The sequence below is a fragment of the Musca autumnalis genome, unplaced genomic scaffold (assembly GCF_047663935.1).
Source record: "Musca autumnalis isolate F117 unplaced genomic scaffold, ASM4766393v1 scaffold_5, whole genome shotgun sequence".
Taxonomy (NCBI): Eukaryota; Metazoa; Arthropoda; class Insecta; order Diptera; family Muscidae; genus Musca; species Musca autumnalis.
The window spans coordinates 22,416,827-22,542,055 of record NW_027412088.1 but is presented as its reverse complement, the minus strand read 5'-3'; the positions used below and the strand labels follow the sequence as shown (position 1 = coordinate 22,542,055).

Here is a 125,229-nt window from a genome sequence, read left to right as displayed (position 1 = left end):
TTGGTGAGATTTTGACATGCTACCTGTCCGGTTAGTTCTTGGATCTGATAAATATCTCGACCTCATGTATCCTGTACCATTTCTGTCCATATATAATACCTCCAGGCAGGGACGTACGCAGGATTTCATTTCGGGGGGGGCACAACTCGACCAAAAATCATGAAAAATTCAAATGTTGTGTAGAGTTACGTAAAGCTATTTTAAGGGGTTATGGCCACTTTTAAGCATGAGAGAAGCCATTTTCATGCATTTTTAATAAAAAATCTATTAAACCTTAAGTTACCTTCTATTTTATTTTTTTTTTTTTGAAAAATCTTACATTCAAATTCCCGCTTATAAAGCACTGTTTTTACTAAAGCAGTTTGCGGTACCCACTGTAGTTTGAAAAGAATTAACCGATCAGCATATATTTTTGTGGGATCATTACAAACCTAATAATCTTGTCCATTATCGAAAAGGAATTAAAAAAATCAATTTTTAAAAATTTTGAACAGTTAAAATCAAAATTTCGATTTTAACAAAAACAAAACACCGTACAAAATTGATATTTTTTCTGACTCCGTCAGCAATTTTTTTAAGACTCTCTCGGTTAAGCACATGATTTATGTGTACAATAGTCCCACAAAAACATATAGTGTCACTTCGAGGAAAAGGCGTTTTTAGTTTCTATGCTACATACAAAACACAATAAATGTTCCCTTCGAAAGCTCATATCTCGGTAAATTTTTGTCCGATGGACTGGAAATTTTGGCACATATTCTATTCTATATACTATTCTATATTTTATATGAAATAATGGTACAAAGTATATAAATTCAATAGAAAGAATTCATAATATTTAGTCCCAATTTACATTAGGCGAGTTTACTTGCGGCAAGTTTCAGTTTGTAGGAGAGACACGTAAGGGGTATGGAAGTGGAAAAAAATTTCTCGTACCGGCAATTCATTTTATATTTTTCGTTTTTGACATTATTTTCATTGTTTTGAAAACAAAACTTGCAGAAACAGAATTGCCTGTATAAACGCAAGAGGCAAGTTTAAAAGAGAACGAGAAAAATTGCCGCAAGAAAAATCGTTTAATGTAAATTGGGACTAAGGATACAATTTTAAATATTTACAGAGTAGGATATTTAGAATTGAAAATAGATAATATCGGGCCACGTGCGGTAATGTCGCCATGTAAAATTTATTGAAGTATATTGAAGTTTTTAATCATACAGGTCCACGTTATGGTTTATCGCAGAATTTTACAACAACAAAGAATTGCCGTTGTCTTTGCTATAGCTAGATTTTCACTATTTCGATGATCTTAGCCTAATTTTTAAGAATATCGGCTGTCGTTGTCGTTGATGTGTTTCCAAATGAAAACATTAAGAAAAATTTAACAGTTTTGGAGATATGGTGCGAAATGTATACAAATTATGGAATTTTTAGATATATTATAAAATTTATTTTTTTTCATTTCTCCAAATAATTTATTTTGGCCCTTATCTACAAATTTGCTGCAAAGGTCAGAAGAAGATTTGCATTGGTTTCAGAGATATAGCCCCGATTTGTTTAAAAAGTCGATATTTAATAATGTTTAGATGGGGCCATAAAATCCAAGCTGCATCTGACTCAACAAAACGGAACTAGGGCTTTTGTACTTTGGGTCTGTACTTTCAAAAAATCCTCACTTCAAATTATTTGCACAAGATTACCTTAAAAATGTTGCACAGTGTTATTTACCGAAAGAGATAGATTCTGATACAAGGATTATTTTTTACTTTTAATATTATGTTACAAAAGAAGCGTTATAATTTGTTTTCTTAATTGTACGGTTAGAAGTTTTTGGACTCGATGACAAACACTTTGATGGACTTAGTTCTATATAGTTTTGACAAATAACAATCGATCCTTATTGAACCCCACATAATTATTCACTAATAATTATTTGAGAGACACTCCTCTCGATAGTTACCGCGCCCATAAGCTTTTTAGTTGGCCACCGTAGTGTTTAGAGCTTTGTCAGGAAGCATAAACTTGTCCACGAAAAGTAGGATATCGCTGTAAACAAGACTACATAATGTCCAAAGAATCATCGAACAGTCTTTAAACTGCAGTTATGTTAGACTTGTATAAGAGACCTGAAAATGTTGTCCAAACATATTCTCTTGGACCTTGATGTACTTTTGGAAGTAATCTTGCGAACCATATTAGGTTCGATTTTAGACCGAATCGGTTAGTCCCTTCGACTATTTTAGTGAACATTTTTGAACTTTTATGGCGGAGGTACCGATATGACTTAAATTTAATTTAGACAAAACATTACGAGATCCATAACTTGGACCGAGAGTTGTCATGAGTTCCAACCTGCCAGACAAACAGACGGACGGACTGTGGTAAGTACTTCCATCTTGGCTGAAACGAATATCGTCCAAACATATGTGAAGTCTTAAATCATTATTTTGATGAAATCTATACAATCCTAGTGTATATAATCTCGTAATCTAAAGTCTGAGGTTACAATTATACTTCGGTAATGATAAGTAAAAATCAAGTGACGCACAAAAATTCATTTGTCGTCATTATTTTCTCATACTGTTTAGCAGCAAATTTGTCTAAAACAGAATAACAAAATTTTTGGCGATGGCAGTAAAACAAATTTCTAATTGTCCACGAAGGACCGACCCTTCATACATTTTATTCAATAGATTTTTTACATACATATTTCCATTCCCATAATACTGAACTCGTTATTTTTGTTATAACCGGATGAGTTTTAAGCCTCGAGAGCTCTATACATTTCGAATAAATAATAGACATGGGGTATATTCATTAAGGAATTAGCTTTAGATAGTGGTATGATATGACATGAAGAAGTAATTCAGATTTTATTGGAAGTTTCTCTCAAAAACAGCTTACAAACAAAAATTTTTAAAATATTTTCTTACAAAACCTGTTAATGATGTACATTTTCTGTTCAGAAACTTAAGAAAATATAAGTTTTAATTTGAAATCTTCAAATATACAAACATTTTTATGGGAAAAAAATACAATAACTAGTTACAGTAGCTTAACAAATTTTGTTCGACCAAACCATTTCGGGGGGGGCCCGGGCCCCCCGTGCCCCCCCCCCTGCGTACGTCCCTGCCTCCAGGGCAATATAATACACCTTCTACATTTTGGGTCAACTTTTTCGTATAAGGGGACAAATTCTATTATCTTCAGTTCTGGTGATCAATCAAATTTGTTCAAGTCATATAACTTAAATATTGATTTATATCGAGGAGAAGTACTCGATTTCACTACTCCAAAAATATAACCACACATTTTTTGAATAATTTCTATGAAAAATTCCATTTTTCCCGGAAATTACTCTTTTCCCAAAATTTGCCTATTTTAGTATACCGGTGTCTTTGGTATGTATCGGAGATGTTTGTATAGATTTATCGGTGTCAAGTCTTTTTTAACATCTTTTGATAACCTCTGAGAGATCTGCTTAATAATTCGTATAATTTTTTGATCATCCCCTGCAGTAGATGTTGTTGTCCTTGCATCTCCTTCCCATTTTATGGCGATTTTAGTTCTTTTTACGCGGTATCCAGCTCTGTTTCAGATATTGTGATGTTCCTATGTTTAGTTTTAGACCTCGTTGGATCCACAATTTTAAAAAATTACCATTTTAGCAAAGCGTTGATAAAAATTTCTGGTCGTAATTTAAGTTTTTCTTAAAAAATTGGACATGTCTTGTTTCGGCATACTTGTCTATCAAAAGTAAACATATGTGGGATAAAAGTACTCCTCATGAAAGCTTTTTGCCCCCTTCTTCTGATTACAATCAATTTGATGCCAATCAATACAAAAAACTCGCTAAAAATTAACTAATAGATATTCGTACCACGGAGTTGCAAATGTTTTGAGCAGGCTAAAACATGTGGTCCTCCGATATTTCACACATTTTTTAAACATAAGTGTTCATAACTGGATAATGTTTCTTAAATCTTGAAAATATGGTCAATAAAAAATCAAATAACAAAAACAAACATATTTCAAAACTCAAAATGTCCCTAAAAATAGATTGAATGTGATATAGGCATCGGAGTTGCAAATGTTTTGAGCAGCACTGTAAGTCGTCTATGGATGAAGTAATTGCGGTTCCGGCTATATGGTGATGTGTGCAAGTAAAAATGGTGATGATGTGAAGTAGAAGTGTGATGTTTGTTATGGATGAGACTGTATGATGTTACGTGTCTATAGATGATGATGTACGGTGATGGGTATATGGTGATTTGTGCATACGGTGATGGTGGTGTACAAAAGACATGAGCTGTGATGTATATTCTGGATTGATTGTTGATTTGTGCATACGGTGATGATGGTGTGCAGGAGACATGGCTGTGATGTATATTCCGGTTATATGGAGATTTGTGCATGCGGTGATGATGGTGTGCAGGAGAGATGGCTGTGATGTGTGTTCTGAATGGTGTTTTTTGCCTGCAGATGGTGATACATGATGATGATGAAGTGTGCTGTATGGAGGGGATGGTGTATTAGGTTGGAAAGACGGGAAAGGTGGGAAGTGGAGAGTGATGAGACAAGAGAAAGAAAAATAAAAAGAATGAGTGATTGTAGAGGAGAAATAAAAAGAATGAGTGATTGAAGAGGAAAATACCAGATTTAGAAGAGGATTGATTATAAAAAGAATATATATAAGACTACTCAGAGCCTATGTTGATCTGCCCAAAGCCAATTTAAGCTCTTGCAGTAAGCTAACAGGACTGTAGGGTCAATGGAGGAGAAGAAACAGAGAGATTCAATCACATGCGCACCAAAAAGTTTATGTCTTTTGACCATCAGTCTAGGACACCTACACAGAAGGTGCTCGATTGTCTCAGTCTCCTCCTCATCCTCGCATAACCTACAATACTCAATGTTGTTGCCATCCCACTTACAAGTCATAGATCTTATTCGGCAATGGCCAGTTATGACCCCTGTAACGATTCTGATTTCTGACTTGCAAAGTGAAAGAAGGGACGCAGTTCTACGCCCTGAGATTGCCGGCCAGATTGACTTAGATACCTTACATCTAGGTATGTCTTGCCAAATTCTTACGGTTTTTTCTGCGTAGACCTGCCTGAGTTTGCCGAGGAAGTAGCAGAGCGGTGGCTTTACACAGTCCTCCACCCGTAGGTCCGAGGATTGGGAGCCACGCCTCGCCAATTCATCAGCTATCTCATTACCCTCAACATCACAGTGCCCTGGTACCCAACAAAAATTGACGTTCAAATTGCTTGTTTTAAGAAAAGACCTGCAGTTTTGAACAATCCTAGATTTGATGGTGCAAGATCCAAGCGCCTTCAAGGCAGCTTGGCTGTCCACGTAAATGGTCGCTGTTATACCTGCATTGTGCGTCATTTCCTCTAGTAGCTCTAAAGCTTTTAAAACAGCAAAAACCTCGGCCTGAAAGACACTACAGTCGTCGCTAAGTTTATATGAGCGGCTAATATTCAACTTTTCACAGTACACACCAGCTCCCGTACCATCTTCCATTTTTGAACCATCGGTAAAAATGGGTAGACGATCCGGCAGTGGTCTGTCCTGCTTCCAAGCACTTCTGTCAGGGATAAACACATTCACTTTGTGAAAGTCCAGGAATGGTGAAATATAGTCAGTATCACCCCCTCTGTCACATAGTCCAATCTGGCTGTTTATCCGTTTCAGAATAATAGCATGTCCAAGCTCTGACCAACGCCACTGATTTATCTCCTTAAGCCTCAAGGCACTCCGGATGCTTGGTACTCTGTCAGAATGTCCAGTGTTTGGAAATTCAAAACAGCATTCAGGGCTTCCTGAGGGTTGCTTTTTGCTACCCCAGTTATGAGAACTGATGCAGCCCGTTGCACTGAAGATATCCTAGACAGGTTGGCGTTAATGTTCAGGGCTTGCCACCAGAATGGGGCAGACCACTGCCCTATACAGCCAATGTACTACATGTGGCCTTAAGCCCCAGCTCTTGCCTATGGAGTTCTTGCAAGAATAAAGTGCAATTAGACCCCTCTTAGTGCGCTCCTCCGTGTTCCTTTTCCATTTTAACCGATGGTCGAGGATCACTCCCAGGTATTTCGCCTCAGTAGAGAGGGTCAATTGCACCCCATCTAGCGTAGGTGGTGTGAATTCATTTATTTTCCTCTTCTTGGTGAATAGTACCAACTCTGTCTTTGCCGGGTTCACACCAAGACCATTGTTGTATGCCCAGCGTGAGAGTTTGACCAGAGCACCTTGCATAAGTTCAGACAGCGTAGATAAATATTTCCCACTTATTAGGATTACTACATCGTCTGCATATGCAACTACCCGAGTTCCTAGTCTTTCAAATTCCTTAAGTATCCCGTTAACCACCAGAAGCCAAAGTAGGGGAGATAGAACTCCCCCCTGTGGAGTGCCTCTGGTGACCGACTTCCTAACGGAACTCTTCCCAATACTTGAATTTATAAGCCTACTTTCCAGCATACTATCAATCCAATTAATAAGGATAGAGGGGACACCAAGTGACTAGAGCAGAATGAATGGATTCGAGTTTCACGTTATTAAAGGCACCTTCAATATCTAGGAAGGCAGCTAGGGTGGAACTCGAACCATCCAAATTCTTTTCTATACAACTCACAACGTTGTGCAGCGCTGTTTTTGTCGATTTCCCTTTGGTATAAGCATGTTGTGAACTGCTTATGATGTCATCATTCATGTATGATCTAATTTCCAGGTCTAGTAACCTTTCCAAAGTTTTTAGAAGAAAGGCTTATCGGCCTATAGTCCTTTGTTAACGAATGACTTGGCTTCCCTGCTTTGGGAATGTAGGTCACAGTTACCTCTTTCCATAGTGCCGGTATGTGCGAAAGTAGAATGCAGGCCCTAAAGATCCTTCGCAGTATGGTAACCAAACTAGTCGGTGCATTCTGAAGCATCGATGGAATTATACCATCAGGTCCAGGAGACTTGTAGGGCTGAAAAGTACTAATCGCCAATGAAACTCTGTGTTCACTTATTAGCTCGTCAACAAGGACCGAATCCTCCAAGGTGTAAGTCCTGCTCAAAGCCACCCTATGCGGGCCCGGATTGGCATCCTCACACCCTGGGAAATGGATCTCTGCTAACAGGTCAAGAGTCTCCGAAGCGGAGTTAGTCCAGGTATCGTCGTTTTGCATAATGCTCCCAATGGGTTTGGGGTCCTTTGAGATCACCTTGCGGAACCTCGCTGCTGCACTAACCTCCTCTACGGCCTCGCTAAAGTTTATCCATGAGTTTCTTTTGGCCTTCCTAATCTCACTCTTGTACTTGTTAAAGGCATCTCTGTAAAGATCCCAATCGGTACTGAGTTTTGATTTACTAGCCTTGTTATAAGTTTTCCTACTGTTCTTCCTAAGTTTGGCCAAATCTTTGTTCCACCAAACTGGTTGAGTTCTCCTACCAGGATATGTTAATGGGCAGGTCTTCTCATAGCAACCTCGAAGAATACCTGTGAGACCTTCAACCTGTCTATCAATTTCCTCCGCTGTATGGGGCTCAGGAAGCTCACGCAGCCTTGAAGAAACGAGAGAGTTGCAGTTTTCCCAGTTGGCTCTTCTTGGATTGCGATGAGGTGTTTGCCTTTTACTACTATAGCAGACTCGAAAGTGTATCGCTCTATGGTCCGAAAAGGAACCCTCCTTCGATACTCTCCAGTCTGCTATAAAAGTATCCTCCATATTTGTAAGGGTAATATCAATGACTTCCTCCCTTACCCTATTCTGGAAGGTGGCAGTGTTTCCCCTGTTACATACTCGCAAATTATTAACTAAAATAAAGTCGAATATGGACTCACCTCGCATATTGGTGTCAGTGCTTCCCCAGTGGAAGTGATGAGCATTTGCATCACAGCCCATCACAAGTTTGCAACTGCCCGTGGTCTCCTCCACCAGTTTACGTATTAATCTGTTCGGCGGGTCAGGTGTCTCATACGGCATGTAGACCGAGGCTAGCACTAAGGCCCCTCCGGTATCCTCATCTAGCCTCACTAGACTGCGATACTCGTCTATCTAATTCGCCTGCTCTTTCATTAACCAGATAGTCGCGGTGTCCTGGTACCCAGCATAGCCGGAAGCCGTTAGTTAGCGTTCCCAAGCCTGATCTACACTTAAGGACGACAACGGATTTGATGTTCCAGGATTTAATGGCTTTAAGAGCCGCTTGACTATCCACAAAGATAGTCACCGGTTCAAAGATTTCTGCATCCAAACTTTTTATCAATTCCGCTGCCTTCCAAATCGCGAAGATTTCAGCCTGGAAGACACTACAGTTGCTGTCTAGCCTGTAGGTGTACTCAAGAGATAGCCTTTCACAGTAGACGCCAGCCCCGGTACCTTTATCCGTCTAGGAACCTATATAAAAATCCAGACCGTCCAGAGGGGGGTTACTGCGGTTCCAGTCATCTCTACTAGGTATAACGACGTCTATATCGTCAAATCTCAGGACTGGTGATATATAGGCGCTCAGTTTTCCGCGTTGGTTCACATTTATGCCTGATTCGTTCAGGATACATCCATGCCCATAGGTACAACCGCGCCAGAGATCCTGTTCATACAGCCGTAGGGCACTGCGAGTTGCCTGACAATGCTGAGACTTAGTGGTTTTAAGTTCATCGTTGCGTTCAGAGCAGCCTGTGGTGTGCTCCTGGTGGCTCCAGTTATGAGAATCGAGGCAGCTCTTTGTACCTTGTCAAGCTTACCGGATGTCGATTTATGGCGAGTGCCACCAAACAAGGGAACCATAGGATTGGTATAACCACGGTGTTATACAACCAGTGTATAATCGATGGGTTTAGACCCCAACTTTTCCCAATGAACATGAATAAAGTGCAATCAATCCTTTCTTCGCCCTTTCCTCAGCATTTCTGTTCCATCGCAATTGACAGTCCAGGATTGTGCCAAGGTACTTTGCCTCGGGCGAGAGCTGAAGCTGCACTCCATCCAGTGTTGGTGGTACAAATACGCCGAGCTTAAGCCTTCTCGTGAACATTACCAGTTCTGTCTTGGTTGGGTTTACTCCAAGGCCATTGGCCATAGACCAGCGCGACATCGTCGATAATGCTCCTTCCTTGCATAAGCTCCGAAATGGGAACTGTAACATGAGTAGACAAAGATTCTTCCCGTACAGCAATACAATGGCATGCTCTCGTTGCAGTACATGCGCGGGTGTTATGATGAGTGCAATCCTAACCGCCATATGTTTCCACAAATAAGCTGGAGAAGGCATTTATGACTTTGGTGAAAGTAAAATTGTTGGCTTTGTCTGGAAGAATGTCTTTAAAGAGTTTGGATTCTGTAATATCATATCCAGCCTAAACAGTGGTAAACCAAGGGGTCGATTACGTTGCCAGATGAGAAAATCACACAATTAAAATAAGTAAAACGACAGAAAATTTTGGTAAATTAATTCAATATCAGTGTTTTGAGCCCTCAGCAATTAGTTCAATTGTAAGAAAGTATGGATTTGAATCCGTTCACCCATAAGAACGTTAAAAACTTGGTTTTGGGCTTCGGGCTGCCTATGACATTAAAATTGTTCTAGACGATTTTAATGCCCAAATTGGAAAGGAGAATATCTATGGACAAACAGGCGGGAAATTCAGTCTACATAGTGAAACATCAGACAATGGAATGAGGCTGATAGATTTCACAGCGGCAAAAAACATGGTAGTTAGCAGTACCAGATTTAGGCATCTCGATATTCATAAGGGCACTTGGCTGTCTCCAGACCAAAGAGCAATAAATCAAATTGATCACGTTGCGATAGACGGAAGACATTCATCGAGCATGTTGGATGTACGAACTTTCCGAGGAGCAAACATAGATTCGGACCATTACCTCGTTGCAGCAAAGGTACGTACGTACCCGTCTAAACGTTGCAAATAAAACACGGACAGACACAACACGAAGTTGGACATCGCTAAGCTGCAAACACAACAGATAGCCACAGCATATTCCACTCAACTGACCCAACTGCTTAATCAAAGCACTCCTCATCCCGATAATATATCAGCGCAATGGCAAAGTATTGCCCACTCCATGCAAACAGCCGCAAAATCCATACTTGCATACCAGAGACCTCCACCAAGGAATCCATGGTATGATCAGGAGTGTCGTGCTGCTACCGAAGAGAAAAATGCGGCATATGGGGTTACTTTACAATCCGTAGCAACGCGTAGCGCACGAGAGTGGTATCGGGAGAAAAGGAGAGAGGAGAAACGTCTTTTCCGCAGGAAAAAGAGAGAGATGGAAAATAGGGAGTGTGAACAAATAGAGATGTACAGGAGCCAGAACGAAGTCCAAAAATTCTACCAAAAAGTGAAGCATCAAACTGATGGCTTTGGTACAGGCATATCCTCCTGTAGAGACCAACAAGGTAATTTGGTAACTGATACAGATAGTGTGCTCAGGATATGGAAAGAACATTTTTCCAAAATCTTGGTATCCGATAGCAGTGAAGACGGCGAAGATACCACAGATCCAATCCCAGAAGGTGGTATTGAATGTATACCGCCCAGCCAACATGAGGTAAGGACAGCAAAAAACCGGCTGAAGAATAATAAGGCGGCAGGAGCAGATGGCCTACCAGCCGAGCTGTTCAAAACCGGAGGCGACACGCTAATAAGGTGTATGCATCAGCTAGTTAGCACCATCTGGCAGGAAGAACGCGTACCCGACGATTGGAACGTGAGCATCCTATGTCCAGTCCACAAGAAGGGTGATAAGACTGTGTGCTCCAATTACAGAGGCATAAGTCTGCTCCCTATTGCATATAAGATAGTATCTGGCATATTGTGTGAGAGACTAAAGCCTATGGTCAATGAAATTATTGGACCATATCAGTGCGGCTTTAGACCTGGGAAATCCACCATTGACCAGATATTTACCTTGAGACAAATCCTGGAAAAGACCCAAGAAATGCAGATCGACACCTTCCATCTTTTCGTCGATTATAAAGCAGCATTCGACAGCCATATACGGTCAAAGGTGTTCCAAGCCATGTCTGATTTTGGTATTCCTGCAAAGCTCATTCGGCTTTGTAGAGTGAAAGAAAGAACCTCTCCGAAAGAGTTTATTACCAAAAGAGGTTTCAGACAAGGAGACGGCCTGTCGTGTGATCTATTCAACATCCTGCTGGAAAAGGTCATACGAGACGCGAAGGTCAAAAGAAATGGAACGATATATACGAACAGCCATATGTTACTGGCTTATGCCGACGACATTGACATCATGGGTCGATCAGTAAAGGAAGTAACTGACACCTTTGCAAAAGTCGAAAGAGAATCTGCTAAAGCTGGTCTGGCAGTAAACGGCGAAAAAACCAAGTTTATGTTATCAACGCGTAATATGTCCACAAACCCCGCACCATCTGTGAATGTTGGGACCTACAATTTTGAGGTAGTAAAGGACTTCGTCTACGTCGGCACCGCCATAAACACAACAAATACCATCAGCTATGAAATACGAAGAAGAATAGTGTTGGCTAACAGACGCTACTTTGGACTGAGTAAGCAGTTTAGGAATAAAGCCACCTCTCGTCAAACAAAAATAACACTTTACAAAACACTGATACTGCCCGTGCTAATGTATGTTTCCGAAGCATGGGTACTTGCTCAAGCAGATAAGGCAGTGCGTGGTGAGTTCGAGAGAAAAATTCTTCGAAAGATCTACGGGGAGAGGATTGGAGATTTTTTCTTAGTTCGGCTTATGGAACAAATGTTCTGTAAAAGGTCAGCTAAGTAAGTAAGTCGGCAACGCAACTGGAGTTGGTTTGCCATACATAATCGACCCCCAAGTTCTTGATTATCTCGTCCTATTTTCACATAGCCTTGTAGACTTTTTCTTATTTTCCTTCATAAGACATCTTTTTCATGAGTTTTTATGCCTTCCTTTTCTAATCTAGGGCTTAACGACATATTTCATCTTTATTTTTCCTCAACGTGTGCCCAGTCCACATCCATTTTCTTCTTTTATGATGATTGTTTTTGTATTGGTAGAGATCGGAATTGCTTATAACATTTGGTCAACAAACTCTCAGTAGTTGCCGAAGGCATCGATTTATAAATAACTGTAGCTTCTGAGATAACAGAATTTCACCACGAATTCGATAGGTTCGTCTTAAATAAAAAAAGAATTTGAGTTTATGGATTTTGTGTTTATTGCTTTGGTTTTATTTATATTTATCTTAAGTCCTGCACTAGCTGTGTTACTAAGTCATTGATCTTTGACTGCATATCGCAATGCAGTGCATAATCCAAGCCCTCTAGATTCTCCGTTAATGTCTATTGAATTCCTCGATTTTTTTAGACAACATTGTGAGCATATTTTCTCGCTGTAATCTGTAATGGACATACCGACAATTAACTCATATATCTGTCCTATTTTTTTTTTTGGTTAGATAGTATTCAAGGTTATTCTATGGATGGTCGATAAATAAATTTTATTTCACAAATCTATAGTGGGTGCCCCAATATATGATATCGATAGCTATTTATCGTTACCTTTTTTATCTACAAATACTGGACACAAATACATACATACATACATATGTAGTGTAGTGGCGGATTTTGTGATAGGAAATAATTGAAAAATTTAAATTTGTTTTTATCTTTTCTTTTATTTTGTTGATTTTTTTCAAGAAATTTTATATTTTTTCGCTTTCATTTGTTTTTGTTTTGTTTTTTCTTCTTGTTCTCATTAAATTAGTAAATATTTAACAGCTTAGAGTCTAGAAAAAAAGTTTAAAATAAATATGTATGGTATATGTTTTTTGTTGTTGTTGTTTGTTTGTTATATATACTACATATATATGTATATTATTTATTTATATATAAATAGTACGTGTATATGTTGGTGTATATATAAGTTTGAAAAAATAAAACTTGTATCTATGTATTTGTATCTAAATATTGTATATATGTATGTATATTCAATCCAAACCGGGTAGAATAGGACGATTCTGTAAAACTTTGCTCGGTTTAAAAACACGCTTCAAAAATTCTTCTTTTGCTAAATTAAAAAAAATTAAAACTAACAAAAAAATTGTGTAGAGAATCAAAACAAAGGACGACGACGCATCACACATACTCACAACAACAGTATATTATATAGAGAGAGATGTATAAATATACAATTGAAGAATACATTACATACACAATTATTGATTTGTTTATGGGGTAGTTGTGGCAGAAAGAATTATGGAAATTTAATTTCAATATCTATAATTTAAATTTAAATAAAAAGTTGATATGGAAAGAAAATTGTAGCTAAAAAAGGGTTGGTAGAACAGCGGTATAATACACATTCGTCTAGGCCGAATACCATCGAGTATATCCTTTGTTTAAAGCAGAAGTGTCATAGTTCTGTTGCTTGGATCTATGCAAAGGATATACCTACTCGTCTCTTCACCTCGTCTCTTCACCTCGTCTCTCTTCAATGCCAAAGGGAAGGAAGGAATCTTAAAAACAATTGAGTTTTTATTTTTTGTGGTTGTTTAATTGTTTTTGTTTTTTTCTTTAAGATTATCATAATTTAATATTTATAACACGATTCTTTTTTGTTTTTGTTTTGTTTCTATAAATACAATAGAGCAATGAGATTGACTAAATTTATAAATTAGCCAAATAATCACTCTAGTCAACAGTAGAGGTTTGTTTTAATATTTTCCATTTCTTCATAGATTTGTTGTCTTCAACTAAAGTTACCACTCATTCCTTATGTTTAAAATCGCACCGCGTCTTCTTGCTTCAGTCATCTATCTATGCAACCTTCTTTAAGCCATAATTCATGAAGAATTCTTTTTCCATACAATTTCTGTGTGTAGATTATTTGTTTAAACTATATTTTTGTTTTGTTTAAATAAATTAAATTTCTCCATTCATTTTTCTGCTATTCAATCATCTAATTGTTTTGTTAATTACTTTTGTTATAGAGCGAATATTGTTATTATTTGCAATCTACATGTCTGTGTGTGTGTGAGTCTGCTATAGTAAGGGGGGGAGGAATTGAAATGAAACGAACAGGATCAAATTCAGTAAAGGTTTAACTTTATGTCCGTCTTTTTTCTTCTTCTTTTTTTTGTTTGTTCCTATACACTATAAACGAGCCTTGTGGAGCGTTGCAGTTGTTAGTTCTTTTAGAGGAGGGTAGTGATGTGTGTTAAGATGTATTGGTGGCGGAATAGGGGCATGGTAAAATGATAATGATGATCTTGCGTGTGATCTAACAAATTAATATGTGTGGTGTGGATGAAGATGGTGGTGGTGATAGTGATGATGATGGTCCTTGCTGTATGTATTTCTAAAGAAAAATTTATTTATTTTCTATGGCAGAAATATGATCTGGCGGTTCACTCCTCAGGAAACGTTTCCACATTTGCATGAATAACATTTCCAGGCCTTGAGCATACTGCTTGCAATCAAACAGGGGACTTTCATCACGGGCCTTCCACACCTTGGCTCGCAGTGATTTCAAATATTCACGATCTGTGCCCAGGCGTATGGAAATTTCTTGATATTCTTGGCGGGTACTGGCAATTAATTCAGGGCATCCCAAGGTAGCCAATTGTGAGGCAGCCACTCTGAAAATAATGAAACAAAAAGTTGAAATTAGTATAAAGAGGAATTAAGGGACAATAGATGAAACAGAAAACCAGTAAAAATATCACAAAAATTACGCTAGACCGAGGGAAAATTAAAATGCTCTAAAGTGGGGCGTCATGGGTGTGGAGTTAACAACAAAACAAGACCAACAAATGTTGCCATAGCAGATTGACACACTTAATTTTTTTGATTTATATTTATCGGTTGCTATTTTGGGAACAGCATAGCCTGGAATGTCCACACAGACAATCGCCGGATTGCTTTCTACGATCTCTTTTGATCCGTGCCAGATAGAGAAGACCCCGGGTCATGAATCTGTTCCGTTTGCCAGATCTGCATCCACCAAACATCGGTGAAATGTAAATGATGTAGGGAAGGGTTGCACTTCCGAGGCTGCTCTGGCCTTAGCCGCCTCCACGACTATTGTTATAGGAGTTATGTTGTTGTTGTAACAGTACTTGATATGTTTGTGTGTTCGTTTTTCTGCCTTTTCTGGATCTGGGTCTATCTCCAGTTTTAGGAATGTATGTTGTTGTTGTTGTAACAGTGTTTTATTATTATGTTTGCATGTTCGTTGCTGCTCCTGGTCTATCTCCAGTTCCAGGAAGTTGGCTACTTCGATGGGATGTAACCACAGATCTACTGGAGTCAGATGAGTAGGCTTGGCGGGGCAGTTGAATAGGTGCTTAGTATCGTGCGGGCCCATGCCGCATACTGGGCAGATGTCTTGCACGGTGCGATCGATTCCCGCCCAATAGGAATTTAGGCGACTGCAATATCCTGAGCGTATATTGTTGGACCGTCGTCTCTAGAGCATGAATATCCTTCTTGATATGCCTGGGTGTATCGGTGGCCAGCAGACGGTAATTGGGATGGCTCTCACGGCAACACCCGAGCAAGTACTGCAACGATAGCATCTCATTATGTTGTCGTACTGGAAGAATCTTTGCCTCCTCATGTAGATGGTCTACAGTAGATTTGAGTAGGCACCCTGTTGCTGTTCTCAGGGCGGCGTTCTGACAAATTTGAATCTTATCCCACTGCGTGTCACATAAATTCGGAGACCAAACTGGCGCCGCATAGCTTACCACATACCGACCTATCGCTTTATAGGTGGTCAACAAGGTTTCTTTATCTGCACCCCAAGTGCTGCCGGCTAGGGACTTGAGGACCTTGTTCCTACATTTCCTGTTCAATCTGGCTCTGGGTCTATCTCCAGTTCCAGGAAGTTGGCTACTTCGATGGGATGTAACCACAGATCCACTGGAGTCAGATGAGTAGGCTTGGCGGGGCAGTTGAATAGGTGCTTAGTATCGTGCGGGCCCATGTCGCATACTGGGCAGATGTCTTGCACGGTGCGATCGATTCCCGCCCAATAGGAATTTAGGCGACTGCAATATACCGAGCGTAATTGAGCCAAAACTACTCTGGTTTGTCGTGGCAGCTGACGCTCATCAGCTGCGATAGATGGGGGATGTGCTCCGATGACTGCATTCACAAAATAACTGCTTATGGTCTTAGCAACTGTGTCCGTGTGAATGCTGTTCAAACCTGCCTGATATGCCTGTTGATCTAGAGGTTCTCTCCTATATTGTTGGACCGTCGTCTCTAGAGCATGAATATCCTTCTTGATATTCCTGGGTGTATCGGTGGCCAGCAAACGGTGATTGGGATGGCTCTCACGGCAACGCCCGAGCAAGTACTGCAACGATAGCATCTCATTATGTTGACGTACTGGAAGAATCGTTGCCTCCTCGTGTAGATGGTCCACTGTAGATTTAAGGGGTGCCTCCTGTTGCTGTTCTCAGGGCGGCGTTCTGAAAAATTTGAATCTTATCCCACTGAGTGTCACATAAATTCGGAGACCAAACTGGCGCCGCATAGCTTACCACAGACCGACCTATCGCTTAATACGTGGTCAACAAGGTTTCTTTATCTGCACCACAAGTGCTGCCGGCTAGGGACTTGAGGACCTTGTTCCTATTCTTCAGTTTGTCGCAGATAGATGTGGCGTGCGCGCACGACGTGAAAGTGGTGACGAATGTGACCCCTAGAATTTTGGGGCAGTTTGTGGTCGGAATTCTGTTACCATCGACCTTGATATTCAACTCTCTTCTATACTGCGCCGTCCATGTGGTGAACAGAGTGGCTGTCGATTTAGTGGCGGATATCTGCATATTCCTCGCGTGGAAAAAGGTGGTAAGATCGGTTAAATAGGAGTTCAGTCTCTCACAGATGTCATCGGCGTAAGCACCTGACGCCAGGATCGTACAATCATCCGCATACGTTACGATCTCAATGCCGTCTGGAGGGCGCGGAATACAGGAAAGGTAGAGGTTAAACAGTTCCGGAGATATCAACCCTCCTTGACAGGGTAGTTGAAAGTATGCAGTGTGTCGTGCGGGCCTGTGCCTCATGTCGGGCAGATGTTTTGCACGGTGTCATCTATCCTTGCCCTATAGCAATTTAGATAGCTGAATCATCTTGAGCGTAGTTGAGACAAAACTATTCTGGTTTGTCGTGGCAGCTGACCCTCTCACGGCAATATCGGAGCAAGTACTGCAACGAAAGCATATCATTCTTTTGCTGTACTGGAATAATCTTTGTCTCCCAAGTAGATGGTCCACTGGAGACATGAGAAGGTACCCTTTTGCAGTTCCCAGGGCGGCACTCTCACATCTTCGAATGTTTTTCCATCGCGTTGCACTTTTATTCGCGGACAATACTGGCTCCGCACAGACCGACCTATCTATAACGCGTCAACAAGGTTTCCTTATCTGCACAGATAGATGTGGCATGCGCGGACGACATGATCATGCTGTCAAATGTTGCCGCGGTCAAATAGGAGTCTTTCAGGGAAGATACCTGATGCCAAGATCGTACAAACATCCGCATACGTTACGATCTCAATGCCGTCTGGAGAGGCGGAAAACAGGAGAGGTAGAGGTTAACAAATTCCGGAGATAATACCCCAGGCTTGGGGAATTCCCTGTTTCACTCTTCGAGACTTAGACTTCTTATTGCTGAACTACGCGGACAGCTAACGTCCACACATATAATTGATTATCCAACGTTTCAAACATGGCCGGAGGGTTTAAATTTTGCTTGTCAGGGCGAAGATCTTTTAATTTAAACTTTTATTAAATTTTATCGTTTAGTGTTGAGCTTAATGACCGGTGATTGGGTTGTCTGCTCGATGTCCTCAAACAGCGTGGAGTGCTTGACAGAACCAAAGGCTTTTGATAAGTCAAGCGCTACCATCACTGTTCAATCACACGGTTTGCTCTGGTTGAGTCCTCGACTAATATGTGTGGAGTTGGCGTGCAGCGACAAACTGTTGACTGAAAAACCTTGCCCATCTCCTCGGATCAGACAGCGTAACGTCGCCAAACGTGGCTGAGGTCCTACCTTCATTCTTTCCAGGGTACGACAGTAACTTAACCGTTGCCCGAAATTCACTTATTACGGCACCAATGTTGCAAATCTTCAGATGGTTTAACCACTTGTTCCGCTTATGCTCACCGACCAACCTGTTTACTACCATTGTCAGCTCCCTGACTCTGGAGTCACTGGAGTTGGCACGACGAAGCACATTACGCTCATTTGCTAATCCTATCGCCTCTGCTTAAAGTTTGGTTTCACTACGGTTATTCGATCAGCAGGTATATGGCGAAAGTCTGCAGCAGTGATGATGTCTCGGAACGTCAGTTATACGAACATCAGAAGAGTTGGGCTGATTAGTGAACTCTCTGAAACTCGGTCAATAAGCTTTCCCATGATTGACGAAAGTATGGTGTTCAGAGGTGATGAAGTCGGGCGGTCTGCTAATGGAGACAATTATGGGAAAATGGTCTGATCCAAGAGAAATGACGGATTGCCACGATCTAGTGAATATGCTTCCCTTACACAGGCTCGTCCCGATCTTCATGATCTGAGGAGAGAGGATCAAAGATTGAAGCGAGAACCTCTAGATCAACGTGACTATTAGGCAGACTTGAATAGCATTCACAATGATGCAGTTGCGCAGGTAGTACAAAGGTACAGTGCAAATGCCGTACACCACCCATCTACCGCAGCAGAAGAACGCCAGCTGCCATGATAGACATGGGTTCTTTTAGCTCAGTTAAGATGCGGACGATGCAGCCGCCCCAATTTGTATTGGGCCAAAATTGATGTCTCGATAGCCAACACAATGAACTTCAAAATGTTTATTATCAGTTTTTCCTCCCACACATTTCTTTTCACCAGATTGAACCAATATTGTAATCTACTTCATCCCAGTACCACTCACCTTGAGGCCAACGTTTCACCCGGTAATGTTACCACTGGTGTACCAGTCCACAGAACGTCCATAGATGTGGTGTGTCCATTACACAATGGTGTATCAAGACAGACATCAGCCAATTGACCACGTCGCACATGTTCTTCCTTGCAGGCCACATTCGAAAAGATAACACGATCCGGTGAAACTCCTAAATAAAATAAAAAGAAAGAAAAAAAAACCAAATTACTACATTCATTAATTTGTGATATAAACATTCCTCCACATACCCATTTCCTCCACTGTTTTCTTAATATTCTGTTCACCCACAGCTGGGAAACGCAATAGCCATAACACTGAATTCGGCACAGCCTTTAAAATGTTCATCCATGTCTGCAGCGTCAGAGGATCAATTTTATATAGCTGATTGAAATTACAGTAGACGATGGCATCATCGGGTAAATTGTATTGCCGCCTTGTTGTAATGACAATGCTCTGTGGTACTTCTTCGCCAGTTGCTGCCTTATTATTTGTCTGTGTTGTGGCCAAGCCATTCTGTAGTACAACACCGTTCAATGAGGTCTGGATTTGTCCGGATGCAATCATTGATACGATTTGTGTTGTATTGGGTAATTCGGCCACTTTGTGTGTTATTTCCATGGGTTTGCCGGAATTTATAACTTCACGGATCTCCTTGACACCGGTATTCTCCACCAATGGTGAAAGATCTGTGGCATTGATAACGGCCACATTGTCTGCCACAACAGATTGTTGTTTATCCGCCACAATGAGGCGTTCCTTTAGATGGGGGAACATCTGCTTGTGATCTCCGATGAAATAGGTGTAAGGCATGTAGGCCAATTTCTCGCTATATTGATGGGCCAATTCCATGGGACTTGTCACCGAATCTGTAATAATATAATCCATAAATGAAGCTCCGCTGGTGCCGGGATAGCCCAGCCACATGACTTGTATGGGAGCCGGCCGTAGAGCGAAAATTTCATTTCTAGCTCCCTTGGTATAACCATTCATATTGACCAATATATGGATGCCATCATTATAGATACGATCTGCCGCCTTGCCGTTACAGGGGATTGTTGACAAGTCCACAAAATGTTCAGCCTCTTGTGAGATCTTATAGCGGAACGTTGTACCATCGTCGGGACTCAACGAATAACAGAAGATTTCCACTTGTGAGCGATCATGTAGACCCGGTATCGACTGCATTAGATGGGAGGTGGGATGATTGCCAAAATCTGAGCTCACATATCCAATGCGTATGCGTTCACCATTTGGCACCTCTCTGGTAAACTTGTATGGAGGCTTGTGCAACACAAGAATCTTTTCTATGCACAAGTTGGCATGTCGAGCTGCTATTGCTTTACGGAAATCATGCGACAATGGATATAACATTGAATGATGTGGATGCACTGAAGGCAAACGATTCTTTTCCAGTTGCTCGGCCACAATGCTAACCAGTTTCTTCATGCGTGCCTCATAATCTGTCCAATCACAAACGATCTGCAGACAGTGAGCCAAATTGCAATAGGCATCGGGGAAATCGGGTTTCAGTTTCAATGCCGTACGATACGATTGTATGGCTTCGGGTATATTGCCAGAATCCTTGTGAATACTGGCCAAATTACTGTGAGCATCAGCAAAAGCTGGATTGATTTGAATGGCCCTCGAGTAGCACTGTAAAGCTCCCGTAACATCTTGCAATTCTTTCAGAGTATTACCCATATTGGAATAGGCATCAGCGAATGTTGGATTAATTCGTATAGCTTCCTTATAATGCATAAGAGCTTCTTTTAATTTTCCTTGTTGTTGTAACACAGAGGCCAGATTCGAATGAGCTGCAGCAAAATCGGGGAATACTTCCAACGCCTTCAAATACAGCCGTGTGGCTTCTTCAATGAATCCTTGTTCACGTTTAATATTGGCTAAATTGTTAAGAGAATCAGCATGATTGGGACACAATCGCAAAGCGGTGTTATAACATTCTTCGGCTTCTTTAACCTGGAATATGAAAAAAAGATAAAATGGATTTTTAGTGTTTGTCTGGAAACTTTTGGAACCTGTGGTAAAAAAAACTTTACTGTGTAAGAGGTATTTTGGGGGGTGGGCCCAAAAATTTGGGCATTTGGACCAAAAAATAAGTTATACTGTTGTAGTCATGATCAAACGATATGAAAAGTTGCCTTAAACTGGATTTAAGCACAAAAGAAGATCTTCTAAGGTCTTTTATAAACAAATCAAGACATTTTTGGGTCTTCTATAGAGGGAAGTAGAACTTTCAAGGACTTTTACAGGCACAAGAAGGCACTTTGAGGTCTTCTATAGGCAGAATAAGACTTTATAATGTCTTATGTTAGCTGAACAAAACCTCTTAAGTTATTATATAGGCGGAAGAAACACTTTTAAAGTCTTCTATAGGCAGAAGAAATCCTTTTAAGGTCTTCTAGAGGGAATATAAGGCATTTTAAGATCTTATATAGGCAGAATAAAACCTTTTAAAGTATTCTATAGGTAGAACAATACTTTTTAAGGTATTATATACAGAAGAAGGCCTTTTAGGGTATTTTATAGGTGGAAGAAAGTCTTTTGAGGTCTTCTGTGGCAGAATAAGGCCTTTTAAGGTCTTCTATAGGCAGAAAACCCTTTCTTTGATCTTCTACAGGCAGAAGAATACCTTTTAAGATCCTCTTTAGGCAGAAGAAGTCCTTTTAAGTAAAAAAGTGTCAGTCGGCTTTGCCGACCGATATATACCCTCAGCCAATGTGAAGTGAAACTTTCACCTACGGACAGATCGAATGTATTTAGGGTCTTTTCAAAAATTTGTGGCCCTTTTTGGACATTTGAACGTGCCGACAAAAATGTGGATTAGGAATTAACTGCACTAAGACACAAATGTTGAACCTTTGTTGGGGAGGTACCCTTAGGGAGGACCGATATGGGCCATTTTAGAAGTTAAACTAAATTTTGACAAAATATTAGGAGATCCAAAGTTTGGACCAAATTGGTTGCCCCATTCAAGTGATATCGTCCTAGCATTTTAGTGACATTTTTGAAATATTGGGGAGAAGTACCGGAAGTTGTGGACCGGTATTGCCTCATGAAATTAAGTTTGGATATAATATGACGAAGACTAAATGTTGGTTGAACAGTCGGTTGAACAGTTCGAGAATTATCGTGCTCTCCGACAACCACATATGGTGACATAGGAATTTTTTACATATTTCGGGCTGTTTTCCTAAGAAATATGGACTTGCCCCTGAAAAAAACTTTTACCGTCGTAATGGAGGTAGCGAATGCAAATCGCTTCAACAAATATCAAAGTGATTCGCGAACAGGTCTTAAAGTGAACTTATCCGAAATTTTGTGTGAGAGGTACCAGAAGAAGTAGACAAATATAGTCAATATTCGAATCTGATCTATATCTGGTAGTTATATTAGGATGTGCAAAGTATGGATTATATCGGCCACTCCCTTCAAGAGTTATTGTGCGCACAATTTTTCCGAACATTTTTGAACTTTTGTAGGGGAGGTACCTGAAGGAGTGGACCGATGTGGCTTATCTTCGAATTTAAAATATGTTTGGACAAAATATTACGAAGGCCAAATTTTGGACCGAATCGGCAGATCCGTTCGAGAGTTATCTTGCGCTCCATCCACTACACACGGTGTTATGGGGACTTTTTGCATCTTTCAGGCTATTTTCTCAGGAAGTATGGACTTGCCCCTGATGAAACTTGTATGGATTATATCGGCCACTCCCTTCAAGAGTTATTGTGCGCACAATTTTTCTGAACATTTTTGAACTTTTGTAGGGGAGGTACCTGAAGGAGTGGACCGATGTGGCTTATCTTCGAATTTAAACTATGTTTGGACAAAATATTACGAAGGCCAAATTTTGGACCGAATCGGCAGATCCGTTCGAGAGTTATCTTGCGCTCCATCCACTACACACGGTGTTATGGGGGCTTTTTGCATCTTTCAGGCTATTTTCTCAGGAAGTATGGGCTTGCCCCTGATGAAACTTGTACCGTCGTATGGGGGGCAATGAATACAACTTGTTGCAACAAAAATCAAAGCTATTCGAGAGCAGGAACTAATCTGAACTTATCCGAAATTTTGTGTGGGAGGTACCCGAAGGAGTGGACCGATTGAGTCCATTTTGGAACCCCATCTAAGTTTAGTAGAAATTTCACGATGTACAAAGTATGGATCAAATCGGTTGCTTCTTTCAAGAGTTATCGTGCGCACAAATTCTCCGAACTTTTGTGGGGGATGTACCGGAAGGAGTGGATCGATATAGCCCATCTTCGAATCGGTTGATCCGAGAGTTATCGTGCGCTCCAGCCAGCCAGACAGACAGACGTTCGGACATTGCTCAATCGACTCAAAATTGTCTGAAACACATTTGGTCCAAACATACTTGGGATCTAAAACCATTATTTCGATGAGGCACATTTTGCCCGTATGAAAGTGTATATACCCTCGTTAGCATAAATGTTGAGGGTATAAAAATCCACACCCGAGGGCCTCTGGGTGTTTGAAAAAGATCCTTAAAAATCCGCAACTGTGGACTTCTGGGTGTTTGAAAATAATCTTTAAAAATCCATACCTAATTGCCTATGGGTACTTAAAAAAAAAATTTCTTAAAAAATCCACGCCTAAGGACCTCTGGGTATTTAAAAAAAAATCTTTAAAAATCCACACTTAATTGCCTATGGGCATTTAAAAAAAAAACTTTAAAAATCCACGCCTAAGTACCTCTGGGTATTTAAAAAAAAATACTTTAAAAATCCACGCCTAAGTACCTCTGGGTATTTAAAAAAAAAAATTCTTTAAAAATCCACGCCTAAGTACCTCTGGGTATTTAAAAAAAAAAATTCTTTAAAAATCCACGCCTAAGTACCTCTGGGTATTTAAAAAAAGAATTCTTTAAAAATCCACGCTTAAGTACCTCTGGGTATTTAAAAAAAAATTCTTTAAAAATCCACGCCTAAGGACCTCTGGGTATTTAAAAAAAAAATTCTTTAAAAATCCACGCCTAAGTACCTCTGGGTATTTAAAAAAAAATCTTTAAAAATCCACGCCTAAGGACCTCAGGGTATTTGAAAATTTTTCTTTAAAAATTCACGCCTAAGGACCTCAGGGTATTTGAAAATTTTTCTTTAAAAATCCACGCCTAAGGACCTCTGGGTATTTGAAAAAAAATCTTTAAAAATCCACGCCTAAGGACCTCTGGGTATTTGAAAAAAAAATCTTTAAAAATCCACGCCTAAGGACCTCTGGGTATTTGAAAAAATGTCTTTAAAAATCCACGCCTAAGGACCTCTGGGTATTTGAAAAAAAATCTTTAAAAATCCACGCCTAAGGACCTCTGGGTATTTGAAAAATTTTCTTTAAAAATCCACGCCTAAGGACCTCTTGGTATTTGAAAAAATTTCTTTAAAAATCCACGCCTAAGGACCTCTGGGTATTTGAAAAATTTTCTTTAAAAATCCACGCCTAAGGACCTCTGGTTATTTGAAAAATTTTCTTGGTTATTTCTGGTTATTTGAAAAAATGTCTTTAAAAATCCACGCCTAAGGACCTCTGGGTATTTAAAAAAATGTCTTTAAAAATCCACGCCTAAGGACCTCTGGGTATTTGAAAAAATGTCTTTAAAAATCCACGCCTAAGGACCTCTGGGTATTTGAAAAAATGTCTTTAAAAATCCACGCCTAAGGACCTCTGGGTATTTGAAAAAATGTCTTTAAAAATCCACGCCTAAGGACCTCTGGGTATTTGAAAAAATATCTTTAAAAATCCACGCCTAAGGACCTCTGGGTATTTGAAAAAATGTCTTTAAAAATCCACGCCTAAGGACCTCTGGGTATTTGAAAAAATATCTTTAAAAATCCACTCCTAAGGACCTCTGGGTATTTGAAAAAATGTCTTTAAAAATCCACGCCTAAGGACCTCTGGGTATTTGAAAAAATGTCTTCAAAAATCCACGCCTAAGGACCTCTGGGTATTTGAAAAAATTTCTTTAAAAATCCACGCCTAGAGACCTCTGGGTATTTGAAAAAATTTCTTTAAAAATCCACGCCTAAGGACCTCTGGGTATTTGAAAAAATATCTTTAAAAATCCACGCCTAAGGACCTCTGGGTATTTGAAAAAATGTCTTTAAAAATCCACGCCTAAGGACCTCTGGGTATTTGAAAAAATGTCTTTAAAAATCCACGCCTAAGGACCTCTGGGTATTTGAAAAAATATCTTTAAAAATCCACGCCTAAGGACCTCTGGGTATTTGAAAAAATATCTTTAAAAATCCACGCCTAAGGACCTCTGGGTATTTGAAAAAATATCTTTAAAAATCCACGCCTAAGGACCTCTGGGTATTTGAAAAATTTTCTTTAAAAATCCACGCCTAGAGACCTCTGGGTATTTGAAAAAATTTCTTTAAAAATCCACGCCTAAGGACCTCTGGGTATTTGAAAAATTTTCTTTAAAAATCCACGCCTAAGGACCTCTGGGTATTTGAAAAAATTTCTTTAAAAATCCACGCCTAAGGACCTCTGGTTATTTGAAAAATTTTCTTGGTTATTTCTGGTTATTTGAAAAATTTTCTTTAAAAATCCACGCCTAAGGACCTCTGGGTATTTGAAAAAATGTCTTTAAAAATCCAAGCCTAAGGACCTCTGGGTATTTGAACAAATTTCTTTAAAAATCCACGCCTAAGGACCTCTGGGTATTTGAAAAAAATGTCTTTAAAAATCCACGCCTAAGGACCTCTGGGTATTTGAAAAATTTTCTTTAAAAATCCACGCCTAAGGACCTCTGGTTATTTGAAAAATTTTCTTGGTTATTTCTGGTTATTTGAAAAAATGTCTTTAAAAATCCACGCCTAAGGACCTCTGGGTATTTAAAAAAATGTCTTTAAAAATCCACGCCTAAGGACCTCTGGGTATTTGAAAAATTTTCTTTAAAAATCCACGCCTAAGGACCTCTGGTTATTTGAAAAATTTTCTTGGTTATTTCTGGTTATTTGAAAAAATGTCTTTAAAAATCCACGCCTAAGGACCTCTGGGTATTTAAAAAAATGTCTTTAAAAATCCACACCTAAGGACCTCTGGGTATTTGAAAAAATGTCTTTAAAAATCCACGCCTAAGGACCTCTGGGTATTTGAAAAAATGTCTTTAAAAATCCACGCCTAAGGACCTCTGGGTATTTAAAAAAATGTCTTTAAAAATCCACACCTAAGGACCTCTGGGTATTTGAAAAAATGTCTTTAAAAATCCACGCCTAAGGACCTCTGGGTATTTGAAAAAATGTCTTTAAAAATCCACGCCTAAGGACCTCAGGGTATTTGAAAAAATGTCTTTAAAAATCCACGCCTAAGGACCTCTGGGTATTTGAAAAAATATCTTTAAAAATCCACGCCTAAGGACCTCTGGGTATTTGAAAAAATGTCTTTAAAAATCCACGCCTAAGGACCTCTGGGTATTTGAAAAAATGTCTTCAAAAATCCACGCCTAAGGACCTCTGGGTATTTGAAAAATTTTCTTTAAAAATCCACGCCTAGAGACCTCTGGGTATTTGAAAAATTTTCTTTAAAAATCCACGCCTAAGGACCTCTGTTTATTTGAAAAATTTTCTTCAAAAATCCACGCCTAAGGACCTTTGGGTATTTTAAAAAAAATTCTTTAAAAATCCATGTCTAAGGACCTCTGGGTATTTAAAAAAATTTCTTTAAAAATCCACGCCTAAGGAACTCTGGATAATACAAAAAATCTTTAAAAATCCACGCCTAAGACCTCTGGGTATTAAAAAAATTTCTTTAAAAATCCACGCCTAAGACCTCTGGGTATTAAAAAAATTTCTTTAAAAATCCACGCCTAAGGACCTTTGGGTATTTAAAAAAAAATCTTTAAAAATCCACGTCTAAGGACCTCTGGGTATTTAAAAAAATTCTTTAAAATACACGCCTAAGGACCTCTGGGTATTTAAAAAAAAGTTCTTTTAAAATCCACGCCTAAGGACCTCTGGGTATTTCAAAAAAATTCTTTAAAAATCCATGCCTAAGGACCTTTGGGTATTTAAAAAAAAATCTTTAAAAATCCAAGCCTAAGGACCCCTGGGTATTTAAAAAAAAAGTTCTTTAAAAAATCCACGCCTAAGGACCTCTGAGTATTTAAAAAAAATTCTTTAAAAACCCACGCCTAAGGACCTCTGGGTATTTCGTATTCTTCGACTTTCGATTCTTCGACTTCGATTCTTCGACTTTTCGATTTTGGTCTAAAACTAAAAATGCGATTTTTTGGTCTTGCGATTATTTCAGTTGTCTTAAACTCGACTTTCGACTTTTTTATAACCGCAGAAAACCGAATATAAAGTGTCGGCCAAATCAGCAGTGTGATCCACTATCTATTTTTTTTTTTTAGTTACCGACAAAAATCGGTAAAATTAAAACGCAAAATTAAGAATAAAAAATTCAAATAAAAGTTGAAAACTCTGTTGCTATCGGTATAACTTTACGACTACTATTTTTTGGTCGCTAACTTACCGAAAAATATCGTTAATTACCAAAATTTCAAGCATTTCAATGTTACCGATATTTGTCAGTAACTCAAAAATGAGTTAGAGAATCACCCTACAGATACTTAATTCGTATGTTATCGTGCTCCTCAGTCATTTAAGTTTTCAGTGCTTTATCTCAGGAAGTATGGACTTTCTCTCGAAAGAAAAAAAAATATATCATTGCAAGCCCTGGCCACAAAGACAAACTTCGGTAAAAATTCCAGTCGTTATACTTCACTTAATACATATTTGTGGACTGATATAGTCCATCATTTCCGAAATTGAAAAGATTTGAAAAAATAATTCGATGTACGATATTCGTAAGAAAGCAAAAGTGTCTAGTACGAATTTAGTCTTAACATATGTCGTGTCCAAGACCATAATTTCAGTGAGGCACATTTCCGATATGGCCGAGAGTATTAAATGTTAACATTAACTTACTTGTCCTTTCTCCTTGAGAGCATTTGCTAAATTACAATAAGCATCTGGGAAATTTGGTTGCAATTCAATTGCCCTTCGATAGGTGTCAATGGCCAAATCAATCAGACCTTGTTCATAGTAGACACACGCCAAATTTCCATGTACAACGGCATTATTTGGTGAAAGATTCAATGCTCTTAAGTAGGCGGCCACGGCTCTATAAAGAAAAAAATTTTAAATATTATTAGTATTATAATCACCAAAATTAAAGATGATATTTACCTGTCAAAAATTCTGGCTTCTTTCAAAACATTGCCCAAATTAATGTAAGCATCTAAGAAATTTGGATCTAATGTTACCGCCTTTTCAAAATGATGTATGGCTAGCCAAATTTCACCTTGGGCATTGAAAACACAGCCCAAATTACTCCAAGCTACTGCAAAATTGGGACAGGTTTCAATAGCTTTTAAATAGCAGGCCTATAGGACAAAAGATAAGCAATGAGCATGGTGATACTTAGAAAAAGATGTCTTCTCCAAGACGATTCGAAACTAAATTCATTCGAATTACCACTTCGTATATAAATTTTTTATTTGATTAAAATTAAAAATGAAGAAAATAATTTTCAAAAAACAGAAGTTTGATAGTAATTCGAACTAATTTGCTTTCAAATCGTCTTAGAAAAACGGAGCAATAATTTTAAATTCTTACCTTGGCTTCTTCTAGCCGACCCAATGCCTTCAATAGGTTTCCCAAATCACTACGAACACAGTACAAATCCTGAAAAAATAAAAAAAAAAAACAAATTATAATGTTCAATCTTTAAGTTTTGAGGTTTTGGAATCCTATATTCCTAAGTAATAATATATCTCTCTCAAAAAAACTTACTGGATTGTACTGTAATGCGGTTATATAGGCTTGCACGGCAGCTTCCATTTCACGTGCTGCCACCAAAGCGGCTGCCAAATTAATATAGCCATCAATAAAATCGGGCTTTAAGCGTACAGCACGTCGATAATTTTCTAAAGCTTCCTGCAATTGTCCACGTTCTTTGAACACATTTCCCAAGTTACTGCAAAAAAAGTGTTATTCATTATTTGTTATGTTTAAATTCGGAATTATTCCCAACTTACCTATAAGCTTCAGCCAATAAAGGATTCTGCTTTATGGCCAGCGTTGAAAATTGTGCTGATTTTTCCAAACGACGACATTGAAAATGTATGGAAGATAATAGTAATAGCACTCCAGTATTGGTGCTATCTTGTCGCCAAAGTTGCATGCAATGTTTTTCGGCATTTTCATAGTCGACCGCTTGGTATTCACGATGTGCTAATTCCAAAAGACCTGTAAAGATAAAACAAAAATTTAGTTAATAAAAATTTAAGAGGATTATGTGGAACAAAAATAAGTTAGAAATTTCCAGGCCACAGTTTAGATATCAACCTACGAAAATAAAAAAATGGAAAACAGGAGTCGTGCCTAATTTTGAAAAGAAAATAAGGGTCTGTGGAAGCAGCCTTTCTTGCAGAAAGGTCTATGGAAGCACCCTTTCTTGCAGAAACGTCTATGGAAGCACCCTTTCTTGCAGAAAGTGCTATGGAAGAACCCTTTTCTTGCAGAAAGGTCTATGGAAGCACCCTTTCTTGCAAAAAGGTCTATGGAAGCACCCTTTCTTGCAGAAAGGTCTATGGAAGCACCCTTTCTTTCAGAATGTTCTATGGAAGCACCCTTTCTTTAAGAAAGGTCTATGGAAGCACCCTTCTTTGAGAAAGGTCTATGGAAGCACCCTTTCTTTCAGAAACGTCTATGGAAGCACCCTTTCTTTAAGAAAGGTCTATGGAAGCACCCTTCTTTGAGAAAGTTCTATGGAAGCACCCATTCTTGCAGAAAGGTCTATGGAAGCACCCTTTCTTGCAGAAAGGTCTATGGAAGCACCCTTTCTTTCAGAAAGGTCTATGGAAGCAGCCTTTCTTTCAGAGAGTTCTATGGAAGCACCCTTTCTTTCAGAAAGGTCTATGGAAGCACCCTTTCTCTAAGAAAGGTCTAAGGTCACCCTAACAGTCGCTAACACTCGCAGTTCGCCGAGGCCTTCTATTGTGTTGAGAAGGAAGTCTAAAGATTCCTTGTTTTCACAGCAGATGACCTTGATTCCTCTGCCCTACTGAACTGTGTGTGTTTGGTGAGGTTCCCTGTCGCCCACGAACATAACGTCACGCAGGCGATTTTCAATTAGCAGCCATCGATTGTCGTTGATCTTGCCATTAGGATCAGATATGTCGATGAATGCTATTCGAAGTTCATCGGGTACCATTGATCTGCCTGTCTTCATCCTAGTACCGCTACCCGTAAGAGAAGAAATCGGGAAACGCCTTTGGGCTCAAGATGAGAGGCTGATTCCGTTGTGATGTCTTTTCTGCTCTCTCTTCGATAATCGGCAGAGGAGGTAGGAGGTTTGGAGTCCTGGCTCGGGTTGGGTGTTTTAGCCTTGGGATGTGGTTCTTCCGTAGACCTAACCCTCTTCGTCGTATTCTTCAATCTCTCTGTGTCCCTGATTTTATTTGGGCTTGTTTTAACTCCTTTGCCTTCAGCTCTCTCCACTTTTAGTGGGACTCTGTTTGAGCAGGACCTCCTTTTGAAGAGAGAGTTGAAGTCAAGAGAGTAGAATCCTTCACAGGGGCTGAGTCAAACCACCATCGCTCTCAATTTGAGCTTTGGGGTTTACAGGGTCGATGTTGACGTTGAGCCTAGCTTAGTCTCTCTACAGCCATCGGGATGAGGGCAAGCTTGTTACATTCAGGATTTCTCTTGGGTACGAGAGGATGTTTCCTTTCAAAGTTGTTACCACCCAGATTAAATTGATTTCCCTCATGTTGTTGTTGTTCTAACAGTGTTTTTGTTATGTTTATATGTTCGTTCCTCTGTTCAATCTGGCTCTGGGTCTATCTCCAGTTCCAGAAAAGTGGCTGTTTCGATGGGATGTAGCCACAGATCCACTGGAGGTAGATGGGTAGGTTTGGCGGGGCAGTTAAAAAGGTGTTGTGTGTCGTGCGGGCCCATGCCGCATACTGGGCATATGTCTTGCACGGCGCGATCGATTTTCGCTCAATACGAATTTAGGCGACTGCAATATCCCGAGCGTACTTGAGCCAAAACTACTCTGGTTTGTCGTGGCAGCTGACGCTCCTCAGCTGCGATAGATGGAGGATGTACTCCGAATACTTTATTCACACTATAATTGCTTAAGGCCTTGGCAACTGCGTCCGTGTGAATGCTACTCAATCCTGCTTGATATGCTTGTTGTTCCCTCATGGAGATGGACGAAGGTTCCCTGCCGATGAACTTCTTGAGGTAGTTCATCTAGTTCTTGAGGCATCGGGAGGCTAGTTTTATCGCCTGCGGCCGATTGTCGGTTAGCTGGTACCTCCAATGGTCCAGGCTTCAAGGAGTTGAGTGTTTCCGCTGAGGTCGAGAGTTGATTAATGTCGACTAGAGTCGCTGGAATGACTGCGGCGTCCATTTCGTCTACCGATAAGCTGTCATTCGTCCCAGCAGAAGCACTACCCTGGCTGAGGCTCAGGGCTAGAAGTGCTAGAAGTTACCGGCTTTGTTCAGTCAGACTGTCCTTGACTACTTCTAGACAGGTAACATTTTTTCCGTCCCCCCTCCCCCTGTCAGTATTGTTTTTGTTCATTTTTGTAGAATCCATGTATCATTGATTTAATGGAGATATGAAGGTCCAGTACCATGGCAGGGACTTGACAACTAAGCCTATAGAGCATTGAGACGTCCAGGTTTCAACGACGCTCCTTTCTAATACACTTGGTACCCTAACTGCAAACCTTGGAGCACCGAAAGGCACGCATTCACCTGACATCCAGGAGTTCACCTGACACCCCGGATCTCTAATTCTTTAGTCGGTCACAATTTCCCCCTGTTCGACACTTCCAGAATAATGAAAGTGGGAAATTGTGGTCTTAAGCCCCCACATCGCTCTAAAATTGTTATCCCTTCTTTCCAGAGTTATCGTGTGCTACGCTACATCATACTAAACAGACGGAAGAACCTGACTATGTGGGTTTAAACCCAGTATTTCAATAAGGCCATTTCATATATTGACAAGTGTATTATAAAACATCGATAGGCATAAGTCTGAGGATATAAAAATATGGACCAAGTGTCGTTTAGGGGCACCTCTCGGATCGGTACGAGGTAGCTCTTGGGACCCTGATTCCAACGATATATAATTTTCCGGGGGGAAAATCCATACTTCCTGAGATATGGGTCTTGACATTTCGGAAATTTCGTACTTTCACACCTTTAGGTTGTTTAGGGGCACCTCTCGGATCGGGCTGAAATTTTTACAGTAGACAGCCCTTGGCATCCTGAATACAACGATATATAATATTCCGGGGGGGAAGTCCATACTTCTCGAGATATGGGTCTTAACATTTCGGAAATTTCGTACTTTCACACCTTTAGGTTGTTTAGGGGCACCTCTCGGATCAGGCTGAAATTTTTACAGCAGACAGCCCTTGGCATCCTGAATACAACGATATATAATTTTCCAGGGGGAAGTCCATACTTCCCGAGATATGGGTCTTGACATTTCGGAAATTTTGTACTTTCACACCTTTAGGTTGTTTAGGGGCACCTTTCGGATCGGGCTGAAATTTTTACAGTAGACAGCCCTTGGCATCCTGAATACAACGACATATAATTTTCCGGGGGAAATCCATACTTCCCGAGATATGGGTCTTGACATTTTCTCCTACTAAACGACATTTAAGCCAAAAATATTTGGGATGATTCCAAAGGCTTCCAGAATCAAAATGCTCTCAAAGGTTTCCTATATGGTGAAGAGTGTTGTCAAAGTACTAAGAAAGTTTTAGAATAACGGTGTTCATTACAAACTGGAGAAGAGATTATTGGCGAAATCGTAGGTCACGTAGATTGAATAGAGATTCACAATTATTTTCACAAATTGTTATTGCGTGTTATTATAAAATTTGCGGATGTCATACGACATCGAATGAGGGGAGGTATACAACAACTTCCATTCAGTATAGAGTAGTATTTACATCAATTCATATAGGCAGCCGGGTATTAGCATCTGCTATTAAAAAGAATCACATGAAATGCTAATCATATTTGGGGTTATTCTGAACGAAAATTCACCATGAGTTTTTTCACTTTCTCCCTTAAGTTAAGAAACAGCGGAAAGACAAACCTCACGGGGAATTTTTAGAATAGCCCTCAATCGTACTAAGCTTTTCCCATTTTTCTCATCACTTCCCGCTCTTCACCTAAAGGATGTCAATTTCTCCTAACATTGCTTTGTAGTTACCTATATCAATCAAACAAAAATAAGAAGAATTTTAATTAATTTCTTATAAGAATTATATTCCATATCTTCCATACCTTCTGCGGAATCATTACATTCGTTAGTCAAAAACATAAATTGCGACATGTTCGATGATAATTGTTGTAACCATCAAAAACCAACATCCAATCTCTTGATAGTAGTAAGGTGTGTGGAGGAGCTTGTGTGTATGTGGTGTTATGTCGTTCATGCAATTGCACTTCGTGATTGTGGCACTACTATATTTCCTAGAAGAACAATTTTTTTGTAGGTGAAGGATATTCTTGCGGGCCACCAAACAAAAAAAAACCGAAAGCAATCTCTTAATGTGTGTGATTTTGTGTGTATTTTCCACCTACTGACTGACCGACCAAGGTTTTCTTGTAAAATTTCAAGGGTGAAATTCTACAAAAAAAAAAAAAAAATACAAAATGAAAATATCAACCGAAAAGCACACAAAACAGTAGCAGCAGCAGCAACAGAAAGAAAATCTTATAGAATCTCTCACTAGAGTAAGAAGGAGGGCAATGTTGTCACAATAAAATACACTCACGCATACCCTAATAACAACAAAACAATACACAGCAGCACATGTACGTAGTATACGAGGTACGTCAGTCTGTCACACTCCCATCGTTCAGCCGAACTTAGCTGAGTAGGTTCCCCCCCTAAACACATGCTGTTAGCTAGGTGTATACATATACCGATGGATTGCTTCTGATGTAAGATCTTTCCTTCTCTGCCGAACGAACGGAACGGGCTTTATAACAATCACAAAAAAGGTGGTCGGTCGGTCACCTACACATACGAGCTGATTTTGCTGTGTTACAACACCCTATCAAAAAATGATTGTATGTGAAAAGATAGGGGTAGGGTGACGTTTCGACTAGAACCTATTTGCTGGTTGACGAGTGAGACAGAGTGTCGTTGTTGATAATTCTTCTTCTGTTATATTGCTCTGCTTGCAAATTAACAGCGAATTGTTACAAAGGCAAATGGCGATATGTTGTTCCTGGTTTGTTGCTATTGCTACTGCTGCTGTTTTTTTTTTTGTTTGTTGTTGCTGTCATTAGCACACATTACGTATTAAGTCAGAGGTAACACAATACTGTCATTTGTGCAATGTTTGGGGATGGAGAAATGGATGGAAGGTTGGTGGTGGTGATGATTGTAAATTTTGCACAAAATGTCAGTACAATTACGACCTGTACTGTACTCCCTTCTTGGCTTCTCTATTACTTATTGTTGTTCTTCTTTGTTGTTTCTCGTTATTCTCGTTCCACCTGTCGTTTTCTCCTTGCACACACACACTTCCCTTGTTTCTGCTACTGCTGCTGCAGAGATAGGTGCTACTCTGATGCACTCCCTAGTAGTAACTGACAATGGCCAAATGATTCAGCCGAGACCAATTGAACATAAAAAATAACAAATTAAATGAAACATGTGAACGGTGTTCCCGTTCTGCTGCTTCACAACCATGTCATATGTTGACGTGAGGTGTTCATTCTCTTTATTGTTGTTTTAGTTTGATACGCTAATATATGGCCACACAACGACTTTATCACAGATTACGGAAAAGGTTAGCTGCTGCTGGTTGGTGGGCACAAGGCATTATCGGAAAATTTTGTAAATTCTACACTCATACAATGCTAGTCGTACTCATGAAATCGTAAATACACCAAGAGAAGCTCCAAATACAAACGCACTGACGGCGGTGGCGGTGTTGCCAACACAGCGATAACGAGAACTTATTGTTGGGAATTTTGTGTCGGGTTGATAGGAGGAGAACGGTGGTAACGGCAAAGGGTATAAATTTTAATTATCACTAAATACAATTTACACCATTCAATTTGATTACATTTGGGTTGTATTTTGCAATGAAAAGGGAATTAAGTCTTTAATAAAATACCTTATAGGGTTTTAAGTAATATAAAAATGAATTAATCTGAAAAAAACCCTTGCAACCGCATTTGATTTAGTATGGTTTCAATTTGTAATCTCATCCAATTTCTGGTAGAATTAAATGGTCCACATTTTTCACATCGTAATATTTTCGGAAAAATACTATATCGATCCTCTACTTCGGATACAAAAACTTTTTTTAATAAGGACAGTTTAATTTATTTTCCATAATCGTTTTAAAATTGTAACCTAATGTAGGCCTTATGGTCCTAATTACAATCATATATTTATACCCTCAGCATTTATGCTAACGTGGGTATATACACTTTCATACGGGCAAAATGTTCCTCATCGAAATAATGGTTTTAGACCCCAAGTATGTTTGGACGAAATATGTTTCAGACAATTTGGAGTCGATTGAGCAATGTCCGTCCGTCTGTCTGGCTGGAGCGCACGATAGCCCTGGACTCAATCGGTCCACTCCTTTAGGTACCTCCCACATAAAATTTCGGAAAAGTTCAGTTTATGGCCATCTCTCGAATCGCTTTGATTTTTGCTTCAGCAACTTGTATTCACTGCCCCCCATACGACGGTATAAGTTTCATACGGGGCAAGTCAATACTTCCTGAGAAATTAGCCTGAAAGTTGCAAAAAACCCCATGACACCGTGTGAGGCGGTTGGAGCACAAGATAACTCTCGAACGGGTATGCCGATTCGATCCAAAATTTGGCCTTAGTAATATTTTGTCCAAGCATAGTTTAAGTTCGAAGATAAGCCATATGGGTCCACTCCTTCAGGTACCTCCCCCACAAAAGTTCAAAACTGTTCGTACGGTAACTCTTGAAGGGAGCGGCCGATTTGATCCATACTTTACGTATCCTAATATATTTACCAGATATAAATCAGGTTCAAATATGGACTATGTTTGTTCACTCCATCCGGTACCTCCCACACAAGTTTTCGGATAAGTTCACTTTGAGACCTGCTATTGAATCACTTTGATTTTTGTTGAAGCAACTTGCATTCGCTGCCTCAATTACGATGGTACAAGTTTTTTCAGGGGCAAGTCCGTACTTCTTGAGAAAACAGTCCGAAGGGTGTAAAAACCCCCTATTGCACCATATGTAGTGGCTGAAGATCCACTTCCATAATGGTCTATGTCGATCCATTCCTTTAAGTATGTCCTCCGCAAAACTTTTGATCTTTAATCCTAATCAACATTTTTGTTGGTAAAAAATGTTTTAATGTACACAGGCTGAGGGTATATCTCTGTCGGCAAAGCCGACTGATACTTTTTTACTTGTTATTCCTATGCCCTCATAAGTACTTGTGCTATAATTCATCAACCTAGGTCAACTCCTAGTTTTGTCCATGTTTATTCTGTGGTCTTGGAGGACTTTAATGCTCACCATGAGTTGTGGCAATCGGTCTTCGGAAACGAAAGAAGCGATATAGTGCTGGCTAAGCAGATTCATAGTTATACGTTTTGCGCGGTCAATGAGGTCGCGGAGAGTTGTTGTTGTAGCAGCATTTAAACCTACGTAGAAGCATAGGTTTAATGCTGGGTTGGCAGCCGCTGGACAAAACACTATGGTTCCGGGTCAATCCGGTACGAATGAACCCGCTGCCGTGGGATTGAATTAGCGGAGAGTGTCACAGTTTGCCAGATATAACCATCGTGTCACCTGGTCTGAAAAATGACGTCAATTGTCGTCTCTCTTGGGTTAGACAATTTCCCCATAATCACCATCAGCAGACCGCCCGATTTCATCACCTCTGAACGCCGCACTTTTGTCAATCATGGGAAACTAATTGACCTTGTTTCAGGGTAGCAGAAAGGACGTTCGGAGACAGTATCACTGCTGCAGATGTTCGCCATATACCTGCTAGTCGAATAACCGAAGTGAGACAAAACATTTCAGCGGAGGCGACGAGGTTAGCAAATGAGAGTGCTGAGCTTCGTCGTGTCAACCCCAAGGACCCCAGAGTCGCTGAACATAAGCGGAAAAAGTGGTTAAATCATCTGAAGAGTTGCAACATTTGAGCCGGAGTAAGTAAATTGTGGGCAACGCTTATGTCACTCTCATACCCTGGAAAGAAGGAAGCTAGGAGCTCGTTTGGCGACGTTACGCTGACTGATCCGAAGCGGTGCGCTCGACACAATTTACAATGGATGATGTTGCGAATGTGATCAGGATCGCTAAATCATACAAAGTGTTAGGACCTGATGAAATCTTCATGGTAATGCTGAAACAGCTGGAAGAGCAGGGAGTTGAGTATCTCACTAAAGTTCTCAACCTGTCGATAGCCACCCACATCGTTCCCGAAGTCTGAAATATAAACATTGTGGTCCGGCCACTGAAGCCAGACAAGGATGCCAGCAAAGGTGAATCGCATACAGACCGATTTCGCTTTTAGTACTCTCCAGCATCAGCTACCCAGTTAACGATCATCAGCACGACAACAATGGCGTAAAAAATACCGCAAATTGGGCGGTACATCTATGGAGGTTCTATCGATTTGCTGTGCCATAACCGTACGTCATCGAGCTTAAACCCCTTTGGATGTTGCTGTTGTAGCAAAACATCTGTAAAACTATTCAAATTAATTAAAAAAAAAAAAATAATTAATTTGTAAATTCTTGCAGTGGCGTAAGTCTCGTTTAGGGGTATATATACATATATAACTTTTCCGAAAAAAATCGATACTTCCTGGTGACCCTGATCACAACTATATTATATATCTTTCCCCTGTAAGTCCATGTTTTCTGAGATATAGGGATTGACATTTTCATATTCTTTTTTGGGCAAACCAGCTACTTAAAAAACTTTTTTTTTTTTTTAAATGTCGACGTATAATAATTTAATAAATTATTATTAGAAGACTACCATTTCAGATTATTAACGGCATTACAAAGCACTCTTCATGAGCTTTAAAACGGTACCCGTATTGCATAGGACAATTAATAATGTTGATAAAAGTAAAAAAGTCAAGACCCATATCTCATCTCGGGAAGTATGGACATCCCCCGGAAAAGTTGTATATCGTTGTGATCGGGGTACCAAAGACAACCTACGGTAAAAATGTCAGCCCAATCCGAGAGCTGTCCCTAACCGTGACTTGGACCTAGTATGTCCGAAAAACATACCTATCCTAGGAATTATTAATTACCTTCCCCACAAAGCCTGTATATCAGCCTAAGCAGAGCAACAAAAGCTTGTACCTGTGGTAAACATTACAAGCTTCTATTATCGAAATTAGTTTCTTTAGGCAATTGAAGGAACAGACGATGAAGGGGGACAAGATTTCAACAACTTCATCAGATTGCTTATAAACAATAGATTGGATCATTACTTCGATTGGCTGTACAAATAGCCCATTGCATCATTTCAGAAGTTCTAATAAAGCTTATTACGGTGGAATGCAGGGGTGCCAACTTGGTGGTTTTCCCGCTACATGTGGTGATTTTTGACGTACAAAAACCACCGTTTTAGTAGGAATGTCAACTGTTTAAAGGTAAAAATCGCTACAGACATAGGGTGCGTATGTGGCTGTAGCGATTTTTACCTCGGAACAGTTGGCTTCCCTGGTGGAATGTGTCAATTTTTATTGTTTATATGTACGTCGTGTTGGAGGGGACCGATCCATATAATATTCACATGGAATTTATTCTACATCTCTATAGAACAGCATTCAAAACAACTTATGACAACTCTTTTTTCGATTTTTTGTGTTTTTTTTTTTTTTTTTTAATTTCTTCTATACGCAAATACAGGCACATGCTTTTTGCTCACTCGCACGTTCAAGCAGTCATTTGGCGCACACACAAACAGGCGCTATATATTTTTAATACACACACGTACCAAAATACATACATATCTCCTATGTGTACATCATATCAGTCAAGCGCGTAATCATCACTTGCAATACATATAAACTACTTCTGCCAGCCTGCCTGCCTCAGCGAACCCTCCTCCTCCTCATCCTATGTCAATAATAATGAGAAAGGAGACAGGTAATGTTCGAATATTCTATTTTTTGTGTGTCATGAGAAAATAATGCCACCACCAACCGTTGCACCGCCCGAACGCCGCCTTGGAAACTTTCCTAGGTGGAATTTTGGAATTTCTCCCTTTTTGCACTAACTAATAAGGTTCGTCCGTCCGGCCGCTAGCCTACAATGTCATCAAAATGAAAATGGTTTTATAATGGCTTCCTTCATTTTCTTAATGGTGTTGTAAATTATTTTTAAATAAAACGCACTTACCAACAGTTGATAGATTTGGCGTAGTGTCATTGATCTTGCCCACTGTATTGCCTTGATTTTGTAGTAATTGTGTCTGCTGCATCAGTACCGCGGCTGAGGACTGTTGTTGTGTTTGTTGTGCAGGCTGCAATTGCGAATTTGGATTTGGCGATTGCTGACTTTGCATTTTGTTGCCTAAAATGATGGGGAACACAAATAGTTATAGTTGTTGTAGATTACTTTTTCTTCCAATAGTAGAGACACATCAGGATAGGATAAACGCGAAAGTAGACACCACAAAAACAGTCTGTTCAAAATGCAGCGGAATGCATTCAATAGTATTTCGTTATTGTTTATTTCTTTTTTTTTTCAGAGGTATTTGATATTTTTTTAGTATTCTTCTTGTAAGAACAATAGAGCCGTCCATGCATCCATTCCTTTCTCTATATAGTACACACGATTCTGTTGTATAAAATTGCTGCTGTAAAAAAGAGTGTAGTGTGAGGGGACAGCCAGTCAGCCAGTCCACAATACACAAAAATATATACACATATAGCAATAACACCACCAACAACACTAACTACCCGACACACAAGAAAAAAAAATTGATTTAATTACACAAATCTCTTCAACAGCGAGCCGAACGAAGAAAAAGGCGACGTTTTCTCGACAACAAAAAGGTTCTGGTTTTCTCGTGTTGTATCCAATTCGTTTGTTTCTTTTGACGTGTATAAATAAAATTGCAACAATTTCCACTTGAACTTCCTTTTGTTTACGTATAAATTGACAACATATTAACTAGATTTTTTGATTTAATTTATTATGGTTCGACTATTCTTCTCACTTCACACACAGACTTCATAAATACTCAAATACATGGATGCAACTTGTGTTGCCGTATCTAGAAAAATGCCATGAAAGTTGCCAATCGCAAATACCTGCCTACGACTACCAAGTAATTGATATCGAGATGGATCTGTAGATCGAAAAATAGATTATCTATCTATGGTTGGTGACACGTTCTACGTTCTAGAAGTTTCGCTGTCTCACTGGTTGGCAATACGATTAAGGGTACTTTAGGTGTTTTGGGTTTTTAATAGCTTTGTTCCTTTACTTTTTAGTGGCAAAAAATGGAACTATGAAAATTGCTCTCTCATAAGAAATTTTACAGAGAAGCAGTGTGACGAGGGCCCTAATTACGGTATTCGATTCGATCGAGAATTTGCTCGCGAATGAAAAAAATCGAACAATGAAAACCTATTCGCGCCACCAACCGTACATTTACTAATGGCTATAGGTCTGTTCCAGTACTGCAAGAATCAGTAGAGTTTTATTATTTTTTCCGATAACATAAAGGAAAAAATGTTATTGTAGTAAAAAATAGTAGCTTCCTGCAGGTTCTGGAACAGAGCAATTATTACACCATATGCTTTTTCACATGTATGTCGTCACTCTGCGTATACTAACCCAGCAAAAAGTTTGCTTCCGTGGCTGCAGCTTAATCAGTACAAGTGTACAGTATAATTGCCGTTGGAGTACATCTTTTCCTATGAATTCACTTATGAATTTTACAAGAGAGCGCCCAGCTAGGATGCACTCAATTTTGCTTCCACAGCACACAGCTAGGATGCACTCCATTTTCGATCCAAATCACAGCTTAAGATGCAGTGCTTTGGATTGAATTTATATTCATTCTTTGGATTGCATTTTTAATCAGTCTGAAGATGCAATAAAAATGCAAGACATTGCAAAATATCCCAAAATAAATAAAATGCATTTATTATTTGTGTAAAACAAGAACTTAAGGAACTTTATTATATTTATTATATAAACACAAATTTATTACATAAACACAAATTAAAAAAAAAAGTTTGCATTAAATTCAATCACATTTGAGCTTACTTCCTCCGTTCTCAATTTAATCCAAGCGCATCTGATTTTGCTTCATCCAACTCCGCTCCGTGTATTACCGCAAAAATGTTCGCACCTTAAGTTTTTATTTCTTTATTTTATAACAAATTCTACGAAATGTATACACTCTTGTTTGTCTTTTGAAGAAATGTGTAGCGATCAACCAACTGGTTTTTTTCTGTAGGGATCTCTACAGCAACTGCTTATAAAATGTATCGAACGGAGTACATTTTTCATAACTCTGTTGGACTACATCGAAAGATGTTGTGAAATCATAACTCCAATTGCACAACTTCCAAAATTTTCGATTTCGAGCGGAATCAAGCAAAATTTATCATGATTTCGCATACAAACATGAAATCAAATCATTTCGTGATTTCAGCGAAATCAACTTCGAAATCACAGCACACATGATATACAACCCTGAGTTTGCCTAAAAAATTACCAAAAGTTGCAACACTTTTTACTTATCACAATAAACAAGGTAGATTTTCAATTGCTGCAACAACAAAAATTAGTATTATACCCCGGTTACACTATTGAAGGTTAACCCACTGGGTTTAATAGATCCAGTGGGTTAATCTTTGCTGGTTACACTTAGCTTTTCGAGGATATAAACTGTCAGCTGATGTTTGTTTACGTATACATACAAAATAACTGATAAAGTCGTGTGTTACACTTTTACAATTTCTCGTATGAGATATCATCCCCTCTTTGCTCATATTGGTATATTTTACACACAGGGATACATTTTTGTATCATGGTATCAAGCGTACTTTTTGTTAAAAAAGTGTCTAAGGCCATGTTTATATTATAGCCTTTTGGAGGGTTAACCTTCTTATTGAGGATTTACTTGACGTACACGTAAAGGAATTGACATTTGAAACCCAGTGGGTTTGTTAAATCCGGTTATATATAAACGTACTCTAATGTAAAAAAATAAATAATTTTATGATTTTCAAATAACTTTAGATTTATTAACTCCATAAAATCTCATGCGACCAATCGTAAACGTGTAAAACACGACAAACTCTGTTGCAAAAACAGTTGCAACTTTTGGTACTTTTTGAGTAGAGTTGGATTTTTTTGCACAAATACCGAATACAACACTGTATTTTTGGTGGATTTGTGCCGGATTTAAAATAAACCCAGTCGTGAGAGGATTTAATTTTTGTATGGCAAATCTGGTCAGATTTGACCAGATTAAGCAATAAATCCTCATAAAGTGGGTTAACCCGGCAAAAAACTGTAGTGTAACCGCACTATTAGTTACAAAGCTATTTTTCATTTTTAATGGTAATGTTAGAAAAAAGAGCGAATTGTCAAAAATTGCTTCCCCATACAAAATTCTTAAAAAATACGGGAAGGAAAAAATGACGGAAATTGCAAAAACTCCAGCACAAATGTCAAAATCAACGTATCAGCTATTGTATTTAGATGCCAATGAACATGCTGCTAGTATCTACTAGACCAAAATTGTATAACAGAAAACAGAAGAAGAGGGTGTTATTCGGCGCTATTTTAGTTTGAAGAGAAGTGCAAGTTTTGCTAGATTTAGGAGTACGGGAACGTAAAGGGTGTTTGTTTAAGTCCGATAGAACTTGAAATTGTAAAAAATTACACAAAAAATTAAATTGTAATCAAATTTTTTTTATTCGAAAGATCAATACGTGACATTAACATTTGAAAATGATTTCGGGCATATGGGCACCGCGGCTGTTCTTGACGAAGTGCATTCTGGACGTCCAATTTTTGGCTACTTTTTCGCTGGCCGTATGTCACGAATAACACGAACAATGCTGGCCTCCAAGGCATCAATTGTTGCTGGTTTATCAGCATAAACCAGTGACTTCACGTAGCCCCACAGGAAATAATCGAGAGGTGTCAAATCGCACGACCTTGGAGGCCAATTGACAAGTCCACTTCTCGAAATCAACTTATCGCCAAATTTTGATTTCAATAAGTCGATGGTTGCGTTCGCCGTATGGCACGTAACGCCATCCTGTTGAAACCACATCTTCTCCGGATCAATGTCATCCATATTTTCAAACAAAAAATCATGGTGCGGTAACGATCTCCATTGACCGTAACGCGAGGTCCGGCCTCATTTTTGAAGAAATAAGGTCCGATGATGCCACCAGCGTGAAAACCGCACCATACGGTGCATTTTTTTGGATGTAATGGAGTCTGTAGGGTCTCTTGTGGATTGGTCTCACTCCATATGCGGCAATTTTGCTTATTAACAATCCCGTTAAGCCTAAAATGCGCCTCATCGCTGAACGCCATACAAATGACGAAGTCGTCTATAAGTTGCGCGAATCGACGACTGATTTTCAAAGTAAATTTGGATAATTTCGTAGCGTTGTTCAAGCGTGAGTCTATTCATGATGATTTGTCAGAGTATACTGAAACAAATAAAAAAAAGTTTCATCAAAATTTAATTTTTTGTGTTACTTTTTACAATTTAAAGTTCTATCTAGCTTAAAAAACACCCTTTATTTTTAGCACTAAACGGGGAAAACTACTGCAAGTGGAAATATATCGCAGGTTCTGAACCCAGCTTTAATTATTTGATCTGTTCGTTTACTTTAAAAAATGGTAACAGTGGCAAAAAATGGTAAAAGTGGTGAACTGGTCTCATATAAATTGTATGCTTGTTAAAGTTAAGGAACGCTTTGCAGGTTAAAAATGGTAAGAAATGGTAACCTCAGGCAGGTAAAGGAACAGAGCTATTATTTATTATTATTATGATAGCTGTGTTCCTTTACTTAGTCCCGGTCCACACTAGAGTGATTTCATTGAAAAAATTGCATGAAATGATGCGTCTCTAGATCGACCTCCATGGTAGAGTAAAATCATAAAATTGCTGTAGTGGGGAATTCGATTTAAGAACACCTAATTTCATGAAATTTTACCATTTACCATTTGTTACCATTTTTAACCTGCAAAGCGTTCCTTAACCCCGAAAAGTGGCAAAATGGCTTTCTCTTCTACCACAGGCTACCAGCAAAATTTCTGCAGGTAAAAAATGGCAGAACCGATTTTTCGACTTTTGTTTGACGATTATTTCACAATAGGTGTGTTCGTTTACTCAATAATTTGTACAAGTCCAGTAACTTCTTGCAATCGACTAAGCTCTTTTGCATTGTACTGTAGAGTAAACGAACAACACCCAGTAACAATTTGTACAAATTTTGAGTAAACGAACACACACAATGAAAAAGAAAATGGACGAAAAACAGAGAAAAAAGTCGAACGCTGACAAAACTAAAAACTGTGAAATAAAAGACGAAAATTGATTTTTTATGTTTCTTTTTGACTTTGCTGCCAGATCTACCATTTTTCCGTTCCTTTACTTTTCTGGTAAAAATGTTCATGATAGAGCAATTTTGACACTTTCCTCTTCTACCACCCTTACTATTAAAAAAGTAAAGGAACAAAGCTGATGTCTCAACGATAAAAATCATTTTTTATTTTTTCATTTGTTAGTACGAAATAAGGAAATGCCTAAAAATTAATGGAATTTAAACAACTAACAACTAAAGGACTTCGCTAGATATCAATTTTTCAATGTAATCTCCTTAGGTCATAAAAAGCTCGATTAATTAAATTAATTAAACAACTAATATTTTTTCACCTTTGATTGAATATTTTGGAAAACATGAATTAAAACTCGCTAGATTTTCTATTTGAATGTTTCCATATCATTCCACTAAATGCATAATTTCTCGCAGAAATTAGAATTTCTGCAAATATGTTTGAGGTCGCTGAAATTAATTGAAAAATGAGAAGCTATTTCAATCTTATGTATTTGAAATCAAAGAGTACATTAGGGCTTTACTTTTTTTAAACTAAACAAATTACCACACAAATGTTGTACCGCCTCTATTAGCGGTGTTTTGGTTTGCGGCACGTCGTTCGGACTTGGTGGAGGTTACATGTCATTGATATGAAGAAGTCTTTATGAGAAATAGTTTTTTCTGATATTTTTTCTTCAAAAAACATATATACACCTAATATGCATCGAACATAGAAATAAATATATAAAATGTCGTATGGAATTTGACACTAACAGTACAGCCCAGTTCAGTCAGCTGGGTATTACTGTTACCTTTTATTGTTCTACCATGAACATTTAATAAGTAAAAAACACTCCTATTATTTACTCATGGGTGATTATATACCACGTACTGGAAAAAACCTATTGTTAAAACATTTTTTTTAATTGCCAATCGCTAACGTTGGCAATTCATAACATTTTATAAATATGGCCACATTATCATAAATGTCATTTCTCTCCGTTGTATTTACTTATTCTGACTCTTGTTTTGTTTTGCACGTGTTTGAGAAGGCTGCAATTATATTTTTTATTTTATTAAAGACTATTTTTCTAAATAAAAGAGAAAAATGCCAAGATCCAAAAGAGATAAGAAAAGTAAGTAAACCGCATTAATACGATTTGTACAATTACTAATAATCTTTTCTTCTTTGCAGTTTCCCTCACCAAAACCGATCGCAAAGGTCTCGCTTGGAAACAACAAATCATTGAAGACATCCGAAGATGTGTGGAAAAATATCCCAATATTTTTGTATTTCAAGTTCAAAATATGCGTAACAATTTGTTGAAGGATTTGCGGCAAGAATGGAAACAAAATTCACGGTTTATTTTTGGTAAAAACCGTATTATGCAAATCGGTTTGGGCCGTACCAAAGCCGAAGAAGTTGAAACAGATTTGAGCAAATTGTCCAGAAGACTGACAGGCCAAGTGGGTCTATTGTTCACAGAAAAAAGTAAAAAAGAGGTATTGGAATGGGCTGAAAATTACTGGGCTGTTGAATATGCACGCAGCGGTTTCAAGGCAACAGAAACGGTGGTATTGCCAGAGGGGCCCTTAGAAGAATTTTCCCATTCCATGGAACCACATTTAAGATCACTGGGATTGCCAACGAAATTGCAAAAAGGTGTTGTAACTCTGTACTCTGATTATACGGTGTGTGAGGAGGGCAAGGTGCTGACACCCGAACAAGCTAGAATTCTCAAATTGATTGCCAAACCAATGGCCAAGTTCCGTTTGACCATGAAATGTTCCTGGACCAAAGCAGATGGCTTCGAATTGCATGTTCCCGATGATATCAACGATGATGAAGAAGACAAAGCTGACAGTGGTCAAGGTGAAGAAGTTGACGACGATGATGATGACGGCGAGGCAATGGAACAGGATGATGATGAAGACTCCGATGAAGATGAGGATGATTAGGTTTTACATATGTATTTATGTACTGCAAAAGCAAATACCCTTAAGTTAGTTGAAAATATAGCATAAGATTTATTTTTTCATTAAAACTAAATTTATATAAAATTGGTTGATTGGTGTTGATTTATGCTGAGGAGGAAACACTGCCGCTACCACCCCCACCACTGCTACCACTCTTTTTAGTGGATTTATAAACAATGACATAACGTTGAGCCACTGGCAAAGGTTCTGCATAACCATTCGAATAAGAGGAATCCTCAAAGAGTACTTCATAATCCTCGGTCGCAGTTTGAGGTAGTCTGTGTATAATGGCCTTGTAGAAACATGTCGTTTGGGGATATAGAGCCATAACTAAAAAGAAAGAAACTACATTAATTGCTTGATAGCAAACAAGTTTAAAAGTTTCATATTCAGTTGAGGGTCCCACCTTACAACCAATAGAGTTTAAAATAATTTTTTAAGATAACCAACATTTTCATATCGGTTACTAGCGAGATACTGAAATTTGGAGGCATATTAAAACAGAATAGATCTTCGGGTATGCTGCTCTGAGACACACTTCACGCCTCAAGCATTTTGTTCACCCCATTTATTTCGTTGTGTCGCTGAAGAGATTCTGACTTCAAACGAGATTTCAGTTATCTGAAATCTAAGTGTATTATGTTACAACTTAGTAGACTGTAGCGTAAGTGTAAACCTAAGGCTCAAGTCCAGTTTTAGGTCCCTCTCTTTGATTGCCGTTGAAGTCCCAATTATAACCATATATTTTTGTCGAGGAATTCCGCACATTCCGAGATACGGGCCTTCAAACTGGACTTATCCCAAACAAACAGTGCCAAACTATTCTCAACGATATTACAGGGGACTTGGATTTCGCTGCTACTTACCCACTGTATCCTTGGGAAAGAGAGCATGCCCATCTGTCTCAGGGTTGGCTCTCATTAAGGGCAGTGGTATTACTTTCCTCTTGCTCAGAACATGACGATCCTTTTGTTCTTCATCAATATCAATGACATCGTACTTATTTTGACGATGTAAAAAACTAACCACCTCTGCTAATATCCAATTCTCCTCCTCTTCCACACCTTTGACTAAAGCTGCAACATTATCACCCACTTTAGCGATATAATTACTTTCTGCTGGTATGGCTCCACACAAAGGTGGTACTTTTTCTCCTGGCTTACTGACAAATAATGGAAGTGTCTGGGCTGATATTTGTACCATTTTCATTAGTGCACCTCGACGAATAGCCTCCTTATTGCCAGCATTACGTGCCTGTATACGACGTTCATTGCGTATGTTTCGAATTTCATGTATCTTTTCGAGAGCTTTACGTATGGTGTCCTCTTCGACTGCGGCATCTTGCAAACAGGCTTTATACAAACTTTTCATCTTTTGTACCGGCATATTGCTTTGTTGTGCTCGCGTTAAGCCATTTATATTTGTTTCCGATCGTCTTCGCTCATCGTCAATTTGATGAATCAAACGTTGTATATCCTTGAGACGTTCCTGGAAAGGAAATTGGTAAATGGTATTAATAATAAATATTTTGTTAAGTGTATTAGTAAATTTACCTGTATTTGTTGTGCCGCATTTTCCGCAGTTAAAGGCATTTTGTAATTTTAATTCTGAGTTTTTCCAATTTTCGCGTTATATTGTAGTTCTATTGTTTATGTCAAGGCGTTTGTTTACTTTTGATATGATTTCAAGGGTTGCCAACGTATTTGAATACATATAAATCATTGTGAATTAATTCTTGCAAATCGATTGCAAGGCATGAATCAAGGCAAATTTATATAAGGTAAATGCATGAATTACAACAACTAAAAAATTTACAAAAACAACATTGTTGTTATTGAAAATTAATTGTCAAAGAAGATATTGAATAATAGGGTAGTTCCAAAAATTGTTTTTAGAAAAACATAAATACATTTTGAAAATCCTCTGAAATAGAACAAAACTAAAAAAACTAAATTTGCAAAAAAATAAGAATACAGCTGATTGTCACTTCTACCTTGTATAAATATGCCTTGGCATGAATTATAAGTTGGCGTCATGGTACAATAATACAGGTTCAACGGCAAAAACAGCGGATCACATTAGTTCTCAAATTGCATTATTGTGAATAAAATTGCATACAAAATGTAAACAAGCAACAATAACGCATTATTGTGAACAATTTTTGACGTTTGGTATGATAAATGACCCGATTATTGTTATCGATGTAACACCTTCTTATTCCGCCATGAATAATCGGGCCATTTACCACACCAAACGTCAAAATAACACATTACTGTGAATTGCTTGTTTCCTTTTTATGTAATTTTATTCACAATAATGCATTTTGACAACTAGTGTGATAATCAGTTGTTTTTGCCGTTGTACCTGTATTAAGCTGTAAACAGATACAACGTTTGGGTAAAGTTTTGTGTCGTTTTGGCCGTTTTTACACTGTTGGGCATGATGCCGAAAAATTCAAATTCATTTGAAATATATGCCGGCAAACAGATAAACGCTGGACTTTGGTATCGTCGTCGCCCTGTTGTTTTTGTTTTTTTCTTGACGCCCAACGCAAAACTTTAATCAAACGTTGTATCTGTTTTCAGCTTTATTGTGCCATGTTCTTCATCAAAGTGATATGGGCATGGTACAAATGTACAGGTAGCCGCATCGGCAATTGTTGGTAACATAAGATGTCAAAACTTGACATCAATTCAATGCAATGCAATGTTACCATCAGCTGGCATGATAATGCTACCTGTATTATTGTACAATGGATATGGGTATACATTAGAGCTGGCAAACCATCGATATTCCCAACATTAGATATTTTCGATATAATGTTTTAAAATATCGATTGCTATCGATATTATCGTTAAGTTGTCATTGCCATTAATTTGGAGATGAAAATGGCGGAAATGTCAATGTTTTTCGTGAAATTATGCAAAAGTAGTTCACAGAAATGTAAAGGAGAATAAACAACTGGTTTTATTTTATAAAAATGTAAATAAATACTGTTTATTTTACCGAAAAATGTGTATGTGTGACTACGGACTTACTTTCTTACCCACAAATAACCGAAAAGCAGCGACATTTCTATTTCTTTCAATGGATTTCAGGTTAGGGGTTTTTATTCCGATAATATCGATAGGCAAAACTATCTATCGATATTGAATATTTAAATAATAATCGATAGTGCCATCGATTTTTTGCCAGCTCTAGTATACATATGTATGCATTTTTTACGAATAGTCCCGGTCTACACTAGAGTGATTTCATTGAAAAAATTTCATGAAATTATGCGTCTCTAGATCGACTTCCATAGTAGAGTAAAATCATAAAATTGCTGCACTGAGGAATTCGATTTAAGAACGCCTAATTTCATGAAATTTTTTAATGAAATGTGGACCGGGACATAGGACGCGCTCTATTCTCGTCTGTACAACAAAGACCGTGTTTAGACATTCAAATTGGAAAGACAATTTTTCTTCTCAGTTTCTTTTAAAATTTTCTTTTTGTTTAGACACGGAAATCATGTTTGTGTCAATTTTATAATTTTTCTTATTCTTCAAACTCATTTTCTCATTGCGCCGTTCAAAAAAAGAAAGCCAAGGCAAAATTGTAATGAAAAGTAAAAACGGACGTGTATGATAAACAATTAATTATGAAAGGAACCCTTGAATTGCATTTTAATTTTGATATTTGCAATTATTTCGAATTGTTTTTGTTTAAAAAAATAGTTTTTCCTCCAAATGGTTTTGTTTCAATTGTCTCCGCTGTTGTTTGTATCTCGACAGAGAAAATAAAATGAAAGAAAATGCAAAAACTAATCTGCAGCCAACTTCGGGTTGTATACGAAGAAAAACGAAACAAAACAGAATTTGCCAGTACAGAAGTGTGTGTACCCCCTCTTATTCCTCTCTACTCCCTCGCCCATAAACTCAATTTTCTTTCCCATTAACTTTCCCTGTATAAACAGGGACAAAAGGAACACCGCTGTTTTGTTCGTTCACAATATAAATAATGAAAACAAAAGAAAACGAATGAAAAAGAAAATTTTGCCGTGCAGAAGGAGTTACATATATACAGTGATAGTTGCTATGCATAACATGTATAAAACATACCGTGTATAAATCCCTTTACCAGTAGTGGGATTCTGTAACTTTTTTTTCTACCGAACCGATATTGATAATTAACGAAAATTTTCGGTTGAATTACCGAAAGTGCTATTCTGTAACTCATGCTCTGTTCCAGAACCTGCAAGAAGCTACTATTTTTTACTACGGTAGCATTTTTTCCTTAATTTTATCGAAAAAATAGTAAAAATTAGTAGATTCTGGCAGTTCTGGAACAGATCATCAATGTTATCGATACAAAAATTTTAGCGACGAATGTCGGTATAATGACGGAATTTTAATGAAGATGGACGTCATTTCAGAATGAAAAGCGTATATAAATTATTCTAATCTTTAAACGTTTCTTGTTATTTTTAGGAGAAATGGGAAAAAATCACACTTTAAACGAAATAATGCTCATTCAAAGTTAACATAATGGAAATTTCTAATGAAATTATTTAAATGACTATTGCATATAAAATGATTATAGCTGTGTTCCAGAACTAAAAAGTTTTTACAATTTTTACGACTTTTACTCGAAAAAGCGTTCCCGTACACAAAAAAGTTGTAAAATGTTCACTTCTCTTTAAACAAAAATGGCGCTGAATGACGCTCTCTTTTTTTTTTTTTTTTTTGTACTTCATACAACTATCGTCAAGTCTGTTGGTGTTAACACAGTGTTATGCCACCAGGACTGGGTAATGGTTACTTTAACCATATGAAGTACTCATTTATTTAATTCTTTCTTATGTTACAATGAAGCATTTGTATGTATGTGTAAGTGTTTACAAAGTTAATACAAAGAAAGATGAGAAATAAAATATAATCAAAACAAAAGAGAATTAACTATGGGAAATGTAAATGACTTATGATAAGTTATAAATCAATTTTATATTTTAATATAAATTTGATGAGTTCGCCCCAATGTTGTGGATTCTTCGAGGCAAGGACATCAGGTAAGTTGCTGAAGTTATTGAAGATGTTGTAGTTTTTGCGTTCATTGTTATATTTTTTGCAGTGAAATATGATGTGTTTTTCATCTTCCACTACGTTGCAGCAATCACACAGATTTGTATCCGACATACCAATTAGATGGAAGTACTTTTTTGTGTAAGTATGACCTGTTAGCAGTCTATTCATAATTTTTATAGCTTCTGGTTTCATTTTAGAGGATTTGTGCCACGGCATTTTTGCGGGTTCCGGAAAGAATTGTGCAAAATATCTTCCTTTGGTTTGACACGTTTCTTTGTAGAAAGTAACGAATTCATCCCATAGCGTTGCTTCTATACGTTTGTAAGCATCCGTAACAGATAGTTGGAGTGGAATAGTACATCCAGCCTCAGCAGCATGCTTTGCAAAGAAATCAGCTTTTTCATTCGGTGCAAAACCAATATGTGATGCAGTCCAAATAAATGACACCTTATTAATGTTTGAATTAATGACTTTGTGTAAGATGTTGTATGCCGTGAAGTTGCTGCTTGTGTTATTTTGTAGCAATAGGATTGCATTTTTGCTATCAGTAAAAATCGCTGCACTGCTTACTCCATCTTCAATTATGATATCGATCGCTTTATCAATGGCATGAAGTTCACCTGTGAGTGAAGACACCTTGTTTTGAATTTTAAAAAGAAAATTTTGGTTGGATGAAATGTTGCAGACCGCACAGCCGGCACTGTTATCACTTATGGAAGCATCTGTAGCCCAAATCGAAACACCTTCAGATTTGAGTTCATTTAGAATTTGAGAATAGTGTGCCTTAAAACATTCTGCGGATATATTTCTTTTGGAGAAGTTGAATGTATTTAGTTGGAATTCAATCTTTTCAGCGCAATTTAGATTATATCCAATTTGTAGATTATCAAAAATAGTTTTGAATTTTGTGTACACAAAGCCAATGCTGGTTTTTTTTGATGGGTGAGATATGAATTGTTGATACAAGTCAGGATTATATATTTTTAGTCTGATAAGCTCCTTCGAAGCCAGTTGTTGGGCTCTTAGGTCCGTTGGGAGAATACCAGCTAGAGCACAAACAACGTGATTGGGGGTGGATGGCACCAGGCCAAGGTTCCTTCGTAGTATTTGGTTTTGAAAGCTTGTTATTTTTTTATTTATATAGGAAGGTCTGTGCGCCATGGACGATATGGCATATTCAGTTTTGGAAAACACCAGAGATTTGGACATGTTAACAGCTTTTTCAGGCTGAATCCCCTGTTTTGGGCCGGAGATTAATTTTAAAGCATTTAGAGTATTTTTGCAAGAAGAGATGACATCTTCGTAATGTTCTTTAAGAGAAAGGCTGTTTTTGATACGCCTTCCTAAGAACTTTATTGAGTTCACCGGATTCACTCGGCTTCCATTCAGAAGAATATGTGGTATTTTACGGCCACCTTTAGCAACATACATGACTGAGGTTTTTTCTACATTCACATTCAGGTTTAATTTACTTAGAAAAGATACAAAGATTGATGCTTTTTGTTGCAAGATATGGTTCGCACTTTCAAAATCGTAACTGTTAACAAGAAGAATAAAGTCATCAGCATATTGAAACAAATGGGTGTTATTATCTGAGATTCCATGTAAACCCAAGGTATATAGGTTGAACAGCGTAGGACTTAGGCAACTGCCTTGAGGAATGCCATTATATATTTCCAGAGAGGAAGTTCCCATAATTAGAGATCTTTTACATAAGAAGTTAGTGATCCACAGCCGAATTTGTGTTGGGGTCTCGAGCTCTTCTAAAATTTTGCAAAGGCAAACTATGTCTACGCAATCGTATGCCTTTGAAACATCCATTGATAGTAGAATAACCTTTTCATTGTTTTCTTTATGTATGCTTACTGTGTTTAAGATATCATTGATGCATGTTGATGTGGAAACATGTTTCCTATAGGCGTATGATTTTGGAGGAAGTATATTGTTGTCCTCAATAAATTGGTTGAGTCTTTGTTTGACCATTAAGTTAATTATTTTTGCAAAAACTGAAATCAGTGCTATCGGTCTAAAGTTTGTAGGAATATCCAAATCTTTTCCTTTTTTTGGAATAGGAACAATTTTAATTTTTCTCCAATTTTCGAGAAATTCACAGCGGCTCCATAATTTGTTGTATGCTGAAAGAAGGTTTTGTTTGTTTCCTGAAGATAATTTTCCTACCATTTCGTAAGTAATTCCATCGAGACCAGCTGCGGATGGCTTTTTCTTTTGTTGTAGAACATAGGTTAGTTCATCCATAGAGAAATTGAAAGATTGATTATAATACGAGGTTGGAGTAATAATTTGAGTGTTATTAGGGACCTGATTACTTAGATGTTGCAGGTACAGCTCATTGTTGTCAGGACACCATTTTGAATTTGGTTGACCTTCTAAAGTGTTTCTACAAGATTTAACATATTGGAAGAGAGCTTTTGAATTGGAAATAGAATTTAGTTGTAAGAGCTTATTAGCTTTTGCTTGTCTTTTGGCATCAGCAACAGCTTTTTTAAAGTTATTAATAGCATCAATGGCATTTTTCGCATTTTCAGAGCTTTTGTAACCAGCAAATTTCTTTTCTGCAGCATCCTTGAGGCGACACAGTTTGTTCACATCATCATTCCACCAAGGCTTTAGCTTGGTATTTGGTCCAATCACGAAGGTAGATTTTTTAATTAATTGAGATATGTCTCCTTGAATTGCATTCATGTCCGTACTGATTTTAATATTCTCAATGTTTTTGAAAAGGTGTTTTTTTGCAAGAAACAGTTGACCATTAGGTTTGCAGTTGTTCAAAGTTATGAGTATGGGTTTATGATGACTTCCTCCCATTGATATATTCATAACTTTCCATGTTAAAGGCATTACAGAGTTGGTGAAGGTAAGATCTAATACGGAGCCAGCAGAATTGTCAAACATATTTTTCTTAAAAGTTGAAGAACCATCATTCATACAACGGAACGCAGAACAATCCATCAAAGTTTTTATAGTGGAACCTCGAACAGTATCGAAGTAATCCCCATAGGCTTTACATCTAGCATTGAAATCTCCAGCAATGATAACATTTGGCTTTCCTTCGAGGAATGTTAATAGTTTTAAGAGCTCAGCCTTTAATACATTAGATTTTACAGTATGTGGAAAATATACTGATACAAAAATGAAGTTATGGGAAAGGTTTGTCGTTTCGCATATTAAAATATCCAGGTTTGACTTGAAATATAACTTTTTTATGTTAATGTTGCTTTTATATGCAATAGCAACACCACCATAGTTATCACTTCTTTTTTTGAGGAGTAATTTATAGTTTTTAATATATGAATTTGTTGCATTCTCATCGACGTTAAAAATTTCACTGAGAATGCATATATCAATCGATAGTTTATTTAGATAGATTTCGAGGTAGTTTTTGTTTTTGTTCAGACTTTGGATATTATGTTGTAGGATTATCATTAGATGTATTGATGTTGGTTGTTGCAGCAACTTGGGCTGCATTTATTGAATTGAAAAAGCTGTTTAAGATTTGAAGGCCTTCAGGGCAGTTAGCGTTAGATAAGATAGAGGTCATTTGTTTGGTAAATGTTGCTAGTATTTTCTCATATTCTGACACTTTAGTGAAATTATCACTTTCGAAGACTGGTTTTGATGGAATCATAGGCTCTGGATTTGCAGTTACTAGAACATTTTTTTTAATTGGAGCAGCAACTTTACTAAATTTGGTTTGGATTAGTCTTTGATTTAACTCTTGACCTAGAGTTTTTTTGGGTGGTTTCGAATTAGAGGAAACAAGAGGAAACTCATTTTCGTACTGAGGATCTCCTAGAATGGCATAGTAGTTTGGCGTACCCATGTTTACACATTCCTTCCTTGAAAGGTTAGAAATGGCCATAGCTTCTCTGATGCTTCTTTCCTGAGCATATCTTGAACATTTTTTTTCATCCATTGCATTGTGATCAACACGGTTACAAAGGATACATTTACGTAGAGTGCATGGTTTAGTAGTGCATTTGATGGTGGACAGGCAGGTATCACATTTTGGTTCAGTGCAATTACTAGGACATTCTATGTCATTTCCACACAACAGACATCTTTTTCTTGATCTGCATCTTATGGCTATGTGGCCCAAGCGACCACAATTTTTACACAGTCGTATAGGTGGTACATACATCTCTGTCACAATTATTGAACTAAACATTTTAATCTCTTTCACCACAAAGTCAGCTACCAGGCCAATTTTAATGGTTTGAGAAGGAACGTAATCTCCCTTTTCATTTTTGTATTTAAAACGATATACTGATATGGCTTTAAATTCATTATCTTCATTGTTTATCTGGTCTACAATCATTTTCCCGGAGAAGTCCACAGGGACAGATTTTACAACATAAAATTTTTGAAGAAACCTATCGGGTATGAAAGCTTTTAGCCCAACGTTTTTGAGGTTTGGTTCTTTAACAAAATTATTTGCTGCCATGTAGTTGTTGAAACATAAACGGAATGTGTTGTATCCTACATTTTTCGAAACATAATGAGTAGAAATGTTAACACTTGCTAGTTTGGCGTACAGATGTAACTCAGAATTCTTCCTTCTTGAGCTAATTGGTTCTTCAGAAGTTACCAGGACATAAAAAGGGCCTGGATGCTCTTCATAATATAAAATTTGTTGATCTCCATAGGAGTCAAAGTTGTGAAAATCTGAGGAATTGTTATTAAGATTGAGTAAATTATCTTTTGCTGGAGGGTTCGATGAGTTATTAATCGACCTTTCCGAAATATTTTTGGTATTGTTGTTTTCATTAGATGAATTGTTTATGCTATCGATGATATTTTTTAATGATGATGAAGTGGTTTGAGCTGATTTATTTTCTGATGAATTTGTTGGCATTTCATTTATATTTGCTGTGTTGGTATTTGTTTGTAGATTTTTGGTAGATAAAGACGACTGGTTGTTTTTAAATTTCTTGCTTCCAGGATTTATGAAGGTAGCTTCTCTTCTCCTCGTTTCTGGGCGAGGAGGCGGCTCCTCGTCCCCCATTGCAAAAAAACAAGAGTTTAATTAATGTTTCTTTTGCAGAATAAAAAAAAGATGCAAAACAATTTGTATACAAAAAATTGTTTATGGTAGGATTGTATGAGTGTGTGTTTGTGTGTGTCTAGCAAAAGAGCAAAAACAAACAAAGCAAAGGCGACCCGCGCGTATTTAGTCTAGCATCAACAAGAGTTGAGAGACGACTGGACGCTCTCTTTAAAAACTTTTTACACGACAAATTTGGGCGAGTAAAAAAATAGTAACATGGTTGCCGGCGTCTGATTGGCTGATACACCGACTTTGACATTTGTTCCAGTTTTTTTTGACGTATTTACCATTTTTCCGTTCCCGAACTATTTCAAAAAACTTGTGTGTGAAAACAAATTTTTTGCAGTTTTCTCTTTTACGAGTTTTACTATTAAAAAGTACGGGAACGAAGCTTATATTTCAAATTACATGTAGAAAAATACATCCTACAAATTAAAAATCGTAGTTAAAACTATGAATGTTATTTTCGGTGCCGTGACATAACTCCCAACGGACATAACTCCCAAAACGATTTTGGGAGTTATGTCCGCAAACCAAGGCGGACAAATTTTTTGGGAGCTATGTCCGACCCCCCTTAGCGGACATAAGTCCCAATGGGAGTTATGTCCGTTTTTAAAATTTAAGTAATTTTTATTTAAATACAATTTTTATTTCAAATGTATAAAAGAAAAAAAAAATATAAATTAACTTTAAGTCCATATGCATTTTTCATTTCATACAAAAAAAAAATTATAATTGATTTCAAATTTTAAGAAAATTAAGTACAAAATTATTAATAGCCATCTCAAATCGAACTATATTCAAAATTTGCCTTCAAACCTATTTTAAACAAAAAATGCTGCCTACAGGAAAATAAGAAGTTTTTGTTAAAATTCACAAATACTTTCTGAAAAAAATCGGGCGATTTTTTACAAAAATATTTTCACAATTTAAGCAAATAAAAAGTTCTTGTTAAAATATTCAAACACTTTCTGAAAAAAGAGCGAAAATTTTTTTCGAAAAAAATCGCGCGATTTTTTACAAAAATATTTTCACAATTTAAGAAAACAAAATGTTTTTGTTAAAATATTCAAATACTTTCTGAAAAACGAAAAGCGCTGCAGGCGAAAATATTTTTGAAAAAAAATCGCGCGATTTTTTACAAAAATATTTTCACAATTTAAGCAAATAAAACGTTTTTGTTAAAATATTCAAATACTTTCTGAAAAACGAGCCGCAGGCGAAAATTTTTTCGAAAAAAATCGCGCGATTTTTTACAAAAATATTTTCACAATTTAAGAAAACAAAATGTTTTTGTTAAAATATTCAAATACTTTCTGAAAAACGAAAAGCGCTGCAGGCGAAAATATTTTTGAAAAAATCGCGCGATTTTTTACAAAAATATTTTCACAATTTAAGAAAATAAAAAGCTTTTTTAAAAGTATTCAAATACTTTCTGAAAAACGAAAAACGCCGCAGTCGAAAATATTTTTGAAAAAATCGCGCGATTTTTTACAAAAACATTTTCACAATTTATGAAGATAAAAAGTTTTTGTAAAAAATATTCAAATACTTTATGAAAAACGAAAAGCGCCGCAGGCGAAAATATTTTTGAAAAAAATCGCGCGATTTTTTACAAAAATATTTTCACAATTTAAGAAAATAAAAAGCTTTTTTAAAAGTATTCAAATACTTTCTGAAAAACGAAAAGCGCCGCAGGCGAAAATATTTTTGAAAAAATCGGGCGATTTTTTACAAAAATATTTTCACAATTTAAAAAGATAAAAAGTTGTTGTAAAAGTGTTCAAAAATATTTTCACAATTAAAGGAGATAAAAAGTCGAAAATATTTTTGAAAACAAAAATCGGGCGATTTTTTACAAACATATGTTTACAATTTAAGAAGATAAAAAGAACAAATATTTAAATACTTTCTGAAAAACGAAAATATTTTTGAAAAAACAGCACGATTTTCTTAACAACTATTTTTACAATTTAAAACTTCTCCTAACTGCTACTTACATAATTTCGGGCACAATTTCGTTTTTAAATAATTTTATGAAATCAGGAGGTTTTTGTGGATACTTCGGTATTGGTTGGCACGTAGGCCTTCTCAAATGTATAATTCGGATTACATTCTAACTTCTACTCTAAAATTTAAAAGAACGTATAACTATAAATTTCAAAATTAAGCAAAGAAATAATTTTATAAATTAAGAAAAAATCGTTGGGAGTTATGTCCGCGATTTTTTTGGGTGTTATGTCCGCTTTCCTTCACGGACATAACTCCCAACGAATTTTGGGAGTTATGTCCGCAAAGCGCAGCGGACATAACGCCCAAAATCATTTTGGGAGTTATGTCCGTGGGAGTTATGTCCGGGCACCGTTATTTTCATTGTCAAATCCGTTGGATATACGTATAAATTCTCATAACCCTGCAAGTTCTAATGTAAACATGGTGTAATATTCGACAAATTTTTCAGAATTTTTCTGATGTCGAGGGGTATAGAGTGAAACGGAAGATGTAAAATCCCAACATTTAATATGTGTATTTTGAATAGGAATATTTAAATTGTGTATATTGATCTGATAATTTAGAATTGCGTATTATCAGGGAATATGACGACCACGGTGATATTCTTCTTTCTTTGATGTTGATGCTAATCGAAACCATCAATACATTTTTATATGGGTAGCAACTGTTGCATATCCTTAAAAATAGTTTTTAGTACTGAAAATAGTTATTATTTTCTCCGAGATTTTTACCGTAATGACCCCCAATTTCATCCATTATTTTATAAAATGTGTCCATTTCCAATTTTTCATAAGCTTCCTATAACTTAGATTGAAAGGATCCTCCATATGTCGCAGAATTTTTCTTTTTTATGCGTAAAGAAATCTATCTCAGATTACCTTTTTATTTGCCATGAAAAATATTCCAAAATCATTTCTTAAAAATTGATTTTCATAGATTTTTTTGTTTAAAATATGAAAATTCTTTTATGTCGGTATACGTAACGACTCCTTTTTTTTCGTCGGTAACTGACCGATGATTTTCGATATTTACCGACATAAAAATCGGTAAAATTTGTATACAGAATAGCACTTACCGACAAATATCGCTAACTATCAACATTTGTCGTTAATTCCATCGGTAGAGAGTTACAGAATCGCACTACAGTAGTGGAATTCTGTAACTCATTTTTTGAGTTACCGACAAAAATCGGTAAAATTAAAATGCTTATAATTTCGGTCATTAACGATATTTGTCGGTAAGTTAGCGACCTATAAAAAGTAGTCGTAAAGTTCTACCGATAGCAATAGTGCTGTCAACTTTTTTTAGAACTTTTCATTTATAATTTTACGTTTTAATTTTACCGATTTTTGTCTGTAACTCAAAAAATTAGTTACAGAATCGCACTACAGATCACGTAAGTAGTACAACAAGTCCCGGTCCGCACCAGCGTGAATTTCATTAAAAAATTTCATGAAATTATGCGTTCTTAGATCGAGTTCCATATTAAACTAATTTTATGAAATTGCTATAGTGAGGAACTCGATCTAAGAACGCCTAATTTCATCAAATTATTTCATTAAAATCGATCTAGTGTGTACCGGGACATAGAATAAAATCATTAAAATGCTGTAGAGGGGAATTCAATCTAAGAACGCCTCCTAATTTCATGAAATTTATTAATGAAATTCACGCAATTGTGGACCGGGATTAATAGCCTGTTTGTATTATAGTTTTTTTGCCGGGTTAACCTTCTTTACGAAGATTTACTTGACAAATACGCAATGGAATTGACGTTTGAAACCCAGTGGGTTTGTTAAATCCGCTTATATATAAACGTTCTATAATAGCTTGTTTACATTTATGTAGATAAACCCACTGGATTTATTAAATCTAGTGGGTTAATCTTTGCTGTTTACATTTACCATTTAAATATATGTTAATAATATTTATTAACATTATCAAAGAAAATTGAGTGAAACTTTTTGTATTTTTTTAGTAGATTTGTAGTAGGTTTACGTTTACGAAATCCATCCAATCCAACGGATTTCAGATAAGTTTTCTTTTGACGTATACGCAAAAGAACTGACAGTTGAAATAGAGTGGATTTCGTACATGTAAACCAAGCGTTGGACTTTTTCTGCACAAACGCTGTCGTGAGATGATTTACTTTTGTATTGCAATTCTGGTCAAATTTTAACGGATTAAGCAATTAAATCCTCATGAAGAAAGCAAGCAGCAAGCTCTAATGCAAACGGGTATAACACCTTCTTATTCCGCCATGGTCTTATTGTATTGTAGTAATCATGGTACAATGGTGCATAAAGGCCTGGGTACATAAGCTGCTTTGCCTGGTTGTCTTGCATTCCTGCTTCATTTTTGACATAATAAAAATAAAAGAATAAAGGAGGCCGAGCAAATTTCGAACTGGGCCCTTTTCTTTTTTAGTTCGCAGCAAAAAATTTTGGAAGTTGTGCAATTGGAATCATGGTTTAATAAGAAAGGTTAGCCAAAGCTTTATGTCAATTTAAATTTTTTTTATTGGAGTATGCCTAAAACTTCAAAACAATATAAACAAACTGTGTATATGTGTGTGGTGTTTGAATAATATGCCAAACAATTTTAAAAACAATCGAATTCAATGAATTTTAAAATTGTTTTTAGACCATTTGTATGGAAGAAATTGGTGAGATTTGCATTGAAACAATCAGTTTATCATATTCACAACTCGATTATGTGGAGAAAACTTAACTCTTCATTCATTTTTCGCGTTTTTTATAAAATGCTCAAAAATGGATTGTAAACAAACCCACTTGTTGCTTTTATTTTGAAGTTTTAGGAATTCAAGAAAAACAAGGGTTCTATAGATTTTTTTCATTTAAATCTACCTCTTTACTTATACCATGATTGGAATTATGATTTCACAACATCTTTCGATGTAGTCCAACAGAGTTATGAAAAATGCACTCCGTTCGATACATTTTATAAGCAGTTGCTGTAGAGATCCCTACAGAAAAAACCAGTTGGTATTTTATGGCCCCATCTAAACATGGTTAAGTATTGAGTTTTTAAAGAAATTCGGGGCTATATCTCTGAAACCAATGTGAATCTTCTTCTGACCTCGGAAGCAAATTTGTAGATAAGGACAAGAATATAATATTTAGAGAAATAATGAACTAGAAAAACTTCATTTATTGCCTCAAATTTCAAAATATATGCAATACCGTATCTCCAAAACCGTTAATTTTTTTTAAATATTTTTTGTTGGAAAAATATTCCCTGGAATGTAATACACAACTCTTCAGAACATGTCATTATTGTAAAATGCCTCTATGTCGTTGTTTTCAGTACATTTTTCAACGACGATTTAATAAAAATGTCAATGATGTAGTGAAATCCGAAATGCGAGAATAAACAGTTGCTGTGAACTGTGTTTGAAAAACGTGTTGTAAAAGATATGATGCAAAATACCGCTGAAACAACATGAAGTAAGCATTTTAGAGTTTCGGAATGTTCTAAAGACTTTTTGAGAACTTTATTTGGAAGCTTACTTGATTCAACTCCCAATAGTTTAGCCGATACTGACCAGAATTTCAGCAATTATGTAAAATTTTCTATATTTTATAGATTTTGATGCCCTAGATGGAGTTTTTCTTATGTGGTTTCTTCAAAAGATAAGTTCTACTAATTTAGGGATACAATATTGCTAAAGACAGCAAGGCCAAATTCCTATTCGTTTCTGAGATAAAGGCCTGATAAATGCGAAAAAGTGTAGATTTAGCCCGGTTTAGATGAGGCCATAAAATCCGAACTGGATCTGACAGGACAAAACCCAACTAGGGTTTTTGTAGTCTAAATATGTACTTTCAAAAAATCCATAATAGAAGTTGTTTGCATTTTCAGTGATGCATAGTGTTATTCCAACATGCATTTATTCCCCATATTTCAACTGTCATTTTCATTGCGTAAACGTCAAATGAAATCTAATGGATTTCAGATGAGTTTTATTTAACGTATACGCAAAGGAATTGACAGTGGATTTCGAAAATGTAAACCAAGCATTATATTGCGTTGCTGAAGAAGACCGACTACCTCTGCAAACCTGATACTATGATTACATTTACGAAATCCACACGATTTCAACTGTCAATTCCATTGCTCAAACGTCAAATGAAATCCAATCGATTTTCTGTTTCTGTGAAAATGTTAAATGAAAAAAATTATAAAGGAAATAAATGTCAAATGAAAAATATTATAAAGGAAATATTTTTCATATATTTACATATATTGAATTGTCATATACAAAGGACTTCCGTCTGTAAATATTTTGAGTAAATTCTTATTATAAGCTTTGTTCCTTTACTTTCAAGTTTCTTAAAGTTTTACCAGTTTTACTATTTTTAACTCGGAAAGCGTTCCTAACCCCCAAAAGTAGTAAAACTTGAAACAAAATTTAAGAGAGAGCATGCCAAAATGAAAAGTAGTAAAACTTTCTGCTCGAGAAATTTCGTGGTGTAAAAAGTAGAAAATCTGTCAAACTGCTGATTTGACATTTATTTACAACTAAGGCAAAAGAAAACAACGCGCACTGTCAAAGCAAAGTAAAAACAAAATAAAATAAATGTAAATAAAATAATTAAACCAGTGAAATAAAAAATAGTGAAACTTATTTTGTTTGTTGTTATTTTTTAAGCAGTCATGTTTGTTTTTTGACATTGCTGCCAGATCTACTATTTTCCCGTTCCTTTACTTTTGTGCAAAACTTGTTACGTGAGAGCAATTTCGACAGTTTTCACTTTTGCTACTCTTACTATTAGAAAATTAAAGGAACAAAGCTATAATTCTATATGTATATTTCTTTATGTACGTGCATTGAACTTACTCAAACAATTTGGTTTCAATTTATGATATGGCTTATAAATGGATAATGAATAGACTTGTTTGCTTTTTCATTGTCAAGGCACAAACACATTTGAAAACTGTGGAAAAACACGACTTTTGATGTTGTGTTTTAACTTTTTTATCACTAGCTAAAGTCATTTGCAATTTGGCTACTTGCTTTATTAGACAAAAACACGGAATTCAAAAATTCTATGTGGAAATTTAGTCGCAACAAAATGTTTTATCCATTATTAAAATTAACTTGCCGTAATTGGAATTTCGGTATTCTACCCTTGGCCAATAACATTTGTCATAAAGGTAGTAAACGTTTAATGAATTGCTCTTCCTCAACTTTGAAAGGACAAATTTCAAAGAATGTTTTATCTGGGTATGTTGCAAATAATTAAGTGTATACAAAGTGTGTTTCACGTAACCAAAAGCTTGTAAAAATGTATAATGTAAAAATGGTAAAAGTAGTAAAAGAGTGAACTGTGCAAAATAAAATATACATACAACTTTATTCAAAAAGTACGGGAGCGGAAAAATTGTAAACACAACTGGAACAAATGTCAAAGTCGGCCTACTATCGAATCAGAAGGCGGCAACCATATTACTACTTGTTACACGCTTAAAGCTGAAAACAGATACAACGTTTGATAAAAGTTTTGCGTTGGGCGTCGAGAAAAAAACAACAACAACAGGGCGACGACGACACCAAAGTCCAGCGTTTATCTGTTTGTCGGCATATATTTCAAATGAATTTGAATTTTTCGGCATCATGCCCAACAGTGTAAAAACGGCCAAAACGACACAAAACTTTACCCAAACGTTGTATGTGGTTTCAGCTTAAATTTGTCGTGTAAAAAGTTTTTAAAGAGAGCTTCATTCAGCGCATTTTTGTTTTAAATGAATGAAGCTCTCTTTAAAAACTTTTTACACGATAAATTTTTTTGTGTACGGGAACGGTTTTTCGGGTTAAATGTGTAAAAGTGGTAAAAATTTTAAAAACTGTTTAGTTCTGGAAAAAAGCTAAAACTACTCTAGCGTGGTAGTTCATGGAGCATTTCTTTATTTATGTATCAAAAATGGCGCCCAACTTTACTGAAACTTAGCAAAACTTGCACTTGACTTAAAACAAAAATGACGCTGAATGATGTTCTCTTCACCTATATTCTGTTGAGTAGAAAGTAGCAGCATGTTTGCTGGCATCTGATTGCCTTTTTTACATTTCAGGCAAAAACTGAATTAACGAAGCATTTGTGTCTCCGACATTACTTAAAATTAGCTATACAAATAATTAATCAAAAAACCTTTTCAGGCAACTCATAACGGAACAAAACAATCTTTCCACTTCCCGAGATGTTCTACCAGGTATGTTGAAATCAATGAACCATATGCTTAAACTTCAGCTTAAAGTTATGCTTATACTTAAGCCGAAAACACATCCAACGTCCAGGAAATTTTGTTAAAAGAATAATGAAAAATTCGATCTATGTTACCCTTACTCTTTTATTCTTTTATCAGAAATGACGACCAACTTTACTGAAACGTTGGATGTGTTTTCGGCTTTATACACAAACAAAAAATTTATAAATGCGGAGACACATAAAGCCTTGTTCACACGGGCCATCAATGTCATAAGTACTGAAATAAGGCCATGTTTATATTATAGCCTTTTGCAGGGTTAACCTTCATAATGAGGATTTATTTGACGTACACGCAAAGGAATTGACATTTGAAACCCAGTGGGTTTGTTAAATCCGATTATATATAAACGTACTATAAAAGCTGTCCATGTCTACCCACACATACAATGTGGAGATGTAATTTCACTGATTTTGTGTGTTCACACAAAAAAAGTAAATGTCGTAAGTATAGTGCCAAATATGTCATACTTTAGCGATTCTGTAACGATATTATCGGATTAAAAACGCTAACCTAATACTGGGTTTAAATTATAGTATTTTGCTTACAAAGATACAAACCTTTTTCACTAACCCTGCGTTTACACATTACAGGACAGTTGAGTTCATGTATTGATTGTCAATAATGCAAAACTTGCCTGTGTGACGTAGGCGCCCGACAACTGAAAAAGCAGTTGTAAAATTATGAATGAAATAGTCGATTTCTTTTTGTTTTCCATTAAAATATTTTATTATTTTTGATGTTCTTTTGTTTTCAACACATTTCAATTATTATTCCACTTTTTTACAAAAATCTCAAAAAACTACAAATTTGTGTGTTACTAAATCAGGATAGTATTTTAAGACAAATTGTCTTGTTTAAGCGGCTAGTAAAATATTTATATTTTTGGTAAATGTCTACGCATGGTGGAATAAGAAGGTGTTACATCAAACCATGCAAAACGACAGATTTGCTCACAATAATGCATTGCTGTGAATTGCTTGTTTACATTTTGTATGTGCTTTTATTCACAATAATGCATTTTGACAACTGGTATGAAGATCAGCTGTTGTTGCCGTTGTACCTGTATTATTGTGCCATGTGTCTACGCACTGTTTTCAAATTTTCGTTGACAGTAAATATGGAAATGTTTGAACAAATGAAAGCAAATCTATTTCAAATGACAAAAAAAGACGACAGAAATGGGTTAGACATTGAATTTGTGCTAATATCAAAAATGAATATTTTAATTCGTGAAATTGTTTTTTTTTAATACATGAACTCAACTGTCTCGTGTGTAATCCCAAGGTTAGAGATTTTTCACATTTAATCAGTGGACTGTCTATGTACATATATAGAATTCAGTCCGTTTGTATTTGGTAAATAGAAAACAACAATTTATATGAACAATGGTTATAAATAAATAGCAATACAATACATTTTTTCTTTACTCAGTAAATAAGTAATAGTACGTTTATATATAACCGGATTTAACAAACCCACTGTGTTTCAAATGTCAATTCCTTTGCGTATAAGTCAAATAAATCCTTATTAAGAAGGTTAACCCTGCAAAAGGCTATAATATAAACATGGCCATAAGGTGAATCAGTAACTCAACAACAAGACTATTTTGATTGAAAGTTCTTTATAGCTGAGGTTACCATTTTAACCATTTGTTACCATTTTTAACCTTCAAAGCGTTCCTTAAGAGCAGTACACATTGTCAGTTTTGAATGTCGATATTTCGCAGTTATCGATAACTGTCCAACCGTCCAGCAACCACAAAACATTTTGTGGTTGTATGATGAATGACAAAAATGAACGGCCACACTAGCAATCACCAACAAAGCTGTCATTCAAAACTGGCAATGTGTACTCAGCTTTAACCTCGAAAAGTGGCAAAACTGGAAGCAATTTTTAAGACAGTGAGAGGGGAGAGAGAGCGGAAATGTCTTTCTCTTCTACCACAGGCTACCAGCAAAATTTCTGCAGGTAGAAAATGGCAGAACTGATTTTTCGACTTTTGTTTGACGATTATTTCACAAAATGGTCGAAAACCGAAGAAAAAGTCGAACACTGACAACACTAAATTAAAAACTGTGAAATAAAAGACGAAAATTGATTTTTTATGTTTTTTTCTGACATTGCTGCCGAATCTACCATTTTCCGTTCCTTTACTTTTCTGGTAAAAATGTTCATGAGAGAGCAATTTTGAACAATTTTGACACTTTTCTCTTATACCACTCTTACCATTAAAAAAGTAAAGAAACAAAGCTTATGTTGTCAAACTTTTTGTTATAATCCTTGGTATGTTCTTTTATTTTAAAAAATGGTAAAAGTCAAGACCTATTTATCAGGTCTCGTAAAGAGAACAAATGTTTTACTAGGCGTTTACACCAGACAGTTTGTCTTCAAATACAACTCTGATTTACTAACACATACATATATTTATCGGCTGTCCTCCAGCTGTCCATCATTTTTTCAAAGACAGCCTGGTTAACAAATTTTTGACATTTTTTGTAAAAATGTGTGAGATAATAATTGAAAAGTGTTGAAAACAAAAGAACATGAACAAAAACAAAATATGTGAACGGAAAACAAAAAGAAATCGATGATTTTTATTCATAATTTTTCAACTGTTTTTGCAGTTGTCTGGACGCTTACGTCGCACAGGCAAGTTTTGGGGTTTTAATTTCATGAAAATAATTGCATTGAAATCAATTTAATGTGGACCGGAACTTAAACATGGTTTAGACTATACACTTATACGATGATTAAGTGCACTATCTCATCATTTTTTCAAAGACAGCCTGGTTAACAAATTTTTGACATTTTTTGTAAAAATGTGTGAGATAATAATTGAAAAGTGTTGAAAACAAAAGAACATGAACAAAAACAAAATATGTGAACGGAAAACAAAAAGAAATCGATGATTTTTATTCATAATTTTTCAACTGTTTTTGCAGTTGTCTGGACGCTTACGTCGCACAGGCAAGTTTTGGGGTTTTGACAATTAATACATGAACTCAACTGTCCTGTCATGTGTAAACGCAGGGTTAACACTGTTTTGAGCGAAAATTCTTCAATTTATCAAAATAGCTTTGTTCCTTTACTTTTTAATGTAAAATTGTAAAAGTGTCAAAATTGCTCTCTCATGACCAGTTTTTCCAGAAAAGTAAATGAACAGAAGAATGGTAGATGTCAATAAGAAACATACATATTCAAGATTCTTCTGTTATTTCACTGTTTTTAATTTTGTTTTGTAAGCGTCTGCTTTTTTCTCTTGTTGTTGTAAATGTTTTCCTTCATTGTCAAATAATCGTCAAACAAATATCGAAAAATCAGTTCTACCATTTTTTACCGGAAGAAATTTGCCTGGCAACCTTTGGTAGAAGAGAACACCCTTTTTGTTCTCTCTCTCTCTCTCTCTTGAAAAGTGCGTCCAGTTTTACCTTTTTTTGGTGTTAAGGAACGCTTTCAGGCATGGTAGAACAAAGAAGGTAAAGTAAATACTACAACAACAACCACAAAGGAATTTGTGGTGGTGGTTCTGACATTAGCTTTGTTCCTTTACTTTTTTAATAGTAAAAGTAGCAAAAAAGGGAAGTTCTCTCTTCTCTCAGAAAACTATGAAAATTGCTCTCACATAACAAGTTTTGCACAAAAGTAAAGAAAGGGAAAATAGTAGATCTGGCAGCCATGTCAAAAAACATTTTTATTATTTTATTTTATTTCTTTTTATTTTGCTTTGACAAAGCGCGTAGTTTTCTTTTTTCCTTTTGCCGTAATTGTCAAATAAATGTCAAATCAGCAGTTTGACAGATTTTCCACTTTTTACACAACGAAATTTGTCGAGCAGAAAGTAGTAAAAGAGAAAGCCATTTTGGCTCTCTCTCCTCTCAAATTTCGAACTGGGTTGCCCTTTTCTTTTTTATTCCTTTATCAGAAGCAAACAAGGTAAGCAGGCGAGGCAGCTTATGTACCCAGGCCTTTAATCGTTTACATGAAAATGAGCGTGTTCTCACCTTTATTTCTTTTACCCATGGCACAATAGTAGCTGATTGGGAATAAAATCGCTTACAAAATGTAAACAAACAGTTCACAGTAATGCGTTATTGTGAATAAAAAATCATAGTGTTTAGACTGATTTTGAGCAAATGGTGTAACACCTTTTTATTCCGCCATACATCTAGTTCTATGCCATGATGTTTTTTGTAATTTATTCTTGTTCCACACTAGAGTAATTTCAATGAAATTTTGCATTTTTTGGGAAAAGCACATAATTTTAGAACACTAGTGTACACGCTTTCATGTGTTCAGCAATTTTGCTTTGTTGCAATATTCGTATGAAACAATCATACCGTCTTATTTTACATTAACTTTCATGTCAAAATTTCAGTGAAATTACTCTTAGTGTGGACCGGGACCTAGAGTGATTTAATGCAATAATTTCATGAAATTATGCGTTCTTAGATCAAGTTCCATACTACAGTAATTTTATGAAATTGCTATAGTGGGGAACTCGATCTAATGCTTGGTTTACATTTGCGAAATCCACTCGTTTTCAACTGTCAAATCCATAGGTTAAACGTCAAATGAAATCCAGATGAGATTTCATTTGACGTTTGAGCTATGGAATTGACAGTTGAAATCGAGTGGATTTCGTAAATGTAAACTTAGCATAAGAAATCTTAATTTCATGAAAATAATTGCATTGAAATCAATTTAATGTGGACCGGAACTTAAACATGGTTTAGACTATACACTTATACGATGATTAAGTGCACTATCTCGATTTATTTGACATGTATTATATGAAAAAGACAAATTAAATTCCTTTAATTTGCTAAACCAACCTAGTCTAAACGGGGTATTATAGTGCGTTTATATAACCAGATTTAATAAAACCTACTTTAAGGGCTGTTTACACCATCTATCAATGTCATATGAGCTGTCATTTCTTTCACCCATTCCACATTCTCTATGTTTGTCAAAATTGACGTCATCCATACAACTTTCAATTTGTGCGTTCATACCTACAAGTGTTATTTTCGTATGACATAACCTATAAATATAAAAACAGCTGTTTTTGTCATTGTTTACATTTATTGTTGAGTTGCAAATTTGCGCAAATTTTAATTTTGGTTAAAGGAAAATTAATATCTGGCATGTTTGTTGTGGTATAATAGGTTTTTGGGGTTATAGAGGCATTTATGTTTTTGCCACAAAGCAATCATTTCCAAGACTGCTACTTTCGACCAATCGATCTGAAAATTACATTATAAACACTCTTTGTTTACTTTTCTAAATATTTAAATATACATAACTTTCCATTTTCTTTTTTAAAAGATTTTGTTTTTCTTTTTTTTTTGAGAATGCCAGAAAACAGCTGATAAATTTATGTTTACATACAAGAATGCCGTATCAAATAGAGCGCTCCCTAAATGAAAAATTTACATATGAGTTGCCAAATCATTTTGATAGATGAAAATTTTCATAGTGGTCACACTATGTGTACAACATTCGCAGGTAGAAAATTTGACATCTCATACGACATTGATAGATGGTGTAAACAACCCTTTAGCAATAGCGATTTGTTTGTACATCTGTATTACAGTACGTTTAGATTTGCGAAATCCACACGATTTCAAATGTCAATTCCATGACGGATACGTCAAAAAATCAGAGTATTTATAACTAAGATATTTATCTGACGTATACGCTATGGAATTGACATTTGAAATCGAGTGGATTTATAAATCTACATGTTCTATTAAAGACTATTTTTTTCATTTTAGTCATGCTTAAGGATCTGAGTGATATTACTAAAAGATATGGTACACCAGAGGGATCAAAATGGTTAACAACGGTAAGTAAATTTTATGAGCGAAATAGCAAATAGAGCCATAAAACAATGCTTGTCGTTTTTTGTCAAAGCTTAACTTAAAACTTTACTCAAAGGTTTAAGCCGAAAATATTTGAGTAGCGTTTTGTATCATTTCTGGTTAAAATGTAAATGCAGTTTTATACAGGATGCGTACCAATGAAGTCACTTCTGGCCAATCAGCTCCTTAGTTTGCGGTCACAATAATTCGCACAATTTAAATTATCTATAATTTTTATATAAATATTTAGTAAAACAACCTGAGCATGAATATTTTTAATAAAACTTTTTTCCTCTCTTCTTCCAGGCCATCGAATATCATTTGGACAAGTCGGCGTGTAATATTCTTCAAATAGCCACTATTACCCATGAACATTTTATTAAATCGAAGAACATTAAGCCAGATAACATCGAACTAGCCCGCATTTTAGGCTATTGTACGGAGTTTCTGAACATTAGCGTTTTACTGTTGGATGATATCATGGATGATGGTATATATCGACGAGGCCATCCAACTTGGTATAAATTACATGGAACTGGAATCGCCATAAACGATGCTTTCATGATTGTGCATTCGGTTTATTTATTACTGAAACATTATTTCGGACACTTGCCATGTTATCGACAAATTCTAGAAGCATTTCATGAAAATATATTCATAGCGGCCTGCATTCAAAGTTTAGATATGATATTTTCGAAGCACCCCGTGGACACCTTCAATATGAAAACCTATAAAGCATTGGCAGCTAACAAGGTGTCGTTTGACTTTTTCTATTTGCCATTTGCAACGGTTTTATATTTGGAGGGGTAAGTACATAAGTGAATGCAATGCACAGGGAATTGTTAATGTAATGGGTACTTTACACGATATGTTTTTTACATATGAGTTGTCACTTTGCATATACATTTTGTATGGGAGAAGTGACAACTCATATGTAAAAAACATACCGTGTAAAGTACCCATTAGTTGTATTTTTTTCTATTTTAATGACATCTTCGCAGCTTTTCAGATGCCTCGATTTTAAATCACGCCCAAGACGTATTTATCGAAATGGGTATCTTTTATCAAATACGAAATGATTATTTGGATTGTTTTAGTACTTTGGATAGTTTTGGTAAAATTGGCACCGATATACAGGACAACAAATATTCATGGTTGATAGTTACAGCAATGGAATTGGCAAACGAAGAAGAGAAACAATTGCTAATTGAATGCTATGGTAAAAAAGGTAATTAGAAACAAATGCTGATACATATTTAATGTATTTCAATTAATTTGTAACGTAATTTTAATGTTACAGATAATGAAAAAATAAAACAAGTCAAGGAATTGTATACTAGATTGGGCCTACCGAAGTTGTATGCTGCCACAGTGGAAGAATCATATTTAAAAACGAAATCACTTATTGCTAAAATATCCGATACAACCATACAAGAAATTTTATTACAGATTTCAAATAAAGTTTATGGCCGTGAAAACTAGTAAATAAATATATAAATTGTTGATAATCAAAAAATATATAACATATTAGTTTTTCAAAATAAATGTTGCCTTAAGACCAAAACTCAATGGATTTTTCTTGTTTTCGTCGCTTCATTTCTGAGGCTACGCGACGGTCGAGATAAATACGAACTAGATTTATTCATTTATTCGTTTACTAGAGGTAAGCAATCAAATCAAGCGAAGAGCTGAGTTTGCTCCTTAACCCTGCGTTTACACATGACAGGACAGTTGAGTACATGTATTGATTGTCAAAAACCCAAAACTTGCCTGTGTGACGTAGGCGTCCAGACAACTGCAAAAACAGTTGTAAAATTATGAATGAAAATCGTCGATTTCTTTTTGTTTTCCGTTCACATATTTTGTTTTTGTTCATATTCTTTTATTCTCAACACATTTCAATTATCGTTTCATTTCTTTTTTACAAAAACGTCAAAAATATGTTAAGCATACTGTCTCTGTAGACTAGTTCTTTCACGGCATGTTTTTATGCAGTTCAAACGGAGTCGTGAAAAAGGCACTCCATTCCTCACATTTTAACCGCATTTGGATGCAATCCAAAGAATCACATCCATTTGTCACATTTTAACAACATCCGGAGGCAGTTCAACGGAGTCGTGAAAAAGGCACTCCAATTCCTCACAATTTAACAGCATCCGGATGCAGTGCAAACGGAGTCGTGAAAAAGGCACTCCGTTCACTACATTTTATTAGCAGTTGTTAGAGATCCCTACATGTACATAAATCAGTTTGTACATCTCTACAGGCAGCGGAATACATTTCCAAAAAGAGATAATCGTGTTAACATTTCCAAACATTTGTTAATACAAACTAAATAATATTTAATTTGTGAACATTTTTCCGGTAACTCACGAGAAGAAAATTTCCCAATGGAGTGCTGTTGGAGTACATGTCGAAATCTTAACTGATGATGGGAAGACAAGATCAAACCCATTTAGCAGATGAAGCAAAAGCACTTAAGCTTGGATTAAATGAAGAGCGGAGGAAACACACATGTTTGCGATTGAATTCAATACAGAATTTTCATATTTTGTGTTAATTTAATAAAGTTATTAATATTTTTGTTTTACACAAATAATAAATGCATTTTATTTTGTTATTCAAAACACGTGCTCTGGACTGCCTCCTATTCTACCCCAAAGGGTCAGTTAAAATGCAATGCCAAAGGGTCAGATAAAATGCAGTGCCAAAGGTTCAGTTAAAATGCAATGCCAAAGGGTCAGTTAAAATGCGGTGCAATGAAGTGCCTCTTTCCGGGGTCACTCCCTTGTAAAAATCATGAGTGAAAATGCATAATTTGATGCACTTCCAAATCACTTGTACATATCATTTAACTGCCTCTTTGGAGGCAAACTTTTCGCTGGGTATGTATGTGTTAGTAAATCAGAGTTGTATTTGCAGACAGTCTGTCTTGTGTAAACGCCTAGTAAGGCCTCGCCACATAAGAAACCTCGCCGACTGACTTTCTTGCCTTGCTTCATTTCTGACATAATAAAGATAAAAGAATAAAGAAGATCGAGCCAATTTCGAACTAGGCCTCTCTTTTCTTCATTCTTTTGTTTTTATTAGCTTTGTTCCTCTAGTTTTTTATGGTAAAAGTGGCAGAAGAGAAAACTGTCAAAATTGCTTTCTCATGACAGTTTTACCGGAAAAGTAAAGGAACGGAAAAATGGTAGATCTGGTAACAATGTCAAAAAGAAACATACAAATTAAAATTTCTTCTTTTGTTTCACTTTTTTAATTTTGTTTTGTCAGTGTTCGCTTTTTTCTTTTGTTTTTGTTAATCTTTTTTCTTCATTGCCAAATAATCGTGAAACAAAAGTCGAAAAATCAGTTCTACAATTTATTACCCGAAGAAATTTGTCTGGTAGCCTGTGGTAGAAGAGTACGCGATTTTTGTTATCTCTCTCTGAAAAATTGCTTCCAGTTTACCTTTTTTGGGGTTATGGAACGCTTTGTGGGTTAATAATGGTAACCTCATACAAGTAAAGGAAGACAGCTATTATGTCAGAAAGGAAGCCAGTCGTCGAAGCTTCTTACACCGTAAACACATCCAACCACTGCGCAATATACGAATTGGAACACTAAAGGCTTGCGTACATAAGCTGCTCTGCCTGATTGCCTTGCTTTCCTGCTTCATTTTTGACATACTAAAAATAAAAGAATAAAGAAGGCCGAGGAAATTTCGAACTGGGTTGCCCTTTTCTTTTTTATTCTTTTATCAGAAGTAAGCAAGGTAAACAGGCAAGGCAGCTTATGTACGCAGGCCTTAACAGCCAGTTTCTGCATGTCGAAAGAAGAATGTGTGCGAAAGAAACACGTCCAAACTCTTGTGTGTTTTTCAAATTTGTTTTTTTTTTGTCTTGAAGCAAAAGCAAAGGTAAAATTATTCCGAAAACTAAAGTTCGGGCGTGTTTCATTCGTACACATTTTTCTTTCGACATACAGAAACTGGCTGTAATGGGTACTTTACACGATATGTTTTTTGCATATGAGTTGTCACTTCTCCCATTCAAAATGTATATGCAAAGTGACAACTCATATGTAAAAAACATATCGTGTAAAGTACCCATAATAGGCCATTTGGATATGACTTCATTAGCCGGATTTAACGCATTCTCAGGATTTATTTGCTAGTTCCAGGCGATAATCTACCAAATTTTCCATACAAAAATAAATCCATCGGTGAATTTGTACAACAAAAATAATTTAGAATGTCAAAATTTGTAAACAAGACGAAAAAATTAAATTTGCACTGATATACAAAGTTGATTTTAATCAACCAAGATTAATATTTAAGATATTTAAACGATAAAATTATTAAAAATAAAATTATTATAAAATAATTAGTTAGCATTAGTAGCATAATGTGCTAACATTTTCAATATTCAACAATAAATTTGTAATTTGCCTTATGTTTTTTGATTCGAATTCAATTTACAACAACTTCTTTTGACGTTTCAATATCGATCAGATGGACTGATGCATCTACCTTGGTAGTTGTGCTATGAACTAGAGTTGTGTAGTTCCGGAACGAACTAGTTCCAAGGAACTATTCCGGACAAGGAACTATTGGAACTATATCCGGCTCTTTCATTTATATAGTTCCTTTAGTTCATATAGTTCCTGCCGTGCATATAATTCCTTTCATTTATATAATTCATTTTCTTTCTTCGATCTTTCACGTTTGGTTCCTTCATCATTCAGATGCGGCCACATTGTTAAATAATTGTAAATTACATCCTCGTTACATTGCTGCAATTTATTTATTTTTGTGTCAATTCATCCACCAAAAAATGAAAACAAAAAGAAAGAGAAAGATGCGTTAAACTACTTTATTCTCGGAATTATTTGGAATTAAGGAAATAAAAAGAACGAGGAACGAGAAAGATGCATTGAACTATAACGGTCCCGGAACTATTTGGAATGAAGGAAATAAAAAGAACATGGAACGAGAAAGATGCATTGAACTATATCGCTCTCGGAACTATTTGGAACTATGGAACTATATTAAGGAACTAGTTCCTTTTGGCAAAAGGAACTAGAAAGATCGATCCGCTCCAGGAACTATATTGCCCAACTCTACTATGAACAAAAATCAGCTGACTGTCATTTAAATCCACCAAAGGTATATCCATGGCACAATAATACAGGTACAGCGGCAAAAACAGCTGATCTTCATACCAGTTGTCAAAATGCATTATTGTGAATAAAATCACATACCAAATAGGTGTGTTCGTTTATGGGTACTTTACACGGTATGTTTTTTACATATGAGTTGTCACTTTGCATATACGTTTTGTATGGGAGAAGTGACAACTCATATGTTAAAAACATACCGTGTAAAGTACCCATTACTCGATAATTTGTACAAGTCCAGTAACTTCTTGTAAACGACTAAGGTCTTTTGCATTGCACTGTAGAGTAAACGAACAACATCCAGTAACAATTTGTACAAAATAGTCTTGTGGTTGTAGTTCCTTGCATCATACATCCAAAGTTTCAGTAAAGTTGGGCGTCAATTCTGATAAAAGAATAAAGGAACAAGGGCAGCATTGATCGAATTTTACTTTATTATTTTATCAGATATGGCGCCCAACTTTACTGAAACATTGGATGTGTTTACCGAACCCTTTAAAGCTTTAGGCGTACTTAGATCGAGTTCTCCAATACAGCAACTTCATGATTTTATTCTAGTGTAGAAGACGATACAAGCCATGTTTATATTATAGACTTTTGCAAGGTTAGCCTTCTTAATGAGGATTTATTTATTTTAAATCCGGTTATATATAAACGTACTATGTATAATTATTCAGCTAGGCTTTGATATTAACCCACTTAGCGCCGAGAATTTTTTTTGCGAGAAAACTTAAAATTGTGTATAAAAATTACATTTTTGAGACTTTTTAAGCATTTTTTAATAAATAACTTTTTTCTCTAAAACGTATAGTTCTCCTGCAATCGGGCCTTCTTTTAAAAGTGCCAAAAACTTTGGAGGGTAATATTGGTGTATCCTTACATGCCAATCCCTTGGTTTTTGGTTAAGAAAATACTCTTACTATATTCCTAACAAATCCCTGACTTTATATGATTCTAACATTTATGATTAAATTTTTATCACATATTTAAATTTTTCATCAAAAGTCGAAAATTACAAAAAAGTCGATTTTTTTGAATAGCTTGGGTTTTAGGCCAATTGCGTGAAAATAGGTAGTTGAAATGAAGCGTTATAAGCGTGAAATGATAGATAACAGACAATACTATAACAGAATGCAAAAAACCCCACAAAAATATTCGAAAAAGCCAGAGTTTTACGTCAATTTTTGCAACCATTTTTTGTGGCGTTTAAACGACCAGTGGCTTTATCTGGGTTAATGAAATAGACCTCGATGACTGTCAGTTATGTTGGTCGGTGTGTACTATGCTTAAATAGCTTGGGTACAAATGTTTTTAATCAAATATATGCTCTGTTCCAGAACCTGCAAGAAGCTACTAATTTCTACTACGATAACAATTTTTCCTTTATGTTATCGGAAAAAATAGTAAAAATTAGTAGAATCTTGCAGAACTGGAACAGACCAAATAATAACAAATATTTCGCTTCTATAACGAATATTTGTGTACAACTTCTTTATTTAAACTTCGCGAAGAATATTTTACCGTTTTCCTGCACCTTTTGCAAATATTTCGCGCAAAAAAATTTGACACCAAATGAAGTCTACGGTCTGAATTCGCCTTTGAATCACCTTCTTAAATTCGCCGTGGGTACTACCATGGTAAAATAATAGGGTTACGTAAAACGGCATGCATGGTACAATTAGAAAGGTAGATGCCTCAGCCTAGCTGATCGAATCTAAAACGTCAAAAAACTAGGGATTCGCCCTGAAAAATCAAAACAAAAAACCATATGATTCGGTAAGTAAGAGATAGCATGTCTGCACTTTATAGGCAAACACAAGCGATAAAAAGAGGCAACAAGAGACCATTTGGAGAAAATTTTGACAGTTTACAGTACAACAAAAGTTGCTTTCTTGTAGCAATTCGCCGATGCATCTACCTTTCTTATTGTACCATGACGGCATGGTACACGAATAAAAAGTAGTCGCTAGCTTCTACCCATGGTACAATAATACAGGTAGCATTATCATGCCAGCTGATGGGAACATAATTTGTCAATTGCATTGAATTGATGTCAAATTTTGACATCTTATGTTGCCAACAATTGCCGATGCGGCTACCTGTGTATTTGTACCATGCTTCTACCGAAACAAACAGTGATGCCAACTTTTCTTTATGTTTTTAGTCATAATTTTGCGATTTAATTTTACCGATTTTTGTCGGTAACAGCAAAAATGAGTTACAGAATCCCACTACTGGTAAATAGATCTTGGGTATTACACCAAAACAGCTGATTTTTTCTAGTTGTGAAAATCCATTATTTTGAATAAAATAACATACAAGAGGTGAACAAGCGAATGCATTATTGTGAACAAATTTTGACGTTTGGATGATGAAGTAACACCACATCCAACATTTCAGTAACGTTGGACGTCATTTCTGATAAAGGAACAAAAGAGCAAGGGCAGCGATCGAATTTTTCTTAATTCTTTTATCAGAAATGACGCCCAACATTGCAGGAACGTTGGATGTAAACTTTCGATCTATCAATTTTTTATTGTGAATAAATTGTATGAAAATGTTAACAAAAATTTTGATATATTGAAGACATTTCAGCCAAACTGAGTTGTTCTTGTGCTACTGGTAAATATATCGTGCAAACGAACAAATACCGAAACACGAGTCATTCGAACATTTCCGATAACATGCACTTTTATAATCAATTTGATTTGTATTTAAACAAATTAGCATAAACAATTTAAGTAAATAACACAACATATGTACTTATCAAAAACTGTTATTTTACCTTCCAGCTAGGACAGAGTACATACAAAACTTGCTTCTATTATTCTAACATCACAACCGGCTATGTACACAGTTGTTTAGTGAGCGTTTTGAAGTGAATAAAACAAAATTATTTTTAATATATGTATTTCAATATGTTCTCAGTTAGCAAAAAAATGTTGCATATCTTGAAACCCCAAAATTTATTGAGGAAGAGGAAATTATCGACAACAAAAAATTTCGGGTTGGTGAAATTAATTTAAAATTTAATTTAAAAATTTCACTTTTAACCTTAATACTATCTTTAGACAAGAAATCTGTTCGAAGTTTCTATCTCGCTGAAACAAAATAAAAAAGATAAGAAAATCGAGTTTTAATGATAAATATATTTTTCTTTTATTCTTTACAGATGTCTCTCAGTCTTGAGTACCTCCTACGATATACAGAAAACTAATTTCACAACAGAGAAACATGTTAATTTCCATTGTGTTGATAATATGCCAGGTTAAACATACATATATCTTGTTTAAGATCCTTTCAAAATATTAATGAATCTCAGTTTTATTAGATTATATACTGGAAGTAGGTGATATCATTAACAAAGTCAGTTTAAATGTACAAACTGATTGGTTTCGCAAAGTTGTCGAGTACAATGTAAAGAGGGACAAGTACGAGTGTCTTGAGAATACCGTATCAACCTATGTATCCCTTATGAAGGGGAAACAAGAAATACCCAATTTACCTGATGCCCAAATTATGGGATGGTCTGTCGAATTCTTAAATACAGCCGTAACAATTTATTGTGATTTTATGGAGGGTAATCAGTGGAGTCTTCGTCAAGGCAAGACATGTTGGCACAATGTAGAAAATGTGGGCATAATGGCCCTTATTGATGCAATCATTTTAGAAAATGCAATATATTTACTAATTCACAAACATTTTGGAAATTCAGATAAATATATTCAACTAGTTGATAGTTTTCATGATGCAGCTGAAAAACGGGGATGTGCTGAAAAGTCAGCTGTTTTATACTCCAAACAGCCAGTGATGTCCTTTACAATGGAAATGTATAGAGATATTACAAAAAGCAGTACCACTAGCTGTTTGTTTGAATTGCCATTTAAATTGGCATCGATCTTAGCTGGGTAAATATGCTGCCAAGAAACTTAAAATAGTTTTTAACCCTTTCTATTGTATTTTTAGTATTAACAATGAAGATACCTGCTGCCAGTATGAACATATCTTTAATGAACTGTCTTGTCTATATCAAGCACAAGAAGATTTCCTAAATTTATATGGACGTCGTGAGGAAAATAAAAAGAATGGTACGGATATTGAAAGAAATAAACGTACCTGGTTTGTCGCAGAATGTTTGCAGCGTGGAAACCATCAACAGAAGGAAATAATGCAAGAATGTTATGGAAAACAAGGTTTTGATGTTATAATATCAGTTGCTAAAGTTACATGTGTAAAAATTGTATTATTTTTCAGATCCTTACAAGGTGCAACGAGTTAAAAAGTTATATGCAAGTCTTGAACTCTATCAGGCCTTTAGAATGTTTGAGGATCAAACTTTGCAAAATATTAAAACGAAAATACAACAGTTGGATGGATTACAGCAGGATATTTTTCTAAAATATTTAAATCAAATTTATTTAAGGACACGTTAAATATTGAAATAAAACATAAATACTTCTTATTTGAAATTTTGCCTGCTAGGGCGAAGATCGAACATTTGTTTGCAAGTGAAAATGGAAAGGCGACGATTCGTAGCCACACAGCCACCAAATTATGTTTGACCTTGTTTCGCTGTTGGTTTTGCCACTCATCAGACATATTGCGGCCGTGGGAGAACTTTGATTACGAACTTTGATTTCTCAAATGCAATCCGTTTTAACAGGGACGGATATTTGTCCGTTCAATCTGAATGAAAACTAGATTTTCAATTGGAATGTTTTCATATCATTCCACTAAACTATAATTTCTCGCAGAAAGTAGAACTCTTGCAAAAATGTTTGGGCTCGCTGGTAATTCATTGAAAAAAGAGAAGCTGCTTCAAGTTTTTGTTTTTGAAATCAAAATAGCACACGTTTATTAGGGCTTTATACTTTTCAAGTTTAACAAAATACCACGCATATTAACAAATATTGTACCGCCTCTATAAGCGGGGTTTTAGTGTGCGGCATGTCGTTCGGACTTGGAGGAGGTTACATGTAAATAATATGAAGAAGTCTTTATGGGAAACAGTTTTTTTTCTGATGAATAAATTTGTTCTTCAAAAAATATATATCCCTAATATATATCGAACATAGAAATAAATATATAAAATGTCGTATGGAATTTGACACTAACATTTGGCCTGTTCCCGTACTTTATAAAGTGGTAAAAACGATTTTCATATACATTTTGGAACGCAAAATGTGTAATGCTTGGTTTACATTTACGAAATCCACTCGATTTCAACTGTCAAATCCATAGAGAGATGAGATTTCATTTGACGTTTGAGCTATGGAATTGACAGTTGAAATCGAGTGGATTTCGTAAATGTAAACTTAGCATAAAAGTGGTAAAAATTGTAAAAACTTTTTTGTTCTGTAACAGAGCTATTACATCCCAGTTCAGTCAGCTGTGTATTGCTGTTACCATGGCAGAACACCAGCAGATCGAATATTAAAAGTCAAATCCCTTTATAAAAAAAATTATTTTTGTTGTAATTTCCCCAACAACATAAAGAAAGTTTTCACATAACATATTCAAAATTTTACGATGTCACTACCTGGTTAATTGTGCCACGGCTGTTACCTTTTCTTGTTCTACCATGACTTATACAATGGTTGTATGTACATACAGTGGCACAGAAAAGTATACATACCACTAACAAAAATGCAGTTTTGGCTGAATCGTTGGGGTTTTTATAGCAACAACTGCACTATGTGGCTCCTTGGTGATAAAATAACAATAATTACACAAATTTATTTTAATATAATCCGTTTATTTATTGCAATTTATGGCATTTATTGTTTGCCTGGTGATCGGAAATGAACGGAATGGACTTAGCAGTAAGGTGAGGTCTTTTAGTATACAGCGATCTTTGTTTGAAGGAAAAGTTTTCTTTGAACTATAAATTAACACGATTTATCACCCCAGCATAAAATGGGAGTAAAATACGTCATCCGGCATATTATATATGACATGTCTTCGGAATCTTTCTGCGTTGCAAATGTTCAGATGATTCTAAAACATTTTTTTTATTGTGTTTATTACACTCAGCAATTTTTGACTGGAGGTTTCATTCACGCATTGTGATAAATTTAAAAAATGTTCAAACGAAATTTGTGCGGCCGCGTTCTTCATGTTTGTTTTTTTCTAATAACATCTGTCAGCTGTTCCACATCGTCAATGTAAACAATAGGTGTGTACGATAACTTTCACAGCAATAATTAATCAGAAAGTTCCAGCAACCTCTCTCAATAAAATTTTACTCTCTCAAACTCTCTCAATTACAGAAAGTTATCGAACGAATTTTGCAAAAACTTGCAAGAAAGTCAGCTGTTTCCGGAAATGTATGAAAATTGTTTTTGTTCCTTTTGATATTTTAAACCAAATGGAACAAAGACAAATTTGAAATTGCATTTAACTTATTTAGAGCAGTAATACTATCCACCACGTTTTAAAATCTAAAAAAATGTGAAATTGGGAATTTTTCTTGGACAAAAATGTTAACATTTCGAGTTGTTTACATTGAACAATTGATTAAAATCCAGCTGGCTGAACTTATAAATTTTTACGGGACAAATTTTCTTAGCAAAAAATTGCAAGTTCTCATCACAAAACTCTCCAAAAATCTCTCCCAACTCGCTCTCTTTTGCTGGATAATTTTGTTATCGAACAGCATTCAGTAAAAATTTGTGCGAATTTGTACAAAATTTTGGGTTATCGTACAGACCTAATGTTCACAGTTGCATTGCTGTGCATAATGCATGAGTGTGCAACTGAAATATTTTAATGCCAAGTTTACACTAGCGCTCCAAAATCCACTGGATTTCACAAAATCCTGAAATACACCCCGGTGTTTACACTTATTTTTTGTTGATTTCAAACATATCACAATGATGAAGGTAGATGCATATGCGCAGCTGATCGAACATGAATTTTCACAACTACAACTTTATTTGGAAAATTATCGTAAAATTATCTATATATCGTATTGTTACGAATGTAACTGATAGGTTTAAGTTAATTTAGTTTAATTTCCGTTAATTTAAAAATTTGAATTGTAACGTAACGTTTTATTACGCAGTTATTTTATTTAAGCAACAACAACTACCATGTAGAACTCTTCATCATTCTAGTCGTTACATTACCTTTTGTTAATGTTCTTTTGTTTGTTTTGCCATAATCATGTAATTATCGTTTAGTTTGTTACCTCTTTTCTTGCATTTATTTGTTGTTGTAATTACGTCATTGATCATCCCCCATGTATGTGAGTCTGGTTGTTCGCTTAGTGCGAATGTGCGTCTGTGTGTTCGTTGTACATTTTCGAGGAGTTGCCAGACATTTCTCTCGAACAGGGAGACTTTGGGATATAAATACAGGGGAACTGGCAATGACGAGTGAGTTGTGTTTTAAGCGTTGAACTGAACAGATCGGTTAAAGAATTGCTGCGTGCTAACTAGAGACTAGCTGTGTGCTAAGTAATTAAAGTCAGTTCCGAATAAGTGTAAAAAAGTAAATAAAGCATTGTAGAAGCGTAATCTAAAACGAACCCTGTTTTATTTGGTACAAATCGTACTGGGGAATAAAACAACGTCTACACGGAGATTAGTTAAATCTAATTCCGTAACAGTATTAATTGTGTATAGTACTAACAAATGAAAAAATAAAAAAAATGATTTTATCGTTGAGACATCATAATAATAAATTTTGATAGATAAAAGTTGTGCTCAGAACCTGCATAATGTTAGTACTTGCAGTAGTTTCCTCGTTTAGTGCTAAAAATGCGTTCCCGTACTCCGAAATCTAGCAAGACTTGCACATCTCTTTAAACAAAAATAACGCCGAATAACACCTTCTTCTCCTATTTTCTGCCATACAATTTTGGCCTAGTAGAAACTAGCAGCAAGTATTTTCATTGGCATCTAATACGATAGCTGACACGTTGATTTTGACATTTATGCAGGAGTTTCTGCAATTTCCGTCATTTTTCCGTTCCCTTATTTTTTAAGAAATTCGTTTTGGGAATCAACTTTTGACAATTCGCTCTTTTTTCTAACATTACCATTAAAAAAGTACGAGAACACAATGAAAAATAGCCTTGTAACAAAGTAATTTTATAATTTTTTCACATTGTTTACAAATTTTGAAACTAAAATTTTTTTGTTGCAGCAATTGACCATCTACCTTGGTTATTGTGATACGTGAAAAGTGTTGCAACTTTTGGTACTTTTTTAGGCAAAAACAGGGTTGTATGTCATGTGTACTGTGATTTCGATGTTGATTTCGCTGAAATCACGAAATGAGATAATTTCATTTTTGTATGCGAAATCACGAAACGACGCCGAATGTAAACTAAGCATAACTAAAGGTAGAGTTACATTAGGCAAATATTTGCTCCAGCGACCGGCAGTGTGCGCTTACTGAGAGCAAGGGAGCATAAATTCAATGTATTATTAACACTCACTTGATCTCAGTAAGCGCACAATGCCCGTCGCTGGAGCAAATATTTGCCTAATGTGACCTTATCTTAAGTTTACAAAACACAAAGCAATTGACAATACCGAAGTCAGCCTATATGACGAAAATAACCGGTATGAGTCCTTTAAATGGGAATTTTACATGAAAATCTAGAGTCAGTAGCATTGAAACATAGAAAATCGCTTTATTACGGGCCAGAGCGGGAATTCTTTAATTGCAATGAGTAAATGGATTATTTTAAAATAAATTTGTGCAATTATTGTTATCACTAATGAGCCATACATTGCAGTTGTTGCTATAAAAACCTCAACGATTTTGCATAAACTTCATTTTTGTAAGGTGCCACTGTATATGTATATTGAAAGTATTTAAATTTTTAATAAAATAATTTGAGAATTCAAACCTGTTCGAATTACTCCTGTTATTGTAGAAAAAATTATTAGTTTAATCGTCTTAGTAAAACAGGCAGCTCATCTGTTTTAATAAAAACCAATAAAATTCTTACTAATTACTTTAAAGCCCTCGGCACATACGGTGCGTTGAGCGTCGTGCTACAACAACCACATGAAAAATGTGTAAGTGATGCCAAGTTTTTTGAAAAACAACAACATGGCTGACTCATTAAAGTTAAACATAATTTAACTTTTTCGGGACAACGCGTGTCGCAACGTGTCACTAAACGGGCCGTATGTGCCGAGGGCTTTAGTGACACGTTGGGACACGCGTTGTCCCAAAACAGTTTAATTATGTTTAACTTTAATGCGTCAGCCATATTGTTGTTTTTCAAAAAACTTGGCATCACTTACACTTTTTTCATGTGGTTGTTGTACCGCAACGCTCAACGCACCGTATGTGCCGAGCGCTTAAGCCCTCGGCACATACGGTCCGTTTAGTGACACGTTGGGACACGCGTTGTCCCAAAACAGTTAAATTATGTTTAACTTTAATGCGTCAGCCACATTTTTGTTTTTCAAAAAACTTGGCATCACTTATACTTTTTTCATGTGGTTGTTGTGCCGCGACGCTCAACGCATCGTATGTGCCGAGCGCTTTACTCCTCTAAGTAGAGCTGGCAAAAATTCGATGGCACTATCGATAATATCGATTATTATTAAAAAATTCAATATCAATAGATAGTTTTGCCTATCGATATTATCGGAAAAAACCTCTAACCTGAAATTCATTCAAATAAATAGAAATATGTGTGTGTGAGAAAGTAATCCCGCAGTCAAACCTACACATTTATCGGTAAAGTAAAATGTATTTTTTAAATTTTTTATAAAATAAAAGCAATTGTTTATTCTCCTTTACATTTCTGTGAACTACTTGTGCAAAATGTCGAGAAAATCATTGGCATTTCTGCCATTTTCATCTCCAAATTAATGGTGATGACAACTTAACGATAATATCGATAACAATCGATATTTTAAAACATTATATCGACAATATCTAATGTTGGGAATATCGATGGTTTGCCAGCTCTACCTCTTAAGCTGGGTACACATTGTCAGTTTTGAATGGCAGCTTTGTTGTTGCTTGCTAGTGTGGCCATTCATGTTTGTCATTCATCATGCAACCGCAAAATGTTTTGTGGTTGCTGGACGGTTTGACAGTTATCGATAATTGCGAAATATCGACATTCAAAACTGACAATGTGTACCCAGCTTAAGGCCTTCGAATATCACCTGGACAAATCGGCGTGTAATATCACGGTTACACTAGAGGTTTTTGCCGGGTTAACCCACTTTATGAGGATTTATTTGACATTTGCGCTATGTAATTGACATTTGAAACACAAACCCACTGGGTTAATCCGGTTAAGTGTAACTGGGGCATGGTATAAGTAAAGAGGTAGATTTAAATGAAAAAAATCTATAGAACCCTAGTTTTTCCTGAATTCATAAAACTTCAAAATTAGTAAACAAAAAGGCAACAAGTGGGTTTGTTTACAAAATACCAATTTTGAGCATTTTATAAAAAAAAAACCCGAAAAATGTATGAAGGGCCAAGGTTTCTCCACATAATCGAGTTATATCCAAAAATGTTTGTTTCAATAATAAGCTGAAGGATTTCTCCCATACAAATGCTCTAAAAACAATTTTGAAAATCATGAATTCGATTGTTTTTAAAATTGTTTGGCATATTATTTAAACAGAACACACACATACACAGATTGTGTATATAATTTTGAAGTTTTAGGACCACTCGAAAGAAAAAATTTAAATTGACACAAAGCTTTAGCTAACCTTTCTTATTAAACCATACTTATACCATGGTTTGGCATATTTTTCAAACAGCACACACACATACACAGATTGTGTATATAATTTTGAAGTTTTAGGAATATTCGAAAGAAAAAAATTAAACTGACAGATAGCTTTAGCTAACCTTTCCAATTAAACCATGCATAAATCCATAAAGTTGGGCATCATTACTGATAAAAGAATAAAGAAAAATTCAATCTATCTTGCCCTAGCTCTCTTATCAGAAATGATAATACTCTTTATATTTTTTCAAATAGAGATTATATTTAAACAAAAGCCGAACGAAAGTGAAATACAAACAAAATGTTGAATTCTTTGTTTAAAAGATTGCCAAAGAGCAAATTAAATATTACAACGAATTATCGCTATCCAACAGGATATACTACTACTGTTGGCAACCGTTATATTTCGAAAATTGTTCCGTTCCGTTCAAAGTCTAGTCCTGTGGATAATGAGAGAATTGGAGGATTACCACTGGAATTGATTAACAAAAGAAAGCTGGAAACATCATCTAGGTAAGGTGACTGGCTGGTTGGTTACTACAACACAATTTTTTAATGGACCGAACGGCTTTAGATTAGATTTGGCTATTTCGCTACTTCAGTGTTGTTGCGTCATGTACCCAAGATCTATTTACCAGGTCACGTAAGTAGCGCAGCAACAACTCAATTTTGACCGAAATTTTGTAAGCTTTCTTTGTATTGATATTGAATAAACAAATTCTTCAAGATATCAAAATGTTTGTTTACGTTTTCATACAACAAACTCTTCTGAGTATCCACGTTCCTTATCTCTTAATTCCACTTCCTTTGTAAATTTGCAGTTAGGTATCCTATTAGACATAAATTTCCCTGCTACGTAAATAAACAAGAAGTGGCAGAGAGGTATAAAAATGATCGAAATAAAAAATATGGTTTTTGAAATCCGGTATTGTAGAAAAGGCGAAGTCCATTTCTTTGTTTTCATTCTGATGTGATAACGACCAAGTAAGTTGTCCATTAAATCAACACCACCCATATGTCGATTATATTCTTTAATTATATACAGACAGTCTACATCGACGTACGATCTATTTTTCCGATCATAAAGGCACATTTAAATGGTTGTGAATTGTTCTTCCGTTCTTTAAAAGGTTTAATTAATTCCGACATACTTGGATACTAATCGAACATATTTTTTTCCTTCCACTAGGCACAGGATATGTCTACTTCAAAAGCAAGGCCCATAAACTCTTCGGAGTATCCACGTTCCTTATCTCTTAATTCCACTTCCTTTGTAAATTTGCAGTTAGGTATCCTATTAGGACGGACAGTTCCTAAGGCATAAATTCTCCTGCTACGAAAATACACAAGAAGTGACAGATAGGTTTACACATCGAAATAAAAATATGATGTTTGAAATCCGAAATTGTGTTTGACAATCTTTATAACTACATTGGATGTTGCTCCTAGGTCAGGGGTGTCAGGAAGTACTTCGTTGTCGCCAGCTCCTTTGTATACTTCGAATCTGTACGAAAAGCTATCAGAGTCGCAAAGGACGAAAAGTTTAAGCCAATATTTGTGGGGCTTTGCGGGCATATATTGCCGAAATTTTGTCAACATTTCTCTTGAACACAGAGTTTAAAATGCTAACGCCATATTAGCAACAGCACGCAATATTTGTAGCTTTGCCTGCTAAAATTTCTTCGAAATATGTTTAGCAACAATGAACAACGGCAAGATGTAGCAACAAATTTCACAAAAATATTGCTAGCGATGCTGATGCTATTTGATATTGTTGCTATAATAAAAGAGCATCGGACACGCATACTCATATTTTGCAGCGCACATTATCAACACATATCAGAAAAGAGAATAAGCAACAAAGTTTCAACGGCTTATAGCTCCTTTAGACTAGCCATAAATTCTCAACTGGATTTAATAAATCCAGTACAAATCTCATTGCATTTAGATATACCTTTGGAGGATTTAAATGGCAGTCAGCTGATCTTTGTTCATAGCACAATTACCAAGGTAGATGCATCAGCTCATCCGATCGAATTTGAAACATCAAAAGAAGTGGTAGTAAATTGAATTTGTCTAAAAAAACATACACAAACTACAAATTTATTGTTTAATATTGACAATGTTAAGCGCTCGGCACATACGGTGCATTGCGCGTTGCGTTACAATAACCACATAAAAAAAGTGTAAGTGAAGCCAAGTTTTTTGAAAAACAACAATATGGCTGACGCATTAAAGTTAAGCGCTCGGCACATACGGTGCGTTGAGCGTTCCGCTACAACAACCACATGAAAAATGTGTAAGTGATGCCAAGTTTTTTGAAAAACAACAACATGACTGGCGCATTAAAGTTAAACATAATTTAACTGTTTTGGGACAACGCGTGTCCCAACGTGTCACTAAACGGACCGTATGTGCCGAGCGCTTTAGCACATTATGCTACTAATGCTAACTAATGAACAAATGAAGAATTATTTTATCGTTTAGACATCGTTAATATTAGTCTTGGTTGATTAAAATCAAGGCAAATATAGAAGGTAGCCGATTCGGCGAATTGCTACAACAAAGCAACTATTGCCGTAACATAATACGTCAAAATTTGTAAAGAGAATCAATTCGCCTTGGCGCTTAAATTTGCAGCGATTTAGCTTCGGCCAATCAGAACAAGATGTTTGTTTACATTTCACAATTACAACAATTTTATTTGACATTTCATGTTCAATCAGCTGATACGAGTCGGCTACCTTCTTTAATGTACCTTGATTAAAATCAACTTTGTATATCAAAGCAAATTTAATTGTTTGGCCTTGTTTACAAATTGTTACATTTTAAATTATTTTTGTTGCAGCAATTCATCGATGCATCTACCTTGTTTCTTGTGCCAGCTTGCAACTTTTTTGTATTTTCAAGCAACATGTTGCAAAAAACAGAGTTGTATTCGAGGATTTATGCCGGATTTAAAACAAGTCCACTCAATACGAGGATTTATTTTGTATGGGAAATCTGGTAGATTTTGGCCGGATTTACCAAATAAAAACTGATAATGCGCTAAATCCGGCTAATGATGTCATATCTTAATGGTCTATTAGCCAGGTTTTCAGCAAACAATTGTTTTTGAGATCAGGGTTACCAGTGTAATTTATTAAAAACGACGATATAATTAATTCCACTTTTTCGTTCAAAGGACATGTGAATTTTTGGTGAAACCGTTTAATATTTGTTTTTGTTATTTTTAAACAATTATAATTAGCATTTTTTATGTTCCACCCTATGATGGAGGCATTTTGACATTAAATGACACCTTTTTTATTACTGAATTGGCAACTCTAATCACAAAAAACACCCTCGTTGCTAATTCGCTGCGACGAATGACCAGCCGAAATAAGCAAAAATGTACAAAAATAAATATGCGTTCGGTTGCTTAGCCCATATTTACATTAGGCAATTTTCCTTGCGGTAATTGTCAGTTTGAGGCATATGGTAACCCTTTTCATCTCAACACCCTCTCTCACCAACAAACTGACAATTGCCTAATGTAAATATGGACTTACCCAAGGATTACACATGCAAGTAACTTGCAGACAGTTGTGTATACATATTATAGTCGAAACTTAATTTTTTTCGAACTGACACTTGCATATGTAGACGTTCGGAAAAAAATTAAGTTTCTTTCAAAGCACTTACATTGATTACTGACAAGAAAATTTTGTCGGCAGTGAGGTTGTTAGTTGGTGTGGCAGTGAATATGTGTGAGTGTATTGGTATTTTTCGAACTGTCACTTTTACTTAGCCGTGTGTGTCAATAGGCCTGTTCGATAACTTCGCAAGTAAAAAGTATTTGCAAGTTCTTGCGAGTACTTGCAACACCTCCCAGTCTTCTTTCACTGAACAAATTTGATATCGAACAGCATTTTGTACAAATTTGTACAAACTTTTGAGTTATCGTACAGACCTTTCAGAACTAAAAAGTTTTTAAAATTTTTACGACTTTTACATATTTTACCCGAAAAACCGCTTCCGTACAAAAAAAAACGTAAAATGTTCACAAATTGAGTTTTTGGGAGAGAGCGGAAAGGAAAGAGCCCCTCTCTACTTTTTCCTCACCGCTCTCACACAAAAATTCAATTTTCTTTACCTCAAATTTTGCGCGTGTGACTACTGAATTACATATTTCTTCTAAAATTTGACTTTGACACAAGTAAGCAGAGCTCTGATTTACTCGCGAGTGAAAAATGGTGGGGTTGGCGCAAGTTTATTTGGTGGTGGGGTAAGTTTTTGTTTGGTTGGAGGGGAGGAGGCAAGTTGCACCCCCCCCCCCCACCCCTCAACTTGCTAGAATTCGAGAAGAGTTTCAATCGCAAGTGGAATTCGAGAGAGAATTCGGAGCTCTGCATGCAAGTACATGCAGGCAGTTGTGTATACATATTAGAGTCGCAACTTCAAGTTTTTCGAATTGACACTTGCATGTGTAAACGTTCGGAAAAATATTGTTACGAATGTAACTGATAGGTTTAAGTTAGTTTAGTTTAATTTCCGTTAATTTAAAAATTTGAATTGTAACGTAAAGTTTTTATTACGCAGTTACTTTATTTAAGCAACAACAACTACCATGTAGAACTCTCTTCATTATTCTAGATGTTACTTTACCTTTCATTAATGTGCTTTTATTTTGTTTTGCCATAATCATGTAATTATTGTTTAGTTTGTTACTTCTTTATTGCACTTGTTTGTTGTTGTAGTTACGTCATTACTGTGCTTGTCGTCCAATTGTATTCCCCCATGTATGTATGTGAGTATGGTTGTTCGCTTAGTGCGAATGTGCGTCTGTGTGTTCGCTGCACAGATTCGAGAGGTTGCCATATGTGTTCTGGAGGACTCTAGAACAGGGAGACTTTGGGGTATAAATACCGGGGAAATGGAAATGACGGAGTAGTTGTGTTTTAAGCGTTGAACTGAACAGATCGGTTAAAGAATAGCTGCTTGCTAACTAGAGACTTGCTGTGTGCTTAGTAATTAAAGTCGGTTCTGAATAAGTGTAATAAAGTAAATAAAGCATTGTAGAAACGTAATCTAAAACGAACCCTGTTTTATTTGGTACAAATCGTATCGGGGAATAAAACAACGTCTACACGGAGATTAGTTAAATCTAATTCCGTAACAATATTTAAGTTACTTTCAAAGCGCTTGAATTGATTGCTGACAAGGAAATTTTCTCGGCAGTGAGGTTCATAGTTGGCGCGGCAGTGTATTGGGATTTTTCGGACTTTTTGGGATTTTTGAGTGGATTTCGTAAACTTGCAAATTCTCAGTTGCAGAATTGTCAAAAAATCTTTCTCAACGCGCTCTCATTTACCGAACATTTTTGTTATAGAACAGCATTCTGTAAAATTTTTACAAATTATTGGGTACAGAACTATTTTATAGACGCTATCACCATTCATGGATTCATGAATTCTTTGCATCATAGCTAAGGTCCTTTCCTATGTCACTAGTCACACGCGCAAAGTTGGCGTTAAAGAAAGCGGAGAGGAAAGAGACATCTGCTGTCATTTGCCAAGCATCTGACGGAAGCTTCCACTTTGTTACATCAAATCATACCAAACGTCGAATGAACGCTCCAAAAGCGTTCATTTACTTCAGACACCATACAACAATTCATATGGAACCAGATTACTACTTTTGCCTGTTTTACCACTTTCAAAGGAACAGACCAAATGTATTGTTGTGAATTGCTTGTTTACATTTTGTATGTGTGATAACCAGTAGTGGAATTCTGTAACTCATTTTTTGAGTTACCGACAAAAATCGGCAACATTAAAATGCTTATAATTTCGGTAATTAATGAAAATTTTCGGTAAGTTGACAACCAAAATAAAGTCGTCGCTGAGTCCTTCCAATACCAACCATGCTGTCAACTTTTATTGATACTTTTAATTCATAATTTTGCGTTTTAATTTTACCGATTTTTGTCGGTAACTCAACAAATTTGTTACAGAATTCCACTACAGGGGCCTAATTACGACATTCGATTCGATCGAGTATGAAAAAATCGAACTATGAAAACATATGTGTTCTTCAAAAAACATTAAGAAGGTAGATGGTAAATATGTGTTTATTTGAAAGCAAAAACTTAAAAACAAAATTATTAATAAACAAAATTTAAATATTTGTTAAATTCGTTGAACAATACTTTGGGCAACTTTTTTACTTTGTAAAACTTTTTGACATTTTTGTAACAGAGTGCTAATGCATCTACCTTAGTAAATGTACGGTTGGTGACGCGAGCAGGTTTTCATAGTTAGATTTTTTCATTCACGAGCAAATACTTGATCGAATCGAATGTCGTAATTAGGCCCCAGCTGTTTTTGCCGCTGTACCCATGGTGGAATAAGAAGGTGTTACATCAAATCATACCAAACGTCAAATTTGGTCACTATAATGTATTGTTGTGAATTGCTTGTTTACATTTTGTATGTGTTTTTATTCACAATAATAGAAAAGCATAGGAATCAGATATTTTATTGAAGAAATGGATAAAAAATGTATTTGCGATTTTTAAATTTCTCTCTTTCTGTGTAACACAGTTGATAATTTCTGGCGTTTTCGTAGTGTTTTTGGTCTATGTCAGTAGAGATTTTTGGTGGTTTTTAACACAACTTGTCTGAATCGATTTTTACCTCGGAATAGTAGGAATCCCTGCTTGCCCATGTCCATTGAGTGTTGCGTTACAACAACCACATGACAAATTCGAGAATAAACTTGGCATCACTTACACATTTTGCAAGCGGTTAAAGCCCCGGCACATACGGTGCGTTGAGTGCCGCGTTACAACGACCACATGAAAAATTCATGAACAAACTCGCTTACACATTTTTCATGTGGTTGTTGTTTTTAACGCGTGACGCGACTCGCAATGGACCGTATGTGCCGGGGCCATTATTGTTTTTAACGCGTGACGCGATTCACAACGGACCGTATGTGTCGGGGCCATAACCTTTTTGGTTTGTTGTTATTTTGAAAATGTTTGTTTACATAATATATTTGAAAATGACCAAATTCACACCTATAGTTGTTTTATTTTTTACAGAACATTGTCAACACTACAAAATCCTCCGATACCACCCGCAACTCGCACGGTGGTATCAACAGAAGAAAATCGTGAATTTCTGGCCGTATTTCCAGGTACATAATTAATTATACACAACAAATACAAATCGTTTTGTGGGTATTGTGGGTTTATCATTGTTCGATATCTTGTAAACAACAATTTGAAATCCAAGGAAATCAGTTCAGTTGACGCATTTGTAAATGCAATTTGCAATGTAGCCCAGCAAACTTACTAAATAATGGATTTTTATAGTACTTATTTGTAGTTGTAACTACTTACAAAACCCCCTACTAACCCATATTTTAAAGTTTTTTTTTTAGGAGGACAACCTTATTTTGACCTTATAAACGTTGATATTTTTAAAGATTTTTAGGAACCATCAAAGGGCACAATTATCGTGAATTTTTTAAAGATTTTTAGAGGGAGTTGTGGCCTTTTAATGCGGATTTTTTAAAGATTTTTAGGAGCCATAAAAGGTCACAAAAAAACTTGGATTTTTTAAAGATTTTTAGGAGCAATCAAAGGTTACAATAAACGGGGATTTTTTTAAAGATTTTTAAGATCAATCAAAGGTCACAATAAAGAGGATTTTTTAAAGATTTTTAGGAGGACAACCAAGGCCATAATAAACGTGGATTTTTTTAAGATTTTTAGGAGCCATCAAAGGCCGCAATAAACGTGGATTTTTTAAAGATTTTCAGGAGGACAACTAAGGCACAATAAACATGGATTTTTTTTTAAGATTTTTAGGAGGACAACAAAGGGAGACGGACCTTCTGTTTGGTAGACGGACATGCTAAGCACTTGTTTAGGTATAGAGTTGCAAAGCCAATATAAGTCAAAAGTTTAATTAACATACTCCAAATTTCTTTACTAGAAATTGTTAATGAATTGAGGGAAGTAACCAACAAATACAATCCCTCTGAAATTGGTTCATGGTTTGGTGGGGTAAGTATTGAATAGATTTTTTGCACTTTTCAATTAAATTTCTCTTTTCAACAGGCTCTGGAATATAATATACCACATGGTAAACTAAATCGTGGACTACTCACGGTATTGATCTATAAGAATCTTGTCGAATCGAAAGACCTAACACCGGAAAAGATTAAAAAAGCCCAAATACTTGGTTGGTGTGTTGAAATATTTAATGGTTTCATTTTGGTTTATGATGATGTCATGGACAACAGTTTAACGCGACGTGGTCAAGTGTGCTGGCATAAAGTACCACAGGTGGGACTTATAGCACTGAATGATGCCCTAATGCTGGAAAACGGCATTTATGTTTTGCTCAAAAAACACTTTAGCTCTTTGGGTTGTTATATCGACTTAATGGAACTGTTCCATGAGATAACATTTATCACAGCCTGTGGTCAAAGTTTAGATATGCTAAGTGCCAATAACAATGTTTTGTCGTTTAGCATGGAAAAGTTTAATGCCATAGCTGCCAATAAGACTGCTTATTATACATTCTATTTTCCGTTTGCTTTGGCCATGCATTTAGCGGGGTAAGTAAAATATTTTATGGTGAAAATAATTCAAAATAATTGTGATTTTATGCTTTTCTTAGTATCAAAGATCCTGAGGCCTTTAGGCAGTCGAAAACAATTTTGCTGGAGATGGGCCATTTCTTCCAGGTGCAAAATGACTTTTTGGATTGTTTTGGTAATCCTGAAGTAACTGGAAAAATTGGCACTGATATTCAGGATAATAAATGCACCTGGTTGGCAGTGGTTTGCATGCAAAGGGCCAATGAGGAACAGAAACAAATTATGCTGGAATGCTATGGACAGAATGGTAAGTTATAGATACATTAAAAGTTAAAAGGAAAAATGATAAATATATCTTGTCTTCCTCTAGACCCCGAAAAGATCCAAAAAGTCAAAGATCTTTACATAAGTCTGGGCCTACCAAACGCCTATGCCACCTACGAGGAAGACTCCTATAACATGATCAAAACCCACATACAACAAACATCACGTGGTGTCCCACATGGAATATTTACACAATTCCTTAATAAAATTTATAAACGCGTTGCTTAGGGTTTTTTGTTGTTCTTTTAAATTTGATTTAAAACGCGAAACGAAAATTATGAAACGTTTTTCCTTCTTCACAATGCATAACTTAGCTCCAATATTATTTTCTAGTGTAAAAAAATCAAACGTTTGTATAACGAAATAAAATATATCAAATGGTAGTGTACATCTTGTTGTTGGGTTTATTCATCTGTTGTTTATATTTTAGGAGGTAAAATTATATTTTGCAATTTTTTCTCTAAAAATTTTAACTAAACTTTTTCAGTATACATGTCGAGTTTACCTGCATGCCAGTCGATTTTTTCATCACAGTTTAGAAGATTTTCCGAACAAAAGACATCTCTGAAAAATATGGGGAAAGTGTTGAATGTGAACGTCGTCATGTTACTTAGGAGTAGATAAAAGGATGTACAAATTAATTAATTTTACAATATTCATATGGGCCATTCTTATCATTTGGTCTGTTCCAGTACTGCAAGAATCTACTAATTTTTACTATTTTGTCCAATAACATAAATGCTTTGTTCCAGAACCTGCAAGAAGCTACTATTTTTTACTACGATAGCATTTTTCCCTTTATGTTATCGGAAAAAATAAAAGGAAAAAATATTATCGTAGTAAAAAACAGTGGCTTCTTTCAGGTTCTGGAACAAAGTAATTGTTATGGGCCAAATACATAAGGTCCGTTGAGCGACGCGTTGAAAACAACAACCACATGAAAAATGTGTAAGTGATGCCAAGTTTATTCGTGAAGTTTTCATGTGGTTATTGTAACGCAACGCTCAACGCGCCATATGTGCAGCGGCCTTTAGTTTTAAATCTGTCTATTCTATCATAATTTAGCACTATTTTTATGTTAAGCGGAAAACACATCCAACGCTTGAGTAAAATTTTTTGGCTGTTCCAGTACTGAAAGAATCTACTAATTTTTACTATTTTTTCCGAAAACATAAAGGAAAAATTGTTATCGTAGTAAAAAATAGTAGATTCTTGCAGGTTCTGGAACAGAGCATTTGTGTAATTTCTGGTAGATGAATAAAGACAAAGTGGTGCCAAGTTTAATTTTTTTTCTTTATTCTTCTACCAGAAATGAGACAAAACTTGGATGTGTTTTCAGCTTTAATCTTCCAAAACTTGAATAATTGGCCTAAAATGGCTTTCTTAGTATTGAATGTAAACAAATTAAAATAGAAATAACCAAATTAAAAGTGGGGTTATATCCGTCCTGCACATAAAAACAAGTATAAAAGAAAAAAAGTCGGTTTTGGCGACATTCTCAACATCCGAGTGGTGGACCTAAATGTACTGTGAACAGATCCTTAATTATAAAACTAAATCTATTTTTCGTAGGTGACAAACGTTTAAAATTTTTTGTTAACAAGCTTATTTTTATTTACAAGCTTATAATAAAATATTTTAGGAATTATGTATTGTAAATAATAGAAAAAGAGACATTAAATAGACTGTCTTATCAATAGAATTACATTATTTCATATCGAATTATGTATACTGGCATATGAGAATTTCCCTATACTTTAAAGATATTTTTAAATAAGACACGAGCTGGCTCCAATGATTTGTTTCACGGCCGTCCAACATATTGGACCACATTTTCGAGAGATAAGATCGCTGATTGAAAAATGCATATCCTAAACTCTTTCAGAACCATGACATTCTCCCAAGAAATGCAATATAGTTTCGTCTTGATTAAGGTTACACAAGCTACACTTTCTTTCTCTGCTATTTGCGTTGAATCTAGTTCCATTTAGATTAATCGGTCCACATCTTGCTTTAAAAATCCAGGAAATCTAGTGTGAGTCAGTAAAATAATTTTCTCCCCGCGTAAAATCTAAATATTTATATATTCTACTTTGGCTTGCAAGTTTTGAACACATATTTTCACGAAAGACATTCATTTTTTGTTTGTTAATAATGTTTGTGGTGTACAATTTCCATTCAAATTCATTTGAGACATTTGGCCATACTATATTAAGGCGTTGTGCTACGTTTTTTATTTCTGCTACCCAAAACCCTTCATTCTGAAGAAGTAGATTGGTAAGTTTTTTCGGTAGTCGATGATCATTGTACTTGTACATTATTTGGTAGAGGTATTGTAAATGCATATTGAGTGTATACAAGTGACTGCTTTCAATCAATGTTTCTAGCATGAGGACGTAATTTCTTGGGACTTTCAGTATTTTCTTTAGAAAATACCGCTGAAGTTTATCCACCGCATCAAAGTGTGAGAAGCCCCTAGCTTGGGCGGCGTATGTTTGTATTACCCTACAAACTGCTTGGTAGACATTCCACTTCATTGGTATGTTTACATCTTTTTTCCCCAAAAAGTTTTTCCAAGTTGAATTTATAGCCATTTTTGATTGGTTTGTTCTCTTTTCTACATGTTTCGAGAATGACAGTTTTGGTGTAAATATAACGCCTAAATACATATTAGGTGTGTACGATAACCCAACAATTTGTACAAATTCGTACAAATTATTACTGAATGCTGTTCGATAACAAAATTATCCAGCAAAAGAGAGCCAGTTTGGAGAGATTTTTGGAGAGTTTTGTGACTGAGCACTAGCAAATTTTTACTGGGAAAATTTGTCCCGCAAAAATGTGCATGTCAGTAGTGCGATTCTCTAACACATTTTTTGAGTTACCGACAAAAATCGGTAAAATTAAAATGCTTATAATTTAGGTAATTAGCGATATTTTTCGGTAAGTTAGTCGAAGGTCATACTAGAGTGGTTTCATTGAAACTTTTAGGGATTCTTAAATCGAGTTCCCCACTACAGTAACTTCATGATTTTACTCTAGTATGGAAATCGACCTAGCAACCCTGGATTTCATTAAAATTGTTTCAATGAAACCATCTAGTGTGACCAAGGACTTAGCGATGAATAAAAAGTAGTCGTAAAGTTCTACCGATAGCAATTGTGTTGTCAACTATTATTTGAACTTTTCATTCATAATTTTGCGTTTTAAAGTTATCGATTTTTGTCGGTAAGTCGATGGTCACACTAGAGTGTTTCATTGAAACAATTTCATGAAAACAAGGGTTCTTAGGTCGAGTTTCAAGTAGATTGATATAATAAAGTTGCTGTAGTGGGGAATTCGATCTATAAATACCTAAAAGTTCCAATAAAACCACTCTAGAGTGTCCTTCGACTAATTCAAAAAATGAGTTAGAGAATCGCACTACTGATCAGCTGACTTTTAATCACGTGTTCAATGTAAACAACTCGAAATGTTAACATTTTTTAACAAGAAATTTTCACAATTGCACATTTTTTTAGATTCTAAAGCGTTGTGGATAGGATTAAAGCATTAAATAAATAAACAGCAATTATAAAATTTATGTTTTTGTTCCGTTTGGTTTCAAATATCAAAAGAAACAATAACAAATTTCATACATTTTCGGAAACAGCAGACTTTCTTGTAAGTTTTTGCAAAATGCTGTTCGATAACTTTCTGCAATTTTTCTTGCTTGAGAGAGTAAAATTCACTAAGAGAGGTTGTTGGAACTGACTGAGTAATTATTGCTGGGAAAGTTATCGTACACACCTATTTATATTAGGGGTCGATTGTGGATGGCAACCCAACTCTAGTTGCGTTGCCAACAACAAATTTAATAATAGAAAATTCTATTTCTGCATTGAAATTCATACTTTTTTACAATTAAACTAATAGCCGAATGATTTTGAATGAATTTGAAAAAAATTCTGTCATTTCACTCATTCTAATTGTGTGATTTTCAGTTCTGGCAACGCAACTTTAGTTGAGTTGCAATCCATAATCGACCCCTTAATTTACGATATTTATTTCGTTTCCGTTGTATGTCTATTTCTCATCTCTTCTAAGCCTTCCTCCTTTTCTGAATACAAGGTTTTCTGATTTGGACATGTTTACTTTTAGATTCCACATGCCACAATAGTTTTCAAGATTTGAAATCATATGCTGTAAAGTAGTTATGTCGTCTGCCAGGATAACAATGTCGTCTGCATATAAAAGCAACCTTATATTAATATTTTGGATATTTATTCCACCTTGTAACTGTTCATGCAAGTCGTTTATGTATAGCGAGAAAAGAATAGGTGATAAAAGACATCCTTGCTTAACTCCGGAGTTGGTTTCAAAATAATCCGACAGTTCGTCTCCGGTCCAAATGGCATACTCAGTAGGCCGGAGCGATTTGTATGGAAGGAAAAAAGTGATAGTGGGCGCCTGGAGTTTCTGATTCTTGGGATTGTACTGAGCAGAAGAGTCCACTAGACCATATGTCTACGGTGAAAATCGAGCCCCCGGATTTTGACTTGAAACTTTTTTCAATGATATTTTGGCTAAACCATATCTCAGAAACTTGACCTATCCTGAAAATTTCCTTCTGCGTTCTTAATACACTCGCCAAGGGCTTTCATGTCCAAAAGGAAATTTCCACCCACTGACTTTGAGTCAAATTTTGTAGCACAGTGTAATTTATCGATATTTTCCGAAAAATGTGCACTTTCTCGGGGCCATAACTGCCTGAAGGAGCGTTCCAATGCTTTTGCGATGTACTAGAGAGTTCTTAATTATTGTCTTGGCTACAATTTTTGTCTTTATGTTAGATCGAAAATCTCAGTGGTTTGGCTGTTACATATATGCCAAAATATCCAAAAAAACCTTGAAAAAAAACTTCAAGTCAAAATCCGGGGGCTCGATTTTAACTGTAGACATATGGTTTAGTGGACTTTTTTGCTCAGTACAATTCCAATAATCAGAAAATCCAGGCGCCCGTGATGATGTTCAAATCGCCCCGGCCTAATACTCAGTATTGCTGTGTATATTCTCAATAAGTTTCAGGAATTTGTATGATATGCCAAGTTGTGAGAGCTTGTATATTAGTGATTTTCGATATACGTTGTCAAAGGCTGCTTTGAAGTCCACAAAATGGGCATATATCTTCTTACCTTCATTAAGCTTTAGAATGACAAATATTTTTCTACCCAATTGCAGAGTCTTTCATTTAAAATACCCATCATTAGCTTTGCCAAACAGTTCATGAAAGCAATTCCTCTGTAATTGGAAGGCTCGGCCATATCTCCTTTTTTGTGGATGGGGAATATTACTGTTTTGATAAATGTATTATCTATCATTCCGGTATTTTATATATTATTATATCTGTTGACGAGTTGTTTATGGAAATCCTCTGGGGCGTAGACAATATACTCGTACGGGATTCTGTCCTCCACTGGTCCTTTGTTCATCTTCAGTTTCTTCAAAATACATTCAAGTTCTGCCAAACTAATTTCTCTGTCTATTGTCTATTGGATCGGCATAAAGAAACGACGCGTAGCTTATTTGCTGTACGTTCTGTTCAGGATTTAATAGCTCTTGGAACTAATGCTTTAATGTATCTGAAGATATCAATGAGCTTGTTTGGAATGTTTGGTTTCTCATTTCTTTCACTGCTACCTACTTCATAGGATAATTTCTGTAGTCAGTCTTCAAATACTTTCATTGCAAAATGAAAAATCTCTATCAGACCTAATCAACACAGTTTACACAAAAAAAGATAATCCTTCTCATTAACACATAATTATGAGATCTTGGCGTCGGGTCCTATCGTCGATGACATATGTGATAGGTTAAATGTCTACATAACTGACCTAGTGCAGTTCTTCCATCTGAGGAAAATGCTAATAACCGCAACTAAATCCACTGCTGAAAAAGGACGCATACATCAAATGGGATACTACGCGTGGGCGTTGAAATAATAACCTAAAACCACTTTTGAATTATAAACTAAAACGCTAATAGAAACAACAAGGTGTACATACCTTAAATATACTGTTTTGGAAATGCCGTTACTAAAAAGCAGACTTTTTAGCACAAAAAAGTAAAGATGGTCTACTGGATGGACAGGTGTAACAGTCCTGCGGAATTCCTGCAGGTTTACATTGCATACCTCACCCCACAGACCGGCCTTCCTTTGTTACTCACACAGTCTATACAGTCGGACACTCAGCCTAAACTAGTTAGCCCTGAATATTTAGTTTAAGTCTGTCTGGTTACTTTCCCAGCAAGAATTGTCCAGCAAGAACTTTCTCAGAGAGTAAGGGGTTTTTATTCTCTTTTGCTAGAAAATTTTAAAAAGTAAACAGACACCTTCCCTGCAAAAACAAGCAAGCAATCAGCTGACTTGCCAAAACAGAACAATTTGTCCGCCAACGAAGGAAGCAAACACTTTGTATTTTATTAAAAATAAAAAAGAAAATGAAACAAAAAAGTATTTTTCCACTTTACAAATTTGTTCTCCATAAAACAATACAATTAGACTATGTTATTTCCACAATAAAATTGTGTTTAATGTTCACAAACATAAATCAACAAAAAACTAAAAACAGCTAATTGATTGTTTTCAGGAAGAAGAAGAGCTTGCAAGTGCTTGCTAGAAGAAATTTGTCCAGCAAGAATTTGGAAGCTCTCAGTGAAAGAACTGTCAAAATGTCTCTCTCGAATCGTTCTCTTTTGCTGGTTTTTTGTGTTAACAGACGACTTCCAGCAACAATTGGTACAAATTGTTACAAATTTTAGGGTAACCAGACACAGCTTTTGCTGTCAAATACATTAGGTTTGTACGATAACCCAAAAGTTTGTACAAATTTGCACAAACTTTTACAAAATTCTGTTCGATAACAAACTTGTAAAGTAAAAGAGAGCAAATTTGGAGACAATAGTGAGAGAATTTTGGAGAGCTTTGGAGAGTTTTGTTTACAAGTTTTTGCAAGGAAAATTTTTCTTGTAAGAACTTGCAAGTTTGATCAGCTGATTTAAATTCGAATGTTTTGTGGCGCACTTCTTGGCAATAACATAAACAAACGTTTGGTTATTAAAATAAATAGAAATAAAAAAGGGAACAATTGTTAAATAAATTGTGGAAAACGATAATGTAAATAAAATATCTTATTTTGTAGTTTGTGGTGACTACTTTTTTATTTTATTATTTATTTATTTATTTAATCTTTCCCGCCAATTTCTTCTTCTTCTTCTTCAAATCACCTGACTTCTTGCAAGCTTTTTCCAAATTGCTGTTCGATAACAATCTGCAAATTTTTAGCTTCGAGAGAGTAAAACTGGTGGAGAGACGTTACTGAGAACTTGCTGAGTACTTGCAAGTACTTTTCACTTGCGAAGTTATCGTACAGACCTATTATTGTGACATAAAATACAAAGAAATCAAATCAAAATAATAAACAATCGATTACGTTTGTTGTCAAAAGTTGTTAAGTCTGTGTTTAGACACACAAATTTCTCGGGAAAGTAAATTGAGTTTTTTGGGAGAGAGCGGAGAGGAAGGAGCTCCTCAATACTCTTTACTACCCCCTATTGCCTAAAAACTGAATTTACTTTCCCGAGTAATTTGTGTGTCTAAACACGGACTAACAGAACTCTGAATGGCCGACCTTCTTTAGTACTTGGTTACTCATAAACCCCTTCAAAATCTATTTTAATATCCCCATTTAATTGATCTTAAAATTCTTTAAAAATAACGGTTGATATAAACCTATTTTACGTTCTCTCAACCATTCACAATAGTGCCAACACTTGTTCCACAGCACTATTCAATTAGCAGCGAACGTAACGTAAACATCGTACGTTACGTAACTCGTAAATTTCATTCATTTCTCTTCAACTCAAAATACAGACAACATATGTTTGTTGCTAGTCGTCAAACGGAAAACATTACGAGAAAAAAAAAGTGAAATCGGCGGTCGGGGTCTTTACACTTTTTCTTTAAAAAGAGATACTATTTAAACAAAAGCTCGAACGAAAGTGAAATACAATGTTGAATTCTTTGTTTAGAAGATTGCCAAAGGGCAAATTAAATATTGCAACGAAATTTTGTAATCCAACAAATTTGGCAAGACAGCAACAGCAGCAGATTTCGGCAACAGGATATACTGCCTCTGTCAACCGTTATATTTCGACAAGTGAAAATGTCCATAACTCTGATAATGTGCGTACAAAGTCTAGTCCTGCGGATAAAGAGAGAATTGGAGGATTACCATTGGAATTGATAAACAAAAGAAAGCTTGAAAAATCATCTAGGTAAGGTTGGCTGCTGCAACAAAAATGTAATGGACCGGCTTTAGATTAGATTACACATACAAGACACATACGTAATACCGTGTTTATTTTGGTTAGGAAAACATAAATTGCTGTTTACACATACCTTTGGCACGCATTAATAGTAGTATTGTGTTATGCTATTTCTGTTTTGTTGTTGTGTCACGTACTGATTTGGAATGCATAATTTATATTTTGATCGGCCAAAATCCAATAGCTGTGCGTTTATTAATATGCTTTGGTATTTATATTTAAAACTTGTAACTGACTTTACTTTCTTCATTTGTTTATTAATTTAGGGGCTTGGTTGGTTACGAAGTAAACAAACTGGTTTACGGAAACACTTGGAAAAGATTATCATTTTATAGATGCTGTTTGTCACATTCATGGATTCTTTAATTCAACGATAAACTGGTTACCATATTCTTTGTTTACATTTTGTGTGTATACATGTTGTGTGTGCGTTTGCATCAAAGACAAAATGTCCTTCCCTATGCAGGGCGGGCGAGTGCATTAAGTAGACAGCAATTGATTTGATTTCTTTTTAAGTGTTTCTAATTATAGATCTGTTTGTGTATCTATGAAGAAGCGTATAATGGAATAGACAGATAAAGTAATCTCCCTCCAACAAAGGTAGTTTATGGGCATTTGCAATCATTGCGTCCTCAACGTATAATTCTATACTTCCAACCAAGACTAGCTAGGAGACATTTAAAATAGTAAATATGTATGTATATCTAAATTGGCATATATTGCAACTTCTTACATAAAAAAAATCCAGTATTGTAACGTCAAAATGCAGGCACCACATTTGTGTTTTAAAATAACCAAAGATAAACATTGACCTCATTATCATAAGATAGTAAGAATAAAAAATAATTAAAAAAATTAAGTTACAGTGTTCTATTTATAAATGCACTTAAAACTAGAAAATAATTTTCCATGATGGAATCCCTCAAATAAAACGCTTGCCGTTTAATATTGTCACATTTTTTAATTCAAATGCAAGCGTTTTATTTGAGAGAGTCCATCATGAAAAAATATTTTTCTAGTTTTAAGTGCATTTATAAATAAAGCACTGTAACTAAATTATTTTTTATTTTGAACTTTTTAGTAATTAAAACCTCAAAATGTTAGCCAATTTAGGCCGAAAATGTAGATAAAAACAGATAAAGGCGGAAAGACAGTAGCCATGCTAAAAACGGAATATGAAACAAAAATGCAACAAATTCTTAATGACATATGTACTTATAGGCGTCTAAGAAAAGATCCTACCACTGGACTGCAGGAAAAAAGCAACAAATTAATCACAAAACTATTTGACCTAAAAATAATTAACGAAACGGACAAAAACCAACTTATTAACAGAACTTCGGTACCTCCAAAAATATACGGACTTCCGAAAATTCATAAGGAAGGAACTCCATTGCGTCCTATATGTTCCTTTGTGAATTCACCTACATACGCACTTTCTAAATATATAGGGAGAGTTTTAAAAGTTATAACGATGGAATCAAAGTATAATATAAAAGACGCAGTCGACTTTAAATCCAAAGTCAATAATCAGTACATTGCTGATGATGAAGTGTTAATCTCTTTTGATGTTGTATCCTTATTCCCTAGTGTTCCAGTAAACCTAGCCATTAACACCATAAAGGAGAAGTGGAACATCATAAAGGATCACACGAACATTCCTCAAAACCTTTTCATAGAGATAGTAAGTTTATGTATCAAGGACTCTAGATACTTTCTTCATAACGACAAATACTATGAACAATTAAAAGGGATGCCAATGGGCTCACCTATTTCCCCAATCATTGCGGACATTATAATGGAGAAACTGCTTGACGAAACGATGGAAAAATTAACCATTAAACCAAGGACATTAACAAAATATGTTGATGATATATTTTGTATAGTTAAGAAGGACCATATTGATAAAACTCTTACAACTTTAAACACATACCACAAACAAATACGGTTCACAATGGAGTGTGAATCCAGTAACAAACTGCCATATTTAGACTCCATTATTCACAGAAAAGGTAACAAATTACTACTAGATTGGTATCAGAAGCCCACATCATCGGGCAGACTAATCAATTTCTATTCGAAACACCCTAGGAGAATAAAAATAAACACCGCCACGAATTTTATACGAAGAGTCTTAAGCATCAGCGACAATGTTTTCCATCCACAGAACATAAAAAAGATACGACAAATCTTAAGAATGAATGATTTTCCTTACAAAACTATTGAAAAATTGATCCAACAGGCAAGATTCCAAAGTCTCAACAATAAAGAACACAATGAACAAAAGATATTCAAAAGGTTCACATATATACCAGGGTTTTCAGAAAGGTTCACATGTTCAAATCTCTATGACAAGGAACGATATCAATTGGCTCTAAAGAGCAACAATACAAACAATAAATTCTTCAGTCGGACTAAATCGACAACGCCTGTTGAAGAAAAATCTAATGTTGTCTATAGAATAAAGTGTAATGGTGATTCGACGAACGTTTGCCAAAAAGTATATATTGGCACAACCAAAAACAAATTAAAGACGAGATTGAGTGCTCATAAATCGGATCACAAAATAAAAAACAAGCCCTTGGAGCAAAAAACAGCTCTTGCGGCCCATTGTGCACAGACTGGGCACACACCCAACTTCAAAGATGTGGATGTTCTAACTCAAGAAAGCAATGGTAGACGCAGATACATGCAAGAAATGCTGCATATAATAAATGTGCCAGTAGAAAAGCGCATGAACTACAAAATGGACACAGAACACTGTGCCCAGATATATAGAAATATTATTGAGAAACACAAAAAGTTTTAATCAGTTGGAAATTTGTTGTGAGCAAGTGGAGATGGATACCGAGAGTCGGTAAAGAGAAAAAAGAAAACGTAATTATTAGACAAATATTTTTGTTTATATATTTTTATAATAAAATGTTATTTGTTTATCCTTAAAAGAAAATCCCTGATGATGATCGTCGATGACGTTCGAAATATTGGAGAAATAAAAATAAAATAAAAAACGAAAACCTTGTTTTTTTATTTCTGACCTAAAAGCCGAACAAAACCAACAAAGATAGACAGTCCAAAGGTCAACAAAAATTAAAATAAAATGTAGATAAAAACTTTAAATTGCTTGAAATCGAGTGGTACAGTTGTATGGGGGCTACATCAAAGTCTGACCCAAGTCCACAAGGTGATGGAGTTTCTACAATTGGTAACTCCAAATGCCAAGTTCCTCAAAACAACTGAAATCTGGTGGTACCGCTATATGGGGGCCATATTGGTTTTGGTTTCATATTCATGTATTTTTATCCAAATCTGAAAAGTGTGCAAAGTTTCAGTTCGATTGGTCAACTGCAACTGTGTTAAAAATAAGTTACTAGATTCGAACTAAATGGACGCCAAACAAGTTAAATTTAAAACACTGTAATAAGCCAAGCTTATTTAAATTTCAACCTTAATGTGACACCTTTTCCAACATAACAATAAAATTGTTTCTATTTTTACAGACCTGTGGGCTTTCATGTAACCTTTTTGGCTTATTGTTATTTTGACATTTTTTTTTTGTTTACATAAAATATTTGAAAATGACCAGTGTCTTTTTTTCACACCTATTGTTGTTTTATTTTTTACAGAACATTGTCAACACTACAAAATCATCCGATACCAGCCGCAACTCGCACCGTAGTATCAACAGATGAAAATCGTGAATTTCTGGCCGTATTTCCAGGTACATAATATAATTTATGCATAACAAATACAAAGCATTGTGGGTTTAGTGTGTTGTTCGATCGATATCTTGTAAACAACAAGTTGGACTCCGCATTTGTAAATGCAATGAATGTTTCTATGATATAAAAAAGGTGATAATTAGGTATCTTTGAATAACAATAATACATACACATTTAATTAATTTACTTGCTGATTGTGAGGTTTCCTGTACTATTTTTGCCATTAATTGTTAAATGCAGTTCAAGTTATGTGTGTATCAGGAAAGTCATTGACATACAAAGAACCATTGTTTACCCCCGTATGAACCTTACTTCCTTAAGCTTCCTTAACAATGCTTAATATTATTATAGGGTTTCGTTTTATTAAAACAATGAAAATATGGAGTACATCTGTTTCGACTGTAAGTTATTTTAAATTAACTTTGATTAAGAATGATCCGAGAAAGGTGAATAACCACGGATTTTTAAATGATTTTTAGAACAAGTAAAAAAGTGTCAGTCGGCTTTGCCGACAGATATATACCCTCAGCCAATGTGAAGTGAAACTTTCATCTACGGCCCTTTTTGGACATTTGAACTTTCGGACAATTATGGATTTGGAATTAACTGCACTAAGACACAAATGTTGAATCTTTGTGGGGGAGATACCCTTAGGGAGGACCGATATGGGCGATTTTAGAAGTTAAACTAAATTTTGACAAAATATTAGGAGATCTTGCCCCATTCAAGTGATATCGTCCTAGCATTTTAGTGACATTTTTTTAAATATTGGGGAGAAGTACCGGAAGTTGTGGACCGGTATTGCCCCATGAAACTAAGTTTGGATATAATATGACGAAGACCAAATGTTGGGCCAAATCGGTTGAACAGTTCGTGCTCTCCGACAGCCACGTATGGTGACATAGGGATTTTTTACACCTTTCGGGCTGTTTTCCTAAGAAATATGAACTTGCCCCTGAAAAAACTTTTACCACCGCAATGGAGGTAGCGAATGCAAATCGCTTCAACAAAAATTAAAGTGATTCGAGAGCAGGTCTTAAAGTGAACTTATCCGAAATTGTGTGTGAGAGGTACCAGAAGGAGTAGACAAATATAGTCCGTATTCGAACCTGATCTATATCTGGTAGATATATTAGGATGTGCAAAGTATGGATTACATCGGTCACTCCCTTCAAGAGTTGTCGTGCGCACAATTTTTCCGAACATTTTTGAACTTTTGTGGTGGAGGTACCTGAAGTAGTGGACCTATATGGCTTATCTTCGAATATAAACTATGTTCGGACAAAATATTGCAAAGGCCAAATTTTGGACCGAATCGGCAGATCCTGTCGAGAGTTTTCTTGCGCTCCATCCACAACACACGGTGTTATAGAGACTTGTTGTATCTTTCAGGCTATTTTCTCAGGAAGTATGAACTTGCCCCTGATGAAACTTGTACCGTCGTATGGGGGACAATGAATACAAGTTGTTGCAACAAAAATCAAAGCGATTCGAGAGCAGGTCCTAATCTCAACTTATTCGAAATTTTGTGTAGAAGACCTCCGTAGGCGGCTTCTATAGAATAGAAGACCTCCGTAGGCGGCTTCTATAGAATAGAAGACCTCCGTAGGAGGCTTCTATAGAATAGAAGACCTCCGTAGGAGGCTTCTATAGAATAGAAGACCTCCGTAGGAGGCTTCTATAGAATAGAAGACCTCCGTAGGAGGCTTCTATAGAATAGAAGACCTCCGTAGGAGGCTTCTATAGAATAGAAGACCTCCGTAGGAGGCTTCTATAGAATAGAAGACCTCCGTAGGAGGCTTCTATAGAATAGAAGACCTCCGTAGGAGGCTTCTATAGAATAGAAGACCTCCGTAGGAGGCTTCTATAGAATAGAAGACCTCCGTAGGAGGCTTCTATAGAATAGAAGACCTCCGTAGGAGGCTTCTATAGAATAGAAGACCTCCGTAGGAGGCTTCTATAGAATAGAAGACCTCCGTAGGAGGCTTCTATAGAATAGAAGACCTCCGTTGGAGGCTTCTATAGAATAGAAGATCTCCGTAGAAGACCTCCGTAAGAGGCTTCTATAGAATAGAAGATCTCCGTAGGAGGCTTCTATTGAATAGAAGACCTCCGTAAGAGGCTTCTATAGAATAGAAGACCTCCGTAGGAGGCTTCTATAGAATAGAAGACCTCCGTAGGAGGCTTCTATAGAATAGAAGACCTCCGTAGCAGGCTTCTATAGAATAGAAGACCTCCGTTGGAGGCTTCTATAGAATAGAAGACCTCCGTTGGAGGCTTCTATAGAATAGAAGACCTCCGTTGGAGGCTTCTATAGAATAGAAGACCTCCGTTGGAGGCTTCTATAGAATAGAAGACCTCCGTTGGAGGCTTCTATAGAATAGAAGACCTCCGTTGGAGGCTTCTATAGAATAGAAGACCTCCGTTGGAGGCTTCTATAGAATAGAAGACCTCCGTTGGAGGCTTCTATAGAATAGAAGATCTCCGTTGGAGGCTTCTATAGAATAGAAGACCTCCGTTGGAGGCTTCTATAGAATAGAAGATCTCCGTTGGAGGCTTCTATAGAATAGAAGACCTCCGTTGGAGGCTTCTATAGAATAGAAGATCTCCGTTGGAGACTTCTATAGAATAGAAGACCTCCGTTGGAGGTTTCTATAGAATAGAAGATCTCCGTTGGAGGCTTCTATAGAATAGAAGAGCTCCGTTGGAGGCTTCTATAGAATAGCCAAAGGCCAAATGAAACGTTATTTTTTAAAGAGATTTTTAGGAGCAATTAAAGGCCAAATGGAACTTGGGAGTTTTTAAAGATTTTTAGGAGCAATTAAAGGCCATGTGGAACGTGGATTTTTTTTAAGATTTTTAGGAGCAACCAAAGGCCTAATGAAACATGGATTTTCTTTAACGATTTTTAGGAGCAACCAAATGAAGCGTGGACTTCTTAAAGATTTTTAGGAGCAACCAAATGCCAAATGAAACGTGGATTTTCTTTAACGATTTTTAGGAGCAACCAAAGGTCAAATGGAATGTGGATTTTTAAAAGGTATTTTGGAGCAAAAAATGCCAAATGAAACGTGGACTTTTAAAAGGATTTATTGGCTCAATGAAACGTGGATTTCTTAAAGATTTTTAGGAGCAACCAAAGACCAAAATAATCGTGACTTTTTAAAGATTTTTAGGAGCAACCAAATGCCAAACGTATCGTGGATTTTTGCTTAGTTATTAAATTTCCATAACCAACATATTTCAATTTCAATAGCTGCAGGGGAAGATATTCATATGACAGTTGATACAACTAAAGTATGGAAGCTATAAGTTGCTATCTTAACTTGTAGTTCCACAAGAGTTTATGTAATTTACCTACTCTAATTTCCTTTTTAGATATTGTGAATGAATTGATGGAAATAACCAACAAATACAGTCCAGCTGAAATTGGTTCATGGTTTGCCCGCGTAAGTATCCAATAGATTTTTTTTATCCAGAAATCAAGTTTTAATTAAATGTCTCTTTTTAACAGGCTTTGGAATATAATATACCACATGGTAAACTTAATCGTGGCCTACTCACTGTTTTGACCTATAAGAATCTTGTCGAATCGAAAGACCTAACACCGGAAAACATTAAAAAAGCCCAAATACTTGGTTGGTGTGTTGAAATACTGCATGGCTTCTTTTTGGTTTATGATGATGTCATGGACAACAGTCCAACGCGACGTGGTCAAGTGTGCTGGCATAAAGTACCACAGGTGGGACTTATAGCACTGAACGATGCCCTAATGATGGAAAACGGTGTTTATGCTTTGCTCAAAAAACACTTTAGCTCATTGGAGTGTTATGTCCATCTAATGGAACTGTTCCATGAGATAACATTTATCACTACCTGTGGTCAAAGTTTAGATTTACTAAATGCCAATAACAATGTTCTATCGTTCAGCATGGAAAAGTATAATGCCACAGTTGCCAATAAGACTGCTTACTATACATTCTATTTGCCATTTGCTTTGGCCATGCATTTAGCGGGGTAAGAATAGAATTTCGTGGGGATAATAGCATAAAAAAAAATTATTTTCTGTTTTTGTAGTATCAAAGATCCTGAGGCCTTTAGGCAATCGAAAACAATCTTACTGGAAATGGGCCATTTCTTCCAAGTGCAAGATGACTTTTTGGATTGTTTTGGTAATCCCGAAGTAACTGGAAAAATTGGCACCGATATTCAGGATAACAAATGTTCCTGGTTGGCAGTGGTTTGTATGCAAAGAGCAAATGAGGAACAGAAACAAATTATGCTGGATTGCTATGGACATAATGGTAAGTTGAAGATACTTTAAAAGTTGAAAGGAAAAATTATAAATATAATCTCTTTCTTGTCTTCCTCTAGACCCCGAAAAGACCCAAAAAGTCAAAGATCTTTACATAAGTCTGGGCCTACCGAATACCTATGCCATCTACGAGGAAGAATCCTATAACATGATCAAAACCCACATACAACAAACATCCCGCGGTGTGCCACATGGCATATTTACACAAATCCTCAATAAAATTTATCAACGCGATGCTTAGATTTATTTTGTTTTCAAATTTGATTTAAACCACGAACGAAAATTACGAAACGTTTTTCTTTTCTTCATAAGGCATAACTTAGCTTTAGTATTTTATTATTTTTTATTGTCTAGTGTAAAACAAAAAATCAAACGTTTGTACAACGAAATAAAATATATCAAATTGTAGTGTATTTATTCTTTTGTGTTTTGTTCATTCATTTGTTTATACTTACTCTAGGAGGAGGTAAAATCATATTTTGCAAATTTTTCTCTAAAATTTTTAACTAAACTTTTTTCAGTTTCCATGTCTAGTTTACATGCACGCCAGTCGACTTTTTCATCACAGTTTAGAAGATTTTCCGAACAAAAGACGTCTCTGAAAAATATGGGGAAAGTGTTGAAAGTGAATGTCGCGATACTTAGGAGTAGATAAAAGGGAGAAATAACAAAATCAAAAGAAAAAGATATGTTCGTCCAGTTTATAAACACAAGTAAATAAATTTTATTAGTCCCGCCTTAGGGAACTCCCTGCCATATTTCTGAACGCCACAAACGACGGGCGTCCACACATATTGTTGATTACCTAACATTTCATTTAGGAAGGAGAACGGCCTGTACGGTTAGCAGAAAGCAGCAACATAACTCCTATGGCAGCAGCCATGGAGGCAATCAAGGACAAATAAAGACGGCTAGGGCCAAAAGGAAGACTCCCTTAGGAGGACGACTTCGATCTATAGAAGACTTCCTTATGAAGTCTTCGACATATAGAAGACTTAGGAGTTCTTCTATCTATAGAAAACTCCATTTGGACTCGTCTAGTTATAAAAGCCTTCCTTAGAAAGTTTTTAATACATATAAGATTTATTTAGCAGGTCTTCCATCGTAAGAAGACTCCTTAAGATGGTCTTCCATCGTAAGAACACTCCTTAAGGAGGTATTCTATCTACACACGACCTCATTGGGATATCTTCTCTTTTAAGAGATCTTCTTTCTACAGAAAACTCTCTTAGAAGGTTCTTTATCTAATTAGGAGACCTATCAAAAGAAGACTTCTTTAGGATATCCTTTATCTATTGAAGACCCCTTTAAGAGGTCTTCTAGGTATAAACTAATCTCTTCAGAGGTCTTTTATCAATAGAAGACTCCTTCAGGATTTTTTCGATCTATGGAAAACTCCGTTAGGAAGTCTTATATCTACAGAAGACCTCTTTGGGAGGTTTTATATCTATAGAAGACTCCATTGGGAGGTATTCTATGTATACAAGTCTTCCTTAGAAAGTCTTCTATTTATAAACTCCTCTAGGCGGGCTTCTATCGATAGAAGACTTATCTAGGTCTTTTATTGGTAAGAACATTCTATTCGCACTAAAGTTTGTCATGTTGCACCTGACCGCAGATTCCTCAGAGTCAATCCGGTGCATAAAACCGGGAGCCGACCAAAATGTGCTCTGGAGTCATTTTAGTAGCTGCTGGCAGTATTTATTAGAGCTGCTGCTGGCAGTATTTATTAGAGCCGGCCCATTATATCAAGAAGTGTAGTGACTTTCACCGAAAAAATATTGTTCATGTTGAAAAAATTTAAATTTTGTGTGGGACCTGTATAGTTTATATTCGAATCTGATCAAATATTACGAGTGGCCATAATTGGACGAAATCTGTTGACTCGTTCGAGTGTTATGGGCTTTAGCCATGCAGACGGACGGAATGGCTAAATCCACTCTAAATGGTCTGGAACTAATAACGCCTAAATATACTTTGGTCCAAACCCATTCTTTCGACGAAGCACACTTTTTACCCTAAAAGCTGAGGTCATAAAATCAACTTACCTTGCAAAATGAATTGGAAAATGTTTCATTTGCCTTGTAATTAGCGTCGAATCATTCGGCAATTCAGCCACAAAATATGGACCCTTTTCGGGCAACATTTGTGTATCCTTCAACTCGGGCATTGTTTCAAATTCCAAATTAAACTCTTCCGATTTATCTTCAAAGGCGTGCGGTATTTTCCATGCCAAACCTTCATCCAGGGCGAAAACATTAATTTGTAAATGTGAAGTTTTATAATTCCGTTCGGTAAAACAGACAACTTGATTTTCAGCTTTAAAAAATTTCTTCAATGCCTTTTTAAAACGTTGCAATTCTTTCCAATCATCTTCAGTTAATTGTGCTGCACACGGTATGTGATTTATGGTACAGATTATTATGTGATAGTCGTTGATGGGACCTTTGGCAAGAGCCAAATAGAAATGTGTTCCAATGGTTATAATTAAATGTTTCTCAACATTCGGGCACGACAAACAGAACCAACAGATTTCTAAAAAAAGAAAATGAAGACCGATATATGAATAAGCAAAATAAATTGTATTTCTCGCTCACCTTGATCCCATTGTTGGACTTTGGGTTTTTTGTTTTGGCGATCATTGCCCTGGCCAAAACGTTTTCCTTTATCATTTTTAGAGTCCATATCGAAGAAATATTGTTTACTTTCAGTCTATGTGGGGTTAAAAAGTAGGGCTTATATTAGTTATAGAAATATTAATAATCTTATCATGGCATTACCGCTTCACCCTTCAATTTTATGTCATTGAAATTAATATCAGCAAAGGGAGACTTGACTTCAATAGTAGTCTTCTGTATCAATTCCATAACACGCATCTTTTCCACTGGTGTCAAGCTCAGTGCATAAACATATTTTTCCTTTTCGGCATTTCCTACATCAGCAAGAGATATGAAACGGGTACACAATTCCAATTGCGTTATTTGATCCGAGGGTAATCTGGAATTAGTGTAGAGAAAAATTAGTTAATGATAATCGAGAGGTTTGGTGAGGTAGTCTTAATTTATCAGAAATACTTCCATCCATCTTACGATCTATTCGACTTACCTATATGGTGCAGGTTCAAAATATTTCTTGCTCATTCCACAAAAATGATATCTCGGCTTTATATCCCGGCATAAAAATGACAACAATTTCGAAGAATTTGTGTTCTAAAAGTAATGTTATAATATAGACTCTTAAACATAAGAATTTATGGACATGAATTGAAATGGTCTTTTTTGCCCATTTCCATTATTATTCGATTATTTTTCATCTGTAAGATAACTCAAAAGTTTGTACAAATTTGTACAAAATTTTGCAAAATGCTGTTCGATAACAAACTTGTTCAGTAAAAGAGAAATGAGAAGTACTTGCAAGTAGTTGCAAGATCTTGCAAATACTTTTTATTGCGAAGTTATAGAACAGGACTTATATAAACCCAAATTTAGCTAAATGCCGTACTTACCTCCTGCCCATCGTTTGTTATGCCAAAAGGCCATGGTGAACTTAATAGAAGATCAACACCACGATAATCCGAGGCAGATGATTTATTAACCAAACATGCGTTTCTAACAGCTTCAATATCATCCATGTTAAAATAGAATTCTTCATCAGAAGCTCCTGTTGGTTTTTCCAGACCACTTAAATAAGCAATTTTAACACCGGATGAAAGGGTATAGAGTCCACGTTTACCCAGATAGGTAAGATTACTGCAAATTTCACCATCCTCGGTGTTTTCATAGTATTTTAAGACATTTTTATTATTAGGTCCCAAAATATATGTTGGAATTGGTACTGGAAATCAAATTAATAAAGCTTAAATAGTATCTTTATTTCTTTGAAAACTTACTGTGTTTATGTCCATTTTTGTATGCAATAAGTTCCTCGTTCTGTTTCTCATCTTCCGAAAAGAAATCTCCAACACATAGTAGTATTTCAAAAGGACCCGCTTTTTTGTTGATGTTTTCTACACGTTGGAACATTTGCTTGAAACGTCCCCGCACATCTCCACATACCAAACTGTAAGATACAAGTACAAAAACGATTAAAATTAATCCTTGAAACGAAATGAAACATTTTGGCGGGACTGTAGAAAAAAGACGCAAAGAAATAAATTTAGAAAAGCAAATTTTTTGTACATGCCTTTCTAAAACACAAGTTTTTGACTTACACTTTAATTTTTTGATCCATTTTCGCTGGAATTTGTTAAAATTTCCCCAAATTCTGACGAAAAAATAAATTTTTACAAGGAAACAAAATGTAAACAATAGGGATTTGTAGGTGGGATTTTGCTGATGTTATATTTACATATTTATTTTTCGTTATTTATTTAACTGTTTATCGTGAAAACATGTTGTAATTTACTTTTTGATAATTTATTGCACTATTTTCTAGATTGATTTGTTTCTTTTATAATTTTATTCCAGAGCACACAAGACAAGTATCCGTTATCACTACGTTACGCAGTAATTGCAATAACGGCGTCACAAATTGTTTGCTCGGCAATGGTGTTTTCACAAATAGCAGCTGTTTTGTTTAGCATCTTTTTCAACCGGCATTCATAAACAAGTAATCCAAGCGAAATATACGCGCCTAAATACGTGATAAATTGTGTTAAAATAATAAAAATATGGCCCAAATGGAAACTGATCTGCCACATACTCGAATAAGAACAATAATGAAGAGTTCTTTGGATACTGGACAAATAACAAATGAAGTACTTCTCTTAATGACAAAATCTACCGTAAGTCACCATCATGGTTTGCAAATTGCATAGTTTCTTAATTTGTTGTTTTTTGCAGGAAATGTTTATCAAACATTTTGCCAAGGAATCTTATGAACACGCAAAGAAACCTAACAATTTAACATACAATCATTTGGCTGATCTGGTACAAGAAAATGACAACTTGGGATTTTTGTTGCAAATAATACCACAGAAAATCAAAGTTAAAGAATTCAAAGCATTATTGGAGCAAGGTGATGAAAGTAGTGAGTCTTCTTCAGATAGTGAGTAGAAGAGAAGTGGTATTTGAAAGAGTGAATAATTGCAGAAGTCAGTTAGCGAAACGTAAATGTTAAGTGTTCTCTATACGTTAAAATATAAAAGTGTATAAATTATTTTTAAAAAATTAAATAAATGAGTTTATACAATATACAATGTAAGATTTAGCATATCATTATAATCACATTCAAAAGAGGCAGAGAAAAACTATTTATCGCAATTAAAATAAAGGGAACAGGTTGGTTGGCCGATCGCGGATCTTTTTGACTACAACGATATACAAACGAAAACTGTATCTGTTGGTTCGCCAGAACCAATTACAGAACATTGCGAAGATTGCATTGATTGCAGAATTAAGATTATAACACAATGAATAGATCGATTCCGTATTGCGAGGCGAGTGTCGCGTTTTTCGATTCCATATGGCAATATTCGCCTGACGCCGTTAAATTTTGTCCCCGTAATGTTCATTTTCCTTCGAAAACAAATTAGCTGTCGCCGTACATTTTTACTAACTAACAAGTAGGAAAAACGTTAAGTTCGGTCGGGCTGAACATTTTAAACCCTCCACCATAAATTTCACCCATTTCGGTGGATTAATGTGGCCACAACCTTCAAAATACCGAAAATCGGAAGGTACCGTTCTATAGGAGCTATATGATGGCGTGGACCTATACCTACAAAATTTCTGGGGGAAAGTTTTATACCCTAACGAAGACTAAATACTAAATTTCAGCCATCTCAGTGTGGTAATGAGGCCAAAACGTTCAAAATACCAAAAATCGGGAGATCTCGTCCTATGGGGGCTATACCAAAACGTGGACCTATATAAACCAACTTTGGTAGGAATGTTTTTTTTTCCTCTGGAGACACAAAATACCAAATTACAACCAATTCGGTGGTAAAATGGGACAAATATCTTAAAAATTCCTTAAAACGACGACACGTCACACGTCATTTTGTATGGGGGCTATACGAAAGCGTGGACCTACATAGCCCGCTTTCAATACAAAAAGTCTTACGTACAAATAATAAATTTTCCCAAAATTTCAGCCACCTATGTCAATCCGTTCGGACGCTAGAGTGATTTCCACAGACGGACATGGCTATATCGATGTAGAATTGCACGCTGATCATATATAGAATATATATAGTTTGTGGGGTCTACAATGATTATTTCGAGTAGTTACAAACGTAGAGACAAACTTAATATACCCTCATCCTATGGTGGAGGGTATAATAAAAAGAAAAAATTGAAACGTAACTGTTCCAGAACGGCACTTATTAAATGTTTACATTTTATTTATTTTTTATTGACGTTGCCGCCAAGCGCTTTTATTGTGTTTGCGATCGATTCTATTGATATCGATCGTCATTGTGATTTATCATGTTTTCTGTTTGTGATGTTGATAGTTATCGCAGTTTCCTCCATTCTCTCTCTTTGACAATATCTGATTAAGGCATTTGATATTTGCAATGCCATTATTCGTCGTATTTGTCTTTTTGCAGTCAAAGGAGAAGGTGAAAAACTGCGGTATCAGCAATGATATTTGTTATTGTAATCTGTACTAATGACTTTGCATTTTTAGAAATAAACGCGATCTACTGTATAAATTGTTTTATGCAGTAAATATAAACAAAATTGTTTAGCGTTCAACGCAACCATCCTTCTTTGACGTTTAATCCATAACAGTAACATTTTCATTTATTTTAAGTGAATTTATTTAATATTATATACGTTTTTGGTGTTTCAGTACAAGACAGCAATTTGAAATGCTGGTTGAAAAAATGGAAGCCCACCCAAACGTAGCTCGTGGAGTCAAACTTGTTGGCGAAACTAAGGGGTTGATTATGGATAGCAACCCAACTCCAGTTGCGTTGCCCACAGCAAATTTAGTAATAGAGTTTTCTATTTCCGCATTAAATTTTATACTTTTTTACAGCTGAAGGTTCAAAACACTGATATTGATTGAATTTGACAAAAATTTCCGCATTTTTGCTCATTTTAATTGCATGATTTTCTCTTCTGGCAACGCGACTACGGTTGAGTTGCTATCCATAATCGATCCCTAAAGCCACTTTTGATGAGGTGTGGCAGGAAATTTGTTTTTGAATAAAAATAGCTTTTATTTTGACGCTTTTCCTCTTCTGTTAATTTTGAAACAATCCAAATTTTACACAGTTTTTCCTCTATTAACTCCAGAACTTCACTTAATACCTTTGACAATGTGGGTTGGGCCATCCCGAGGTTAAAATCAGCACCACCTCTACCGCAACAACCGCAACAACAAATCTCCCTACAACCCCCCTATCAACATCCACAACAACAAATCTCCCGACAACCCCCCTATCAACATCCACAACAACATCCAATCCTAAAAAAACCCTCCTATCAACATCCACAACAACAAATCTCCCTACAACCCCCCTATCAACATCCACAACAACAAATCTCCCTACAACCCCCCTATCAACATCCCCCACAGCATCTATTCCTCAAAGAACCCCCCTATCAACTACCCTACCTACAACCTCCTCCACCCAATCAGCACCTGCATCACCATCACACCATCATGATCACACATTCATGATCAATGACAATAGTGACATTGATGACAATAGTGTCAATAGTGTTCTGGAGACATATGGTGAAGTTGTCCAGAATTACCAGAAACAGAACTCACAGCCGTCGGTACCGGTGTCTAATATGTCAAAAGAGTCATTAAAAAAAATATGCACTCAACGGAAGTCAACTGGACATGTTTGTCCTACTGTAAGTATTTTTTTATAGTATAATAAATTATTATTTATAGCTGTTTTTGGAACCGCTCATGGCCCTATGGGCTAGGTTACTGTGTTTGTCAAATAAAAATTAAATTAAATTTATAATTTCTTTCAGTGCAATGAAGTACTGTCAACTGCAAAGACCTTAAAACGGCACTGTTTGAGGCACGTTGCTGAAAAACCTTTTAAATGCCTTACGTGCTGCAAGGGATTTATAAGAAGAAGCCAACTGCATATGCATGAAAGGACACATGCAAAATCTTTTCAATGTCCGGAATGTCCTGGAAAGTGTTTTATTTCTCTTGAGGAGTAAGTTCTCACTTTTTATTTAGTTAAACTTTTTAATAATAATTTAATATTCTTGCAGCCTTTTGGTGCACTCCGAATGGCATGCCCGTTCCCGTCCCTAAATTCCTCCCCATTCATAAAAAAGTTTTCTGTACAGGTGGTTGGGATGGTCGGGTAAGAATATTCTCTAACCGAACATAAATCAGGTGCCATAATGGATATTGCCTATTCAAGCGGCCCGGTGGAATTTATACAATTAAAATGCAATAAATGATGGCCTTATAGTGTTTATAACATATAAACTCGTAAATTATCTATTCTATAGCTTACCTCATTTTAAAATTACACTTTTTTATTTGAGTAGTTCAAATTCTTATTTTGATACTTCATAAAGTATCTGTTTTTGAAATTCTCATGAATAAAAAAATATTATTTATTAAAATGTATATTCTCTTATAATAATATACTGTTGTATTTCTTTTGGAGTGGCTTAAAATTCTTTATATTTTTGGAGTATCAAAATTCAATTAATTTAAATGTTTTTTTTTCTTGTTACATTCGTTATTTTATAATTGCTTTTTTTGAAATTCTCATGAATAAAAAAATATTATTTATTAAAATGTATATTCTCTTATAATAATATACTGTTGTATTTCTTTTGGAGTGGCTTAAAATTCTTTATATTTTTGGAGTATCAAAATTCAATTAATTTAAATGTTTTTTTTCTTGTTACATTCGTTATTTTATAATTGCTTACCCCATTTTTATATAGTAATTATATTTTTGAGTAGTTTTAATATCCCACCCTTACTATATTTAAGCTACTTTATGTTATATTAAATTGGAATTATATTGTAGTATACAGCCTTAAGGTCGTAAGACTGGGCATATGAAAATTGAAATAAATAAATATATAATAAATAGTTTGTATAGATATATTTTATGTTGTTGTTGTTAATGTGCTGCACAACTGCATACTGCGTAACGTGAGCAGCCCCCCCTGCAAAGCAACATATACTCTTGGGTCAATGGTGCTGCCTCCACGCCACTATTTGCATCCACATATTCCAGCAATGGATACACATACACAGTTATGTGATCATGTCCACAGCGATATGGATTCTTACAGGTCTATATAGTGCAATTATGAATGTATGAAAAAATAAGCCGGTAGCCACATGTACATGTACTGGAAGATCTATATATGGATGCGAAATGTTTGCTTAATGCCTTAATACCCAAACCCACAACACAAGAATCCAATCCAATTATAGATCAGCAAAGTGATTTGATTAAACAGCTTGTTGAACGTTTAAACAACTTGGAAACGACGTCTGCGTCATCATCAATAAAATCTGCACCTGTTTCTTCTTCGAAGACGACAAAGAAACAAGATGATATTTTTCCCAATGTTGTTATTACACCATTCACTGGGGAGTATAAAGATTGGCCATCGTTTGAAGAACTCTATACTAGTGCTCTCAAAACAAAACCAAATCTGGCGAATAGACAAAAAATGAATTATTTAAAATCATTGCTACGCGTGTAATGTGCCTGGCAAGTATGACCTCTATTGGTTACCAAGGTGACAATGGCATTTGACTATTTTGGCTCCGGCTTAAGCTCTAGCGGCGAGGAGGTGCACTTGGGCACATACAAAAAAAATATATCAATTTATAAGAAAACCAGGAAAAGCCTTGTTGTTGTATTGAATTTGGTTGTTGTTGTTGTTGCTGGTACCCCTAGGTGGAATTTGGGTACCCTCTGCCCTCCCTATGGGTTCCTAACATGAACCCCCTAATGGGCCTCTGAACTAAGAGGACCCCCAAACTATTTTCTTCACTGACCCTTATACCTTCTTACCTTACCGATTCATGATTACATTCTACTCAAGCATCTTCATTTCATTCATGAATTCAAACAATTTATTGTGCCTAAGTAGGGCTCAAACAATTTCATATAACTTATCTTAACTTATTAACTAAATTAAGCTTAAGTTAATGATAACAGGTATTTTATTATACAACTTGTTCATCCTTAGGATGAAATATCTTTTAAAGTTATTTAAAATCTATATAATTAAATATAAAGCAAAAATTAATAACCGGTTTGGTCGTCCCATCAATATGTGCCAATTTGCACAAGCGATATGGTAACATTTAAATTTTTCCCTGCCTAGTCGAGCTCGAAAAGATAAGGAAATGATTTTTCTATCTCAAAGACAGATGGTGTTGTTATTTTAGATAATGGGATTACCAAAGCAAATGTTGGTAAACATCAACAAAGATAAAAGTTTATGTATAAAAAGAAATCAGATAAATTACAATTCCTATAAGCCTAAAAGTATGCTTCGAGGAAGCGTAATTTAGATAACTTTGCAAAAGATTAGATTTCAGATAAAAAAAAACAAACTATTAGTTAAATTGAAATAGGAGTATGTGTATAGCAGTATAAATTAGAATAATACTATAGATCAGATGGATGGCAAGAAATAATCGTATAAGATTGTATAGGAAAGAATATAAGGCTAGGTGGTATAAATAGGAAATCGAAAAGGTATATATCTTACAACTAGACAACAGGTGGATTGTATAATTGCAAAATATAAATATGAATCATTTAAAAGTCAATAATCATTTAACAAAACTTTTGGACCACGTATGGTAAACCATGCAAAATGACATACTATGGCTTCCCATTATACTGTCCATAACTTTTCTTTCAATATTTCAAGACTTACGCAAACTTCCTATACTTATAACTCTTGTGTGTTCATAAGGCTGGATGAATGATGTAAAAGTCACGGCTGTTAAATTGTTGTTGCTGCCAGATGATATTGATGTTATTTACCACTGCTTTTGCTGCCAGATGTAGACGATGGTAGGCTGGACTTGTTGTTGTTGAACAGTTGTTGATTCTTGCAGTTACTGTTGCTGTTGACTGCGTAGTGTGGACTTCAGTTCCGACGAGATAATTTTGCTGGTAACAAACACTGCTTTTGTTGACTGTTGCCTTTGTGATGAATAAAATGAGGGATGTTGTTTGTTGATGACGATCACTACTGTAGAATTCTGTTGTGGCCAAAATAATTTTGATGATATTTAGCGCTGTTGTTGTTGACTATTTACCACTGTTGTTGTAATGAATACGTTGAAAGCACTGCCGTTGTTGACTATTGTTGGAGACTATAACAGCTAACTATTGCCTTTATGGCCTACAATTGAGACCGTCCATTATAGATGAATGTGGTGACGTAGGACAGAATGTTCTAACAGAACGTTGATGCAAATAGAGAGGTGGAGGTAAAATGCATGAGAATGGTAGTGTTTATTCCAACTTCTTGATGAGGTGTACTTAACAAAGCAGGTTAATGTTTCACAAAATCTTATGTTGCAGGTTAAGAGTGTTGTTAATTTTACACAATGGTAATAATGTTGCGGCCCAGAACCAATGAACATCACTTTATTAAACAGCAGGAATTTTATGATGACACCGATCGGGTCGTTGTTAATTCTCACGTGGAACTCGACTTGATGACTTTTGATTGTCAACACTGTGTTCTTACCAGGGTTTATGTTGTGCACAGATGTGTGCCACAACAGGTGGTTATAATCCGAGTTGGTGACGTAACAAAATGAACTGCTGTTGCACTGGGATGTAGAAGCGATGCAATTTATTAGATTTTTCCAGAACAGTATGGACAGACAAATGGTCGATCAGGTGGCGTGTTCACGAATTAGAAATGCAGGATTCCGCCTTATTGTAATCCAATTTTGGGTTGAAAATTTGTAGACGACTGCTTGCACTAATTTGTGGCTTACTAAGTTGCTGTGCGTAGCCCAAAGGTTAGATGGTTCTGGAAGCCGTCATTATGACACGTGTAAAGTTGAACAAGGCCATTCCAAAATGGTGGATGGGCGAACGACTGTCTTATGATCAACCAGCAAGATTCCAGTGATGATACGATGTCTTCAATGATGTTTGGTGTCACAATTGGCGGGGTGACAATACGATACGATTAAATTGCAGACGTGAACCACAAACTAGGAGTGTGTTTGTGTGGAACACATGGCGACTGGTGCTGCTGTCGGGAATAATTTTTGGACGAAGAGGCAAACGTGTTGTGTGGTGTGTGCTGCATGCAATTTTTAGGTTATGGAAACTATTGCATGTGCAACGAATTCATAGGTGTTTGGGGCGTATTGGTGGAGATGGTGTACAGATGGTGTGTCTTATGGGAAGATGCACGTGGTCAGGCCTAATGATGAACAGCCAACCGCGTGTAAAGTACAGTTATCCTGCCCAGTTGCAACGTTCTGTAAATTTCCAGAAAAAAATGAGAATTTTCCTCCGAGTTATTTTCCGCGAAAGCAAGCAACTTACCATTTGGTGCTGCAATTATATTTCGAAGAATAGGAACAAATGGTGTTAACAATTTTATTCTTGGAGAATTAATAAAATTGTGTACAGCCACACTTTCGAGAAGAAGTTTTATGACTTCTTCGTTATTCTCCTTTTTTCGGCTTGTTGCCTCTTCAGAATTTTCTACTGCAATGATTTTCGCAATCATGGCGCCTTTTTTGCAAGCAAAATGTCAGATTTGATCAGCGCGGTGCCGACAAACATTTGGACGGCGTTGAACAGCTGATTAAAATACAGCGGTGTAAAGTGAAGGTGATCCTTCACGTTCGGCGCATCGAAGGGTGACATAACAAACCCGAAAAGTTACCGAAGACCAGTCGCAGGTCCACTGATTCGGGAAGTCAGCCTTAATATGCCGCATGTGGTGGGGAAGAACTGCGACCCTGAGATTAATCTCACAACGACAAAAAAAAATCTAATAAAGCCGGGCAACTATTTCGCGGGGACTATATGCTGTAGGTCCTTCGCGTGATATTTCCCTATACTCCGGCCTTGCATGTCCTCAACTTCGTATAATGCGTTTCCCACTTTCCGAACCACTCTACACTTTGCGAATTTTCTACACAATTTCGCATTAATATTGCGCGAAGCATCGCTTAAGA

General features: G+C 35.9%; 10 protein-coding genes and 1 long non-coding RNA gene across 36 annotated transcripts; 7 read left to right on the top strand and 4 right to left on the bottom strand.

Annotated features, from left to right (window-relative positions):
• Positions 1-13,516: 13,516 nt before the first annotated feature.
• sxc (O-linked N-acetylglucosamine (GlcNAc) transferase sxc) lies at positions 13,517-40,361 on the bottom strand. 23 transcript variants are annotated; one of them, XM_073991636.1, is made up of 11 exons: positions 39,428-39,868; positions 39,024-39,335; positions 33,317-33,505; positions 29,032-29,242; positions 28,787-28,970; positions 28,610-28,678; positions 28,181-28,377; positions 27,920-28,115; positions 19,196-20,924; positions 18,936-19,116; positions 13,517-14,622 (listed from the first exon to the last, which is right to left on the bottom strand). In XM_073991636.1, the coding sequence occupies exons 3-11, from the start codon at positions 33,363-33,365 to the stop codon at positions 14,355-14,357; spliced, it is 3,084 nt and encodes a 1,027-aa protein (XP_073847737.1). In that variant the 5' UTR covers positions 33,366-33,505; positions 39,024-39,335; positions 39,428-39,868; the 3' UTR covers positions 13,517-14,354. The 23 variants fall into 23 exon arrangements, with proteins under 23 accessions (XP_073847737.1, XP_073847719.1, XP_073847718.1 ...); XM_073991618.1 differs by lacking the exons at positions 33,317-33,505; positions 39,024-39,335 and adding an exon at positions 40,025-40,361 and having other exon boundaries at positions 39,428-39,884; XM_073991617.1 differs by lacking the exons at positions 33,317-33,505; positions 39,024-39,335 and adding an exon at positions 40,025-40,361.
• A 5,247-nt stretch (positions 40,362-45,608) lies between these two features.
• Positions 45,609-46,677, top strand: RpLP0-like (ribosomal protein LP0-like). Its single transcript, XM_073991651.1, has 2 exons — positions 45,609-45,752; positions 45,812-46,677. The coding sequence occupies exons 1-2, from the start codon at positions 45,725-45,727 to the stop codon at positions 46,573-46,575; spliced, it is 792 nt and encodes a 263-aa protein (XP_073847752.1). The 5' UTR covers positions 45,609-45,724; the 3' UTR covers positions 46,576-46,677.
• On the bottom strand, positions 46,621-48,263 carry Sgf29 (SAGA-associated factor 29). Its single transcript, XM_073991650.1, has 3 exons — positions 48,147-48,263; positions 47,460-48,081; positions 46,621-46,923 (listed from the first exon to the last, which is right to left on the bottom strand). Exons 1-3 carry the CDS (start codon positions 48,183-48,185, stop codon positions 46,697-46,699), a joined length of 888 nt encoding a protein of 295 aa, XP_073847751.1. The 5' UTR covers positions 48,186-48,263; the 3' UTR covers positions 46,621-46,696.
• Positions 48,264-63,760: 15,497 nt separating this feature from the next.
• On the top strand, positions 63,761-72,450 carry LOC141386460 (uncharacterized). The gene is made up of 6 exons (XM_073954958.1): positions 63,761-63,985; positions 64,916-64,968; positions 70,800-70,870; positions 71,193-71,692; positions 71,888-72,114; positions 72,187-72,450. Exons 1-6 carry the CDS (start codon positions 63,810-63,812, stop codon positions 72,366-72,368), a joined length of 1,209 nt encoding a protein of 402 aa, XP_073811059.1. The 5' UTR covers positions 63,761-63,809; the 3' UTR covers positions 72,369-72,450.
• A 6,075-nt stretch (positions 72,451-78,525) lies between these two features.
• On the top strand, positions 78,526-80,479 carry LOC141406225 (uncharacterized). The gene is made up of 5 exons (XM_073991425.1): positions 78,526-78,548; positions 79,219-79,313; positions 79,378-79,954; positions 80,013-80,239; positions 80,301-80,479. Exons 1-5 carry the CDS (start codon positions 78,526-78,528, stop codon positions 80,477-80,479), a joined length of 1,101 nt encoding a protein of 366 aa, XP_073847526.1.
• Positions 80,480-86,775: 6,296 nt separating this feature from the next.
• On the top strand, positions 86,776-96,076 carry LOC141406329 (uncharacterized). The gene is made up of 6 exons (XM_073991646.1): positions 86,776-87,282; positions 93,857-93,951; positions 94,755-94,825; positions 94,880-95,382; positions 95,445-95,671; positions 95,735-96,076. The coding sequence occupies exons 1-6, from the start codon at positions 87,071-87,073 to the stop codon at positions 95,914-95,916; spliced, it is 1,290 nt and encodes a 429-aa protein (XP_073847747.1). The 5' UTR covers positions 86,776-87,070; the 3' UTR covers positions 95,917-96,076.
• LOC141406325 (CWF19-like protein 1 homolog) lies at positions 96,067-116,645 on the bottom strand. 3 transcript variants are annotated; one of them, XM_073991641.1, is made up of 9 exons: positions 116,303-116,599; positions 115,982-116,151; positions 115,598-115,926; positions 115,198-115,301; positions 114,873-115,089; positions 114,690-114,804; positions 114,141-114,627; positions 112,548-112,690; positions 96,067-96,252 (listed from the first exon to the last, which is right to left on the bottom strand). In XM_073991641.1, the coding sequence occupies exons 1-8, from the start codon at positions 116,320-116,322 to the stop codon at positions 112,549-112,551; spliced, it is 1,584 nt and encodes a 527-aa protein (XP_073847742.1). In that variant the 5' UTR covers positions 116,323-116,599; the 3' UTR covers positions 96,067-96,252; position 112,548. The 3 variants fall into 3 exon arrangements, with proteins under 3 accessions (XP_073847742.1, XP_073847743.1, XP_073847741.1); XM_073991642.1 differs by lacking the exon at positions 96,067-96,252 and having other exon boundaries at positions 112,386-112,690; positions 116,303-116,355; positions 116,440-116,608; XM_073991640.1 differs by lacking the exon at positions 96,067-96,252 and having other exon boundaries at positions 112,386-112,690; positions 116,303-116,645.
• On the top strand, positions 103,550-112,505 carry LOC141406328 (farnesyl pyrophosphate synthase-like). 2 transcript variants are annotated; one of them, XM_073991644.1, is made up of 6 exons: positions 103,550-104,004; positions 107,682-107,776; positions 111,156-111,226; positions 111,292-111,794; positions 111,855-112,081; positions 112,152-112,505. In XM_073991644.1, the coding sequence occupies exons 1-6, from the start codon at positions 103,739-103,741 to the stop codon at positions 112,331-112,333; spliced, it is 1,344 nt and encodes a 447-aa protein (XP_073847745.1). In that variant the 5' UTR covers positions 103,550-103,738; the 3' UTR covers positions 112,334-112,505. The 2 variants fall into 2 exon arrangements, with proteins under 2 accessions (XP_073847745.1, XP_073847746.1); XM_073991645.1 differs by lacking the exon at positions 103,550-104,004 and adding an exon at positions 106,899-106,932.
• A 92-nt stretch (positions 116,646-116,737) lies between the features above and the next one.
• LOC141406342 (chromatin accessibility complex 16kD protein-like) lies at positions 116,738-117,286 on the top strand. Its single transcript, XM_073991669.1, has 2 exons — positions 116,738-116,875; positions 116,934-117,286. The coding sequence occupies exons 1-2, from the start codon at positions 116,762-116,764 to the stop codon at positions 117,144-117,146; spliced, it is 327 nt and encodes a 108-aa protein (XP_073847770.1). The 5' UTR covers positions 116,738-116,761; the 3' UTR covers positions 117,147-117,286.
• A 1,374-nt stretch (positions 117,287-118,660) lies between these two features.
• Positions 118,661-121,143, top strand: LOC141405907 (uncharacterized). Its single transcript, XM_073990776.1, has 5 exons — positions 118,661-118,667; positions 118,723-118,759; positions 119,337-119,906; positions 120,033-120,226; positions 120,285-121,143. The coding sequence occupies exons 2-3, from the start codon at positions 118,755-118,757 to the stop codon at positions 119,722-119,724; spliced, it is 393 nt and encodes a 130-aa protein (XP_073846877.1). The 5' UTR covers positions 118,661-118,667; positions 118,723-118,754; the 3' UTR covers positions 119,725-119,906; positions 120,033-120,226; positions 120,285-121,143.
• A 964-nt stretch (positions 121,144-122,107) lies between these two features.
• Positions 122,108-124,921, bottom strand: LOC141405908 (uncharacterized). The gene is made up of 2 exons (XR_012413279.1): positions 124,589-124,921; positions 122,108-124,521 (listed from the first exon to the last, which is right to left on the bottom strand). It is a non-coding gene; the product is annotated as an uncharacterized lncRNA (long non-coding RNA).
• Positions 124,922-125,229: the final 308 nt, after the last annotated feature.

What these genes read in the sequence shown, in the direction of transcription:
- sxc (XM_073991618.1), bottom strand. Translation starts at nt 39,593, where the DNA reads ATGCAAAGTCAGCAATCGCCAAATCCAAATTCGCAATTGCAGCCTGCA. An exon ending in CTCTCAAGGAGAAAGGACAA is followed by an intron (nt 20,925 to 27,919) that starts GTAAGTTAATGT and finishes TTCATATTCCAG; the next exon opens with GTTAAAGAAGCCGAAGAATG. An exon ending in GGTGAAACGTTGGCCTCAAG is followed by an intron (nt 14,623 to 18,935) that starts GTGAGTGGTACT and finishes CATTATTTTCAG; the next exon opens with AGTGGCTGCCTCACAATTGG.
- RpLP0-like (XM_073991651.1), top strand. Translation starts at nt 45,725, where the DNA reads ATGCCAAGATCCAAAAGAGATAAGAAAA. An exon ending in ATCCAAAAGAGATAAGAAAA is followed by an intron (nt 45,753 to 45,811) that starts GTAAGTAAACCG and finishes TCTTCTTTGCAG; the next exon opens with TTTCCCTCACCAAAACCGAT.
- Sgf29 (XM_073991650.1), bottom strand. Translation starts at nt 48,185, where the DNA reads ATGCCTTTAACTGCGGAAAATGCGGCACAACAAATACAG. An exon ending in ATGCGGCACAACAAATACAG is followed by an intron (nt 48,082 to 48,146) that starts GTAAATTTACTA and finishes TTTCCTTTCCAG; the next exon opens with GAACGTCTCAAGGATATACA. An exon ending in CTTTCCCAAGGATACAGTGG is followed by an intron (nt 46,924 to 47,459) that starts GTAAGTAGCAGC and finishes CTTTCTTTTTAG; the next exon opens with TTATGGCTCTATATCCCCAA.
- LOC141386460 (XM_073954958.1), top strand. Translation starts at nt 63,810, where the DNA reads ATGTGGAAATTTAGTCGCAACAAAATGTTTTATCCATTATTAAAATTA. An exon ending in TCAAAGAATGTTTTATCTGG is followed by an intron (nt 63,986 to 64,915) that starts GTATGTTGCAAA and finishes AAACCTTTTCAG; the next exon opens with GCAACTCATAACGGAACAAA. An exon ending in TTCCCGAGATGTTCTACCAG is followed by an intron (nt 64,969 to 70,799) that starts GTATGTTGAAAT and finishes TTTTCATTTTAG; the next exon opens with TCATGCTTAAGGATCTGAGT.
- LOC141406225 (XM_073991425.1), top strand. Translation starts at nt 78,526, where the DNA reads ATGACGCCCAACATTGCAGGAAC. An exon ending in TTGTGTTGATAATATGCCAG is followed by an intron (nt 79,314 to 79,377) that starts GTTAAACATACA and finishes CAGTTTTATTAG; the next exon opens with ATTATATACTGGAAGTAGGT. An exon ending in TTGGCATCGATCTTAGCTGG is followed by an intron (nt 79,955 to 80,012) that starts GTAAATATGCTG and finishes TTGTATTTTTAG; the next exon opens with TATTAACAATGAAGATACCT.
- LOC141406329 (XM_073991646.1), top strand. Translation starts at nt 87,071, where the DNA reads ATGTTGAATTCTTTGTTTAAAAGATTGCCAAAGAGCAAATTAAATATT. An exon ending in AAGCTGGAAACATCATCTAG is followed by an intron (nt 87,283 to 93,856) that starts GTAAGGTGACTG and finishes TATTTTTTACAG; the next exon opens with AACATTGTCAACACTACAAA. An exon ending in TTGGTTCATGGTTTGGTGGG is followed by an intron (nt 94,826 to 94,879) that starts GTAAGTATTGAA and finishes TCTTTTCAACAG; the next exon opens with GCTCTGGAATATAATATACC.
- LOC141406328 (XM_073991644.1), top strand. Translation starts at nt 103,739, where the DNA reads ATGTTGAATTCTTTGTTTAGAAGATTGCCAAAGGGCAAATTAAATATT. An exon ending in AAGCTTGAAAAATCATCTAG is followed by an intron (nt 104,005 to 107,681) that starts GTAAGGTTGGCT and finishes TATTTTTTACAG; the next exon opens with AACATTGTCAACACTACAAA. An exon ending in GGATTGCTATGGACATAATG is followed by an intron (nt 112,082 to 112,151) that starts GTAAGTTGAAGA and finishes GTCTTCCTCTAG; the next exon opens with ACCCCGAAAAGACCCAAAAA.
- LOC141406325 (XM_073991640.1), bottom strand. Translation starts at nt 116,322, where the DNA reads ATGGATCAAAAAATTAAAGT. An exon ending in ATGGATCAAAAAATTAAAGT is followed by an intron (nt 116,152 to 116,302) that starts GTAAGTCAAAAA and finishes TGTATCTTACAG; the next exon opens with TTTGGTATGTGGAGATGTGC. An exon ending in TAACAAACGATGGGCAGGAG is followed by an intron (nt 115,302 to 115,597) that starts GTAAGTACGGCA and finishes CATTACTTTTAG; the next exon opens with AACACAAATTCTTCGAAATT.
- LOC141406342 (XM_073991669.1), top strand. Translation starts at nt 116,762, where the DNA reads ATGGCCCAAATGGAAACTGATCTGCCACATACTCGAATAAGAACAATA. An exon ending in TCTTAATGACAAAATCTACC is followed by an intron (nt 116,876 to 116,933) that starts GTAAGTCACCAT and finishes TGTTTTTTGCAG; the next exon opens with GAAATGTTTATCAAACATTT.